Source organism: Rhopalosiphum padi, chromosome 2 (genome assembly GCF_020882245.1).
Source record: "Rhopalosiphum padi isolate XX-2018 chromosome 2, ASM2088224v1, whole genome shotgun sequence".
Classification (NCBI taxonomy): domain Eukaryota; kingdom Metazoa; phylum Arthropoda; class Insecta; order Hemiptera; family Aphididae; genus Rhopalosiphum; species Rhopalosiphum padi.
The window spans coordinates 58,819,203-58,963,381 of NC_083598.1; the positions used below are offsets into that span (position 1 = coordinate 58,819,203).

Consider the following 144,179-nt stretch of genomic DNA (forward strand, 5'->3'; position numbering starts at 1 on the left):
GTTTCGCATCGGTTTATTCTGTATACCTACTTGCAACTGTTTTTTTCCGTCATCGTCTTAGCTGTGTATTCGTTACAATATTATATGCGTCTATACAAATCACGAACCCAGACCGAACCACCGAGCAGCGACTCGTGTCGGGAACAATCACCAGCAGCCAAAGCATCGAAAAGTTACTTTTACGATTTTCCGTACACGTATTGCAATAATATTATATAGCCGGTGTAAATAGGCGTATAGACACATATTATAATATTTACTACAGCTTATGATAGGGCGCGTTTGTATATTATAATATTGTCGAGACTCAAAATATATAATAGTGTATTACTATATTATATCGCTCACGAACAATCAATAACCTTTAAACTATACTCGTGTAGGTAGTTATGGGTATATATTATTATATATATGTAATATATAGGTACACCGCGTAGGGACCTCGGAAGTAATACATTATAATATATATATATATAATTAAAAATTAACGACACGCGCTCGTGTGTATATATTATATAGGAAATACAATATATTATGTTAGATGTACCGTTATATAGCTAGAAGACGTATTGTACGCAACGCGATGCCAACGTAGGTACATGAGTAGTATAGGTATATAATATAATATACGGCTATATGGGATACCTTATGGGCTATTTTATTATATTATATCGTTACATAGCGTGCCGACACGTCGGATTCAATGTTACACAACATTAGAGCAACTGCAAAGCTCTGCGGTCTATAACACCGCAGTCGCTTATAAAACATATAATTGTAATTGTTATTATATCACCGCGTAATACTGTGTTTTAGTACACTATGAGTACAGTATATAAATACTACAAACCCGTCTTTGTTTCCGCTGTACAATAGTTATGTTTTTAAGAAAAAAAAACCAAACGTGATAAATTAATGATAAATATATTACGTACTTATAGCTCTTCTATAAGTGTTCAACCGCAGTCGTACACGTCTTATATGATAACAATGATTATACTAATGATACATATATATATATAAACTAATGATTATGCATTATACACGCATCATCGCGATGTTGTGCAAATGACAAAATATGATTCGTTTGATGGACGTACTGCGCACAATCTGTTGCTGTTACTTAGGACCAGTGGACCACGGCAAGAGCATCGAATCAGTTTTTTGTTCTATAAATCGACTAATCATTTTTCAAATTACTATCAATTGAAAGAAATAAAGGCTACAAGCCTGTTGAAACATGCGATATTACACCACAACAGCTGCAGGTTAAGATAATATTATTATTACATAATTTGATTTCATGATTGATAAATTGTAGATACCTACAAAAAAATATTTATTTTAAAATTAATATTCACATTATTATAATATGTAATATGCGAATACATATATGATTTATGTATATAACCAGTGGACAGTGGATGATTTATTAGTTTTTTTTTGGTAAATGCATTTATTAGGTATCTAACTAAATCTTCAAATCATAATACAATTGATTGAATATTTTTTACTACATTTAATTTTTACAATGGCAATATAAAATACACCGAAATAATGATGATTTAATATTTATAGAAAAATTATCCCTTTACGTCAAATATAGATACATTAGCTACTGCTGCATTGCGCACCACGCCAGTACGCCATTCAAAATCTGCAGCAATTATAAACCCGAATGTAATTTTAAATGGATTATCATCACTATCACGTGAATACTATAGCGCTACTTAAGGCGTGGGTAATACCTATACATTATTATTTAATATTAATAATTAATTAATTCGGTAATAAAATTTTACTTTCCTTAAAATTTCTAGTCAAATACCGAACATATACAGTGTGTTAATTAATTGTAAAATCAGTAACTACACTCGTATTTAAACAGTTCAAACAATGTTGATGTCATTGTAGTAAATCGTGGTAAATTGATCGAGGCAATTAATTATACACATTATTAGTCTTATATTGCATTTAAATACTCGCACTATACCGTGAACTATATGGTTACTGACTTTCCAACTAATTAACATACTGTATATTTACATTGCTCACACTGCCGCCGTTGCAATTCGGTCTCCGCTGCCGTTCGTATTATCATATTTATACAATTAATACGACTTAGAATGCTTAGATAATAGATATATGATTGTGTAATGTTCTGTCGGTCATCAATGATTATTATACAATTTTTATACATAATATTATAAGATTTGCGTATAAACATTTAGTGGAAATTATAGTGACGGGCGATGTAGTTTAGCCGTTTTAAATCACTGAATTATTGGCTGGCACAGGCATTGGTCCACCTGTTGGTAGGTATAAATAAAATCGCATATTTTTCCTCGCACGTACCTATCACATACTATTACATGCATTATACAAGATGTCCGCGGTGTTCGCCTCTTATCCACACCTGCTCGCCCATCCATCACCTGCTACAAAATATACATACGTTTCTCAACTAATCGTATACTATATTATCCTACACGTAGTACATAGGTGCACCTCGAGACTTGTTGTGATCAACTCCAATCACACGACTGAACTCGAAATATTCAGTATTTCGGTTCGTATCCATCATAAATTATAGTTTATAGCACTACCAGATTGTCATCACAATATATTATATAATAGACAATTGATGTGCGGGATACGACTTTTAAATCAATTAAAAAGACATTTAAATAAATACATTTTTTAAGCTCCCATTTTTCTTGTAATCTTTTTTACAATTTCCTAATTTCTAAATATATCTAACTATATAATTACCATGCGTAGGTTTTACTGTCACCATTCTGGCGTTTTATCATTATTATTAAATTAAGATTAATAAAGAATTCCGCTACTCATAAACTCATTCCAAATGAAAAGTATTGAAAATGTCCTAATTCTCAAAAAAGTCCTCTATTGGGAGGCGTCCTTTAAGGAAAATTTCACTATATATAGATTTATAAAATTATTAGTTATATTTCCCAGTGTTTTCTAGATAAAATATTATTTTTTCCCGTACCATCAAGTTTCTCACAAATTTTAAACCATTATTTTACCCATTTAGGAATTGAATTTTCGGAAATTCTTTCTTAGCAGATGCCTACGTCATAATAGCTATTTGTATGCCAAATTTCAAACCGATCCATTCAGTTATTTGAGCTGTGCGTTGATAGATCAGCCAGTCAGTCAGTCACGGGTTCTTTTTATATATATATAGATTATATATACCTATAAAGTGCCTATTAATAACCGCGAGCGTATAACTTCTCACTAACAAAAATTTAGTAGTTTTCTTACAACTTTTTCATTTTAAACTAATAGCTAGCATAGGAGTTTTTAATTTTTATCTACAGCGCCACGAAAACAATTTTACGATTGAAATGTATCAATCAAAAAATACACTGAAATAATAATTACAGATTCTCGGATAAACGGACCGGAAATCTTGCTGTACTTTCGGCAGCCTATCTTCGACGCCGCGTGATATCGACATTTTAACAAAAATATTATTATGAATTTGATAAATGTGATTATAGTTTATTTTTAATACCTTGTGTAATTTAATTTACCTATAGTGAATAATAACGATTGTCTGCTCTTACGTCGGTTATAGTATGCGCACAAATATAGCTGATCATTCTGATCCAATTGATAGTAAATACGAGCAGCGTATATCGATGAATGAATATTAAATAGAAAATAAATAATTTTTGTTAAACACTACAATACTGCACGTTCGTAATTCGTTGTATTGTTGTATATTATACAATATATAACATAGATATAAGACACGTAGGTACGTGTTAAAAAATTTACTGGGGAAAACGGGAGTGATCGCGGTTTGACGAAACCATAACATCAAATCAAAGAATAAAATAATAATCGTGCATATACATCGTAATATGCATAAATCAAAATGATAATACCATAGAAATATGTTATAAAATACTAAATTAATATAACATTTCGACTTATCGCAGTACAATGCAACACGTATTACCCACGTTTGCATAGATCAGATATAATGTGTTTTATTTATACGTTAAGGTTTACTATCTATTGCTATCTCCCCTCCACCCTCCAGAACGGTATTTCACACTAAACGGCGTAAAAATTGGTTTCGCGTGTATACATACGTATATATATGTGTATACCTATTTCCTACAAACGTTACTACCGTCAGAGGAATTAATTATTTCATCACTATATCGTATAATACTATAATAGATTATACAATTAATCTAAAATAATACAATATGTTGTATTGTGATACACGTATAATGTAGGTGTACTTATATTAATATAGATCCGGAGATAACGCGTCCGGCCATCGAATTCGCGACGGGGCACGGACGATCGACCGAATAATAATTATACAATATGGAAAATATACGTAATAGCGGCCACCGTTGCCTGTTATGACTATATACTATATAGTATATATGTATATAATAACATATATAATACATATGTAGGTATATAAGCATGAGGTATAAATGGTATTGTATTTCGTTAAATATTGGCAGTATTGCTTAAATTATAGATGCGGATATACTGCAGAGCTAACGCGTGTTCGAAAAGTTTAGAAAAGCGGAGAATATATTATGGAGTATTTAGCACGGAGACGACCTGAAGCCGCGCCCTTCGTGAGAGGTGAAAGCCTACATATATGTTTGGATCAATGCGTGATTCAATATAAGCTAAACATTATTTTTGTGTTTTTTTTTCTTATAATTTTCATCCTTTACCACCTTAACACTAAATTGATTTTAAATTTAAGTTACCATAATAATTAATAAATTCTTTGCTGGTAAATGATTGACACGAGTTTTTGAAAAAATTAACAACTAAACATTTATGAGTACCTATACTTCAAAAGTAAACATAGTATCTCTTTCGAAATAGTGAAGGTCCACTGTCAAAACAATCCCCCTGTAGTCTGTAAAAATCACCAAAACATATACTTATATAGTGCGTACGAATAGATCTATTTATATACGATCGAGCACGGATGTTACTGCATTAAAGCGATTCGTTTCGGATTTTCAGCAGGGTAGTTACAATATCACGTATTTTGAGCGAGCTAAATTTGACCTTTCGATTGTTTTCCATGTCGAGTATGAATTGTTCAAACCTAAGAATTAAGTGAAAGTGTGCAGATTTGAGAATTATGCCATCTATTCAACAATTACACATTGACACGTAGGTACTTGTTGTCCCGACGAGAGTACCACCACTACACACGATATAGGTAAAATATAAGAAAAGCAACACGTTTATACTACGCATATATTACAAGTTATAATTTATAACAATTATAAAGTGTACTTTTCAAATACATAAACATAATAATATATGTAAGCACTGTTGTATAGCACCGATATACATTATTTCAATTTCATATCGCCTTGTTATATATAAGTATATTAATCCATAGAATCAAATGATTTAATATTCATCAGCAATCGGCAACAGTCTGTTTCTATATATCGAATCGAAAGATCAAGAATAACACACCATGAAATCGCTGAATTGTTTGGTATATGTTAAATGAGAATGCAACGCTTAAGACCGAAATGTGATCAGAGGAGAAAACAGTCAAATTATCTCGTGCAGTGTTGATCTCTTATAGAACGCAACTTAATTTTGTATACAAGAGGGCTGGTTGCGCTCGATAGTCGATGTGCTTTCATGGAATTATACACAAAAAATAGTTACATATAAAACAGCCACTAAATAAAATGTCCGATCGTTGGGAAAGTGTATAAAACATATTATAATGTGCATGTATAATATAAATCTGTTACGACGACCACAGCATAATTCTACTTAAGTAGACGGCACTTATTACAAAAGTATGGTTAAAAATGACATTTTTTATTTTATAGGTATAATTCACTGCGTCGTCGTAATAATATAGTCGTGGTTTTACTGTACATATAATAAATAATATACTATATTATACTATTATATACGATATTATGGTTTTTGCAAACAAGTTTACAAGGATACACTCAACTAATATCGTTGAAGAAACAAAAACAGAAATATATTATTAAAATTTAATAAATCACCCGCTCTATTTGTTAACAAAAAAAAATATATATAATAATAATAATTCACACAGCTATTACAAATATCATGTTTCAAAAATCTGTGAAATTTTATAATAAAATATAAATGTTGTTAAAATATATTATATTATAGTCCGACCCGTACAGATGATTACTTATAAAACTAACACTCCAAATGTATGCATTGTGTGTTATTAGGCGTATTTTGAATACAAAATAATATTTATTACGTCGATTGAACAATACAGAGATGGATGGAGAACAAAAATAGTGACATTATTACTATACAGCGTGGTCGTTTTTCGGGTTCGCGAAAAAGTACATGACAATTAAGTGCGATTCACATATTATTATAATACACATTTAAAATGTACAAATAATTATTTACATTACGAAAAAAAAATCACTTAGGTACGTTATTTACAAAAAGTATTTTCCACGCAAACTACCGCGTTGTCGTATTCGTCTTTTACCGCGTTAATATATTATACATAATTAAAAATAAAAAATACACGTCTTTCCGATACATTACATTTTATGACCGTTTAAAGCTGATGTTATGTCTTTAAACCTAAAACGTTCATCGTGTGCGTATGTTTTTAATATCATTACCGGATGAATAGGTTTAAAAAACAAGTATAATTTATTTTTTTCATATTTATAAATAGATGCGTTATTATATAATATTGGTAAACATCGAAAATCGGAGAAAATCGAAAAAATTTATCGTTGGTAAAAAAAAAAAAGTTAAAAAATAATAATTATTATAAGAAAATAAGCGTACTAAAAAAAAAAAAAAAATAAAAAAAATAAAAGTTGGGACACTGAGCTTTCAATCGTCTAAATCAGTAAAAATCAAGCATTTTGCTCACACATATAATAAAAAGAAAGAAATAAAAATTCAGAACTATGTACAATTTTTTTTTATGTTTAATCTTCTTGTCTCGATTTCATTTGTGTTACATTCATTCAGTCTCGGTCTCGGGGGGCCCAATTTGAGATCCGGTTATCACGTTAATATAATATATATATATATATACAATGTAAATACATATAAATATAAGGAATTGAGGCAGTCTGCTCCGATCAAACATCACTGAAACACGAAAAAAATCAATTATTACAATATATTATTGCATTATTGCGGTATGTTAATTAATTGCACTCCATTAGACAGTAATAATAATACAATAAAACATGATTGAGGGACATAATTTTTTTTACATAAAACGCATATTGTTTAAATTGAAAACCCTATATCGGTTGCAGGATATCTCTTAGAGCTATAACATTATTTTTTATTTTTTAGATTTTACTGTAGACCACAATATTGTCATACAACATAATATTATATTATCTATCAAAATACATTGACGCTATCACCAGTATATCGTCCGGAAACCATACAAATAATGTAATGGGGGGGACGTTATCATTTAAAAAAACTCTGAGGGCGGGGACAATAAATGAAACAAATCGATACCGCACTATAACGACGTATTCGGTCTAACAACACAATATTGAACTGCAGATGTCATCACAAAATACATGCACAATATACATATACACACACACATTTATATAATTATTATTTATCACCTAAAATTACATGGAAATATATTTCACTATCAACATAATGTAAACGGAAATAACGAAAAATTCGTGTTATGAATTACATTGATATTGTTGACAATTTTAAGTATTCAATTTCACTATAAGAGTTAAAATTATATATGCCAAATTTTTCGTTGTTGAAAAATTATTAGTTAAGCATTTAGTCAATAAATAATATTTTTCTTAACTATTAATATTATAATTATATACTGGAAAATTGTATATAATATATATTTTTTATTTAATAATTGAAAAATTATTAGTTAAGCATTTAGTCAATAAATAATATTTTTCTTAACTATTAATATTATAATTATATACTGGAAAATTGTATATAATATATATTTTTTATTTTGGTCATACGAATTTTCTATGGAAATTCTTTTGTAATTTTTTTTAAATAGAGAAAGTATCTATAGACGTTTTATTTAAGTATTATGTGTATGAAGTTGTTAAAAAAAAAAAATGAAGCAAATATTATATAGGTAATAGGTCGATTCTTTGAAACCATACGACTTGAAATCTAATAAATTGATATATAAAACATTTTTTTGTGCTTTACAAGTACATCCAAATATTCCAAAATTATTTTCTTTACTATACTTAAATGTTATTAAAAGAGCAATAAGATCGATATATTGATATCTACGAAAAGTTATTTCATCGGAATAAACAATACAAATAATATTTATTTGGTGTTTAAAAACCTGCAATTTGTTCAAATTTTTGGTTTAATCCAACATACATTGATATGCTTTTAAAACAATGTACAATGTAAAATTCGTCATGTTTAAAAATAGCATTTTTTTTTCAAACAATTATAAATGCTAACGCCGAAGTTACTATTACTGCGCAACGGTACAATATTATCAAATATCTATTCGTAAACTAATAACAATGAAACGTATTTTCTCACATATACCAATAAAGTAGGACCTATTATATCCAACTACATTATTCAAAATTGAAACGGCAGTCACGTTTGTGCACATTCACAAACCGATTAAAAAATAAAAACTTTGTCAAAAATATTAAATAAAAATAGAAATAACACAAATGTACATTTGGATACGTTTCATGTTGAAATGACGATATACCTATACATGCATACATAAATGTATATACTTTGTAAGATAATAGTTAATTGTACGTGCTATGCCGAGATATTATTAAAATGTATGTATATATGCATTGTGTATATAATATATATATTAGGTACAATATATATATATATATGTACCGGTTAGTCGAGGTGTAGTTTATTTGGTGATTCAGAAGAGTTGGACGTTTCTCACAGCCTTACCTAGAGAAACTTTTAAATGCTGCTGACTGGGGATTTATGCACAATGGCACGCGATGACTGCTCAATTGGTCGCCAATAAACTTGTGAAGTTCCTCTGTAAAACATAAAAATTTAGTAAAACGCGATTATAGATACCGTCACAACAATATTTCCTTGACGAAAACTACATAAACAAAGTTACACTATATACATGCGTACCTTTGACTTGTTGTACGTTTGACATTTTCTTCTCCCATTTGTCGTCGAACGTCTGTGGCGCAACCGGTTCGTAGTCCATACAGAAATGCCGCAGACCCGTCAATGGTACCGTGAAACAGCATTTACACATGCAGCTGTGATACCTAAGACGACCCTCGTCTATGTAAGGATGGACCAGCGCATCCATAACAGACATCCGTTTATCCTATATGTAACGTTAAAACAAAATTATTAATAAAGAAAAAACTAAAATATATGGCAGCACACGGCAAAGAGGCTATACAAAGGCTTAACTCAAGCTGTATGTAAACACTTACCGGATTGAAAACTAGCATTTGGGAAATCAAGTGAACCGCCTCGTGCGTCATCAGCGAAGACAGTGAATACAATAGCGACATGGACGGTTTCTTCATGCGTCGTATGAGCATGTGGGAACGAGCGGCCGGACACGCGTGGGCCATGTCTTCCATGGTCGGCGTACCGAGCAAGTCCGTTATCAACTCCAACTGTAAAAATGATAAGTGTATACATAAGTTAGATAAGGTAGTAGGTACGCATACATTTAATATTATAATCATCCACACGACGTCGGGTGACGGGATATAGGCACACATTTTGCGATTATATTCTATAAATAATAGGTATACTAAATTAGCAAAATGGTTATCATATTTCCTATACCCACGTGCACTTAACTAGGAGTATTAAAGTGGCTTACTTGTTGAACTGTATCTTGGCCTTGGAACAGTATCCGCCGGGTGACGAGTTCGGCAAATATACAACCGACGCTCCACACGTCTATGGCCGATGTGTAATGTTTGGCTCCCATCAATATTTCCGGTGCCCTATAATATTGTGTCACCACTTCTTGAGTCATGTGTTTCGTCTCGTCCGGTTCTTCTACTCTGGCCAGACCAAAGTCACATATCTTAAAACACAGGAAATATAAAAATTATTATATGTTGTAATGGTGTATTTATATTATACATGTTATATATTATATTAATAAATATAAATGACAGTCTTTAAATAGGCTTTTTAAATTTTTTGCACAAACACGATGATGCAGCGGTTGAAAACAAAAATCATCTACAAAATAGATAAATTAATAAAAGATGTAAAAAGTACGCATTTTATCGTGAATTTAACAAAAACAACGGGGCGTTCTCGGTGGTCTCAAATTTGATGATACATAATTATATTGTAATGTAGTTAGCTGTTGCGGAGAATTTTGATCGCTTTTGACGATTTATGATCACGAGTACATCGAAATGCTTTTAAAATATTCTCCATTATAATAATATCTAGAAACAATACAAGCGTACACGACTAAACTATAGTTTCAAAAACAGGAAAAGAAAACTGAATCGATTAATACGAGACAGAAAGAGAAACTTAAAACTGTATAACGTAGTTACAGAATTATATATAATATTATAAGTGTGATAAAAACTGATTTTTATATCTAATGGTGAAAAATATTTAAATTTTTTCAGCAAATTAAGAGATTTTATTAAAAGTGCATTTTTGAATAGTTTTTGTATTATTATTACATACAGTATTTTAATATATATATTTTTTAATTAAGTTAGGAAAAAATGAACCATCCATTGATTTGCGTGATGCATGCGGCGGTAGAATTCGGGCGTGAAATTAATAAACCGTATTCTGAATAGAAATGTAAATCATTGTTATTATTATTATTAAATGTAGACCAAAATGTAATCTTTAATTATGAAAAAAATACACTTTTATTCTATCAGGAATCAATATAATATTATATTAAAGTAGACATATATTATATGATATAATACTTGTAGTATAACTATTACTATATAAATACGCACCTTTAGAATACAATTACTGTTGACGAGCAGATTTCCTGGTTTGATGTCTCTGTGCAATATTCGTGCAGAATGCAGATACTTGAGACCCCTGAGGATTTGATAGAGGAAAACTTTTATATGGTCCGGTGACAGCTGCTGCGGTGACACTATAATTTTGTGCAAGTCACTCTGCATTAGTTCCGTTATCACGTATCTACGATGATGCTACAAGTCAAGGAAATGAAGATGACGATGATATAATAGATATATATATGATGAAATATTGATGTGCGTCTCGTGTGTCGAGATGCTTTTACAAATTATAAAAATAATAAACATACGAGACAACACTCTTGTTATCCACGTCTAGTTTACTATTATAATGTAAACAAATTGCATACAGCGCGAAGGCTAGGTATAGGATGACTTTAACATACTGTATTTTTAGAATGATGGATAGATTTTTATAGAGCGACACCACCACCACGTGTTTTAAGGGATCTTTTTGTCGTTTTAAAAATAAAAAGAGGGGAAAAAGAGTATCGACGACAATATTAGTTATTACTCAACTGTGGGTATCCAATCTCGGGGACGACGACCGTAGTATATACGGTACACGTACAGTGATGTTAAACGGAATTTAGCTGTAATACCCATTTTATACCGTAGTGACGACCCCATTTTTCATCAAGACTTAAAGTAAACACGAAAATTGAACGCGTCGTAGCTATTTGGTTAATCGATTGCTGTGTCAAGTCTACGACGCAACGTCGGTATTTAATCAAGATCGTATTACCAACATACATTGTCCAGGGACAGTATTATATTATAACGACAACGCGAGTAGTCTATATTGTTATAAACTTGTTTAATATGAGTCGAACAATAATAATTATTGTGCAATATCCATGTACGAGTACTCGTTAATATAAGCAATGCAATAAAATTAATGACCGAATTATAAATTAATAACAATATATTATAATAATTTATATGATATACATATTACAAACATTACTCTATAATATATATCGTGCACCGAGACAAGCTTTAGTTTATGATGATCGCTAGTCGAAAAGCGAGGTGAAAGTAATAAAAGAAAAAAAATCACGTTCAAAATCAAAATTATTATTTTATATTAAAGATATATATATTATAATATATAAATGCAATAATCCCAGAGTTGCAGCTGCTAAAAATTCGAATTTAGATGAAGTAGGGGCAACACAATACAAACTGCCGCGCGTGCAACGTGTATATATCCTTGGCGACGACGGATAAGTATTGTCAACGTTCGCCAGTAATAAATTATTTGTATATACTATATGTCTATATACCTCGCTATGTACACAGTCGATTTATGCAGTCTTATGATCACGTGGTAATGTATAATTGGAAAACATGAGGGAAAAATACTAAAAAATAACAACAACAAAATTCCTTAATGCTTTTAAACAATAAGAACGATAATATAATTTAATATCAATCAATTAACACGCAAAGAAACCCGTATATTTCCATAAAATATGGACTTTCTTATTTTAAATAATCATGTATTTTGAGTGCGCACTTTGATGATGTCGACACTATAATATGAGAATCAATATAAATCCTCGAAGCACGAATATAATAATTTTCATCCAAACATATAACATTCAAGGATAAAGTAAAAGAGTTAAAAATAATAATAACAATGAAAAACGCGAGAAAAAATAGCAGATAATACTATAGATCGTAAAAGATCGTACGGCACCAATAGTAATATTATGTAGCGCAATACATTGTGATTTTATTCTTCAAAAACTAGTTAATGTGTGCTTGTTAATTTTAAATTCATACTTACAGTAACTATACAATTTAAAGAGTTTAAAATGAATACTTTCTCGGTGCAGTAAATAATATGTGAGCGCGACTTAATTTATGTGTAGGTTATGGATAAATATAATATATATATAATATTATACAATAGACTACATGCGTATACACAATGTTGGGTACAATAACATTATGTATAGATGTCAACATGATGGTTAATAGGCAACAATATATTATACCAAAATCAAGAACACAAAGTCCATTAAAATTAAAAAAAAAATTTAACAAAAAAATCTTACGAAGGGTGTATAACATTTTATAGTAAGAAACATTATGTCTAATTACCTAGTACCTAAGTAAAGAGTAATCTGTAGTTGGAGTAAACCTTAATCCTAACAGATAGATATTTTTGTAGAGCATGAAAAGGTAAGATTTAAAATGCTTATACGTACACTTATACTAATTAAAAAAACATCAATCTTTTAAGAAATGTTATGAGTTTTTGTTATTTTATGGTAACATTAAATCCATAAATTTATTGAATAAATACGATTATCTGAACCAGTTTCCTTCGAATAAACACCGTTACATTGGTTTTTTCTCCCTAAATATCCCAGTTCCTACAAAACATGCATATAGACCCGTGATAGTCTATATTTTACTTCTCCCACGTGCCATTTAACCCTCCTACTCTATGTACACAGAATTCAACCATTTAGGCTACAACAGTGTTGTTTTAACGAATGAAAACTTTATCAAAGGTCATTTCCGTATAGAGGGCCCATCTAGAGCTTATATTAAATAAATTACAGCGCGAAGAGTTTGTTGCAGATTTGGTTGCCATAATATATTGTAATATTAAATGGAAGGAGGACAAGACGAGTTAAAATATTTTAAACAAGGGGAACGCACGGTATTATACTAACGACTTACCAAAAAGAGAGAGGGATAAAGATATATATGAAAGCCATCAGCCGACGGCGGTGATCCAGTGTAATGAACGGGAGCGGGTTAAAATCCATGGAACGTTTTAAAACAATGAACCATTATTGCATATAAATATATATAAGCATTAAATGTTTAGTTTAAAACAACAATCATTTGAATCGATTTTAAAGTTACAGTGACGCAATATATGGACAAGACTATATTATGTATGTGTACAAAGAAAATACTAACGTCGTACTTAAACGTTCAAAATAGCAGTTATCGATTACGCGTGAATAAATAGATACATTTATATTTATACATATAATATATGGCATATGCCGCTATACAGTTTATCTAAATTGTATATGAGTGCGGTAAAAAATACGATCTGATTGTAGCCACGAAGCAGGAAAAAAATACGACGAGGTTCACAAGACGGTGTCTGTAGTCCAAAGAACCCAAGTATTCTATGCTACACTATCGCCACATGACGACTGTCTCCACCCTTTAGAGGGGTAAAAATGCGAGATTACTAACGCGCACGAGCTACAGCTACAGTTCACCCTCTCTGTTTAATGCATGTATACGTAACACAATATACAAGAGAGGGGTCTGTCGAAAAAAAACCGAAGGACGCGTCCGATCGTAAATAAACATAATCTATAAATAAGAATATACCTTCAAAGTTGCAAGTACTTTAGATTTTTACAAACAGACATTTTTCAAATACTCATATAAATGTAGACAAAATGTATTAAAAATCGACCAATTAAAAATTAAAACACATAGGTACTTATAATATTTTCACGTAATCACGTTTATGTACGCACACCGAAATGATCCGATCAAAATTATTATCATGGTATACAACGATGACATAAGCAACGCTTGTGAGTAGCGTACACATGACGCCGTGGGGACGAAATAATAATCGGCAGCAGAGAATTATTTTTTAAAGGGTAGTCGTTGCCTATAAGTGTCGCGTCCGGTTTACCCGGGACTGTATGCGGGACGAGTATTTTATATATAATATATTCGCAGAGTTAATACGAGTTGAAGTTCGTACCGTACACATACAAATACATATTATATATATATATATATATTATACATATGTATATAATATATTATATACATATAAATTATGCACAGACGCACATACTACATGTTATAATAATTCAATTTCCGCCAGAGTTCTCTGTACACAAGCCTCTGTGGTATGTGTGCAGTACACGACGCAAACACACATTTTAATTGCCCAAATCTATTTGTGTTTCAACGACACACGGAGAGAGAAGACCTGTGTAAATCACTCAAATAATTTTTGAGTTGATTCACCGATGATGACTATACAAGGGGGAGAGATAGAAAGAGAGCACTTGTAGGCAGAGTGCAGAGAGGTAGGCGAGGGCACGAAAGAGGAGGCGACAGCGACGTCATTTAAGCGCGCATGTGGCCGTTATCAACTTGCAGATTGTAAATATCGAATATTAATGCGCCATATGCATAAATGAAAAAATAAACCAAATATTTAAATTTTTATAGAACATAACCGGATAAAATTACAAAGCCAAGATTGATGACCTCGTTTTGTTAAAATATCTACATATGTGTATCATTGAGATTGTTAAAATACACCATGCATTTAAATGTGAGCTTAAGATACAATAATAATCGTATTTTATTTTATTTAGAATTTTCAAAACCCTCGGATCTGACAACAATATGTTCAAATTCTTCTTGAATTTGAACGTGGCGTTAAGTATATACATACTGAATATTTTTAATTTAACACGCAACTCGAAATACACCTTTTGAGAATGGCCGTTTAGTTATCTAGTGAATTACACAAAATTCATGACAATAACGGTTGAAAAAATAACTAGAAACAAGATCGTATTGAGTAGCCAGCCATTAAATTACTTTAAATAAATATTTATCAGTAAACATTTTAATTTGAATAATAATTTGCATTCATATATATACAATAAATTATAAAATTACTATTAAATAAATTCACTACCATGGTTGCATGAATGCAGTCAAAGCATCATACTGTATTATAATATAGTATATAAAGTTAAAATTAATCTAAAAAACCTCTTTAATTAAGAAAAAAATATAGGTTAATAATTTTTTTCTTTCACATACTAATTGCGTTGATTATATATTATGTACATAGAGTGATGTAAATATATGATTATAAAACTTTAACGCGAACGCGACGATTATATTGTATGCATACATAGCACACATACGATGATAAATATTGTACTATTAAGGCACGATAAATAAAAAATATCGTAATTTTACGTAGGTAGAGGTACGTATAACACGATAAACAACAGTCAATAACCTTCTGACGGTTAAAGTCACGTTAATTGCACAGCTCCTGAACTGATTTGTTTGAAATCGATTATTATAAAGGTACTCATAAATTCGTATAATAACGGATAAAAATGATATAACTATTAACAATGAAATTACAAAGAATATACATTGAATGTGTAATCGCTATAATTAATAACGCGCGATGACGGCGACACATCTCTGACTCAGTCATCGTCATTATTTCCGGGACTACTGCAAAGACAACGGCATATTCATCGCCACTTCCGTATGGTAGTTATTGGCCATATTATGGGCTTCGTAGATCGGATAGGTAATTTATAGAGGGCTTGTAAAACATTTGTCGAGTTACACGAGTCCAGTGATAAGGATTATATTATTAAACTGCTTGCTGAACAATTCAAAAGTATGATTATTTAATGAAACGATAATATAAGAAGCAGAAAGTAAAAATATGTTTGACCGTTTCGATAATCTTTGCTCACTCTATACTACACAGAGGAATGCATTTTTAACTTTTATATTTTTTAGTATACAAATACGAAATATATATTTTAGTGCCTGGCCACAAATTTATATACAGATACACAATATATAATAATATAAATACGAAGAGCACCACAGCTACACCGTCTCGCGTTTTTAACGATCTCCCGGGCTCGCAAAATTATTAATCCCCTTCAGGCAGTCCACACTCCATCACCCCCGCCAACAAACGACCCGTCACGGAGGAATGGTGCATCGCAGAACGGGAAGGGCGGGACACAGCCACCGAGAGGAAACAGGGGCGTCGACGGTCTCGGGTCGAGTCGCCGGGCCATCTGCCTCGGCCGTAACCATGGCGACCGTATCATTACGCCGCGGCCCACCACCACCACCATGGGATTTTAAATTACTGTCCTTTCCCCTCGGTCCGGGCGGGTGGCGCCCACCAAGGGCGGCAAAGGCGGTATACGTGGCTTACTGTATACTTCCACTGCCACCCTTTCTGCAGCAGCAGCAACCACGCAGCAAAGGCCATACCGCGTCATCGCACGTGTCACACACACAAACACACACCGGACGCGGACTTTAGGGAAAAGCAAAAAGGGCTCCGCTGCTGACGGATTCGATTTTTTTCTCCTACTTTTCACCCGCGTATTATATTATATAAGTTGCTGCTGATGCTGCTGCAGTTGTTATTACATATACCTATAAAACGCATTCGTCAGAGGCTGGGAATGATCAATACACACGGTTAACAAAGGGGAGAAACAGCTGTGGAAGCGAGCATATAAATATATATTATATGTACCTTATAATACACTACACACGATGGTTTTTGGGGGATTTGTTGGTTGCGGACAGCGAAAACACCACCGACCGGTTGACGGAGATTGAGAGAGGGAAAAGCCTCGGTAGGTGCCCTTGGAGCGGAGCGCTCCCGGGAATGCGCCGACGACGGTCCAGTTGGGTGCCGGTCGAAACCGATATTGTAGAAAAACCACCGCCACCATGTTCAAGGTTCTCTCAATTTGAAGTCAAAGAGAGTCACTGAACCGAATTGATTATAATATATTGTGAATGCAAATAAGAGGAAAAAAATAACATCCTAAAAATACACAAATAGTAGTCACGTATAGTACTACTCAAGTGATTCAAGTATCTCGTCTCACCACCTGAGACCGGAAGAAAAACGTTTCATAATGTTGTCGTACGGCATTAAAAATTATATACTATAATATTGTATCCGACAACTAGGACAAGACGTACAAACAATATGGAGTTTATTGGTGTGGAAATGATTCCTTTCGAGAAAAAAAAATACATCTCGCTTATTATGAGCGTGCTCTGATTTTCGGTCGTTTTAACGTTGGTCTGAAAGATATGATAAACATTTGATTATAACCTTAAAAATATGATATAGAAATACAATTACTGTAACACAAATTTAGTTTTACTTCCACTTCCTAATAGTTTTCTTAATAGAAGCTAATTACCCTATGTATACACGCACACCCACGCACAGGCAAAATCTATGTGTACGGGTATACCGTTTAAATTCTCCACATGCCAACAGGCCATAGTAATGTGTTTATACAGCATATTATATAGTCTAGTTTTACTATTAATCAGATAATCCGATACATCTTTTATATCATTTTCGGTGTCGGCGGCGCATTTCTCCGAGACGACGAATGTAGAACATTGCTCAATGAACAAGCTCATCATACACATAACGCATCGGAGCTCGCGCGTATACGTGGTGAACGTGCGAATACAGAATGCGTGTCCGTTCACAAAATTAGTTTCGTTTCGTAACCCAAATTAGAAAACACGATATTATTATTTCTTTTATAGTTTGACAAAACGCTATTAAAAAAGTCAAACTTCAGTTTCGGGAAAACAGAACAATCGCCGATCCCATCCTCAATATACGCAGTAAAAACATAACTGCACCATGTTATATTAAGTAAATGATGAAGATTACCCAGGAGGGAAGGAGTGAATGACGAAAAATATAAATGGTGCGCAAAATAAAATAAAATGATTCAACAAAATATGATCGAAAAACATAACGCTGCAAATTGCACTTAGGAAAATATGTACGCATGCATGCGTGCAATTACTGTAAAATGTCAACAAGTACGTATGTTATTAATTTGTGAACCAATATTACGAAGTGTAGTGCGCGCGACAATATAACACATCACAAAACGGTGGGCAAAAAGGGCGATGGACCTGCACAGTGAACACATTCGCATACGTTATTTACAATATAATATTGTATTAAATATAAAATATATTTTATTATTATAAAATATAATAAATACATTTTTTTTTATACTCTATACTGAGTCGGCACAGGTCAATTACACCCGGTCGGCAATGCAACACGCATACAACAACAATTTTCCCGTCAAGGTTACCAACATTTCGACACCTCCCCCGCACCACCGACCAAGCCGGTCACCGACGGGTGATAGCCGTCTCAACAGCAGCGATCGCGTACCGCGCGGTCGTCAGTCGGTTTTGTGTTACTACCGCGCGGCGGCGTTAGGCCGAACGGACAGGACACAGTGCGGGGTAGCGGCGGCGCGAACACACGCGCGCGCGGAACGTCTTCGCCCGGGTCTATGGGTCTTTGTACGATGAACCAGTTTTTCCCCCTGTATAGAACTCCGGCGTCAGCGCCTCCTATACACACTCACATGTACAAGTGAGTACATGTGTGTACAATAATAATAATATGCTCAGCAGGTAGGCACACACCAACGCGTGACCAACTATACCCGGATAAATAAGTACCATAAAATAAATGCACTTAAACATACATTCACACACGAACCCAAAGGAAAATAGAATAATATATCAACAGACCCTTTTTATACTGATTTTTTGGAATGCATCCCCAGACAAAGATGGATACGATAAATAGGGAAGTACAGGTACCCGCATACAGCACTGAGCAGTGAGCAGTGTCCTGTACAAGACACCAAAGAAATAATATTATACACGTCAAGCAGAATACTGTAGACTACAGATACTAGAGAGCTATAATACCTTATATTATATTTTAGTAATAACGCGTAATGGAGTATTAGACAGTCGTCAATAATAAAAAAAAAATACAATAGAAAAAGCAATTTTCCTGTTTCCTACTCACGAATAGAAAGAAGAGAAAGTGCGGTGGCTTCTTTTTATCCATTACTACAGTCGTTGTCGTTATCATCATCATTAAAGTTAGAATCATTGGAAAGCCCTGTAGTAAGAAAATTCCGGGAAAATCAGTTAGCATCGCCGGACTTTTCCTCGATCGATTTTTATTAATACGCCGTATCGACTACCACACATCAAAATTATATATGTATAAAATATCACTTACTATTCTAAATACATATATATATATTATATAAGTCTACGTCAATAGTAAATACGAAACGAGCACAAAAACAATTACCTACTTATGATACAATCAAGTTTTGCTTATTGACTAAAATGTTCATCCAATCAATATTATTATTTATTTATATTTAAATAATTTTCGCAAACACGAAAACCCATACTCTGAAGAAAGAACAAATAACTCGACATATCGCTACGAACTATTTTTATATATAAAAAAGTATGATACATTAAAATTTGGCAAAACAGTTTATATCCCATTCAAGTAGTACGATAGTAAAAATTGCAATGCAATAACAGCTAGTACTATACTATAATTATATTATTATATATAAAATAAAGAGATTAATTGTAAAGAATGAAAAACATCATAATGAATTTTAAAACAACAATAATAAAGGTATTAACAGGTTTTTATTGATGAATTATGGTTTATTTCATTTAAAACAAATAATAATAATGAATATATAATGAAATAATAACATGATAAAGAGATTATAAACACTAATACAATGAAAATAAAATAATATCCAAAATAAATTTGATTTGTTACAGATATTTTAGATGTTTGAATGATTTTTTTAAAGCAAAACGTAAATATACTTAAATGTATTTATTTAACAAAACGAAATAATAATTGAGTTTCCAATTATAGATTTTTTGAGATGGAATTAAAGTAAATATTTATGCATAATAATTCCCTCCTCATTAGTTTTTATTTAAATGAATCAAGTAAGACGAGAAAATATTTTTTTTAAAGCAGTAACAAAGATACCTACATACAAAATGTGTACTTTTTAAAAAACAATCTAACAAGATCTAAGTATCTATAACACGTTCAAACAAGATAACTAAAACCTGAGCACAATATATTGTAATATCTCCCCCATTCTCCCCTCTCTCTTTATATGCAACTTTAATATTATTGATTGGAGCAGATGATTATGGGAAAATGAGTTCACACAAACGAGGGCTGTTACTGTATTACTCAAATAAAGCCCGCATTCAATATGTAGTACTGAATATTATATTATACACGCGTATCCCGCAGCCAGCTCAACTGGTTTTAACTCAAAAAAGTAACCGTCAACAACAAAATAAAAAAAAAAAAAAAATTGTAAAGGGGAATAACGTATAACTTACATGAAGGGCGACCGACGGGAAAACACGGAGAGTTGAACGACCTTCACCCTCACATTTTCAAATGGTCTACTGATCACTATTGTTACCTTTTTTTCGCAGGATGTAACGTAAACGCAGAGATTTTTCCAAACATCACACCCAAATTCATATATCAAACGCCAAAAAGGGTATAGCACTATAGCCTAGTGTAAACGTTTACGAATTATTCTACAGTTTATAAACGACGTATTATTCTGGAAATTTAATGCAAGTATATCAATATACAACACTATTTATTCTCTTTAAACTTATTGTATTCATAGTTGTACGATTTAAATATAAATTTTTTCTAATTTAAATCTAAAAACTGTTACGACAATAGCAGATATAGAAAATGGTTACCACGGTTAATATAAAAATGTATAGTTTAACTATTTAGATAAACAGATGACTTTTTACTTGTTTATTTTTGCGATTATTACTATGCCTATGCACCTTTTTTGTATTCATAATTCAATACAATATACATGGACGCAGTCTTCTTTGCTGTCATAATATTAGCTTACAACAAAATTTGAAGGAAAATCAGAAAATCAGTCATCAGAGTTAATCAATTGTATGTTAAAAATATTGTGCTATCATCATACATATACATAATTCACTACCTAGGACCTATATAATCATTTGTCGTTCTTAGTATCATAGTACACACAACACTAATCTCAGAGGTATATGCACTAAAATGAAACCATAACCACTGTATACGTGATGTCTACAATTACAAGCACGCACAATAGTACCTAGAGACAAAACAAGATTCCTATGTATTTTGAAAATATAAAAAAAAAATACAATGTACCTTCATATTGTATATTATACGAATTATTACACACATGCGCGTGCGCCAATGTGCACCTACAACAATTTTCTCTAAGTACTCTTAAACTCTTTACAAGTTATAAACAATATATATTTTATCCAAATAGTGAATATGAATATGTACAACCGCGTTAAACAGCCGCCCAGTCTAGGGCGAATAAACCCGCTATTACTAAAGACCTATGAGAAACAAAGAAGAGACAGGAAATACTGGTTTATAATGGCGAGGTAGGTAACATTGTTATAAACCGGGTGACTAATGCGTATTAGCTCGATAGGAATGCACGGTCCTATGCCACTCTACAATTTAATGTCATCGAATTATCCATCACTTCATCGCGCGCGCAGGCACAAACACACTGTGTTGGTTATTACGGAAAATATAACACATTTTTCCGGATTGCCTATAAATGGCTTGGCCTACCTGTGGTCGATTATAACATAATAAAAAGGATACATTTCTTGAAAGAAATCCAAATGAGGCGGTTGCAGAATGTCAAGGGCGGACAATACCTATATAAGAGTAAAACAAATTCATACTATTTATTAGCATTAAGAATAAATATAATAGCTTTTAAAAAAACTTACATTTTCGTGTTTAAAATTGCATAACATTTTTAATTCTCTAAACACTCGTTTCGAGGAGACTAGAGATTGAAAAACATTTGGAAGCTTCTTCAACGCAACTCTTCGTCCGTCTCGTGGATCTGTAACAGCCCTGCAAATACAATTAAAACACGCTATTATTATAATATTAAACTTTTGTAAAGGTAAATTTTAAATTCCTAAATAATGCTAAGAACACCGTTTCTACATATACATACTCGTATAGCTATATAAGTATAATACAGATAACAATAATTATGCTGATTAAATACAATGTTCATTGAATCTATATGGCCTTGTTAAAAGTTGACTAATATTCTATTCTTACAATATGATAATGAATAAGAAATTATGTTTGGCAAAGACGCAAAAGTCTACGGAAACAGCGTAGAGCTGTATAGAAAAAACACTTTTGGCGCATATGAATCGGTTTCCCCTTAGGTCAGGGTCGCTTTTCGATCATATATTGTACCGATATATGACGTCTATAAAGTTTATCAACATGATGATGATAACCAACTTAACATATAATATAAAATAATTCTATTTTCCGATACCTAATATGTATATTCTACACTTCAAATATAACTTATTAAACACAAATATTGGTCAAATTTACAGATACAATGATATATTGTAAATATAGTATCTACATGTGAATACATGCTATAAAATACACCTGGATTTTGGAGACCGGTTTAAAAAAACATTTGGTTCCTATATCGTTTTTGTAATTATTTTGAAGTAACACACCATACGGAAAGATTACAAAATATTGCCTGAAAACCGAAAAAAAACAATATTATAAGCTATCTGCCTAAACTATAATATATATATAAGAGAGAATAAGGTACTATTGGTCATTTAAAAATTCGGACAATTGCAAAATAATGAATGCAAAAAAAAAATGATAGTGTTGCGAGTATATTTTTCCTTCCACTTATGCTTATTATGTATATATAAAGTATTATGAACCTGCATATATTTTTTTAACCACAGTAGGTACAACTTTTTTAATAACATTTTCACAGTTATTTGATTATTATTATATGTACAAGAGATATTTGACTGTTAATGCTACTGCTTCAGTTCACAGTTGATGGGAAAAAGAAAGCGTAGAGACCGTATAGAGGTTTCATTGTTATGCTTTCGTTTCATATCAAAACACCAAGTGGAACAAAGACCACGTTACATCCCGATTGAAGACGACAACGCGTTTTCCGACCGAATACCGTTCGTTGGCAATCGTCGTGTCGACCTATCCTATATTTTACACTGTATAGAACCGTGTTCCTAAAATATATTTTTTTGTACACTAGTCTAATTATTAAAGTACCTGCAATCTATATAGGTAACATTATATGCTATTTGAACTCCGTATTAACTATTATTACATAACTTACACCGCCGCTGTCATAATTATCGTTTATAATTTTATATCATTTGGTTTTCTTTCTATTTATTTCTTTTTGGTCAGTACCGCCGTATATGAGCGTGTATTATATGCTGTAAGTTTCAAGGACATATTCATTTAATAACTTCTATACGACTATACGAGTGCTACCAGGCACATACCACGGTTTACAGACCGCACATATTATTTGATCCGATAAAGATGTGTATCTCCTACTTCTCTCGCCGCGGTTCCTTCACTATTGTCTCACTCCTCATCCACGCAACCGTATATACGAGTCAATACATAATTGTTATTAATTATTTATGTACTGATATATCCGAATTAAACTCTTATATAAAAACACTTCGATAGCTGTTATTTTTTGTATTTTTGTTTTTATATACTTTTTACACTTAGTCGCAGCGCGCTTCAAGATTAGGTACATACTACTTTAGTATAAACGACACCTGTGCCAAGTTTGACTACTGCCGGCTATGATCCAGCAGGTGGCTGACACAACAGCAGCTTGCAATCTTATATACAGCAGTCGACCACCAGCAGCATCGGTTAGATATTCTCAACCACAACTAAGCACACACATATAATATATATATTTATATATGAATACTTAATAATACACGGCTTCCCCGTAGTACACACGAAATCAAACAATAAAAATAACACATGTGCATCACAAGAACATATAATAAAATATAACTATTAATAATAAAAAAATTGTAAAGTGCTGCGTCGTCGCGCGTCACAAGAGTTCTAGTTCATTCACGTATTAATAATCGTCTTTTATTGACTGAATAGGTTTTTCAACCCAAGTTTGTATAACGAGAGCGAGTAATAAATTCTTGTAGGTACCTAATATATAATATCATAAGATATGAGTATAAGACGTTCAGAGTACGAGTATAGAGGGAGGAGGTCGAAACTGTTTATTTGAAACGCGCGTCTGGTCACACGACGGTTTTCTTCGTGGGAAATTAGTGTTGTGCCGTGTATAACGGTATACGCATGCGCATATACTGCAGAAGAGTACCGCAGTCGAATTCTCTAGTGGGTTGTCTTTCTCTCCTCAGGTTTTTTGTTTATTATACATACACATAACTATATACTCGTATTATACGGTTAGGTTATTATTATTATTTTTTACATAATAGTAATAATCATTAAAAAATACCCCGTGAACAATGACCCTTCTACACACAAACGCACATTCTATAGTATATGCACGCCATTCTAACACAGAACATTGTTGGGTACAGTTGGCTTCTAAACGACGGTGTACATGCAGCACACCGAGGCCTATATGGAATGCGAGCGGCGTAAATATCGATTCATTTAAAGTAGCAGCAGCGACGACTGACTCAGTTGTTGTACCCGTCGTCCGCCCCACTATATATTATATGCGTATATAGCACACAAACTACTCGAATGGATCACTAAATTAAATATGGTTTGATCAACTTAACAGCACAGTTGTATAATATATAAATATAAATAGTATATGTTCACCACACGTTGTGCGTATCCTTGTGTACACGCAGTGGCATGATAATGTTAACATTGACCCACGACAATATTATATTGTGTGTAATCTATAAAATGATAAAAGGTATTCATGCACAAAGGATAGTTTGTTCGAAATTCGAATTTTTTTTAAAATACGTATAATATACTTTGTGGTCCACATGAAGTTATATTACACGACGTGGCCTGTGAATAAGCAAATATATTTACAAAAAATTTCGAATTTCCAATGTTTTCAGTCGTCTAACTATTCCGAGATACGATGGTGTTAGTCAAAGTTCAGCATTAACATTTATCACACTTAAGTTTATTGGATGCTAAGACTTTTGCATTAAATTATGTATAAATTTGTTATTGTGTTCTAAATAATAGCTGTACTATAGTCAAACATATTATTTTTGAATATTAATAATGTATATCACTATATTAGTTGTTTTACATTCATCAACGTTATTTAGAAGAGAGAGAAAGAGAAATATATTTAATCATAACTACTATTCTGTCATTAAGGAGTATTATATAATATGTCAACCAATAATAATAAATAGTCTAAAACTGAAAACATTAAATTAATTTAAAAATTATTATTTATTGATTTTAGAACGACACGGTGTTATTTGTTGATTTTTATTAGGTTTCATCACTTGCATTTAATACATTTTTAGAAAGTATCTATACTTGCTCCAATGCGAAAACAAAGCATTTTGTCAAAACTATGATAATCCACATCAATATAATTATATTACAACGTTTTATTATTAATCATATACTATTTTAATAAAATTAAAACTTTAAATGTACCTATATTAGAAGATGATACAAGTCGAGAATATAAGATAAAGAATATTATCAGACACTCAATAATACATATTAAGGTAAAATAACATGTTATCTTACAGAAAGTTTTCCTACTATTATAGTAATATTAATTTATTATATTTTCAATAAGTATTAAATAAATGTGGATAACAGGAATTACAACATTTACATTTAAATGTAGGTACAGTCGAAGCGTAACGTCTAAATGGGGCGCTCCAGTCCGAATAGGTTTTGGTTCGTTGATTATACATTTATAGTTTATACCGATACGAAAACCAGGGCAACCTTAAAAGTTACGACAGAGGCCTCACCGGTAGGTGACTTAGTCTAATATGTACAGATTAAATATAAGTGTATATTATATGTAAAAGCAAATATAGCAATACAAACCATTATGCAATAATAAACTATAAGGGCACTTGTTAGTAATAATTATTACAATAAAACAATATCGTATAAATAGTCTCTTTCTTATGTGCCTTAATTTTGTGAGAACAAAAGAAACATTGAACATAGAACCAACAGCAAATAACGTTTAAAGGAAGAATAAGTATCATTTTATAGAAGTCCGCAATAAAAACATTGTAAAGTGATTACAATGATTACATAATAATAAATTAATAAAATACCAAAAAAATAAGCTACTGGGAGAGATACAAAAACAAATAGCTTTATCGTACAAAGCCAATTAAAAAATACTTGACAATGATTATAATATATTTTACAGAATATAATACATACACGATACACGTAAATCATAAGAAAGATTTTTGAACATTTTAGCTTACAAACGTATTATTTATTTTCAGTTAACAAAGAAGGCACACACACAGTGCACATTAGGTAATGCCACATAATATGATGTATAGGTAGAATAGTAGTATTATCGGGGAACTTTATCCCGAAGCAGCTGAGAGTAGGTATACCTGCTGAAAAGGGTCCAGACGTATCCAATAACTGGTTGGTATTTTTCTGCCGTGCACAGATGTTAAGGTTGCATAGCTATAGGCTATGACACCTGCTACTCCACAAGCATACAACAGGCAGCCCTGTTAGTCCTGTATAGTCCTTCCAAATCAGTCTTCAAACAACTAAACACCACGACAAAAAAACAGGTTTGATCCCTCAAACAGACAATATGTGCCCACATCTGGCTTCCCAGTTCGCCTTGAATTTTTACAATTTTCATCTCGAATTCGAACAACGTACCAACATTTTTTCCGGTTGGTTCTATATATTGTAGAAAAATGTAACAATAAAGAATATTATAAGAAATATATTACTCGTATACTGAAATAGCCAAACTTTCTATAGTGAATACTATATTATCATAATCATAGAAATTATTTTGTATATTAACAATTAAATTAATAGGTCTATTAGAACAACATAATAAGAAACCTACTTATTATCAATATTTCTTAAAAGACTATTATGAATGCGTTTGTAGGATTGAACTTTTTCGGCACGTTCTCACACTAACAACAAAGATTTTTATTTGTTCTTTATAATACTTTATTAATACTTTTGTATTATTATTAACAGAAAACACACCAATATTAATAATAATAATCATGAAATAAGAATAAATTTAAATAAATAAAATTATGAAATATTAAAAGAAAACCAAATACGTTTTGTTTTCAATAAAATAATCAAATTGCCCACCTATCACGAGTCTAATAACATATTGCAATATTGTTGAATATAAATTAAGGATTTATGTGGATCTTAAATGGATTAAGTAATTACAATTTTTAAACAGCCAATAAATAATGATAAGAGAGTATTTATTTTTTTAAATATTAATTCAAAGGAAATTTAAATGATAAATGATAAAAAAAATTAAATTCCTTAGAATACATTACTGAAAAATGTGTACAGTTTTGAAGACCATATTGTTTTACAAATCAATTGTTTAGTTGATTTTTTTAAATATCCGATAGTGTTAAAATTATGTAACCTTCAACTATATCATGGTCAGTTATTTTATAAATCATACGTGACTTGGAAATGATATTCTTATAAAAATGTTCTCAAACTAAAAGAAAAGGTAGAAAAATAATTTAAATATTACCAACAGTAAAGAGTGTAGTTCATATTTTTAATTTTTAGGTCAAAAAACTATTAAAATTACATTAGGTACATTCATATTATGTTATCAAAAATTCTTGACCCTTTTACATTATTAATAGTATAGATAAGAAACATGAAATACTAGTAATAATACATCAATAGTTTGTGTCAATATTATAATTTTACTTTTCTATGTATACCTTATAATATATATAATATAATTATTTTAAACTCAAATTTGTCATTACAATAATATTGTAATTTAAATTAAACATACCTATTTAAAAATAGTTAAAAAATGCTTTAATTATTTCTTTCTTGTATGTATTTATTTAAAAGTAAATACAAATAAAATCTAAAATATGGTTGAGTATTTGCCCCTTGTAACATTCCCCACCATTGACCTAATTTTAAGAACATAGAACAGGAGCCTCCCAATTACAGACTTTCCCCGAATCAATTTTATTATTCTTTTGATGTTATATAACATATTTATTATTCATATTATAATATATTATCTATTAAAATAGATATGTGATATTTTATTATGTATTTGTAATATAATAAAATAAATTAAATATAGTTAAATGTTAAATAAATTATAATTACTTATACGGGTATTGTTCCAAAATTTTTGAGTTTGTGTATAATTTATTAGTAATATTTTTACACAGCCTTTTACATTAAAAACAGTACCAAAATTATACAAAATTTAAAAACACAGTCATTATATTTCAGGAGAAATACTGATTATTTATCAGACTTATAATATTATAACTATTTTTAATTAGCATAAAAATTATAAAAAAAAAATTGATTTATAATGTTAAATATTAATTAGTAATCATATTGAAAAAATATAACCTATATTAAAGCCGCAATCACTCATAAAATTTCATAGAAATATTAACAATAGTTACTATTATTTCAAAATTATTTATTTTGACTGTTTTCATCTACCACAATGTGTAAAATGTACATAATTAACACACAGTTAAAAGCCAAGAATTAAAAATATAAATAATTCATTATAGGAAAATTATTTTCCCTATACATTTAACCAATTTGATATAAGTATGCATAAGTGAAAAAAATGTATTTTTGTCTATTTAATAAATTGTTTTAAAATAATTTTGAGTTTAAGGCTTTTTAATTAAAAATCAGAAAATATTTTTCTATGAAATCTAAGTTATAGACTAATAAATGTAAATGTATATTTATTACAGTAATTGGAAATCGGGAAATATATTAAGTAATCTTTCATTTATTGGTCTAAAACCACAAAAAGTATGGGGGGGCACAACAGCCTTAAGATAAGTAGTATCTTGCTTTAAATGTAATAATTGTAATTTGTAAATTTAAAATCCTAAAAACACTGCATACTTTACTATATACATAAAAATATATGCAATACTATTGTGTGTCTATATTGTATTAATAAAATAAACAAACAAACAAATTCTTATTGATGACACCATCAACAAATCAAAATTCATAATTTTATAGTAAATAAAGTCTTCCATTTAAATTAATATGTTTAATGAGTACAGAGTAATACATAATAAGTTATTAGTTTATTACATTAATCATAAAACTGAGTTTTCCTTGTAATTTTTATCTTTGCACTTAGACAAAAGGTAGTTAGAAATAATGAGAAAGATTTTTATGTAACTATAAATTTACCAATTAATATTGAATAATAAATAGCAAATATACAGTATTTGTAGGTATTTTAAAAATAAACCTAATACATGATAAACAGTGTTTAAATGTTTTACAGTAAAAATGTTTTTATAATAGGTTTGTCCAAGGGTTTTTCTAAAGTGATAAAACTATAAAAGAAAAAAAATTAAAATATTACAAAATTAATTCTTAGACGAATAAATTAAAAAAAGGTATATATAAAACACAATTTAAGATAATATTAAGTTTAAATAATAAAAATTAACATAATATTATGATATTAGTAGGTAGCTACCTACATACAGTAAATTTTCAAAATAAATATTTCTAGGTATTAATATACCTATTAAATTATTGTTTTTACTAAAAGCATTATTGAATAGAAAAACTAAAATCACAATGATATAATAAAATAAAATATTTAGTTTTAGAACTTAAAATTAACTATTTAAGATAACTAAATAATATCATACAACCTATTCACATTTTAATTTTAATTCTATGTTTATTTATAAATATAATATGTATGTACATGTTATGTATTTTGTACATCTTTATTTATGAATATTTATATGTAATTATAATAATTCTCAGAAAAAAAATGTATTCCTTAAGTATCTAATGTTATGAAATACAAATTAGATATCTTTTTCCCAAGATTGTATTTTATTGTTTTCACTTGTTATAAAATATTTAATAATAGGTGTAGGTAAAAGGTAATAATAAATCTTATAGTTTTCTGAGTTTATTTTTCTATAATAATAAAAATAATTAATTATAAAAACAATAATTTTGATTGGTATAATTTATAAAGATATTAATGCAAGGATTGAGAATTATGTCAATACATATCACTACCTATGGGTTATATTAGATATTGTTTGTCAACTTAAATTATTAAAATATGAACTTTAATTTCAATTTATCCTCATTTTGAATAATATACTACTTTATAATAATATAATAATATATGAGTATATGACATATCGTAAAGTTTTTTATTGGTAACATATTATGGAACTAATAATGGTAACAATGTGATCACAATATCACTTATCAGTTATTATTAAAATAATAGTTAAGCCTACAGAACTCATGTTCAAGTACGATAATATCAGTATGTTTTACTTGAAGTACCTATAAGGATTATACTTATTGTGTATGTATCTATGAAGATGAATATAAATATTTTGCCTTGGTATTTTTGGTTTACCATAGTGAATTAGGTATCAAAATATAAGACATTCAGTAAGTACATCTATTAAATTATATGAAATCTCATCTTGAATAGTTCATAAGAAACAATAGTAAAGTAATAACAGTAACATAAATATATATTGGGGGATTGAGTAGCACAAATTATGTCACTTATTTTGGGAATGAAGGGATATTCTGTACAACACAATCTACTATGTCTGACAAGTGGGTAGCGTTTTAAAGCAGGGGTATACTTGTAGGTATCTATCAGCAGATAGTTTCAATGAGTGTGATAAGTATATTTAACACACTTACCTAATGATATTTTATAACACAATAAAGGGGTATGTCAAAAGCCTGAGTGTGGTTGATGAGCAAACTCATTGCACAAGGTAGAAGCAATACCATTGCGCTCCATAGGAAAGACATAATTGAAGGTAAACTTACCAGACGACTCCAAAGGCGCCATATCCAATCGGTCTGTCAGGCTTATAGTCCACCGGATGTGCAGTGGCCGATTGCGCGGCATGGTGGGACTGCTGTTGAGCGTGGAAAAACTGTTGCGAAGCGCTGGCCTGCTGGTGGTTGCCAACTGGACCGTTCGTCGAGCCCTGCATCAGTGACATTGACACCCTGGAGTGTCGGCTCGGGCCGACCACAGCCATAACAGTACGTCAGTGACGGTTAGTCCACGAATTCCGGCGCACTGCGGGTTTCGTTCTCATTTACGTTGTGAGATAATCGACGACGACGACCAGAAAGCCAGCGGATCTACCGACACGGTTAGCTACGTAATATCCCGTAAAATATTATGTATTGTACACTCGCCAACGTACACGTTTTAAATTATTTATTATAATATATTTTATAATCGAAGAATAATTATTGTTTTGTTTCGGCAGTGGGACACTTATGCGTATGATAAGGATCGACGGACAGTAAAACAAAAGGCAATAATAATAATAACAACAACGTTGACGAAGATAAAAAAAAATACGTGCGATTATACAAAAAACACAAGAGAATGGGACAATATTATTATTATAACCGTGTTCGAACGCGCGCTGCCCGGGACCAACCTCGCAAGTACGACGAACAACCGTTTGCCAAGTCGTTCGACCGACACTGAATCAGATTATCAGCATTCAGAATGACTACTACTGATTGAGAAAAGGGAGAATCGCGCGCGCGCACGCACTCACTATGACGACTATAATACAGCCGCTGCCTGGCGCTCACGCACGCACTACACCGAGCAGCTGCGGGTCAATGGAAGTGATAAATGGTTGCAGTGCTGCCGGATGCCCCGTCCGAGTGGAATAAGGTTTACGGTAAGAATGGGTTATTATTGTGCACATCTGGCATACCAGCGCCCGCTCACACAACACAATTACATTATTATTATTGTACGAATAGTGAATAGAGCCAATAGAGGGTACCCTGAATCTGAGTGGTTAGTGATTACTAGCTGCAGCAGTGGCGTCGCGAGACTACAAGAGGGTTGTTCTAAGACAATAAATTGTCTCACAGCTAAAGTGTGGTGATGGTTAAGTTCCCAAATAGACACTGAGAAAGTGTCAAGTACCTACTTTAGATACTTAAGTATTTTATATTTATTTACAATGTATACGATAATTATACTTTATATTAGAATTTAAATAAAATATCTATGATCATGACAAGAACTAAGAATAAATATATTATCTAGACTCTGGAGCAAAGAGAAGCTCCACTTCTAAAAACATCCAAAAATGTATCACGCAATAAAAGAATTGCGCTGCAGTGGCATTAGTTGCTATTTTGTAACTTAAACCGCTTGTAATATAATATACTAGGAAATAAGAATTATTTATATTTTTACGTTCTTTAAAAAACATATGCAATATCATTATTCTTTAACCAAGCATTAATACATTATAAATTGTATAGCTTGTAAAATTATTCATTCATGTAGGACACATATAGAAATATACTTCATAAACATTTTATTATTAAAATATTAAGTCTTATGTAAATAATTAAATTTAAAAATCATGAAATAGTAATCACGGTTTCACTCTGTATCAATATTCAATACCAACGTTTAGGGACAAAAATGTTAGGATAGTTAGCAAAAATATAAAGAACCTTTAATACTATATAAAAAAATAAAAATAAAAAGATAAGTAATTAGTTACCGCGGTTCACTGTTACTGTACATTTCTACATTATAGGTATCGAGCGGGTCACAGTTATGGATGATTTAAATTTTAATTCAATGATATAATATCATTGTATACGAAAACGGAAATGATCTATCACCAAGTAATAATGTTTTTTTGATATAGCAATAATTATTAAAATATTTTATTTTATTTTTAATATTACGTCATTATGGTAAGTTTCCGAAAATACTGCATTAGTAGTATTTAAAGGGGGGTCAATGATAGTTCCGGAGTCTGGGCTCTCTGGAGGCCTTGGAAAAAAAAACATAATATATTCATATTATTAATTTAAATTAGGAAAAAATGAGCCGTGTCACTCCAGTTAATAGTCACCAATCACCATATTATTTTTACACATTATTAGTATATAAATAATTTAATTTATGTGTACATTATTTTTATATCATAAGATTGAAATGAATAATTCCCATTATATTGCATTATTCATAATCGTGCCTAAACACTATTAAACTATTTAAAGAAATGTTGATTTTTATATTAAACTGCAATAAATTAGTGTACATATTATGTGTTTTAAACTTATTTTAGGGTAACTAAAATAACTAGCATTTTATAGAGATTTATAACAATAAAAAAAGCTGTGTAACGTAACCAATATTTTAGGTATCTTTTGTAAAAATTAAAAAATAAATGTTTATATTAAATAATACTGTTATACAATGAGGGCCCGAAATTATTTACAGTATACCGTAGTTGAAAAAATTATGTGAACATATAGCTTATGTATTTATAGTATACCAATACCATATTTTATCAACTTGTAAGTATAACCCAGAATTGAGTAACATATTTTTGTAAATATCGTAATATACTAAAATAGTATACATAGATAATACCTATCTTAAAATAAATCAAAAATGTCATTGTGTATAGTAAAATCTATAATAATTAATAGTATAATATATGTACGTAAAATTTTTAAGTCCCCACGAAAAAAGTTTTTAAATTATAACAACATAATTGCTTAATTATTATTATTATTCGTAATTTCGTCCAAATTTGAACTTAAAATGCCTATGTATTTTTTAGATTTTTTGGTTCCAGTATTAACTGTAAGTTATAACTTATAAGTTATAAGTAGTTATACTTATTAAGAACCTCTTATTCAATTTTCAAAATGTAGATATAAAAAGAAATTTTTTATGAATGTCTAATTAAAAAATAGTTTGAAATTTTTTTCAATCTTGGTGAATTTTATATATGACTCATGTATAACTGATATAAAAGAAGATTATTGTGTATCGAATTATTCGAATTTCTAATATTTTTACACACATATCAGAACAACTTATGTGAGAATTTTTATTCAATTTTCAAGAATTTTGACGGTGGATATTTTTTATACGCGTCAATGGAAAAAAACTAAAAAAAAAAAATTGAAAATTTCTCATACTGATAAAAAGCTCAAAAAGAGTTAAATATATTTGGATATTCGAACGTAAATATAAATTAATAAATTTACAAAATGAAAGAACTATAGGTAAGTTATTATCAATTAACTAAATTATTAAATTATTTATTTATTCAATATAGTATGTTTGTATTTTTAACAAAAATATATATATTATAGTTATATACCTACGCGCAGTGCCGGCGCTAGGTATTGCGGCCTGCGGGACCCTGGACAAGGTATATTAACCATTAGATACCCCAGAGTACCCCATTCTAATATTATATATATGTGATATGTAGTATAGAATAATACATTTATAGACTTATAATTTGTTAATTTAAATTGTAATTATGTTAAATTTCAATGTGTCTCACGGTATTAAGATGATAATTAAAAATCGCAGGGCCCTGGACATTTGTCCCATTTGTCCTCCCCTAGCGCCGGCACTAGTGCCTACGAGTAATTTAAATGAGCTATGATATTACTATATTATAATATAGGGACAAGGACGCTTAGGTCTATGTAGGTATAATATATTATTTTAGAATTTCCTAATATAATTTTTCACCTTTACATAAATTAAATTAAATTAATACTGCAGTATAATAGTTTATTATATAATTAATCAATATTTTTTTTTTATTTTTTACAAAAAATCCATGTTAAAGCTTGTCGGAATACTCGGAATACCCGAATACAGTTAAAATTGTAACATATTGAGTTTTAATTGTATCTCGAATTTCAATTAACTAAAATGTATTATAATATTATACTTAAAATTGGCGTATGTATTTTAAAATATATTTAAAGTATTGGCCATTAGGAAACTGGAAAACCATAACTGTCGATTGTTAGTTGTTACAATAACCTTTGATATAAACAAATATAAACAGTGTATCTATGCCACTATGCCAGTATATAATATTTTACTTATTCAGTATTCCCATCATTTTCTACCTTGTTAATTAGAATTATTATTTCACTCAATTTATCGGACGCGTGACATATTATCATTTATTTTATTTTTTAAGTATTATTCCGTGTTTGACATTAATTTTATAATTTATGTCCCGTGAGTATAAATTTGGTTATCGTGTACAATTAATTAATTGAACATGTTTAGTATTTTTAATATAAAAAATATAAATGATGACAAAGGTCAAGGAAGTAGTTTTCTCATCGAAGCAGAACAAATTATTATTGAAGTATACTCTCTGTATGTAGCCCAAGCTAGTCTAAGCAGACTATTAACATTGATGATTTAGTAGGCTTAAATTTAGGACCTATTATTAAGCACTAATATTGATATAAACAAAATTATTATATTTATTACGAAAAAATACATTTTATAAAAAATACAGTGATGTTAATGTAAACTTAACAGTTAACAGTTAACGAGCAACCGAGTTAACCGAGTTAAGTTATAATACGAAATACGAATACGTGATGTATTACTGTATTAAACATTAGTAAATTTTATTATAATCATATTATACCTACCTACTTATTAAATTACCTATTTAAATAAATATAATAATAATTATGAATTATAAGATTGTGAAATTGTGGATTATTCTCCGGTCACTCACATTAAACAGAAGACAATTAACAATGTTACACTGAACAGTGGCGTATATTATAGGGGGTGTTTATGGGTTCAAACCCTCCCTGACATGTATGGTTGGTACGGGCATTGATTTTGATTGTATAATTAATTGGAATTTAAGAATGCAAATTTTTTTTAACCCTCCTGAAATTAATTTCTATACCACTATATATGCCACTGACACTGAACGACTGAACTGTCTGAACTTAATGTTTAGTTCAGTTGTGATTGGTAATTAATAATTATTGTAGAAAAAAAAACACGCCAAGAAAATCTGCAAATTAAATAAAAAAACTAAATTTGTATTTGACAGCGCTATCTAGCGGCATATGTAAATGAAAAAATATAGACATGGATTCAGATAATAATATAATAGTTAATTATTAGTTATACATTTTTAATTAATGGCACGAATGCATGATGTAAGGAACTAAGGAAGAATTTTCTCTACACCGTAGTTTGTGGTATAAACTATAATTTAATAATTTATAGATATTAGGTACGTATTCAGGCGTCAGGCACTCAGGCCCTCCGCCAAAATAATTTCGAGTAACGAGGAAAAAATTGTTTTATTATGTTGTGGCACAATTTGTATTGCTATATATTTTAAAACCACCCCCCTACGATTTTTTTTTGTATACGTGTGATAGATATTAGATATCCATTTAATATATATACCTACCAATAATAACTTTTATTACTATGATCAAGTCGTTATTATTAACATCATATTGTTCCCACGTATATTTAGTTTAATGCATGATTATACTCAAATAAAGACTGACAACTCGTGGAACATCATTCACAGTATAAAGAAATTTTTAAATTTTAAAATCTTCTTACTAGTTACTAGATGTCTAGATAGCTAAAATTGAAATAGATATCATAATAAAACCTTCAAGGTACTTTAGATAGTTAAATAATATTCTAACCTAAATCTAACCCTTTGAAAGCTGGTCGAAACGCTGACAGTCAAAATAGGTATCAAAAGGTACGAAATATCGACAGACCAAAGTTAATTGTTATTGGTTTATTACCAAAGTAAATATTGACAAATTAAATGTATTGTGACCAAAATACTACTAATAATAGTGTACTATATACAGTCACGAACGTAGGAAAAAAATTCTGGGGGGGGATTCTTGAAAAAATGTACATAAATATTATTCATACTATTTATTTATAGGTCAGGTAATTTATTTTTTGTTCCTGATATTTCGGAAGGGGTTTAAAAACCCAACCTCCCCTGCGTTCGTGACTGAATATATATATATTATGAAAATTGAAAAGTATATTAATGATAAATTAATAATTACTTATGTAATAATATAAATAAAATTATTATAAATATATTAAATATATAAAAATTTAAAATATTTTACTGTAGTTACTAAATAATTATAACTTAGATTTTTTTCTTTGCTTTCTCTTTTGCAAATGATTGTACTTTCATTGAAATCGATTAATTACAAAATAATTTTTTTTTAACTACATTTAACATCATTAATGTGGTAAATTTTTATGAGTCTGGCTTGTTCTATACTTATTTTTATTCTTGTTAATTTAGAAAACACTAAATATTAAGCAATCAGGTCACTAGGAATAGTCTAGGATAGTTAAATATAATCTAAGATCTATATTAGATCTTATAATGATTTATAAATTATAATACCGTTATTATTTACTGGAATTAAGATTTTATTAAGATCAAGTCATTTTAATTTTGAAATACTTAATTTTCAAAGCAAGAAATATAAATGTTTTTATATCCGATAACTAGAGTAAACTTTAAGACTAAATACACAAAAAAATAATACAGAAGTTTAAAAAGCACTTTGAAAATTAATAAATGTGCTGAACTAATATACAAATCATGATTTATGATTACAAGACATTTTAAATTGAAATTTGCATTGTGTATTAAATATTTATGTCTACAAAATAATTATATGCGTATTGTGAAATGTTCAAAGGTTTAACATTTTCACAATATTTTTGAAACTACAACAAAACAACTAAAATTGTAATTTTTCGATTAAATATTCAATTTTGTCAACATTTTATACATACCTATTAAAATAAAATGTAAGCATTTAATTTTCGATGAATTTAAAAGTTTTTACGTTTATAGTAACAGATTGAGAGCAATATTGTTATACAATATATTACATTCTATTCAAATAGGTATTAACCCCAAGAAATTTTATTTTTATTAAATGTTTGATACGGTTAGGATGATAAGGCCACAGAATTATGCCAATGGTGATAACATGAAGTGAACATTTAAGGGAGTGATAACAGGCGTGTCAATAGTAAAAATGAAAATAATAATATTAACTTTCAATTTAGGTTTTTCCATATGTCTTATGTCTTTTTCTTAATTCTTATACTGTTTTAAAACAAATTGTGACTCAAGAAGACTTACTGTGTATTGAAGTAAGAATTGTTTATATATTAAATTATATTATAAAATCAATACCTATTTGAGCAGCAATTTGACAATTTTTTAATTACCTTTTTTTTTACTATTTGAAAAATTGTCAACAATTTATAACTAGTATTATACTTTATTTACTGGGGGTAAATAAGTTAGTAGGTATATATTATCATTGATTATAAATACTAATAGTATAAATAGTAAATACTAGTATTTATAATCAATGGTATTATCTAAAATAAAAATTAGTGCATAGAATATGTAGTAAATATTTTTTATTTTAACACTTCACAGTAAGTTAACATTTTTTTAATATTATTTTACTACATGGAAATGTTCACGTTTAATTTTAGCTTTATAATTTATAAATAAACTGTATACTATTATATTTTTATAAGCAACACAAGTACATAATTCATATTTTTAACAACTAAGTTTCTTATATACTTGATTACTTAATGTACAATTGCAAATTAATTATTTTGGTTATGTTATAGAGAAATCAATTTGAAAATAATATGGCCTCTAGAAGTCTTACTGACATATTTTTGTTAATGCGGACAAATTCCATCCAGAGTAGGGGAATATATTCATTTCAAGGATCTAAACATAATGATTATGATACAGACAGCGATGAAGGTATGAATGACAAAGCAGCATTAATGGAAGCTGGTCGTTCTATGGTTAAAACAAATTCTATTGAAATGCGTTCTCAGGAAAAATCTCCACCAACGTGGACTGGATTACTTGAAGATGCTCAATATTCTATTACCAGGTTTTAACATAATAACTTTTTTTTTTTTTAAATAATATGTTTAAAATTATTTAATCTTAGGTTACAGAACAAATTAAAAGAATTACAATCATTACAAGATGCACAGGTATTAAGGCCTACCCTTGACGATTCTAGTTTACAAGAGAAACACATCCAAGATCTCACATTAGATATTACAAGAGTATATACATTATTCATATATTATTTAGTTTATATATTAAAATACATTTTATTAGTTATCAATACTAAATAAAACTCATAACATTGCAGATATTTGGTTCAACAAAAAAAATAATTCAACAAATCCGATTACATTCAAGTGGATTATCTGGCAACAAAGAATCCCAACTTTCATACAATGTGTCATCTGCTTTAGTGTCATCATTACAAAATTTATTCAACGAATTTCGAAACTCGCAACAAATTTATCTTAACAGTAACTTTAAATAAGTTATATAATTTATATGTTGTTATTATAAATACTTATATTTTTAGAAATCAAACATAGAGAAGCTATGTCATCACAAATGTGTTTTGAAACAGAAGAAAACACTTCAAATTCTGATTTACTAGATATGTTTAGTAATGGTTCATCTAATTCTTTTGGACAACAGTTACAGATGCAACAGTCAAATCAAACACAAACGTTTGCTGCTATACTTATTGAAGAAGAAAATGCCAAAATGGCAGTTCAATGGGAACGTGAAGCAAATCAAATATCCAGTTCTGTTCTTGAACTTAATAATATATTTAAAGACCTTGCACATATGGTTGTTCAACAAGTTAGTTTAAATTTCATAGTTCTTTTTTATTTAGTTTCTTTTAATAGTATACAAATCTAATTGCATAATTGGTTTCTGTAGGGTAGTGTTTTAGATCGGATAGACTACAATATTGAACAGACTGAAATCAGAGTTAAAAAAGGTGCAGCAGAGTTAATTAAAGCAGAAAAATATCATCGAAGCAATAGAAAAATGAAGTGTATTTTGATTCTAGCTCCTATTTCTATTATGTTGTTAATTCTTTTGGATATAACAAAATTTTAAGGTATTTATCTTATTATTCTTTACTCCTTGTTTACCAAAAGTACTATTTATTATTTATCGTTATTTTAATATAAATTTATATGATGTTATTATATTTACCATTAATACAGTTGAAACAAACTGTTAAATATATTATTGTAGCTTAAATGTATTTTGCTTAGTTTTAAAATTATATTATTGACAGTTTGTGCCAAACTAAGTTAAAATTGTGTTCTAAATTTGTTTTTGTTTACTTATACTGGATTAAATGTAATTACTTCATATAATTGTTCTTAAATGAATTATTATATTAAAATTTATCTTATAGAGTATATTATAGATTTATTTTACCTCTATAAAATGTATTGAAATTGACTTTTGTAAGAACTGCGTTAAAAATATTGTAACTATGTTTTTTTGATATTTTTTAATTGAGGTATGAACTATTAAGGTACCTATTAGAAACTTTATATTACAATTTCAAAATTTTAAACTTATAAAACTGTGTCAAACATGATACATATCTAATATACAATTGAAATAAAAATAAAACATATATATAAATAGCATTAAAAGAGTCCAACTATTATTAAATTACATCATGTCTATAAAATTGTAACATAAATATTTGGTGAAAAATTCAAGTCTTTACTGTTTTTCATTTTTAATTACATTAAATAGTAAAAAAGATTTGATGTTTTATCAAAACCGGTTTCACATAAAAACTTTTGTTTTTCTTGATTATTTTGATACGTACTGAGCATTTTTTGCAATAAAAAAATTTGCTACTAGAAACCTCTTTCAAAATAAATCAATACTTTCTTACTCCAAAAAGTGTTAAGATAAAAAAAAGTCACTAAGAATCTTAAAAATACATTAACTATATTATTTAATTTAGATATTCTTATAATTTGTGGAGAGGCAGGGTTGATTATTAAGTCATGTTAACAGAAAAATAGGTACTTACAAATAACCTTCACTATATATGTGTAACATATTATATTTATTAGTAATTACTGATTACTCATCAAAAGACACCGATAGATAATTCAATTTTCCCACCTTTAATATTCAATATGAAAAAACAAACATCACTGCAAGACCAATACATATAAATATAAATATTTAGTGATTATTTCTTCCTACGGTTGTTCCTTTCTGAAAATTGTATTACTTATAAATTATAATTAATACCAATTTTGTTTAAAACTAATGTTAATGTGTAAATGTTTTTAGTTTGGTAGTTTTTTTATAATTATTAGGAAAACTCAAAATTACCTAAAATTCAAAACTTTTGAATTTTGTTTTAATTTTATATAATAAAATTTAAAAAAAACTGAACCTATCACTATGTATGATATTTGACAGATGTATCATACTCGTTGAATTCTAATAATATTTAATACAATCTGTATAGTAGAACACTTATATTTTAGTTGATTATAGATTATTTTTGCTACAGTTAGTATATATAAATATGTACAGGTAATGTGTCCATCAACCGTACAAGTTTATTAGTAAAATATTCTAAAATTATTCTAATTATTAATTAAAAAAAGTTAAAGTAATATTACTATGAGCGTATCCAGCACGAGCGTACCTATATAATATTCCAATTATTTATAAATATTAAAATACAACGGAATGACGACATAACCTATATTGTATGATATTTATTTATTATACTTGTTGCGTAGGTACATGAACCATGAACGGATAATCGATGATGTATTTTCTCGTGCTACAATCCTTGAGTCCTTGATATTATCCGTTGAATGACATTATCGTGACTACCGCGGGTAAACTTTAATTACGTAATTAATCCATACTTATATAAGCGAATGTAACTTGAAAACGGGGTCAAAGGAATCTCTTTTTTCTAACGACTAAAATTGTATATATTGTTATTTTGTTATATCTTCCCAAATATTCAACATCACGGATCTTCTGCAGATGCAGAGGCCGATTAAACGATAAATGCCGGGGTTCGGTGGAGGCCACAGAGCTAGGCTCAAAACTAACCGAAGAAACCTAATAAAAAGAGGAATAAGCGCACAACGAGTATGTAACTGAACTAGAGAGCTATTATGAATGGAGTTATACGCGCTGTTGACAGGGTGGTAGCGGTAGCATCCTTGACGTCTGTGGCGCTGCAGGAAGAATCTCCGAACGTGTATGCCTAGGATTTCCAGTGATGGCAGAAAGCCCAGTCTGAGACGACGCCAGTCTGTGTATATACATGCTGATACAGTATATAGGACCAGCAATGAGTAACCGACATGACGGCAGCAACGCTTCTGGAATCGGTTCCGCGGTGAGGTTACAATCCACGGAAGCTGAAGAGAAAACAGCTGAGTCCATTAAGGCTGGTTGGATTATACATCTGACCGTGGAGTAAACTACAGCAACCACGGCGGTATTGACAAAGACGGCGGAGACTCGGTTTTGGGTAAACTTCAAGTTCCAACAGTATGATAATGGTAATCTCATCCTATTAAAGTAAGACTGTATAAGAATTCCTTCCTAAGAACCGTATTCAATACTAATTTCGATCCGGTTTAAAAAAAAAGGTATGCAACAATTCCATCCACGAATCATAGACCATGATCAAAAAAAAAATACAAAATATTAGTATAGTTCTATAGTTTAAACTAAAGGTAGGTACTAGGTACTCAACCTTATTTTAATGTCCATGCCACCTTTTATATTATACCGAATAAGGAGTAAGGACACACTCCCACCCCTTTAAGGTTGAATTATATTTAGAATATATGATATTTATTATATACGTAATAAATTGAATTAATTCAATGAAGCTAATGCAAGGATATTGGATCGATTTAAATACAATTTTTAATTCTTAATAAATTTATTTTTTTAAAAATCTAAAAAAACTATTATTCAATTTTAAAGTTTTCATGTTAAATTATGTCTTTTGGGCTTAAAACATTTTCACGCCTTGCTTGAAATATTGTCGCATGTTCCTAAGGAAGAGCATGCTCAGGTTGAGAACTACCCTTGGTTCTGGTTTAATTGATCATAAATGTAATAATAATGGTGTGTAGTATCAACGGTCGGCCGCTCACTCTATACAGACGAGCTGCCTTGCCGAGCCGGAGCCAAGTATAAAATAACGTACCTATCCAACGAATCGAATATCGGTGCGGCGGTTCACCGGTTTTTTGCTCCGGAAACTCGCGCACCACTATTGTTCCTACCGCTACACATTCACAAGTCGTCGTCGCTATCATCGTGCACCAACGATCACCAATCACCATCTACCATTGCTCAGACAACCCGCCGTCTGTCGCAGTTGGGTGACACCAGCCGGTCTCGGTCGTCTTATGCCGAAAATTCACGTTTACCCAAGATCCGCTGTTTCATTACACACCACGCCTTGTAAACATAGGGATACTATCTGGTTTTTATTTCATTTCTTATTTTTTTTTTTATTAATTTTCGTTGTTGAAACTATGTTTTATTGATTCATATATAGTATATCTATATTACCTACTTATTAACCTATATTTGTGTTCACAAAAAAAAATTTTGTTTTTCTTTCACACATTTATTTTGTATTATGTATGTAGGTACATTTGTTTGAGTAGGGTAGTAATTAAGAGGGAATGACGAAAATATTCTGAAAACCAATGCCCCAAATAATTATGATTTTTATTATTAAACAAATAAAATAAAGTTCGTCTAAATATTGTCTCAAAATAACAGTCTATCCCTGATTCACTTTGTTGACCAATCCCTTAAAAATCAATATCTCTTATCAGCCTATTCTAGCCCTCCTTTATTTCCTTAAATTAAAAATATTTATTTTTAGGTACAATGTAAGGAAGATATATTATACAAAACGTTTTTGTATAGTAAAAATATTATTAAATTGAATCTGAAAAAATAAGTATTTTGGTTTTTATTTTATAATGAAAAACCCTTAAGTTAAATGAGATGGTTCTTCTGCTACATAATAAGTTGTAGGTATTATTTTTATATTTTTCAGTGTTTATTTTAAAGTTAAATACTTGGCCATATATATATATAAATAAATTGAGTACCTATTAATGATACATCAATAATATTATCTTATATTGATTTAATATATCCAACTCCGATTTTTATCGGTATGTATACATAAATATTAAATAGTGATAAATAGTAGAAAAAACTTCGATATTCAATTTAGAAGCGAGTTTATGATAACAAATTTGAATCAAATTAATACTTTTAAAAGATAAAAATTGAACCAAATCATTGAAAACGAATTTTTACCACATTTTTATAAACGTCTGATGCTTAGATTTTGACAAAATACAATATTTACGTCGAGTAAAATAACAATTTTCTTATTTTGGTTTAACTCAAAAATAAATAACCATCTTAGCATAGATACTTGAAATAGTTGAAATTTTTACTAGATGATAATAATATTATAATATGGTAAAATTTTTAAAATATCTTGACTCTTTTTAAGCAATCTATAAACATTTGACATATTTTTTTTTCTATAAATATCGATGAAAAAATATTCTATATACAATATACATAAGTATGAGTGTATGAATACGTAAAACATTATTACATAATATAAATGTTAAATACAAAATCATAACGTTTTGTAAAGCTCATAAAAAAAAACACTATCACATCATCGTCATAAAACCATCATATGACCAGATTTTCTTGTGGAGTCTGTTAGGGATAGTTCGATAGTCGTCATATATGTATACGATATACATAATACACAGATGTATTGCGATAGCTCTTGTTTCGTTATTAATGCTTATTATTGTTCATTAAACGGTACAATGTATTACTCAGTGTTTTAACGGACGTCACCATGACGGGCAATGCGCTTTGGACGATCCACGGACTAGGCGAATTGGTTACGACGTCTACAGCTAGTTGTGCGGGCACACGTTGATCGTCTAGCACAGCGTTTCCTAAACTTTTTCTTTGTCGGACCCCTTAATAAAAATTAAAAACAATAATAAATAATAATACTAAATTGATTACTTTATTTTCTGAATTAAACTTAATTTACATTCGCAGACCCCCTCTGGTATACGTGCAGACCACAGTTTGGGAAACGCTGGTCTAGCAGTCCAGCGAATGCCAAACGCATCTGGTTTCAACAAATTTAGCACGGGACATATTATTTAATTGGAGTAAACAAATTGTAGATAGAAGAACAATGTGTCAAAACCTCATATCAATTGGTAATGAACATAAAACAAATAGTTTTGTTTAAACACATTTTCATATCTATATTGTATATATACCTACATTTTAATGATAAAAATTATTGCTTAATTATCTAGAAAAGTATATTGAAATTTCCTAAAAAAATATCTTTAACTAATTTAAATATATTAATGTATATATATTTGCTTTAAATGTAGGTAAGCAATTATTTTTATTTATAGAACCTAATATTTCTGTCGATAATCGATACACATTTTATTATACTAGCACTAGGTGTATTATTATAGGTTCCTCCAATAATTGTTTAAATCTGTTTGGCTGTTTAACAAGTAAAATAGGTAAATAATTGAGAATAAAATAATTATTACTTTATCAGGTTAAACAATGTTCTTAGATTCTTTATATCGGAAAAATACGTTTGGCTTACAATATTTCTCATCAGACCATTTTATACTAAAGACTATCTCTTTCAATACTAAAAGTTATTTTTACAATATATATAACGCTGTAGGTTTCAGTAGTTATCAATTCATAATAACAATCTTTTAAAAAGAAATTGCGTGTAAAACAAAGCAAATATTAAAAATGTGGACGGCCGTTGGCCATTTTTTTACCCGAAATGGTAGACATCTAAACTTGAAAGACTTAATGGTCAATAAACCTATTATAGGTTAGTTCGACAAACTTTAAATTTCCTCTGGAAGTTAGGAAAACTGTTTCAATATAAGAAAACATATCATATACTACTGGGAATAAGATTCCACTCTGAATATTGGCATATAAAACTTTCAAAGGCACTTCACTTTATCAAATACTGAAAATGGTCACCATAATATATTAATATATGAAAATAAATAAAAGTTGGTGAATTTAATAAATGTATTTAATAAAATATTAATCATATTACCTAAATATAGAAGCATAATATATTACATACATTATTATTTATTAAGTTTATAACAGATATAAACTATCGTTACCTACAATCAAGTTCACGAGTTTGAAAAACATAAAAATAAAATAACAAAAATAACAAAAGTAAAAAATGGATAATTCGTCGAAATGTTTTCACAATTTAGGTATATTACTTTTTTACACTATTTATATATTTGTATTATTTCTTCAAACACACAAAGATCCGGTCCATTACTAATGGAACAGTAATGGTTCATTATTTAATATTTAATCATCATCCCGTCCGCCTTAGTCAGTCCGTACAGTTACCTACCAGTTACTAACAGCGAATTCGGAAAAAAAACATCATGAGAAATATAATACAAATATTGAAATACCTAGTCAATACTTGGTAGTATGCATTTTGAAGTACAAAATCATTACTTATGTCTTATACTCAGAGTTGGGCGAAATATTGTCTAGATGATAATTCAACTAATTTTCAAATATGATTATTCAAATAAAAATGTATTTGAATAATTTTCAAAAATAATGTTTAGGTTTATAAAATACAAATATATTATAAGATGATTTATATTTATTTTTGTACTATATAGTATACTAGGTCCAGGTGTGATTCTTCTATTACAAACTATACTCATTAGTCATTACTTCAAAAATTACTTTTGAATCACTAAAAAAATTAATATTCCTAGTCGACGAAATCTTGGGAGAAAAGTACACAATTTATTTGAACTTTGAAGACACCGAAGCAAAAATTATTAGCGATACAAAAGATATAAAATATGTATGTCCCACAACTGACAACTATGACTGATAAATGGTCATCGAAGAAAATAAGTTTTTTGGACGTGACAGTACATTGGATTGATGTCGATAATTTCCAATGGTGATCATCAAGTTTGGCTTGTCATAGATTTCAATAGGAACACATAGCTATGACAAAATTACTGATTTATTACAAGATATATATTTAGAATACAATTTGAATTAAGATAAGGTTAGTATATTGTATAAAATATATATTTTTAATAACGTTATGTATATACTACAAACACTACAGCAAAACTTGTTAATAACGTACAGTCACGAAACCATTGTATAATTTTTTCAATATATTGTTTCAATGTTACAAAAACAATTTAATGAATAAAAAAAAATTATTTAAAAGTATGCGATGGACAAAAATTTGAATGTTTAAATATTTTCAAAAAAAAAAAAAAATTTAACTAATAAAAAATGTTTTTCTTATGAAAGAGATTTCATAATTTTTTATCATTATATTTCCCCTTTGTTATCCTTTGATCCAAAGACCAAAATAATGATACTAGAAAAATGGAGTATTTATTTGAATTACACCACATAAATATTTATTTTGTACTTTTTCAAATCCACCACTTATAATTATTGTTAAATTATCATTTAGATAGGGTGTAATATATAGATACCTAGCTATAAGTTATAACCATACACTATACAGATATATAATATATATTTATATATAAAAAAACGAGTAAATTAAATGACTACTATAATTTAAAATTTCTCTTATTTTAAATATACTTCATTTACTTAAAATATTTAGGATTGAAGAAACAAGTTGTTATTCATAACAACAAATTTTCAAATTTCCAATCGCATCACATACTCAGTTGTTATTGTTATTAAATATACAGGTTACAGGTATATCATATGTACATTGGTAATAGGTACTATACCGTCTTAACTTTTCTTTGTATAAACTATAAATATAGATTTTATTATTTTTACTTATATTTTTTAAATATATTTAATTAGTAATTACGAGTACCTGTATAATTAAATTAGAAAATTTAGAAATATCTATTATGTGATTGTGATGTGAACTATGGAGGATAGCCCAGTATCCCCTTCCGCCTTTTGGTTGGTTCCTAATTATTGTAGTATTACACTATTGCCACTATTGCTCTTTAGCAATTTCTTACTATTTGAAATTCAGGAAATCCAGAATGAAATGTAACTTGTTTGGAATACTAAATACTATATAAACACAACACGCACTTGCTTGTGGTCGTGAATTATGATGATACACGTGTTTACTTTCTCCTAAATGATATTAAAAACGAATGTTATTTGTTTTCAATTTTTGTGAATTAAAAAAAAAATTTATGAAATATAAAATATGAACCTATATGAACGTCAAAAAATTAATAATTACGTATAGAATAAATACAGATAATGACTTACCTATATTCGATTTTAACGACGGGTGTCTACGATTTCTTCACTGTCAATATTAAAATATGGATAGTATAGTATACACAGTATGTTGCATTCTGCTCTGAGCTGTCCAAACATGATATTATTGTAATTTTATTGGTGGGTTTATTGTTATTTCGTTGGAAAATTTTTGAAGTATTATATTATCTACGAAATTAACTGAAATATAAGATAGACCTTTTTTTTATCTAACCTCATATAAATATTAAAAACTTGCAGTAAGGCTACACGTATTTTAAAACAAATACAATTGTTTTACAAATGTTTCTTATTAATTAAAATTAAATCAATGTGGTATTGTTGGTACCTAAATCGAATAAACCCGCAATGTTTGAAAATAATTAATAGTTTCAGTTTGTGTTCACGCGTATAAGAACTAAGAATTATTATCGCTGTTATTTTCGTTTGGCAGTAATTCAATAAGAAACCTATATTTATGGGCTGACGGGCTGTATAAAACACGAGCGTTTGACTTACAATTTATGGTTGACTACTAATTATTGAATTTCATTTGCTAGAGCCTAGAGATGACCATTGATTAAGAACTAATTTTAAAATTTGTATTTGTATAAATGAACATAGTGAACATAGTACAAATTTTCGTACGTTTTAATATGAATTCAAATGATGGATTTTTATAGTGTGCACATCATAATTATAGTCTCATATATTGGTATCAATATGTCGTATATATGTATAATAATTAATATTTATCTATAAATTATAGTACCTACCTATATTATAAAGCGAACAAAACGGTACCTATTTACACTTATGTTTAGGTACTAGTACGCGATAGAGATGTACGCTCGCGAGTGATATACAGAATTGATTCTCGGATCAAAAAAAAGTACAGGTTAGGTTTTACAAATTTTACAAATTGCAAAAAAAAAAGAATACTTAACACTTAACAACTATTATCATATAACTGTTCTTGTTGAGGGCGAGTGTAAACTCAATTTTAATGATCTGAAACTTTCCCAGGTTTCTTTCAGTATTACCTGAAAGGTATATTATATATTTATATACTTTTTTGGTATACTTCTACTCGTATATTGGCATATTGTTTATACTCGTGTATACTCGTGTATAGGAGTATTAAACTCACTCCCAAGTCTGTGTGAAATGAGAAGGATACTGATGTTGACTGAATATACAATAATTGTTCAATTATATATGTAATTGAAAAAATTAATTTTGATATAGTTTTATTTTTATGATGGAAGTTCATCGGAATTGATATGTAAGCAATTCGTATGTATACCTATAGATTACCTGGAACCAATTTATTAATTTGGAATTTAAATGATATGGTATTAAAATTATAAGTACATTATAATTTATATTATTGATTATGACGTTAGGTATGAATGAAAACAATATTTATACGTATGTATACTTTTATACGTATTTATACGTATGTATTTTGTATGTATAAATACGAATTAAATTAAGATGTGGAATAGATGAATTATATAGCCTATACAAGTGAAGTTATCAATTTATGTGTGTCTTCGGTACATAAGTAATCATCAGATATTTCGATAAAATATTTTTACCAGGACTAGATAAAGTCCTGTCCAAATTGGACGCCAGAGAAGAGCGTGACGTTTAAGTTTCATTATATTAAATTATTAACTGCATAAAAATAGTCATCCTTCAAATTGTATGATGTGAATCGATGGATATAAACTGGAACAAAATTTACGCTATCACTCTCTTTTGGCCTTTTTATAAGGACTTGCTCGATATATAGTATCTCAAATTGTAGTGGAACGACGATTATATAACACAATAATTAGCGTTTATTGTTGTATATTATATATTATATCTTCATACAATTTTTTATACAATTAAATGGTTAACAAATTAACCTGTTCAATGATTGATTACATGATAATTAATTAGTTAAACGTAACAGTCGTAATACGAAAAAAAAATAGAAATTGATTTATAGGTATTAAATTAAAACAAGCGTAAATAGAAATAATTACTCTCTTAAAAAATATAAAACTTCTAGATTTTATATATTTAAATTTATATTCCTGACTAATAACACTTATTCAGTATTTAAATAAATGTTTGATATTATAGGCAAATTGTATGTACCTACATATTTTATTTTTTTTCACTATTCTTAACATAACTTTATATTTAGAATTTGAATCTAAAGTGTTTAGAAAAACAAAATCAAATTATTACGAAAATCAGAAAATGTACATATAAAATTATGTTAATTATATTATACTTTTGTAGTTTTGTTAATCAAAACAAATCAAAGTAATATACAGTACCTATATGTACATAAATGGATTTTAATGACTTCAAAGGATTTATGTATACCGTATACGTCTAATAATATAATTTGATATTATATTTTGTATGTGTATTATATAGAAAAAAATTTGATTATCTTAAAATTTAAAATATTTATGAAGGGCTTCGGGGCTTCCTGTAATATATATAAGCAAGTCCATTTTTTCGGAAAATTACATTTTGATCGTTTTGAACGATATGTCGATATCTTTTTAACACCAACATATATTTCAATCCAAAAACGAGATACTTATATTGTATACCCAATTGATGTTTATAGAATTATTATATGTTTATGTTGATGGACTTGTCTTGGTCACGACTCGCCGCGATATTAAGTGCAAAAAGCAGATAAGTCCATACTTATCTGGTTATTCACTAACGGTAAAATGTGAAAATGTTTTCCAATAATAAACCATTAAGATTTGCTTATAGATTTCATTCCGTACAATAATTAGGTATATAATAGTAACTAGTAAAGTAGTAATAAGTTACTTTTAGTTACTTTTTTTAGTTACTTTTTTGTTATAAGTTTAGTAACCGATTATAACACGAAGAGGTCGAGAAATCATTGAAAAAAAAATTTGAATTTATCTAAATTGTATTAAAATAGGATTATAAAATCGGTGCATCGCTTATAAATACGTCGCGTTACCGTTTTGTTTAATACATAAAATATAATCAATATAGGTATAGATAAGATTTTCTTTATATATTTAGAAGGATACCGCGACATTTGCTGTATCTACTGATGTGGAAAAAAAGAAGAATAAAAATTCACCATGCACCAAAACCTTCACCCACCAGTTCTATACTACTAAAGGTTGTAAATACAGCATGTAGTTTTCGGTGTAGGTACCTGTATAGTGTTACCTACTGCATGAATAATGTGAGTGGGGAGATACGACCGGCACGGAACGAGCGGAACTCGGCTACGGACCTACCATCAGTTTATGTTGAACCCGTCGTAATTCGTCCTCGTTTATTCAATTCGCACCGCTGGTTCGTGTTAACAATGCATTTTCTTTATTGAAAATAGACTAGCCCGCGAATCTAATATATTCAAAATAGTTGTTTTGCTTATCAGTTGATTCCTGTTCGTGTGAAGTGACTTGCAACGGTAATCGGCAGGACAGATAGTTTGTCACTTCGTTATAATAATTATTCTTGCGGAATTCTTATCATGTGAGTATCATTTTAAATATATGAACATTAAACAATAATATTTCATTGTTTTGTCGTTACATTTGTGATAATCGTGTTGGTTCCTACATATAATATGTTATATATATTTATAATATTTTTACTTCTAGTAGATCTGTTGAAGTTATGTGTTTTTGTTTTACCTACATTAAAACTGCGAATACCAGTTACATTAGAATTTTTAATTTTCGCAACTCGTTTTTATATTTTATGTAAATTGATCGAGTCATGACAGTTAACAATTAAAAAAATAATAATATATATTTATATATTGTATATACATATGTATGTATTGTGTTTAGTAATAATATAGCGCAGTGGATTATGTATACAAGAATTAATAATTTGAGATGGAAGGTCCTAAAGGTATGGGTATATTAATATATATTTTGGTATTTATTGATAATTATTAAACTATAATAAATTGTAATATTAAATAATAATTATTAATAAAAAAAAATGTTAATGTACCTAACTTTAAAAAAAATCAATTTTTAATGCTTTTAAGTTAAATCTAATTAATAACTTAAATATTAATATAATACCTTTTTTAAATATAATTAAGTAAATAAATTGTTATTATGATCTATGAATGTTGTCATTCAATTATTGATGTTTTCAATTTTAATAACACTTATAACTAAATTTTAAATAACTGTTCCAAATAGTTACCCTTATTTTGTAAAGTTAAAATATGTAACATTAAAATTTAATGTTCAATAATAATTTATAACGGATTCAATAAAAAATTTAATTATATTTTTATTTGCATGTAAAAGTATTTACAATGTACCTATCATATAATTTGATGTTTTGAAGTTCGAATTACATTATTGTTCTTTTTTATAATTTTTATACAAGATAATGTATAATTTAGAAGTGGTCGAAGGTGAGATTAAATTTTGAATTTATTTTTATTGTTTCACGTTGCAATAGTAAATATTTAAACATAGGTACGTAGAAACGCGTATAATAGTGTTTTAGTTCAGGTACTCTCGCTACCACGCATCCATAAGTGTTCGCACGTTAATTTGTTTAACTCTTATCAATAATTATTCTGTACGGTTGTCTAGTATAGTTATAGAAGCAAGTCGATGAAGAGTACTACTATAAAACTATCCTGCACAAGCCGCAAAAAAATCCTGTACACATAAATTATTATACATTATAATTATATATACTTACCTACTTTAAACTATCGGCAGTATCAGTTAATTGATTACTAACGCATGGCGGATGGTCTATCACAATAATATTATACATTCAAACGGTTTTTATACCATATGAATCTCTGCTATCTAAAGTTTCGAAATATTTCAATACGAATAGCACGCGTGCATCACGTCCTATAAGTATATATATAATGTTTTTCCATGCAATTCACGCACATTTTTATGTATTTTTTTTTTGTTTACATACATAGACCTAATGATATTACGCGCGTATAGGTATAGAATATTATATCCACAGAATAATGAACCTTATCGATCGAATCCGTGTATAATATCGTTACAAGGTCCTGCATACTGTTGCAGTCGCGTACCACAAACCCAGTTTTATCCGTCATAATTATTGTTATATACCGGCTTGCATTATCAAACTCGTCGTGTACCTGCCTACCTGTTGTATAAAAAGTATAAAATGACTTTTTATCGCGGGTTTTGTATCGTTGTTTCGTTGTTTCGTTGCTGTATGCTATTTAGACCACGTGTGTACCTATATGCACGACGACGCTGACACAAAAACTGACGACAGCATTGACTTTTTCGTGTGTCGTGTGCGGATGACGCCATCGTATATAAACACAGTACCTATAGGTACCTATAAACATAATGTAATACAGAATTGGCGCGTACACATAATTATGTAATTGCGGGTAATCGCGTACAAGAGTCTGTTTATATGGAACACAATATGATATTGTTTATTTAAATATTATATCTAAATACATTGCCCATCTATATAGCTTCCAAGCGCATATTTTTAATTTGTATGTGTACCTATATATGTTATTTATAATATTATGTATTAAATTCGTTAGAAATCGAAGATTCCGCTTCACAACGATTATCCTAAGCATTTCCCACGATAGGTATATATATATATATATATATATATATATATATATATATATATTATATATATGTATATATGTGCACATCGTGATCCTGGCTGCGGGGGTATCATATACCGTAGTGTATAGTTATGCAATATTGTTCAATCGGAACGTTACGAGAAAGACGCTTCAGAAATGAGGGGGAAAACGACTGAATTGCGCGTGGTTAATATTATTATTTTATTGTATCTAAATACGTTTACCTACGATGGGTACAGAGCAAAACGTCACGGAGACAACCTCACGTTATTTGAAACGAAAAGCAAATTCCATTGTTTTAGACTGAAGGTCGGCGTTTATCCGCTGCAATTACAAGCGCCAACAATTCCGCAGCTAGAAGTCCGTACAACGATATTTTTATTAGTACACTTTTAATTTTTTATTCCTAAGCAGAATATTATTTGGAGTATTTTGATAGATAGAAATAAAATTTCTGAACATTTTAATAGTTTTTTTTTTTTTTAGTAGAATATTAAGTGTTCTTCGATAAAAGAATCGGTATACCTTACCCAAGTTACCCATACAGTAGGTATATATATATATAGTATCTAGTATTATAATTTGTTTTTCATGAATCTCAGTATATTTTTTTGAAATCGAAAAAAAATAACCAATAATATTTACCTATGCCGGGCTATGCTTCTTATTATGGTATTATACTATTATTATTATTATTATTATTATTATTATCGGGTGACGGGCCTGCTGCTGCGATTGCCTCGCGCGCGTTTCTATGTATACGAAATAATAACGGTTATTAACGCCAATATTGCTCGACGACATTTTACGGTTACAACACTGCACCGGCCACAATAATAATGTATAGGTAGCTGTTTAGGTATTTTGCCAGTACTACACGGTCTACACGGGCACACGGCTGCACTTTCGCCTTCGAATGTAATTATTCAAAGAGATGCGCTGCTGTAGTAATTGTTCGTGTCTATAATAATAATTTGCAGTTTTCAGGGGCTACTATACTTATAGGTATATTGTATAGGCATTAGTACGGAATTCTCATAGTACCGATTTAATAACAGTCATAAATCGTTGTGACTGTCGTTATTGTTGCGTTTAAAATTGAACAGCGTACACAAACAATCGAATTACTTCAATTACTGCATTTATATACCGGTAAACTGTTATTTATATTAGGTACTAGCGGTAGGTTACCTATATTTATCCACCCGGGATGCAAAAACATTATAGGTATTAAGTACCTACATTACATTTTTTAAATTGTACAATATAATATTGAGTACGACCTGCAATGACTATGCATGCATATTTAAACAAGAATTTATGTATAAATTGGAAAGTAAAGACTTAAAGTATTCAGTTATATTTTACGTTACATGTGATGCATATATACAATATACTATTAAGTTTTAACGTAGGTAGATGATTTAGTACTTAGTAGTTACTGGTTGCTTACGAGCCCGACTACGTGGACGACACTATGACAGGCGACAGTATTGTTGTGTACGCAAGGTTTATGATGGGAACAATAGCATATCAACCTTGACCGCCGTTGTGTGTATTGTATAACAACGCCAACAGCTGTCTCTTATAAAGGGCCGCGGACCCGCAGTCGAAGTTGTAGTCCACGTGAAAAGACTATAGACAGTTATATAATTACCAAACAATACACATTTCATTAGTCGATAAAATGGTTTGTCGAACAACTTATATGTTAGTTAGGTATACTTAAATTAAAGCTCAACAACACAAAAGGGATGATGACACGATGTACCTATTTATGTCTCGAGGAAAATCTTATCACCGCGAGGCGCGAGTATGAAAATATACTTATATGTGCAGGTTTTAGTGCATTTTACTTACCATACACAATATGATAATATTATTTGATATATATATACCTATATATACGCGTCATTAGCTTTTTAGAACAAAGGATAACACTATTTTTTAGCCAACGATACTATAGATTAAATTCTAATTAAATAAAATATATTTTATTTTGTAGTATATAAGTGACCAATATGACTAGGTACCTACTTACATATGCGTATGTATATATTGTAATAGTGGGATGTGAATATGGACAAATCTACATACACCCATACAATAAATAATACGTAAAAACCATCTTAGTAAGTACTAGGTATAATAATATTATGATGTATACCTACATGGTGTATGTATACTCCATGAATTTATTTATTAATATATTAATGTACATTTTCATGAAATATATACTATATTACTGAAATAGTACACTACTGCACTAATCTTCTTTTCCGTTTAATAACTCCCCGACTTCTTCACATCGTTCCAATTCGAAGCTGTTGAAGGTACTCAAACATTTATATTAAAACAATAATCATCATAATAAATTATTTTAAGGATAAACGTACAGGTGCGTAATTGAAAAATTATCTGAAGGTTACACGAAAAAACAAATCATTCCTAGTCGTCGTTATAACGACTACGCGTGATGATTTCATTATCCAAGTGATTAAAGTGCATCGAACAAACTCAGGCGTATTGGATTTGGCATAGCATTCTCTATAATCTCTAGGGCAAAGTTAATTAGTGCCTGTTCACATTTAAAAAAAAATCAGGTTACGGTATAAAGTGGAGAAAAATGTCGAGACGTATAGTTTGTAGTTCGTGATTTGTGCCAAAGCAAGGGCCTACATAGTATTTATGCGTGTAGCGTGTGTGGATTGTAATTTTATTTAATAAATATTTGTACGGATTCTCCTTGTTCAGACGACTTGACTGATCTATATAATATATACATAATATCTATATATAATATATATATCACGATATAGAATATTATGTCTGCACATGTACACTATACAGTTATATACGTATTATAATTTATAGGTACGCTTCAAGCATATTTGTTTTTGTTTCCGACAATGAGTTTTAAGTAAAATATTTTACTGGAAGTACTTAAGATTGGTACACTGGCCGCTACAAAAAATAGTGGTCTCTATAAGCATATAGTATAATATATCGTAGCTGTAAAACAGGTTATATTATATATTATACATTTATACACTGTTAGAGTCTGCAGTGGAAAATATTTCGACTCATTTTATAAGTATCTGTGTACATATAATATATAGGAACACCTAAATAAAATTAAAATACAACAGCTGCAGAATGTCTCGTTCAGCGTCAGGGTTGGATAACATTTTTGTAAAGTGCATGCGGCTGTTATGGTGTAAACTGTACCTAAATACACTGTGTCTGTGTGTATACACAATAATATACAATATATTAAAATATTGTTATATGCGTAACAGTTTGTTTTGTGTAGCACCATGCCCCTTTTTCGGCGTGCACCTGCCAATGACTGTGCGATCCCTATTTTTAATCGAAACGTATATAATTATAATGATATTATGTAAGTAACTACTAACTACTATAATAGTAATATATAAATATATATTACATACCCACATTGACGTTTTACAGACAATAATATGAAAACGGAACTCGATTTATTCTCAGACCATGCGTGTAAAAAATACATTTTCATGTGCACAGTTGCGTTTCCAACGGGGTTAATAATCATTGTAAATAGAACCTAACCTATTCTATAATTTTATGACGTAGTAATAGTTGCTTTTTCCCGAACGACAGCGTATATATTTTTTGTACAGACGCCCGATGGCTATATAGTCATATAGAGATCACTAAACCATATCGTAGCATACACGCCTAAAATACAGATCTCTTAAAATATAGATAGGTGTTTGGTATTCAATCAATACTGTTGTATTATAATGCTCAGATGATCGCAGCGATAGTCATACAGATGCTTATTCATATAATATTCGTATAAGGCTACAACTGTATAACAATGTAAATAATATGTAATATCATATATTATTATATACTATATACACATGAGTACCCATAATCGTCGCTTATGACGTTCCCATTTTATATCACATGTACATAAATATCGATAAATACGTTAGTAAGGTAGATATATAGTCGGATTATGTATAGTCTCCATCAAGTATACAGTATACTCGTAAGCTAATGCCTAATAGATACACAGCGTAGTTCGTTCAAATCGATGTTCACTGATGCGTTTGATTTTAATATATATATATTATATATATAATATATATACAGAGAGAGAGAGAGAGAGAGAGAGAGAGAGAGAGAGAGAGAGGGATTATAGGAATATTATTATAGTAAATTTAACTTGACCAGCTGCAGTATTTGTTGGTTTGCGTTTAAAACAATGAAATTATCCCAACAATACAACGCAATATATATGTATTGTTATACATATATATGTTGACTCAATGACACTGCAGTTTTAGGTACCATGCATCTTAAATTTTATAATATTGTCTCCGTCTATATGTAGGTAATTAATGTATGTATTTTCTATGACATAATACAGAAACATTTTGCGTATGTTAAAAAATTTAAATTACGAACTAATATAATATATTATAATATTATATTATATACCTAGTCAATATACATTCCAGATGATCATCCATCCGAGATTTAATATGTTATAGTCCACACGTTTCATTCCTATTATATTATTACGTGGTGCAGCATTTGGCTTCGATAGTTCAATGTTATATTAGGTACCTATATATACACTTATTAAATTATTAAGATAATAGTCCTTCAAAATTACTCACTTTATTAAAATAGTATAATATTTATTTGAATTGTAAAATATAAATTGTTACAAGTATGGGGAATACCTATAGGCATATATATATATAAGATTTTATGAAGTCATGTATATACAATATACATATTTATGTATTTTGTAATTAGTTATAATATGAAAACATGGTTAGCGTATATTTACTTTTGTTATTAAAATGTATATTAAAATATTTATTTTTAACTATAAAATAGCGAATTTAATAAGTAATCACATTTCACACCTATATACCCATCTATAATAATATAATATAGATAATAATATATAATATATAGTATATGCTGCCTATGCAATGAGCTGTAAAATAAAATTAATGTTGTAAATAAATCTTATTAACTATAATATTATATTAATGTATTATACTATATGGGTATATGTTAATACTTAATTGTAAGTATTAATGGTATTTATGATAGGTGTTCAGACAATAGATTTATTCAAGCATTCAAAGATAACAATTATAATAATGGTATATGCATATATCTATATATGTTAGAAAAAATAAAAAAAAATAACGGGTTTGACTATGGGAATTAAATTATAATTTTATACTTTTGTACTGTATTATTAAACCCTATAAATATGATACTAAAGTCGTTATATTGAATTATCATAAATATAATTTAAACATTTGAGTACTTTTAAATTTTAATTAAGAAATATTCCTATCTGTTTTACATAGATAAATTTTAGATTTTATCCTTGCTAGAACCGTTGATTATACAAATACTTATGATATAATGATACATATAATATATATATATACTATTGAATTTAACTAATTTATTATAATATAGGTATTATATTAATTTTATTACAATTTACAAAATAAAGTCCAGTATGGAAAATGTTTACTAAGTAAGTTTATATAATTATATAACACATTTGTTAATATTGTCTATGTACAACCAAATATCTACCTATATTATTTATTTATATATAAATATATGTATAGTTATGACCTAACTTAAATTAAAAAAAAAAAAATTTAATTTAATTTTGAATGTTAAAGGCTTAAAATAATGTTACGTATTATAAAATATAGTATTAATATAATTTAAAATAAATAAATCTCGTTTATTAGATGAAATTCTTAAACTTTAAGGATAGCTGGATATAGGTAGTAGATACATAAATTATACATATTGTATAAGATATCTTAATTTTTATATTATATTATTCTCTGCGGACTTTGACTATATAGTATATATATATAAATATGCTGAAGTGCAGTATTAGGTATTATTAGTATTATATAAATCATAATTTACAGTATATTCATATCTTACATACTTATTAGTACAAAATGCAGTTATATTATACCTACTTAAAAGTTAAAGTATATTCAATGGTATTATTGTAATCATTGAAACGGAATGTGAGGGTGTAGATTTGCATCCCACAATAATAATAAAACCGTTTTATTAGATGATTGTTTTTAAATCAACAATTTATTCTTATATTAATATAATCATATATAATATATGATTTATATATAAATATTAAACATATTCAATAATATTTTTTGTAAATTGTATAATGTATGTATTGTGATAGGCGATAGCCGATAGGTATACAAGCATGTATCTAATTTACATTTTATAACTGTAAATATTTTAATACATCAAAACAATAATTATGATATTCATATTATAGGAACTAAAGCATTGATTATAAATTTAAATTCAATGGTACTACGGGTACATACAAACTATCATAATACATTGTATTATACTTACCTAATATACCTATACAAAATAATTTACATAATATATTAGAGGTAGTCGGTAGATACACAACCGAGGTTTAGGACCTATAAGTTATAAGTTATAACTTATAACTAATAACTATTATAGTTATTAACTAATATGTAACTAATAGTAATAATTATTAATACCTAGGTCAAAGTAGAACAAAAGATCAATATATCGACATATCGCTACTTTGTATACATTTGTTTTTATATTATATTTATTATTTATATACATTACTATTTATTAGTAATAATAAATAAATAATTTAGTCATACTAATTTTATATGTTATACCAGCTAGAGCTATGACTCATATAAGTACCCAAACTGTGTAAGTTTGAAAAAAATATAGTTTACCAGAAAATCATTTTATTTAAAATTAATTCATATTGAAAGGTAATAAGCTTACTTCATATAATAAATGGAGAATACACTATACCTACCTACTGACCTAAGACATAAGTATAAGACCCATTATACATTAAAATTTATTATTATCCAACTGGTTTGCGCGCGGTAACGACGTTGAATGGAGACTTAAACGCCAGTGATTTTTTTTTATAATATATATATTATATTACCTATATATTTTTTTATATTTAGGTACCACTCGCTGCAATAAATACATCACGCGTTGGTCGTCGACTCTCGGTCGTATCCGACCTACTTAATGCATTTATTTGTATAAATCTACGGTTTTATGCAATGTGTACAAAATCGTTTTGTATGTCGTGTTTTTTGTCTTTCGTTTTTTTTCTTCATAAGGTCTTATCGAATCATCTCTACGATCACGCCGTCAGCCAGTTTAATCGGCCAAACCTATGGTCCGAAGAGCGGTCCAATGACCCGGCTCACGTGTGCATCAAATTTAATATGCAAGACGTGGACTCGTGCACCACTTAATATTATATATTTTGTACAAAATTGTTATACGATAAGTTGGCGGCGACCAATACGTACATCAGTGCATGTATCAACATAAAATTCAAAATGTTGTAATGATTAAATTACTTATTTATTAGTGTAAGTACATAATATATATAATAATATGTATTATAATAATATTTTATACAAATAGATTATTTACGTAGGTAGATATATTCTTAAATGTAATTGTGTCGCATATAATTTTAATATTAACATGCATATAAGTAACCTTGACCAAATTTCGTTCGAATAATTAGCATTTGTGTACATAGGGAAAGTGAAAATTCGGTGTACCTAGCTATACCAATATTATATTTTATATTAAAAGTAATTTGATATTTTGGTTGCAATCATTGTATCGTGGTATTATTGGTAAAATGGTTTTGATATTGCACACGTGAAAGCCAATAATAATAATAATATGTATAATGTATACACTATATACATAACCGTATACGTATATACTGTATACTTTCATATAATAATCATACACTACAGTAATCATTAGAGCATGTCAATAATTCCCCTCGATCTCCAGCACGCGCTTCTATTTATACTTATGAATTAGGAGTTAGGACTTTTAAGAGTTCTGTGACATAATTAAAAAATAAAATAAAAATATTTTAATAGATTAATAAACCTAGTTTTTATAAGAATATTTCTTTAATTATATATTTTAAATGAATATATATACAGACATGTACTTTGTTATTCATTACAATATTCTCAGGATAATGTAATTATTATAAGCCGGCAGCAGTGATATTAGAACTACGACAATATGATGACGAGGTACGTGTTGTATATTATGACATCCGGATCAAATCGATAAAAATAATAATCATATTAAATATATGTGTATTGTGTATATATGCATATCTATATATATATATTATTATTTAGTCAGATACTCAGATGCATACGGTAAAATATGATTTTTTTTAGAATCCAAATAGTGTAGTCCGTTCAAAATTTCAAATAACCGCGAATAATAAACATTATATACAATCCGTATAACATAACAGTATAATATATACCTACTATTATATTTTTTCTCGATACCACTTTTAAAAAATTTGAATATGTTTTTTCTTATTCAAAAATGGTTAGCAATAATAATACGAACGAATAATTTAAACATAGTTAACGAATTTCCTTCATATATACTGTCTTATTATTGTACTATATATTCTATATTATAGGTTCTTTGTAAATATGTTAAAATATAACATTGAGGACATTTCCGTCTTCGCTATGGTCAGGTCACTGTGTTAATTACTTCTCGGACCATGGCTAATTTTCTAGTACTTATCATCGTGTAGGTACATCCGGCGCAGCTCAATTCGATTAATAACAAAACACGAACATGAGTTAATTATTTTGTTACAAAATCATTGAAAATATTATAGGTATGATAAACCGTGTAGCAAGTATTAATATTCATACTAAGTTTGTGTTTTATATTTGGTATTTTGCATAGTGAAAAATAAAAAGAGAAGTAAAAATCGTTTATACTTATACCTATATTATGAAATATAAATACTATATCGATAAATTTATAATTAAAGTAAAAATAAACAGTAGAAGTATAGGTACCTACTATTTTCGTTTCTCTTACCAACTTAATTATAGTTAAGTGATAATAATTAATATTATTACTGAATACTGATAATAATAAGACTAATCATGTCATAGTTAATACATTTCTAAATTTGGTTTTGATGTAAACAAGTATAGTACAGTATAATATATATATATATGATATTTGTATAATTTGCATACAATATTATTTAAGTACAATCATGAAACTAAAATTTGAAAGATTCATTAAAAAGATATATTTAAATTAATAATACCTACTGTATTATACATGAATAATAAACAAACGAGCAATCTTAGCAGTGAATCTATAAAACAAACGAATATATAGGTATCTATTATAACAATAATGTAAATTATAACTATAGCAATACTAGGTATATTATTTTTACCAAAATGATACAAATTTATCTTATACTATGCTTCTGTCTATTATTGTCATTATTTTAACTGAAAACTGAAATGAAATGTTTTTAATCAATAAAAATAATGGTCATAATGCATTAAACCATATTGATAACTCAATTTAAGGTTTATTAAATAATTTTATTGAAAAATTTAAAATGAATAAATTTAAATAATCATCATAATATAATAATACAAAGTACGACGTATTTTTAGGTATAGGCTCTAACATGTTAACTTAAAATTGTAGGATACCCGTGATGTATATGAACTGAAAAATTGCTGATATAAAATATAAATAAGTAAAGTAACTTTTTATCAAACAAACGAGAGTGTTGACGTGCCACTTTTTATAGTCTAATTTTTTTTAACGTTACCTATTCCTATTAAACTCGTACCTTGGTTTTTATTATTAGTTATTATTTATGTGCATATATCAGCACTGATCCGAGTTTTTGTCGGTTAAAAATTACGATTTACCTACGCACACGGTTTTGTAATATTACATTATGTAGGTATATATGGGTATACCTCTTATATATAGGTATACGTTTGAGTATTTTCACAGAAAGGTTTCAGAAACCTCATAACTCATACATAAATAAAATTAAATATTGTACTTTTTAGTTATTACTTATTAGGTTACTTTGTCAAAGCGATCATTTCAAAACCTGTGCAGTGCTGCATATAGGTGCATTGATAGTTGATACCTCTTGTTATATACGTAATATATGAAATATGAGTAGCCTATATAGATATATTAAACGCTCAGGTGAAAATGTCTTGGAAATTTTTATAGGGGGATTTATTTATTTGTGTTGCTAATTAGAATATTACATAATATACATTTAAAAATTGAAATTTTGTTTTTAAACCTAACATTTTGGGGAAGGGTGTCTAAAGTATATAAATATCCGCTTTACTGTAAAATATATTATGCTATAAACAAATTCTACAGTTGAATGAAATTAAAATACACAAAATAAAACAAATAAGTAGGTACGTACAGAAAATAAGTAGGTAGGTGGTAGTACTGATAGTATATATTTCTACGGGCCGTACTGATCTATTGGTATAAGTATATGTATTTTATGCACATTGCGTACTTAACCTAAAGTTATATTAAAGTTATAACATGTCAAATATAATATACTGGTGGGAAATAAAACTGTAATATTTTTTTATGCTGTTAAACTTTCAACTATAGTCTATATAGCAATAATTAAATAACTAAATATATAATTATCTTAATACATTTTTACAATAAATAAATATTATTATATTTTATATTTTTTCGAAAATATTAAAACCAAAAATTAAAATATCAAAAAAGTACTTATTTTAATGTACGTTTATAAGAACATAACTTTTGACTATAAATATAATATGATTAATGTATTTAAAATAACTACCGCTCTGTTATAATTGTTTTTATTTTAAATGTCTAAACTATATAAGCGTTAGGTTAGTATGATGTATAGTCTGATTTAGATATAATTATATCATTCCTTTGTGAAAATAAAATGTTTAAATATAAATAATGTATATTTTGTAAGTACATATTATTAATATATTATACTGTGTGTAACAGGTTTGATCGAATAAAAACTGTATTAATAAATCATAATACACCCTTTTGTCGAGAAAAAATATGAACGTTTTCTCATCGTGTAAATGTATAATGGTAGGTATACCTATAATTCATAAATAAATAGAAATACAAACGGAGTGGACAAGGTCAATGGCTATATAATATACTACATTAGGTGTCAAGACCATGCCTGCATCCATTAGTCAAGTGCTACTTAATAACTGGACCGTCTAAACTTGGCTCAGCACGCGAATGTAAATTTTTTCTTCGGATCTTAATTTTGTGCAATTAACTGCAGATAGGAGCGATCCCGTGTAGAGAGTCCGAAAAGGGAGATTAATTTTAATAAGTATAGATTACTATCCAATACTGTGTTATCAAATAGTATGTAATATTTTGATAACGAGCTTTTATATACCTACTAACTTTCAACATCAACATATTTTATTTAAAGGTTAATCTTTGTAATTAATTAATTACGGCAAAATTACTGAGAAAATAATTACCAAGGTACTATTCTGAATACCAGAATATAATTCTACATTCTTGAAATTTTGCACGTTACATTTGATCAGTTCTCAGCTGGTTCTTACAAAAAGAACGATTTACTTCCAGAAATGTACTCTACCAATATAAGTTTATAAAATATTCCAAATGTTTTCACATTTTTTAAAAATAACACAGCTGAGAAAGTAGAAACATTTGATAATTTTACATTTTTATTTAGTAACCACAAAACTTGATTAGTCTAAAGTGTCATAACCATAATTGAAAACAATTTATCACGAGTAAAGAAATAGAAAATCAGTTAAAATCATCGATTTATAATATAGGTACGGTACACATTAGTAGATATGTACGTCGTACATTAGCTGTACACTTCTTCCACCCATAACTTATATACTGTATGGAATACTGCAGCAATCTTCTTCCGTACCTGCTACTAATCATCACTACGAATCTGTGCAGAGAATGAGGAAAATATTTGAATTAGATAGCAATACATATTCGCTTTCATACCTTTTAAAACATCAATTTACATAAGTAAAATTTATTAAATATATTGTACATTATTATATATTTATATAAGTAGTCAATTGACCCACAATAACTACATTTTTGTCAGGCAACATGAAAATAATTAGTATATATGTTAAATTCTTTAAACATATTTAAATGTACCTATAATATATACTCAATTTAGTTTTATTAATAACGCACGCATATAATTTGTATATATTTTAACTTTATGTTTTTAGAGTTTCAAATTAACTATTTATAATATATACAACCAATGAAATTATATGAATTAATTAGTTGATGAAAATAAGATAATGATAGTTTTATTTTAATTATATCTAGAAAATTGTTAATAAAAAATTTACATAAGCTATTTTAACTATATATTTATCACCGACAATAAATTAATGAACTCTTTGATTTTTAGATAGTAGGTAATATAAGTTGTGTATATCATAGGTACTTATATATTTATACTGGCACCTACTGCAATAATTTTATAATAAATTACTAATTAGGTTAAACAATATTATTGATTTACTATTTAGTATTTAAGTCTTAAAAAAAATTTGCTGTTTCAAATTTATCTTGGATCTATAGAAATATATTTGTTACACTTTTTATTAGAAAAAACATTGTACCAATAGCTGAATATAAAGTATAATAGTCTAATATACAATTAATATCTATTAATAATTACTGTGAATATCTCAGATCTTTAGACTTTGAGATAACTCGATCTACGAGTAATATATTTATATATGTAAATTGTAATGTCTATAACTTACAATATCGTTTCATTTGCATATAAATATGACTAAATTTATTTATTTTGATTGACGACTGAAAATATAAATATGTCCTTTTTTCGTTTAATTTGTCGTATCTACAGTGAAAGTCACCAAAGAGCGAAATCGTTTTCCACGCTGCACCGAACGTTTAATTGGTTTCTGCGACTTCCTTAGTCCTTACATAGTAATATGTATGGTCGATTTCCACTACGGGATGTCTGCTTTTTTGCCGAGTATTCGTAAATTGTATAGATTATACTTGACGTACCTATTTAAATATATGCGAACGTCATTGAAATATATTTTGATTTGTTGCTCTTTCTGAACCTCTTTATGCATCATTGAAAACGTTTTAAACGAATAAATACTGTAAACGGCATATAATGTATATTACACAGCATGGAATGAGATGCACTTAATGTTATAATTATATAGCACGTAGGTACGTATGTTGTATATTGATTATATTGTCATTTGGGCAGAGGAAATTAAAATGACAAAGCATCTTAACGTTAAACTTCAAAAAATACGATAATTATGTCTGTGACATACAACATAATTATAATACATGCTATAATAGTAGGTATAGTAGGTATACTATATGTACATGATCACGAAATCAATTGGTTATATTCATTATAACCATTTTTGTGTTACCACAGAATAAAACTGTAGGTAGGTAGCTATTATATTTATGCAACAACGTGTAATTCAATTTGTGAGTAAAGGTTATTATTATTTTTATCTTCTATTACAGTATAATAATATGTTATGTATCTATATTCTATAGATCATATTTTAATTGTACCTATCACATCGATTAATTGAAATTGAAAAAGCGTTATGAACGTAAAAAACGTACCTATTGGTAAGTTACGTACCGTACGTATACTATATATATATATATATATATTTTTTTTTTGTATAAAATGTGTATATCGGGTATACAAATTTTTGTATGTCTATAAATGTATTATAACTTTCGTATAAATACGTTATTTTCAGTGGCAGATTTTTGTTTTTTGTTTTTTTTGGGGGAGGGGAACTTTTTATATTATTATATATCATAATATCATACATAATTTTGTTAACACAATATTTAATATTTGATGTTAGGCCTTACAAATATAGTATAACTTTTAAGGGGAAGTCTAGCTGTTACTGATCGTTTTTAATCGTGGTGAAAATCGAACATGTATATTATAATTATTATATCAAATACGATTTACTAAAATATATCGTGTGTGTGTTCAATTGATTAATAGGTGAACGGTTTGGCATCGCTGGGAAGATGAACTTGAACAAGCGCCGGTTGATATTCTGCACGTTTATTTACTCATGCGCCGCCATCGGTCTCATTGGCGCTGGCCTGGGCTCTAAACGATGGGTCGTGGCATCGGCTCGGCGTACTTCCAACACCACCGAGTCTGTTGGCCAAGTCAACCTAGGGCTGTTCTACGGCGATAAGTACTTAAATATCGGTTATGGACTGCGGACGTATAGCGTCGATGGTAAGCAGTATACTCACGTACCTACCTACTATGATAACAATATTGTCAATAAATTATTTTTGAAAATGCAATATACAAATTAGAAAATATAATAGATACAGTCAACAATATAAAAATATCTTACGATGTAACTTACCTACCTATATATATATATATATATATATATATATATATTAAAAAGCTTAAATAGTTGTTGGCTGTATTTTAAATACATTAAATATTTATATATAAGTACATTGCAGCAACTAGATATTACACGTAAAGGATGATAAAATTATCATTACCTACTTAACGATTTTTTTCTTCTAAATAATAATTAAGTAATTATTAGATTATTAATTTTTAATAGCACCTAACTCAACTTTGGCCATATTTATTAATTTGTGTTTTGCCATTTATATTTTTAAGAGTATTTCCCTACAATCTTCTTCTTTAATCACTAATAAGATACATATATTTTGGCTGCAGCACATTATAATATATAGGATCGTGTTTATTCCTACGTAAAATTACTGAATTTAATTGACAAAATTGATTTTGTTTTTTAATATAACTCAAGTAAACTTTAAATTTTCACCAAATATTCATATTAGAATTTATTATACATGATATAAATTTGAAAATATTTTAACTTTCATTATGAGACAAAGTTTAATTTACTAGAAGTTAAAAAAATATAAACAAAATTTGTTTTTACATGATTTTTCCTTACTAATTTAAAAAGTATTAAAAACTTTGACCCTTTTGGTTTTAATTTGAAAATTAATTAATTTCTGGGGCTTCTGAAATTAAATTAGGGGTACTTTATTAACAGCCTCGAGCAGTCTTCTAGTTAAAATTATATATAAGTATTTGTATGAAAGGTATAAGAGTGTTCTCGCAAGTCGCATGGATCTATTGTATAATGTATAATAATATCCGCCGTTTATATTACCTATATAGTATATACCTACACTTATAAATTTATTGACCTATCTAACACGTTTAATATTAAACCTTGTCAACAATTTGGTTTATATTTTTAATTTTTAAATAATTTAAAAATGTGAGTTCTATAATACAATCTAGCATAGGTTCTTTAATTAGTAGGTTAGTACATATTTATTTTCTTATTTGCACTCCTGTGTCTACTTTAATGTATATACGTTTTCGCTATACTTATACGGGTATAGGTACATATATTAATATATAGTCATTGACTACTGTACCACTAATATAACACAGGAAAAGATAAAGATACATAGTAATCGATCGCAGTACACTACTATATTATAGGTAGGTCGTAGGTAAGTAATCTACTATACCTATTATATATAATATTGTAAGCATAAAATAAATGTCGAACTATATGTCGTCTAGAGTTTAGTTTTACACATGTACTATCACTATCTTGGATTATGTTCTCATAATATAGTGACTAATAACCTATAGTATAGGCGTTTATATAGGTTAGGTTAGACTTGTATGCATTATACTTGTGTGTATCCTATAGGTTCATACTTCAGCATTTGTTTTACATATGTGTAAAAAAGTAAATTTCATTGTGAGGGCTTCAAAATAACCGAACGAAAGTAGAACAGCTAAAACATAGTTCTCTCACATAGATATAGCATTTTGAGTAGCCCACACAACACACGAATTCGAGATCCATAATTAGGCATGCAGCCATGCAGGTGCTTCACGAATGAATGAAGTCTGAAAGATTTGTAGGTACGTTTCACTCTAAACGCTCACGCAGTCGTTCCACAATGAATTCCGTGCAAATGTCCTGACACCTAGTGGATACATGATTACATGGGTTGAGAGAGTTTATATGCTACCAAATCATTGTGTATATCTATGTATAATATATATGAGAGTAGGTATTATACACTTATCCATTAGACAACAAATAGTTAGTCGTCTCACGAAAGTCGGGAAGTCAATTAGGGAACTAGAGAATTCGTCTGAACGATTCTATGCATAAAAGGTAAAAATTGTACGGGTTTTTATGCTTTTAGTGTTATTTTTCATGTATATGATAATGCACGATTTATGAATGTGCATGATATGTAGGAATACAATATGTATGTCTATCACGATATTACACAGTATATTTAAATTCATGTACTAAATTGTATAGTAATGAATTAATAATTATACAGTTATTAAATTGCTTATGGGTGTTTGAATAGGTTTCAAATATGTGTTAGTGATGGTAGTATGGTAGGTACGGTACCTAAATACCTTAATAAGGTACCATTGGGATTATAGGTACCTATCTATAATACATTGGAACCTACTTTTGAGAGTAATTTAAACATACCGTCTATATATATATATATAATATGGTAGCTATAAATAATCTTGGTACCTGATACCTATACTTCAGTTTGTATAGTATTGAATGATTGCTCAAACACAAATAGGTATAAAAAAGTACAAATACTGAAATACCTACCACAAACACGAAAAAGACAGTAGTGCCTTAACTAACTCCAAGTATAATTTTATAATAATTAGTAAATATACTAATAACTATATAGGTACCTAATATAGTATATTATGCGATTTGTTATTGGTAAAAATTAGTTCGATCTAGTATCTGTTGACTAGTGACTACCGTATTATACTATTACTATATGGAAAAATAAATTATTAATAGCAATACAAACACCATCTCCTCTCAACATCAAATCGATTTTTTTATCATGCAATAAATAATGTTTAATCATTGCAGAATTCAAATTTAACACGCTAAAATCTACAATATATTTAACCTACTCAATGAAAAGTACCAAAACCCTCCCCCAGATACGGCTTTGGTTGAGAGTTTTCCTTGTTTTTTTTTCAAGATTATTATCATTGAATTCCGTACCTATATATATATATATATATAAAATAAAAGAAACTAACACCACCAGGCATCAGTTGTACCTTTTTAATAAAATATATTAATCATTTCGTATTTATCTAATTATAAATTATTTAATTTTCAAGTTATCGAAATGATGAAAATGGATCCGGATATTATGATGTACAGCCTTTGGGCATTGACCGTTATTGGGGTATTAGCCGGCCTCGTTATGGCCGTGGCTGCAGCAGTATTCGCAGTCATAAATTCTGCCATCACTCCTATATCTGCGCTAGCTGGCATACCGGGTCTTTACTTTTGGAACATCAGTGCAAGTAAATAACCTTCCTTCTACTGTTTGTGTTTTTTCTTTTTCTGACAGGTTTGCATCTTTTTTTTTTCAGTGTTTTTCCAACTGTTAGCTGGCAGTTTTTGGGTTGGTCAATATTTTCAGAGGTTGCAGTACAATGTGATGAATAAAGACGATCGACGCAATAAATGGACATCAGAAGGAAATGCTTCACTAGGATTCTCATTCTGGTTTGTTACACTGTTTTTCATTTTTCTTTTTATTCTGTGGTACAATTAGTCTCAACAGTTAGGTGAGACGGTAATGAACTAATGACATTATTTATAAAAAATATAAATTACAACTGTACGAGCACTTGAAACACTGTAATCGCAGCGTGTGCTATGGACGTTCTTTTCTTCAACCGTTACCTACGAGACATAAAAGGCACGAACTCTCGAAACTCTCTTACCCTTTTCCGGATCACGGGAAAGGCAAAACGAGGGGCTGAGTCAACTGGATGTACGGGTCGGCGACAAAGGCCATTATCCGTCTCTATTCTGTTTTCCGATTAATGCACACACGTATATTCATATAGTCTCACTACCACATGGTTCACCTTCTTATTTATTGTTATTTAAATATTATTATTTTTTTATTTGCAATTTAATTTAAACGCCACCATTTTGCAGTTGTTGTCCGTTTTATCTATTTTCGGATAATATTGTGTTCAACTTTCAACCTCCCTCACTGTAAAATAAACTAAGCTCCATGGGGTTTGCGCCCCGTCTGTATTTAATATTTTTAAGTAAAATATAGAACGTACAGTTCATTAATGAAATTTAAAATTCGGTGTTTATACTTGAACTCACCTAACTCCAAATATGAAGTATTAGAAATTGTATGTACTTATAGAGTGTTAACTTGAACATAGAAAAGATAACGGTTATTCAAACTGAATATTTGGGGATATACTTAGAAATTGTCTGTAGTTACATCCAACATAAACTAAGAGTCAGATTTTAGTTAAAAATACTAAAATAATGTTTCGATTGTTTAGGTTTATAATTCTTGCTTCCATTTTACACATGCTGAATATTTTCATTGTGTTCTGGGCAACCAGTAATCGTTCAAGAAAGTCACCATCGCCAATTATTGAAGAAAAAACTAACGGAGCAATCATGCTGTATTAACATTTAACACTGTATAATTGCCATCAATATCAATAATAATTTATAAATGTATTTAGGTGTAAATAAATTGTCTTTTTTATACTATGACATATTTTTGTAAGTTACGTTTATTAAAATTCTACTTAAGGTACGTTTACAGCGTTTACAGTCTATACTCTATACTGAATAAATTATAATTACAAATATTCTAGATGAGTTCAACAAAAATATTGTAATTATTGAAAGAAATGTTTGTTAATCAGATATTCTGATCAACTAAATTACATTTTGTCAATTTTACCTAAGCTACAAACAGTAGTTTGAAACAAATTAATTCTATATTTTGTCCATCCCATTATATATTTATTTATTTTTCAATTCAAGTTTGAACGGTATAATCAGAAATTTAAGGGTTCAATTTTAATGAAATAATATATTTGTATTATGTATTCAAATCAATAACTCTTGACTCATAATACTTGTTTTTGTATATTTATTTAATATTTTCTCAAGTTTTGTATGTATTGTGATTTGTGATTACTAATTACTGATTATTATATTGAATTATTACAAAAACTTGTAACATTATATAATATAATAATTATTGTAATTTCTCTAAAAATAATAATACAATAAATAGACAACATGAAATAAAAACATGGTTACATAAACATTTGACATTTTATTTTATTTCAACAAATTAAAAATATAATATTAACAAAAAAAAAACCCGACTATTAATTTCATGACAAGTGCCATCAACAAGTCTAACCCCAAAGTTAAATATACAACAAATTATTAATGAAACTAAAAAATAGTAAATACCTATTGACTATGTGTTAAAGCAAAGGCAATCTATACACAATACACAATACACAATATACTGTTTGTATGTGAAAACTAAAAATTATTATAACTATTAAGTAATAATATTATCTTAATAACTATAAACATTTTAAAGATACTTTAAAAAATATTTTTTGTCAAAATAAAACATAATTATTAGAAGGCTGAAGATTCCCAATAACAAATAAATAAATAATATTTTTTTTCTTGTTCATAATGTATCTAGTAGGAATCCAAAACTATAATCGAGAGGACACTACATCTATTGGTGATATTGTTTTATAAGTGTATAACTACTATTACTAAAGCAGTAAATTTGTGTTCAATAGAACCAACTTTGTTATTTTAGCTTTAATATTACAGTAAATTAACCTATTATTAAATATAAAGGTAAAAATATTATCTAAGAAAACTTAGGTTTCTAATGAAATTATTAATAAGCAAGTTATGAAAATTTAAAAATTGTAAATTTTGCATTGTTATAACTAACTTCAAAATTAAAACATCAAAAACTTATGAGATAATCTAGATAATATTCTTACTCTTGAATTTGATAGTAAGTTTATTTAATATAATATTAAAGCTAATAAAAAAATCTGGGTTAACTGAACGAAAGATATACTATATTATAAATTTGTTAGATGGAGATAGCATAAGTAGATGTAGTGTACACTTATTAAAAATTATATTGATTTGATGTTTTAAATAGAACCTCTACAAATTATAAATACAATTTTATATTGTCATTGCTTATATACAGCCTTCAATAATTATAAATTATAATACATCAACCTTATATTCTAATTTATTAGATTTAATTACAAATTAATGTTTGAATATGTATCACACATTCTGACATTATGCAATCACCATGTATACTAATTTGATCATAAATCCAAATTTATCAATTGACACATAAATCATCCAGAATATAATTTTATTAAAAGAAATATCACTTTTCTATAATATGTAATAGAATAGTGCCTTTACAACTTCATGTCTATTAAAAACTGACAAATCAGTATATTAATTTACAAACATAAACCTAACATGATAAATTCCTTATTTTGTTGTTAGCAATAGTAACACAACAATAATTCAATAGGTAAATACATTTTTGTCACCCAATTACTTAGTTAATAGTTACACATTAAATCATTTTTTTTTTTTTTTGAATTTGGTACAATCAATAAACAGTCTAAGTATTTTCAACGTTCATATTTAACATAAATACATGAAATTAAATGTAAAAATTTCGATTATTCTATATTTTAATTTAGTTTTCCCAAGTTATAATTGAGTATATTTTAACAAAACCATGATAAACAATTAACCACCTAAGTAATAATTAAAATATGTTATTTAGTCAAAATCTGTACACTAGAAATAATTAAACTATATAATTTTTGAGCTAAAATTATATATTTTAAGTACAATAAATCTAATTTCATCTTATATATTTAATTTAGAGTGAAAATACCATTTTATTATTAAATGTATTAATATAAACTGGTAAAAGTATTGAATAACTGGCAGTGCTTAATATAATTTGGGAAATAGTGTAACCATCAGCCAGTTTGTAATCATTTTTAGTAACAATCAGAATATTTTCTTAATGTTATGTAAATTTTTAGATTAAAATGTATTTAAAAAAGAAATATAAACATAAACTAAATTGTGGACGTATAGCAATTATTAAAATAGGTTCTTTGTTAATAAGACATCTAATATGTTTTAAAATAAAGATAATAAATAATTAATAATATTTTAACATAATGAACTAAGTCACTCGAGTCTTATGTCAATGTGTTGTCAATAAAAATAAAAAACGTCATATTAAACATAATAAGAAAAACTTGACTAGAATTAGAATAGTCTATTACAAACTCTAAACGTAGTTAAAGAATCAAATGAAATATAATTTTAATATTTTGATTTAAGTAATAATAGACTTGCAAATTGTGATTAGATACGCGAGCACAAATTTAATTAAGAAAAGTAAATTTCAAAATTATAACAAAACATTTTTTTCAAATTTATTAAATAGATACACACAAATTATACATTACATAATATATAAGTATGTATTAAATTATCACGAATATTTATTATTAATATAATAATAATTTTTTAAACCTACAATGCATTTAAATAAGTTACATATTTATTTTTAAACTATAAAAATATACCTATATTATATTTGATAATCTTTTCATTTTTTTTTTATATAAATAATAATAATACATAATCTATTAATATTTATGAAAAGATATTTTTCAATATTTTAGTATAGTTTTAAATATTTAATGCACAAATTAACTCAAATTCATACTTATTTCATTATATTCAACTTTTTGGGAAATTTATTTAAATGAAAATTCCTAATGAATAATTTTATATACTTTAGATAAAATAATGGAGCAGCTCAAATAAATATTAATAATTTCTTTGAACCCTGTTAAGGTACACATCAAACATAAACAAAGTTTTATAATATGACTTTTATAAAAAAAAATCTAATAGTGATAAGCATAATTAATAATAAAAATATTGAGATTTAAAGATTTATTTGTACATCATGAAATATTGTAAATATAGGAAACTCACTACACTGGCTAAGCATAAGCTATTCTTGTTCAGATTCACCTTCACTTGAATAGTCTTGTATTGAAATAGGCCGTGAAAATGGCGTGATTGTCATTTGACTAGAAAATAATAGATTGAAATAAATTATTTTATACTTAAAAACTGTGTTTAAATTGTTCTTACGCTTGCTTTCTATAATAGTTTAACCATTCTTCAAGCATTTGAGCAACCAACAATGGTCGTTTATGCAAACGCTGTCGAGCTAATAACAAACCATTTTCTGTTAAACAAACGTCTAACCATTGTTTTAAAATATTCTCTTCATGACCCATCTATAAATTAAAGATTACACAAATAAATAAAAATAGTGGCACTAAGTAGTTGAAAATTTATTAAAAATTTTACTTCAGATTTGGTAACAAAATGTATTGGTAATAATTTGTGATCATGATCAACAAGTGGCAAGTATGTAGTACTCTTTCCCCGAGGTAATGGTTCAACAGGCACCAGTGAAGAAAAATGTCCTCGTGTATAAGCTAAGGTTATTGGAGATTTTATACAAAAACTTGATTCCCATAAAAGTGGCAAGTAAACTCCTAAAACAAAAAATATATGTATACAATTGTTTCAATTTCATACCTAAAACATTTTTAATAATCAGAAGATATTTCTGAATAGATAAAAATAAAACAGTATTAATAAATAATTTATTCAAAATATTATTAATTTTGAAAGATATTAAATATTTCAATAGCATATTGTATAAATATAAAAATTACTTATAAGTTATAATTAACACATTGACTGCCCTGTAGCCGACCGGCTACCGCACTATATCATTTGTAGGAGGCCATACAGCCGTGGGCTGCCGTAAATTCATTTAAATTTATATTATTAACTTTTCCGCGATGCTACAATATAATGATCTAGATCTAGAAAATGTGCTGTAGCGTAGCGGGAATAATTGCAATTTTTTTGATGTAATAAACATAATTTTAACATTTTTTTTTTTCAAATTCAATAGTATATGTACAAATTGATAATGAGATTGAAAAATGTCCTTGGCGTACCCCTGATAAATATTCTTGTGGCCGCATGGCAGTCAACGTGTTAATTTTAAGTGTATAATATAATTATTAAATGTATTACCTTCAAAATTTGTATAACCTAGACGATCGCCACGATAATTTTTCACATATTTAACAGCATACACAATAATTGGTCGACGCAACACATGAGCTAATGCAAATACATGAAGTTGAGCTAAGCTTGACCCAGGTCTTTCAGCTTGAGATACTAATGCAGCCCAATCTTCAGCCCATTGATACTCGTCTAAACAAAATTCTAACTGTTTGGCTTGCCATGCTTCATACTCTTTCCATCTTGGATAAAACCTATATAAATTTCAAGCCATAAATTAAAAAACTCAAAAATGATTTAAATGCTACTTACAACATATTGCTTTCATGTAAACAATCAGCTAATGCTTTTCTTAATATATTGTCTTTATCAAAAATACCCCAAGTAGACTGCATTAAGGAATCCAGCAAACAATCACCAGCTGAACGATTCCATAATGCATATAATCTAGAAAATAATCCATCACAGACCTCAGATGACCAGTTAATCACCGGAGGGACTTCTTCAATTTCCAGTTCATGTTGAACATTGCGATCAAGAAGTTCATCAAGTAGTTGTCTTTGAACTGGTCTTGGAAGTTCTTCAATTTCTAAAAGTTGAAAAACATTTTTAAATTTTAATAAACTGTTACTGTTATATTATATTTAATTAATTTACCATAAGGTAGGGAAAAAGTTGCAAATTCTGTAACAAATGGACACGGCATTAAGGATTTTCTCACACGTATTGTTGAAAGGAAATGTTTTCCTATCTCATCTGCTAGTTGATGAGCGACATGAGAAGGTACTCGTTTTACAGTTGTTGAACTACTAGTAGCATTGATTCCATTCAAAAGATTTGATAAAATTTCTTCACGATGAAATCTAAAAATAAATATATACATATAAAAAAAAATATTAAACATTAATTCATATTTTCATAATTAAAAAAAATTAATAACATTCAAGTATTTGCATATAATAATTTTAAGCAAAATAATATAATAATACATGTAGAAAACATATCAATATAACAATATAATATATTTATTTACAGACTTTTAACTAATCATAATAATTAAAAATAATAAAACTTTACCTAACAGCAAGGTGAACTAATGTGTGACCGGTATCAAATGCTGATGGTCTATTAAGTAGTGTTACTTCAGTTGATGTCAATGACCTGGTTGGATCACCACCTGCGTGTAAATAAGCTGCAATAGGACTCCAGTCACCTTGAACTACACCTACACAAGCAGCGAGCCAAGCTCTATCATAGTTGCTATTAATATCATCCAAACGACGTCTTGATGAAGATCTAAAATAAAACAATATTTGTTTATAGGTACATTGTTTAAAATGTAAAAAATATATCAATGAAACAAAAATTTATAAATTTTACTTTAATAAACTAGGTACTTATTAACATTTAAATCAAAAATAATTTATAAATAAACATTAAACAATAGAACTAGAGTATTTGTAAAATCTGACTCATTTACAATTACATTTCTTTATATTACATGTAATATTAAATTAATTTCAAAAAATTGTTATTCTTGAGTATCTGGAAATATTTTTTTTTTTTAGTGCTGAAATAAGTTAAATAATAATTAATATATTTATTGTAAAGAAAACAATAAATAAATCACCCAAAGGGGGTAACAAGCACAGTAAAGTGAAAAGCAAAATCATTAAATTAAATTGTAATGAAATAAAATAGTACATATTATTAACAAAATAATAATATATATATATATCAATTATTTAAATTAAAAATACAATTTTTTAACTTAGAACAGGAATAAAAATAAATAAATAAAAATTACTTATTTTATTATATAATCTTGGTAAGCAACACATTAGACTATTACTAAAATAATTATTTTTTGGCTGAGGTATAACAAAAGAAGGATTAAAAGTGGAATTGAAGAAGGGAACATTAAGACCAAAAATCTAATAATTTCAGGTAGTCAATATCACCATTTAAGAATTTATAAACAAAATTAATATAAATTACTAACCGCCTGGTCTTTAAAAACTTAATTCTTACAACATTAGCGATGTTATCAGAATTATGATAAGGTACCAAGTACCTTAGTTATTAGTTTGTAGGCATAAAAATCTTAAAAACTTCCCTGGACCTCTTTTAATTGATTAATTGAATACAGCTGATTAAGGTTCCATAATACCATACCAAATTCAAGTGAAAGTTTTACTAGTAGATAATATAGTATTTTAAGACACACAGATAATTAAAATCATGGCAGATACGTTTGATAAACCCTAAGGTACACCTTTATATACACCTATAGTATACACTATACTGTATTAGTATACACCTTTTCCATACATTTAGATATACTACTTTGAGAAATGATCTAAATTATGTTGTAAAGAAACTATATTGTTGAATAGGCATAAATAATTTCATATTATCTGTAAATAGTAAAAATTTCCTAGAGATGAAACAACTATTTAGGTCATTAATAAATAAAAAGAAAAACAATGGGAATACATTATCACCTTAAGGAACACCTGACATAGTATTAATTATATTAAAGACAGAATTATTTATCTTGACTAATTGAGAACGATCACTTAAATATAAGGATAGCTATGATCAAAATGAATCCTTTATGACTAGTTTACACAATTTAGATAGAAAGCTGCTTAAAATAAAATTATGTTATAAAACTATTTTTATAGTAGTTCATTGTTATATTGTGTTATTAAATAAGTTATTAGTAAAATAGATAATTTTGCATGCAGAACAAAAAAAAATAAATGAATAGTTTAAATAAAAACAAAATGTCATTATGTAAAATTATAAAAATAAACTAACCTTTTTAATGTACAAATATTTGAATCTGTATTAATGGTTGCGGCTAGGTCCTTCTCTGGAGATTTGACTCGTTTTGTAATGATAGTAGGAGGTTCACATAAAGAATGATCAGGTGAAGGAGATGTTTTACGAGGTCCTCTTGTTCCTATTAAATAGATTTAGGCATATATTAAGTTTTATAATAACTTTACTAAAATAAAAATCTTACCACACATGATGCATTTAAAACTTTTAGGCCAATTTTGATATGTACATGCACTACAGGACCACTTGGCAAGTGCTCGTGTTTCTAAACTAGATGAAGCTGCTTCATTTTCTGGTGAATTAGCTCTATCACTGATCTTCAATTCATTGTTGAATTGTTCGTTAAGTGCATCAACCAGATTATTATCTAGTAGTTTATCACAGTTATCAATTTCTCCAGACGCTAAATGTACAGCAATAATTAATGAATACCTAGTTAATACTAATTATATTATAATTTAATTTTACCTTCAATTAATTGAGATTGAGGTTCAACGGGAAGTTCATCTCTAAGACTATATATGTCCTGAGCTTGGGACAACTGCAGTTTGGGTCTCCTACACATGACACATTTTAGTGACGAATGGTAATTATCGTAAGTGCAGACATCACAAGACCATTTGGAATTGATTTGGGTGGTCATTGTCGGTTTTGAATCTTTCAATTTATATTATTTAGATTTAAAAATAATATTTATTCATAACACTGTAATTTACAACAAACAAATTAATATGAAAATACAAAAAATTATGTACAAAAATAAATAAAGCAAATATTTTAATACAAATATGTGTTAAGTGGTGTCCTACATTTAATAAAAAAAAGTTTTTTTGGTCTATAATTACGACCTAGTTAAAATAGATTAATAATTCTATATTTCAAAATCAAGTTGAAGGTTTGGCTCACCGCCGTCAAAATGTGCCCGAATATTTTGCGACTTAATAATATCGTTCTTATGACATAGCGAAAAGGAAGAATGCGACACGATGAACCATAGCACTTACTTGTAATGCAACTGGATAATGATTTAATGCCAAGATCGTAAGCTATACGGACACAAATTATAATGATTATTGATTGTGCATTCAAAATTAATAATTCAAAATGTATCACCGAAATAATTTAATAATATAATTAATAATAATAATAACAACAACTAAAACTAAAAAACAAAAACAAATTTACTAACAACCATTACCCACGGGAAAGGGGAAAATTCTGAAATAAATTAAAAAGAGAAAGACGACTATGATTACGGTGATAAGATGTTTTTGTTCGTAAGTCCATATACTATAGCTAAAAGTATATATACCTATTATACGATTATAGTAAAACGGGAAAAAAGATACAAAGCAATCGGTCGTGTCGTCATTACACACCAGATGTTAGGAACGTACCAACAGCTGATATCGCCGTAACTCGTAATAGCTATATTGTCTATTGTACATTTGGTACATGTTATTAATAAATAATTTAAGTACTTTGTACTTTATTCACAATAGTGGTCGCCGGTCGGCAACCAACGGCCCGCTTTAAAGTTTAAATTCTAGAACATTCTATACATTTTATTATTTTAAGGTTTTAGTTTTAAAATTTGTTCATAGTAAATAATTTAAGAATATAAAATTTTTATTTTTTTCCGGCCTACGAACTTAATTTGTGAATGTGGCCCGAAAGTCCTAAAAGGTTGCCGACCACTGCATTATGTCAGTTGTAGTACACTACGACTATACATACTACATAGTAATTGACAATTGTACAACCAGCGGCTGATTTACGGGGGGGGGGGGTATCCAGGGGGTTTGGACCCCCCCCAGACACTGATATATACATATATAATTATACAAGAAGACTAAATTTTGTTTTGTAAATTTTGAATTTTAGATTCACATACAATATAGTATATACCTACATAAACACAATATAATATAAAACATTTGTTTTTATAAAAATAAAAATAATATATTTGAAATACACATTATTTTTTAGCAAACCCCCCAGAAAAATGTTGAACTTGAAACCCACTATTGTGTACAACTACAACAGTATTGTAGACACTTCACACTACAGTACCTACTACAGTAGTAACACTATAAAATACTGCCCATGGCTCGTGATGATCTTACCCACATTAACATTATTGACGATTTCGTATAACTTATAAAACTATTAAGTAGTAACTACTATACTATAGTTATTATAGTATTTCAGTCAGCAGTCACGCGACCAATCTGTATTCCATACATATTAAGTATATTAAGTACAACTATACAAGGTACATATGCGTCAAATTCGAGTCCTGAATTCCTAATTTACGGAAAATCCAAAGTTCCGTCCGTGATCCATTTGACCACTTACTGCTACAAAACTTGGCATAAATAAATTGTTTTTTGATAATTTTGATTCCTATTAATCGAGGATAAACCAACAATTTAGTTAAAGATTTACTTAATTTCATTTAAAGTAACTTACTTATTAACGTGTGTTTTATACGTTAATGTGATATTATAATTGAAGAAATTATAAAATTTCAAAACAATACGTCAATACCTAATATAATTTTTAGATTTTGATGAGCGATGATTAATGTAATAATGTTTATTATTTACTTTACAACGATATGTTTTTTTCCTGTCTATTATCATTTTCTGGGGAAGTAAAAAAGCTTCAATTTTCAATTTTGGGAGTTATTTCTAATAGCGAATTGGGTGTAGTTGGTCCTTGGTGGGAGGGAGTCAAAATCTAGTTATTGTTTGTTTATCCATGTATATAATAAATTAATAAGTACCTAAGTATATTATTTATTACCTATATAAAAACATTATAATTTGTTAAAATATATTTAATTGGACTTATAATGTATCTAATTTTAAGGTTTAGTCTTTTTGTTATAAAAATTTATAATTATACATGTATTTTTATCTAATTACAATTTGTACATTTTTGTAATTTTGATTTACTACAATAAAATAATAAAATAAATTTTGTCAAACAATTTTCCACTTCCCATAATTTTTTTTAGTTTTTTCACTATTAAGAAAATGTTACACCCTTTTCCAAAACACAGTATCAACTAAATCCAATTTGTTTCCAAAACGCACAAAAAAATAATAATAAAAAATGTATAGTTTTAAAACTAAAACATTTATTACTCTGCTCAGAATCTAAAAGGCTTTTTTAAGGGGGATGGATATTATAATTTGCATATTGCATATTTGCATAATATACCCTGATCGCCTCTGTAAATACACCACGAGATCACATCAATAGATCATTAGTCATTACTTATAATAGGTTCATGGTATATATTTAAATTTTACCGCCTTTAATATGCGTTTTTGATTACTATCAGTGCTATCAGTTTAATTTCACAATTGATAACTCGCGATCAAATTATTCTGTTTCTACTTTCTATAATATTTATATTTTATTATACCGTCAAGATTAAAATTTACTATTAGTATTTTCATCATTTTGGAATTTTTTAATGTTTATTTCGGTTAAATATTAATTAAAAATTTTTCATCATGAATTGAAATTATAACTAAAATTTCTATCGAAGTGTTTTATTTAAGCATTAGTAACATATAATACACATTTTATAGTGTATGGTAATTTTTTTTCATACTTAAAATAATTTTGTGTATAAAATAAAAGTTGTTTATTATTAATAATTCAGGTTAAAGTCAAAAATATTTTAAATCCAAAAAAATAGTTTACCAAAAACCAATTCAAAATGCCAAAATTGGAATTAGGATGTAGAGTTGAGTTAACAGGAAAAAATGTACAAGGCAAAATAGCTTTTATTGGACAGACACAATTTGAAACAGGAACTTGGATTGGTATAATTTTGGATGAGCCTAAAGGCAAAAACAATGGCTGTGTTAAAAATCGTCAAGGCGTATCAAAAACTTATTTTGAAGTAAAAGACATTTATAATATTTAACTTTTATTAGTGTTTAAGTTTTTTTAAGTTTTAGAGATTTGTTACTAATTATAACTTATAATCCCTTAAATATGATAAAGTATTAGGTATGAAATTATTATTAATTTAAGTTATTTTTTGTCAACCAGTGTGAAGAAAATCATGGTATATTTGTACGACAATCACATCTTACACTTATTGATGAAACAGGAGCACGTTATGATATGTCTGCTAGCACAGAATCTTTGGTTCCAAAATCATCTGTTAAATCTAGAATTAGCAGGTAAAATATATTCTTTTTTTTTTTTTAAATTATTTTATAAGTTAAATTATCTGTTTATTACCTACCTACTTATTTTAATTTATATGGTTTAAATACCATTTAGCTTGCGAAAAAAAATTGATACAAACACGTAAGTTTGTTTTAAATGTTTAAAAATGTTTGTAAGTTTTTATGATTTATTTTTTAGTTCTAGGCAGTCATTATCGGGTTCAAGTAGACTAAGCTTGATAGCCCCTAAGAATAAGGATGATACTTCACCAGTGTCTCGTACTTCTTCTCAGTCATCATTGGTTGGTACAAGCCGAACACCATCACAGTCATCAATTGTTCTTCCTTCTCGTACATCATCGCAGTCTTCAATGCCTGCACCATCTCGTACATTGTCACAAACATCTCTTGCTGGAGTAGATTCAACACCTAAACGTTCATCTTTTGTTGAGGTATTTTAATTTTTAAATGTTTATTTAATAATTCTTTACTACTATTAGTGTTTAATTAAACATTTTAATACATCTTAAAATGCACTTTCCTATAGGTATTGAACATTTTGATGTTTATTTTATTATATTTGTTCACCATGTTTTATTTTGATACATGTATGATTGTTTGACCAACAATAGATGCTAATCATGAGAATTACACTACATATTATTTAGTAACATAAACATGTATATAATATATATATATTACATAATTTCATTACTAGATAATATTACGTGTACTGTCTTATTTAATTGTAAGTTTTAAAAAGTAATGAAATTTAATATTAAATATTTTGAATAGTCGTCTGAAATATTTTTGTTCCATTGTATTCTTTAGGAACCTTAAGTATTTTGAAATAAATTATGTTTTCAGCGAACACCCAGCAATGAAAAGACAAGTCGAATGTCTAAACTTATATCACCAAAAGTGAAATCGGCTGTTAAAACGCCAATGACAAAATCATTGACGTCATTAAAAGATGTGTCTAACTCTGAAGTAATTTTTATTTTTGTAAAAACAAAAGGGGAATTGTAAATGTTCTATATGGCTTTTGATTAAATAATAATTTATTGTGCTTTATGAATACAATTTAATGTATGTTTAGGGCTTAATATAAATATTAAAAAATATTTTAAAATTATTTTATTGTGATTTAATTCAAGCATTTTAAATAACCCTTTTAATACAGAACAATCATTATCACAGTCAAACTTTTGTTTTTTAATTATAAGTGTTTATAGTGTATTATATTTATTATTTTTAATTCACATTTAGAATTTAATATATTTTTTTATAAATATTATTTTTAAAGTTTAGGTCAGAAGTTTGATGTAATAGAGCATAACTTGTAAAATTAAGTTCCAGTCATATAAACAATAATTAATTATAAATAAAAAAATGCATTTCAAAAATTATTATTCATACAATACATATTTCGTTAAATTGTTCTGCATCAGAATAAGCAGATGAACTATATAAATTTAACATGATTTATAATAATAAAACATAATTAAAAATTTAATTTGACTGTGATAATAAGTGTCCTGTATGAAAAGAATAATTCTGTATAGATGTTATACTTTCTTTTTTATAAATTAACTTTTTCCATTACTTAAAATAATCTTAATGAAAATAAAAATTAACAGTTATTTGTTTTTAACTACCTAAACTCAAAATAATTATATAATAATCATTTATAGTTTTTACATTTTTCATTTCATTCATTATAACTTAAAACTTAATTTTTATAAATTATTTAGTAATGGAAAAAGTTAGGTAAATGTAATTAAACAAAAATAAGTAATAATACATTATAGCATTGCACTAAAATAATTATTGCACATCTTTTCAGCTTAATAATAATATAAAATTAATTTTAAAACTTAATATAATATTTATAAAATATTATTAAAATAAACAACTAAAAAATATTGTTGTTGCATTAGTAAGGTAAGATAGGTGCTCATCTGGTTCATTCGTTTAAATGTTAGACAGTGTTATATTATAACTTTTGATTTAATTAAAAAGTTACTTAACTTAAACTTATGTTTGTTATGATTCTAAGTTTGTTTAAGTATTTCAATTTGGTCCAAATTTAATTAAAATTAATTGTTTTGATTAATTAGTTATCATATTTTAAAATAAACATTTATCACATTTAATCAATTTTAATAAGATTGAATACTTAATTTTTACTTAGTCCCTTAACTCAAAATATTTAAAATATTCAGTGTCATATGTGTTACTTATACTAAGTATTATTTAGATAATAACATGATTATAAATTAGTTTATATTTGGTTAATATTTACAACTTTACAAGTCAGTTTTTCACTTATCATCTTGTTGAGCTGTTAATTATCTCTTTATTAAATATTTAATGAAATTAAATGAATCAATTATCTCAAATATTTTAGAAAAAAGGTTGTTTTATATATCATGGTTTATAAAGTTATGGTGATGGTTTTATAATTGTCTTATTTTGAATATAGAATGATTATTTCAAAAATAAAGATGCTAATATTATTTAAAATTTATTAAGTTTCTAATTTAACAGAAAGTGATAGATTTTGTATGAATTTATTTACCATCCAAAAACAATCCATATCTCTTATAATGCTATTTGTACATTATTGTAGGTACTGTAAGTTTTTTTTCTATGTTTGCATGTATTATATGTGAATATATTAATGTACAGAATGGAATTTGAATATTCTTTAAAATATCAATATTATTTAATATTTGTTGTTATTATGAATTTGCACGTTTGCTTTTGTGTTATTCAATACTGATTATTATGGAAATAAACTAATAAAATTATTTTATTGAATATTTGATGACATAGTCTTTATACAATTTTATTTTATTATTTAATAGACTGAATTTGTTGAAGCCCTCAAACCACATTATACACCTGGATCAGTTGTTACACCAAGCAATATTTCAACTACTCCTACCCAAAGACCATCTTCTAATGTGGCTGATGCAGTTGAAATTCAAAATCTAAAGGATCAAGTGCAAGATTTAACGGAGAAATTGGATGTAGTCAAAAGTAAATTACATATATTTTTTTGGTAGTTAATTTATATTATTATATTTTATTTTTATTATATAGCAAGATTAAAAGAAAAATCTCATGATATTGATATGATGAAACTGCAGTTGGATCAAGCATCAGAATTCAAAATTAAAATTATGGAATCACATTCAGGATTGAAAAAAGAATTAGAAAAGGTCAAAATGGAAAAACAAGATGCTTTAGAAGGAAAAGACGAGTATAATGAAATGGCAGAAACTTTAGAAATGGCAACTCTCGATAAAGAAATGGCTGAGGTTAAAGCAGAAACTCTTCAATTAGAATTAGATCAAGCAAAAGAGCGCATTGAAGAATTAACAGTAGATTTAGAACTCTTAAAGGCTGAGCTGGAGAAAGGAAATGAAAGTGAAGAGGGAGGAGATGGTGCCAATTCTTTTAAAGTCAAGCAACTTGAACAACAAAATTTGCGTCTTAGAGATACCCTTGTCAAGTATAAATAATATAATTTTATGCTATTATTATTTCTTAAATTGTTTCTTTTTATGATGGCGCTCATTTAAATTTTAGATTAAGAGACTTATCCGCCCATGAGAAACATCAAACACAAAATTTACAAAGAGAGATCGAAGAAAAGACCAAACAATGTAATGATTTACAAAAATCTAATGATAAGTTAACAGCTAGAGTTGAAGAACTTGTATCTCAAGTTAATGATTTGCACGAACAGGTCCTATAATAATTTAAAATTTTAGTTTAATTATATTGATCTATTATTAAATATTTATAGGTGGATGCAGCTTTGGGAGCAGAAGAATTAGTTGAGCTTCTAGGTCAACAAAAATTGAATTTAGAAGATAAAGTGGTGGAGTTAGAAGAAGCAGTGACTGATCTAGAAGCTATACAAGATATTAATGATCAACTTCAAGAGGATAGTAGAGAGTTGGAAATGCAATTACGTGAAGAATTAGATATGGCAAATGCTAATATTAGAGAGGTTTTGAATAGTATTAATAATAAATAATTTTTATTTATTTATGATATATTTATTTTAAAGTGTGTCAAAGAAAAAGAACGAGCATTGGAAAGTTTAGCTGATCGAAGTTTAGTTATTGTAAAATTTAGAGATTTAGTTAATGAATTACGAGAACAAAATCAAGATTTACAAACTCAATTAATGAAAGAATCTGCATCAAAAGATGAAGTTCGGTCATCAATCCCAGAAATGCTTGACTTTAAGGTTAATTAAAAGCTAAAATATTTATTATAAGAAAAAATAAATAAAAATATATTATTTATTAGAAAATGTTTGCTGAAACTAAAGCTCATAGTAGAGCAATTGATTTGGAATTACGTAGAATGGAAACACAAGAAGCTCAGCAACATATACAGTATTTGTTAGCTTATATGCCAGATTCATTCTTGTCCATTGGAGGTAAGTGTTTTTACTACATAATTTGTTCGTATAGATATTTTCTGAAAACAAATATAGTATTTTATTTGAGCATCATTAAAATATACTTTTGTTTAAATTTATATAATATTTATGATACATTTTAGATACTAAATATTTAATTTTTTTGTTTTTTTTTTATACTTGAGTTAATGAAAATCTAGAAATTATTCATAAACCTAGTGAATTTATAGATCAGAAATAGTTAATATCAAAAAATAACATATTTTTTCTGTTGGTTTTATGATAAATTATATAAAGTGATAATTTATTCCATAATTCTACCATTTTAAATCAATAAATATTAAGCCTGGTCACACTTTAGAAGACATTTTTATTAAACACTATTGACCTAAGTCTGTATATTTGTATTCTTTAAGTGTTAAATAAAGGTTTCAGAAATTTAAAATAGTTAGTTTCATTTAAAATGTGTTGTTTCCATTTACTAATATATTATAATCTACCAAAATTTTCATTTAACAGTACTAATTTTGTGTTAGCATAAATATTAAGGAGAATTGATCTATAATCAAACCTAAAGGTAATAATATTACCCATGTATTTACCTTTAAGTTTGACAATGATAATAGATCAATTCATTCTAATATTATACATTTATAGCTAACAACCACGATTAAAGATAGTACTATCTTTAATTGTGCTAATAACACAAAATTGAGACTGCTAAATACAAATTTACTTTTGTAAGATATAGATAACTCATGCTGGCATGATGTTTTCTCATAATAGTGTATTATTTCATGTCTAATATAGTTTATTTAAACACACCAAATATTTAATATATTATACTTTACACAATATTTTTTTGTCTTTTATTAGGTGATTATGATGCAATACTATCTCTATTATTATTGCCACGTATGATTTGGAAAAGTGAAATACTTATGACACATGTCCGTGATAAGTACCCTGATGTTCAAGAAATTACTAAAGAAATTCTTTTGAAAGACCATTCTGTGGAACAATTTGCAACTCGTTCTCGTTTATCATTCTACTTATATAGTTTGCAGGTTTATATTTATACATTTTCAGTTAAATTTTTAGTACGATTCTACAAAAAATCATGTTTATTTTTAGACTGCATTAAGACAATTTGTTCATGGAATGAACACAACAACACCAGAAACATTAATAAAAATTGGTGAATCATACCCAGATATGACAATTCAAGAAAAAGTTTTAAATGGATATATTGAAATGTTAAAAATTGATCAGGTGATTTTATATTCCTTGTAATAAAATCATGCCATAGATATCTAAAATGTATTGATTGTGTTTAGTTGGATGAAAACGTCAATACAGAAAATTTGGAAAGATGTGTTGGTTATTTTAAACATGTGTATGCACCTCTTATACAAGATTTCAATCCACATTATGAGCATTTATTGTTAGACAACATATTGGTTTTATCAGCAGCTTGTAACACCATTCAAACAGATGCCAATATAATAAAATGTGTCATACAAGTAATTTTTATTGAAATAGTTAAAGCTATTATATTATTATATTTGTTAGTTATTTTGTATTAATAATTGCACATATTTATTTTAGTGTGAAAATTCCTCAAATGTTCTCAAGTTATGTGATGATGTATCAGTTGCTTGTGAAGTAATAAATCAACATTTAAAACAAATGAAAAAACGTGCGGATATTAACAGTGTTATAAAAGTAGATTTAAGTTCTTGCATACAATATGCAGAAAAATTAATAACTGTTTTAAGAGAGACAGCTAAAAGTGCAGTCAGTCAAATCTCATTAGGAACAGGTAATGTTAAAATAAAGATCAATTTAATATTCAACCTAATATCATAAATACTTTAGATGATAAAAAAATAAACAGTGAAAGCATTATGCAAGTTATGAATAATGCAGTTGAAAAAGTTTTTGAAAAAGAAGAATTAAGTAAAGGAGTGACAGTATGTTTGAAAATGTGTATTTCGACTCTTGCTGGAGAAATTGCTAATGCTGCTCAAGTTATTCTAGAAGCTGATTTGACATTACCCACTACTGATAAGTCTAAAGTATACTCACGATTTAATCTTATTATTAATTTCTAAATAACAGAATTAAAAAATGATTTTTTTTTTTTTTTTAGAATATTCCACCTATTACTGAACGGGCTAAACAAATTAAAAGTGAACTAGAGGAAACTAAAGCTTTGAGAAATACAATTAAATCTAAAGAAAATGATATACTTGAGTTAAAAATGGCTCTTCGATCTAAACAAGAAGAAATTGGCGAACTTAATGTTAGGAAAGAATTAGCCGAAAAAAAACTCTCTACTACTATACATGAATCAGAAATCTCTATAGAAAAACTACAGGTATTATTTCTAAATAATAAATTATTTATGAAAACTAAGAATAATTATTTTGATTACATTTAAATAATTTATTAACTATTTTAGAGAAAATTGGATGAAACACAACAACAATTAAAAAGAAAGTCAAAAGAATATGAAGAAACAATGGATCATTTGCAAGCAGATATTGATTCACTAGAAACAGAAAAGGGAGAACTTAAAAATAAACTTAAAAATTTCTCAAAGAAAATTCTCATTGAGGGTATAAACAAATCTGCATCAAGTAAGTTCTATATTTTTAAACTATAATTAAAGTATAGTTCATAAATATGTTGCATACTAATTCAAACTTTTTTTTTATTAGTGACTGCTACTGCAAATGATAGTAATAAACCATACCAAGAATCTCCATTCTTACTCAATGAATTAAAGTTAACTAAAATGGCATTAAAACATGAAATAGATCAAAGGGCCAAGCTTCAAAATAATTATTGTGAACAATTATTTTCTCAATTAAAACCATTGCCTGTAAGTCAATAAACTCATTTTTATTTATTAAATAACAATAGCAATGAATAATTATTAGGGCTTAGAAATTGTAAGGGTTTCATATCTGTATATATAAAACAGTAAGCTAACTAATCTATCAACACACAGTTCAAACCATTGGGCAGTATGGACTGAAATTTGGTATACAAATAGATATTATGAATTAGGCATCCACTAAGAAAAGATTTTTGAAAATTTAACTCCTTAGGGGGTAAAAATTGAAAACTTTTTTGTTCCGATTTTTTTGAAATTAAATATACATAAAAATAATTATTTTTCCAGCATTTTAAATTTAAATTTTCACAAAATTATTTATATAAATGATAAATAACAATGATAATTATTTTATTATGATATAAAACACTTCGTAAAAACTTAATATTTTTACTCGTATTTTATTATTATGAAATTTATTAGGTACACACAATGACATTTTTATTTATTTTAAGATATATATTTATATTATAAACCTATTTTTACTGTTTTATGGTATTTATAAAAAAAAATTATTAAATTTTAAGTTATATAGATTGATAAAAATATAAAATGTGGTTTAAATAAATATATTATTATAATAATTTAATAATAATAATATAATAAATGCAATATTTTCAGAAAAAATTATATCAATCTACTGTTATACTAAAAATAAAATAAATAACTTTAATAGTTATATGTAATAGATATAAAAAGACATATATAATGAAATATCTTAAGTCAACAGTTCTCAAACTGTGGTACGCGTACCACTAGACTAAAGACTACATGGTGGTACACAGAGGGCCGTTTTTGGATAATAAACCCATTTAATTTTTTTTTTTAATTCATGTCTAATATTAAAAACTAATAAATAAAAAAATAATTATACTGTAGTTGTAGTATTTTACTGCCTTATTATTTATAAAAAAAAATGTATTTAACTGTACAATTTCGATCTTGGATCATTCTATTTTTAGTCATTAGTGGTACGTGACTGATTGATAATATTCCTAAATGATACGTAAAAAAAAAAGTTTGAGAACCGCTGTCTTAATTGTTATAGATTGATAGACCATCTAACTCAGAATCGTTTTATCATGTACAATTCAAATTTAATACACCCATTATAGTAACTCACTCGATACATAATGTACAACAGAACAGTACCCACTTGCATACTTCTTTTTGAAGTATTTTTCCAGTTAATTAGATGCTAAATTGTTAGCCAGTTTTTTGTTATATATTTAAATATTATACCTATAAATTATTTTTGTATATTTAATATTTTTATGCATATTTGGCCTTTTTTTTAGCTCCTTTAATTTCTAAGCTCTAGTAATGATATATTTGTTGCAGTAATAATAATCAATATATTTTACAATTAAAAAAATGTCATTATTGTAATACACCCTAAAAGCTATATTTGTGCTAGAGAATAAATAATAATACTTATCAACTAACTTAATATATAAAATAAAAAAGTGTTTATTTTAAGTTTCATCATTGTACATAATAACTTACACTTATTAAGAAAAAGTAATGTACATTTAATAACAATAGAATATATTTTTGTGTAGGGAAATTAAAATTAAACTTAATTATTTACTAAATATAGTATATTATTCGTGTTTTCACGTGAACACTTAGAACAATTCAGGAGTAAATAGAAATAAAAATGATTCATCTTAAAATATTTTTAAACTTATCAAAGCATTATACAATGCCAAATGCCTATATTATGCAATTTTGGTATTTTTAACTTGTGTGTAAAAATCTAGTCCCACTGAAAAAACCCATATTATTACAGTGTATCAAATTTAATAGCTACACTACATTTAAGTAGATCAGCAAAAAACAAATTCTACTTGGCTAATAATATTTATAATTTATGATTATTCTCATAACTTTAAGATTTATTTACTGAAAAGTAATAGAAATTATGGTTATTTTTAGGTGCCTAGTGAACCGTCTGATGAAGAAAAACATAGAGTAGTTAAACTAAAGAAATTAGGAAATGAATTATTAAATGTAAGTTTACATTTTTTAATAATTGTTGTATTACACCTTATATAACTATGTTTTTTATGATTAGGATTTCCATAAAACATTAACTAACATAAATGTTTTGGATGTAACCAAACGTGTACCAGGCAGAAAAATTGTAACTGATGATAATATATCAGCTAAACAAGTTCTGGACCACAATTTACAATGGAAACAATTACAAAAGAGATTGGATGTTTTACAAGTAAGTATTTATTGATTCAGAAGTCATTACTAATGTTAATTTTATTTTTTATTTTTTATAGGATAACTATAACAAAGAGATAATTAAAAGACAACATTTTGGTTGTGTTGAAACAGAAATGACTACTTTCCCTACACCAGCTTTGAAAAAGGTATAAAAAAAATATTGATGCATTATAATAGATGTTTTCAATTTAATTTATTAATTATAGGCATTAGAAGAAGAAGAACCTGTATTAGCTGCGGAGTTTGTTATACCAAAACCTCCAAACTGGACTGGCCCAACAAATATAAAAGTTGAAATGGACACTAAAGTATTAGCTTCATTACAAAATCAAGTTACTAATGCTGCTCAAATAAATCCTCATGTTCGGTAAGTAGTTATAATTTTAATTAATCTAATAAACTCAGTAATTTTTGTTTTTATTTGTATAAATAAATAAATAAAATAATAATTAAGAATTAATTTAAATATAATATATTTTACAATATTTATATTACATATACTTGTTTAAGACTTTAAGAGGTTAAATAATTGAAACCAAAAATTATTTAGATATCAGTTTTTTTTGTTACTTTAGTTGTATGTAAATATTAAAATGCAATCAAGATAATTATTATTAGTATCAATTGTATTCTGTAAGATATTTAATTAATGGTATGAGTTTTATTTAATCTAATATTGTATTATTATTAAAAGTCCTAATTTTATTATTTTATTTTATTATTATTACAAAAAAACGACCATTTTTAGTGCCCAAGTAATATCTTAGCAGTTATAGATAACTAAATATTGATGCAAAATATAATTTTAATATTAATAAAAGTATTAATCATTATTCATTAATTACTAAACTTTAATAATCATTGAATAGTTATTTTGTCACAATATAAAAATAATATCAATTATTAACTTATAAGTTATTAAAATAATTTTTTTAAATCAGTTATCATTATTAAGTATATGAACAAATTATATCAAATAGTTGTATTTAAATATATTATATTAATTTATTTAAGTATATAACAATAATACATTAAACATGTTAACAAGACCGTAGTCAGAAAAAAATGTAGTGGGGTCTGAACCCTGAAACCCCTCCCCTGGCTACGCCCATGAATGTTAATGTACATGCAGTTGCAAGAAGTCTAAAATTAATTAACTAAATATTTTGTATTAAAATATTAAAACTTTAAACTTAATTCTTCCCTCTACGTTCTAAAAATTTCACTTTTCTTCCACTCTTCTGATTACATAAGGTCATAATCTAATGTTGATCTCTTAAATTCTTAATATTTTCTTGAAATTTTCTTTTTAATATCCTTTATAACCAAGGCTAGTTTCTTAATCTAAATTTTTCAACATTTTTATTATTTATTATAATATTAATATTATATTATTAAACAATTTATTATTGTGATAAATTTTTAAATTCAAAACCCCAATTAAAAATGTTTAAAATTAAAAAAAAAATTTTCTTTTACTATAATTTAAATATTTGAATTTTCAAAATTATGAAAATGCTTACAATCATACAAATACTGGTTTCAATGTCTCATTAGGCCATTTACAAATTTTGAAACTATTTTAACTATTGATATTAAGTTTATAAAATGGAACGTAATTAAAATATCTATAAACTAACCTAACCCTTTAAAGAACTTAATATCCTAATTTTGATATTAAAATAAAATGATTCAAAACTAAATTTTTTATAAGGTACATTACATCAAATTATCTAAGTAAATTACTTCAAGTTTAACAAATAGATTAATGTTTTAAAAAATCCAACACAAAAACTTTTTAGTTACAATTTTATAATAATTGTAATTAACATTAAATTTAAAAATATTTTTTATTGTCTTTCAGTTACAATTTTGCTTATACGACTGAAGAACTACTTGGAGCTAATTGAATAACTCTATACTAGAAATCAAGTATATTATTTTTATAATAAATATAATAATATTATTATGATATTTAAATTTTGTTTTAATGTGATACTGTACACTAATGATTAACTTATTTTGTATCTTATATTATATTATTGAATTAAATATTAATATTTGTAAACTATACATTTAATAATTGTTAAACAATTTAATTTAATTGCTATAAAATTATAAATTAAAATAAAAATCTTTTTAGTTTATTCTTTTAATGACTTTTTTCAATAATTATGTATTTATCTAAAGAAATTTTTATATTTTGTACACAGTATACAGTATATGTTATAATATAGGGTAATTTTTTTTTTATCATACATCATTCATTATTTCAAAAACTGTTTACATTTTTCAAAATATTTCTTTTGTATAATTTAAAATCAAAATAAAATAATATATTTTACTATTTTTTTAAATTTTACTTTTTTGAATCATAATATACATTTTTAATTTCATAATCTGCAGCAGAATATGTTTTGGAATATTTTTTGATGCATAATAATCGAAATTCTGATGAGTAATTTATCAATTATAACTTTAGAAGTATTAAAGTAAGGGTAGCAGAGTGGAGTGGTACAGGGACACTCCACAGAATATAGATCTACTACTCTACTCACCTAAACTTTAATCACTTATTAGCTAGTTATAACTCATAATTTCAATTGTAATGTATCGAAATGTTATGAAAAATATTTTGCTTCAGAATATGAAATTAAAAAAGGTATATTGTCATTCAAAAAAGTAAAAAATTAAAAAAAGTATAACCATAGAAAATATAATTTTTTTTAAATTGTTGTTTTATTCTGATTCTGAAGTTTAGAATCTAAACTATGTAAAAGAAGTACTTTCAAAAATGTTTATAGTTTTTGAAAACAAAGAATGATTCGTGATAAGAAAACCACCTTGGATACCGTGTCTTTGAAAGAATTGGAAAATGTGTGAAACTTGTAAACTATGCTCAACTGCATACCTAGTCGCTTAGATATTCATAATTTAGGCCAAACGTATTACACTAATTGGTATTAACTTGGTACAAACAGGTTGTATATTTTTAACCGGTCGAATCGGTCGATATTTATTGATTTGCCCAAACATGATTTCCTCGATCTTCTCCGGACTGTTGAACATGTCAGTATGTCACTCTAAAAGCATAATAGAATTGCCATAACTGCTACTGCAGTAGCGGTGAACTCATTGGTCATGTGAAGCGACCACTACATTTCTTAAATAGGCTTATCATATAAATTGGTGGGCGAGTGATAGAGACTATAATTTTAGAATTCGCTTCGCAAAAAATATCTCAGTTCGGCGCCACTGCTATACAGTATCGTATAACATTCAATGATTGGCTGTCCCTTAATTGAACCAAGTTCCAATGAACACGATACAATTAGTAAAACAATTGTATATTTTAATTTAATTTAAAATACATATATTTTCAGTTTTCACACTGCTGTGTAAAATGTCGCAGCTAATATAACATGAGACTTTTTAATACTATCGACTACGTAAATAATAGGCTTCTCGCTCCTAAAACCTCCTCGTCATCCGAATCAAGTTTTTCAAATCGACTCATAGATAAGTATGATATAGTATAACTGTTTACTGTTCTGGTTTTTTTATATAAGTTTAGGTCATATAACCTTTCGGGTATAATGGTAGGTAGTACGTAATTCTTACGTGAATAACTTATCGTGGTCACACGTGTTCAACCCCGTGAGTTTTGACATTAGAAATAAGGTAACAAACCTAATGCTAGCTCCACATTCTCGCGAGGTCCCCACGTCGTGACTTGAATGAAGTTCATAAAAATGTAGTTGCCGGCGTTGGTGCACCGTGTCCTTTATCTCACGACCAAAATACCGACTAAGAATGGGGTGCGCACGAAGAGAGGCAAGATGAGATGAGATGATACTAGTTACGAGTGAACTGAGTAACCGACTACACTTTTGTGCTCGAGTCATCTCGGTGAGAGTGTATAGAGAAAGCATACGATTAAATTGATATTCATAATAATTAATAACCTATAAAAAGTGTATATTTTGAATTTGTCAAATATACGAAACTGAATTTTTAAATGTTTTGTATTTGTGAAAAAACGCTATAAAGGAACGTCGCGCAAAATTTTGATTAATTTTTTTTACAATAATTTTCCATTTACCTATAGTCAACATCATAATCCCCTAAAAAGATTTCCCATAAATCACGTGCTTTGGTTTGGAACAAAAAGCGGGACCAGTCAATAATTTTAAGATATTTTATAATAATAATTTTTGTCTAAAGTGGATTAGAACTTATAAAATATTCGAGTTTGCGAGGACTTTCAAAATATGATAGGTAGGTAACTAAAGTTACCTACCTATTATCAAGGGGTAATAGGTAGTTAGTATTATACTACTAAAACCAAGATGAGTGAGTAGAAAATCTCAATTTTAGTTAATATTAATTGGGTACCTGTCTAAGATCAAAATCATGAAAAGTAAATATACCTACCCTAGTGAGTACCTAATTTACCAGGGATGTCCAGAAAGAAGGCCAGTTGATGCAAATACACCTAAGAAAATCTTTTTAATGATTTGACTATTCAAATAAATAATTAAGTATAAAAATGCCTTCATTGTTAATTTATTATTTATATCCATGATTATTGCCAAAATGGTAAATACCTACCTATTTAATATTTATTATAAAAAACTGTCGTACTGGCGTAGGTACAGTAATGAAAAAACGAAAATACCACTCGTCTATTAATGTATTTATTTGGTTACTATAATGATAATGTTATTATTAATTTTGTTATTTGAGTATTTTATTGACCGTTGCCATACGTACATACTTGTTATGAGTAGTGAGCACAAATGTACAATATGCAGAGACGGATTTACACAATTGCCACCCCATATTAAACTTTTCAACAAGAAAACGTATTTTTAAGTACTTATTTAACATAACTACTAAAAAAATAAATCATAAAGACTAATATTAAACAATAATTAATGGTTATGATCATAAACTGTTCTAATCAAGGAAATATAGTATACCAATATAATATTTATTAAAATATAATCTATCACCATTTTTTTGAATAAATTTGCTGCCCTTAAAAATTTTCCGCTCTAGGCAACTGCCTACTTTACCTGACGCTAAATATCCACCAGTCACCACTGACAATATGTTCGAGCAACTCATTATAATATAATATATTGGTGTAGGTATATAAATAAAATATTATAATAGTATAATTTAGTGTACTTATTAATTAATATTCATCGATAAGTTTATGTAAATTACATTTTCGAACAACAAATAAAAGAAATTATTGATAAGTTTGGGTTAAGTTCTAGATGGTGGGCTTTATACTTTTCATTTTTTAAATTATTGACAATGACGCATAATGTACATTTTCTTAAATCCAATAAATAAAATTGTTCCTGTAACTTACCTATTTTGAAAATTATTTTATTCTAAATTTTTGTTATTTATATTATATTCATTATATATTATGGTAAATGAGAATTGTGTATTGAACGTTCGTATACTTATTAGTTATTATCAATAAAAAAAATACAAATGGCTATTTTAATAATTATATAATATTTACCTCATATTTTGTACAACATGTTAAAGTTCATTTGTTTGTTTTGATTTGAAGTATGCATAACGATGAAGCTATTTGTTTTATAACGATAAGTTTATTGTTTATTTTATTTTTAAAAACACAATTATATTTTGAGTATTAAATGTTTAATAAGTTTTGCGTATGATTTCTCATTTAATAGATATTTATTAAATTTTCCAGCATTAAAAGTTGTTCAAAAGGTTATTTTTCAATGTTTCCAATTCTTAGCAGTTTTTATATAGGTACACACTAAAAAACTAAAAATGTCTAAATGCCTATAATTCTAATAAATAGAAAAAAAATCTCATTTCCCTAATTTATTTTTATACACCTATTTAATATTCCGAAATTTTTCAACGTAGATAGTATAGGTCTAATGGTCTATCCTAACTGATTTCTTTAATTTGATACATCTTTACAGATTAGGTTTTTTAAATTTAATTACAGTTAGGTTATGTTTGGCATTCGTATAATTTTTTGGATCCTATTTTAAGAGCTCATACTAAAAATATGTGAAACAAATACAGGATATACTTCAGATTAATAAATGTGGTAGCAAAAGGCGACACGAAATTAAAATTTTTGAACCGAACATATCAGAATAGTAATTTTACTATTTATAAATTTATAATTACTCAAAAATCGTAAAAAGTTTACGTGAATACGTTTTCTATTATGTTACATATGACGGAATTAGGTTTAATAGAAAACCAAATATTGTGTTGATATTCTCTTAAGAGGATGCGTAGTATTAGTTATCTCTCTCTAACCCACGCGCAACATGGCAAATTTTACGTTCACAAAAATGGCTATAACCATATTAATTTCTCAAATTAGAGTGAAATAACCTATTATAAAATTTAAAGTTAAGAATATTATCTAGAGCATCTCATAAGCGTTTTATTATATTTTTATTTTAAAGTAATGAGTATTTTAAAATTGTAAATTGTTTATACATTTAAAAAAAATCATAACTCGCTTTAAAATAAAAATATAATAAAACGCTTATGAGATGCCCTCGATAATGTTCTTAGCTTTAAATTCTATAATAGGTCATTTCCCTCTAATTTGATAAATTAATATGGTTATAGCCATTTTTGTGAACGTAAAATTTGCCATGTTACGCGTGGGTTAGAGAGAGATAATTAATACTACGCTGGCATCTTCTTAAGTAATTTATAATGTATTTATTATATTTGTAATAGTATTAGGTGGCTACTAAAAAATTACAATACTAAATATTATTATTTAACTAAATAATTATTATATTTTTTATTACTATATTCGTTTAGTTATTAGCATCACTAGTGTAGTAGTGTCATTATAGAACTCAAAATTTGCTTATTAGATATAATATTATAATTATTAGTGAGTCCTGGCCTGAACAGTAAGTAGTTACAACGACTTAACATTTGCATGATGAATCGTATCTTATGTTTTAATATTATGCTCTTATATAGGTAATATTAATATTATTATAAATTGCTTGCAGATTATTAAAAAAATATATTTTTATAAACTTTTCTAATATATGTAGTTGTAAACTGTTAATAGTAAAAATTAAATTATTTAGTACATTCATATTATAGTAAAACACATTAAATATTCGGATAATGTGTATGCTCTAGGATAGGAACTTATAGTTGTTTTTATACCTACATATTATCATTGAAATATCGGTGCTAAAATAATCTACATTTAATTTAAACTACGTCGCTAGTATACAAGTAAAAAATGTTAAATGTAAAAATATGCTTTACGTAAATCCATTATATTATTTAACATAAATCACACAAATTTAGAAGACGTACAGTAGAAAATATTTGGCACAACGTCGTATTTAGATTTTAAGAAAATAATGTGTTTATCAACAGTGCAATCGTATCCTATACATGTAACCTACATTAGTTTGTTATAAAAGTGTGAACATGTACATACCTATGTCTTATTGTTTATAAAGGTCAAAGACTAAAATATTTTAATAAGACACAATTGATTCAGTTTTAATTCGAGGTAATTTGTTGCTTCATACCATGGAGCTAATAAACAATATGTCCGTAACACCATGGTTTATAAACATAAGTAAAATATAGTTAGATACTAGAACATAATTTGCCTGCAATTGTTAATACCTATCTTATATTAGTTATATTATAAACTGAGAATTTCTTGGAAATAATTGGTGGGCCTTTTCAAATGATAAGTAAAAGAACCTATTTAGATATCACAAAAAATTATAGTTTAATGGTATAAATAAATATTTAAATGCCCATAAGTAATCAAAATTTAGTAAAATTACAAAATTATATTTGAAATTCTGAGCGAAACAATGAATGTAGGTATAGATTTTATAGTGAATTTTTTTTTACTTATTTATTTTTTTTTCTGTCATTAACTTTTTTGAAAGTAAAAATGTTTCGATTTTTAAAATAAGGATGGGTTTTGGTAGCAATTAATTAGATTTAGTTAGTACTTGGGAAAGGCCAAGGGGGGTCAAAAGTAAAACATTAAAAAGTAAATTTTACAATAGAGAAAAACAAAAAAAAATGAATGGGTATTTACTATTTAGTATTTTTATATATATTTTTGACAAAATTGATTTTGTTTTTTTTTGTGTAACTCCAAAAACCAATAACAATAGATTCTTAACATTTTCATCGAATATTTCTATTTAGAATACATTTTTGTCTTTTTAAGCTATTTATTCGCATACAAAATTTTCAATTTTTAGTTTTTTTTAAGAAGTATCGATTAAAAATTATTTACTGGGTAGAAATGCTTGTAAAATTATTATAAGAGCTCCTCATAAAACGTTAATTCTTCAATTAAGAAATATCAAAAATTATAGTCATATTATTTTTTATAAGTGTTTTACGAGTAAGTTGGAATTTTGACGATATTTATCAAAATCAAAAATATACAAATTATTTTGTACCTAGTAAAAAATTCATAAAATTGTTTGTTATTTTACTTAAGATTTGAAAATTTAATACAAGGTTTTTTATACGTTTTTCAACCTTAAACCTATATAAAAAAAAATCTTTCAGAGAGCTAAATTATTTTTTTTATAGTAAGTACTAATTTTTACGACATTTTAAACATTAAATTTTACATTTTTTATACCTATATAAGATAATTATTTTTCCACAAATAGTTTTTGATATTTTTTTGTATTTAAAAAAATAATAATAGTAGAATTGACATTTTTGATCAAATATAAAATTAAATAATAATTTTTTTTTAATTTTTAAACTTTCTTTTGAACTATTTAAAGGCATAACAATTTTTCAATTGTTTTGGTTTTTTTTTCTATAAATATCGATAAAAAAATATTTGGTTAAACTTAAAATCCTTGAGAATTTAATACTAGATTTTCAGATCTCTCATAAGTAGATATAGTTAATATACTGAAACCATAAAATCTAAAAAAAATATATAAATACAATATTATATTTAATAAACATTTTAAGTTTAAATTTAAACTAAATTACTAAATTAAACGATAAACAACGATGTTAATTATTTTGTTATAATTTAAAATATTATTCGTGGGGACTTAAAACTTTTACGTACCTATATTACATTAGGTATAAGTGTATAACCGGTATAGGTATTATACATTTTAGTATTATACTATATGCAATGAAATTTTTTATTTATTTTAAGATAATATCCATTTATACTATAAACAGTATAAACCTATTTTTACGCTGTTTTACGGTATTTACAGAAATGTGTTATTAAATGTTGAGTTATTTTTAGTTTTAAGTTGATATTATATGGTATAAATATTAAATGTATATTCTTATGATAATTAAATATTATTAATACTAATGTAGTAATGTCTAATAGACAATGGTACATAAAAATCAATATACCGTATTACCGTAATACTAAAAGTAAAAGTTAGGTACCTATATCCAAAACATATACTGGTATTTTAGTAATATAAACTGATTGACTGTTTCCGCTCAAATCGTTTTTGGCGTTCAATGATTGAATGATATATTGCTAAATTAAACTTCAACATTAACACACCCAAACAATGATCTACTCGATACCTAATAACAGCACAGTGTTACTTTGGCCTGACAAGAGTGGGGGGGGGGGGCAGCCGAAGTTATAGCCCCGAGCGCGAGGCCCGGACTTCAAAGAGGACTCAGTACCGGGCTAAAGTAACCAGATCTTATATTGGGTATGGATAAATTGCGACTAAAACAAATTTTTTATTTAGGGTAAATATAGGGTAAATTTAGGGTAAATAATAATTATTATTGCGCTTGTCGCTTGTATTCAAATTTGCCTACTTTCAGTTATGAAAATACCTATTGTTTTTCGATCTAATTCTATCAATATAAATAATCTACACATTACAATGCTGGAAAATTAAAACTTCTTTATTGGTCAATTGATTACTGGTTAAACTTAAAATGACTGGTTATAATATATTTTATAACAGTATCGGACATTTTATGAAACTTTATTAATATTACGCACAATTTATTGATCACGATTAACGAAAGTAAAGTATAACTTGTTGAATGACGAATGTAAAGAAAAAAAAGATTATTTATACTATATTATGTATTTATGTATTAATATTTGCAAAAAAATCAGTTAGTGTATTTATTTATTATATAATTATAAATTTATAACTAATAATTTTTCCTCAGGTATTGTAAAATGTTTTGAACGAAATTGGTCTATCAACCTAAAAATGTTTAGAGCGCAATTGGTAAACTGCCCTTATATTTTACCTAATTTTTATACTTAAATATAAAAATTGATCCAGGGGCCCTTAATTACTCTCTCGGCCCTGTTAGTAGTTAATACTCACTTACCTACTTTTTTTTTTTAAATAAAGCTTACATTTAAATAGGCAATCAAAATGAAAAATGTTTACAACTGCGCGGGCATAGATGCATAGTATATTATAAGGTCTATAATTATTCTATAGATAGGTAGCTAGGTAGGTGTAGGTATATTAAAATTAATTATCAACGTTTTGAATACTTATTATTCATTTATAGAAAAATATCAATTGTGCAATAAACAATATTAAAAATCAGATATTATATCTCTAGATAATAGAAAAATAATTACAAATAATTAGGTACCTAAGGTACCGAATAGGGACAAATGGACGTAGCCGTTTGGACGTGAGGACAATAGGACGTAAAAAATAAATACAAAGAAAATAAATAATATTATAATAGATCATCATCAAAATATATTAACATAACATAAAAATTGTTCAAAGGTATGTTAGGTATGACACTAGAACTAAAATATCAGTTTTACGCAGAATCGCTCAAAATATTTCTCTGCATTAAAATAAAATGTTGATCATTTTTTTTATATTATTATAAAAAAAAATAATTAATATAAATAACTATGTTTCACATTCATACATTTTTTAGATATTTTTAACAATAAATAATTTTTTTTATATATTTTATATACATTTTTACGTACCTAAGTACCTACTAAAATAAATATAAATAACTTTTTTTGATATTGTATTTTAATTGTTGGCGTACCTATTATAATAAAACATTTGTTTTAGATATATTTTTAATTTTAATATTTTATATAATGAAAAATTTATATATTTAAATATAAATGGCTTATTAATTTTATTTACTGATTTATATATATATATATTTTGATGTTCAATTGTCCCTACGTCCAAACGGCTACGTCCATTTGTCCCAGATCCGATCTAGCAGATCGCTAGGCACAAGTTGTTTCAATGTACTATTAAATAATATACTTCAAATTTTAAACATTTTTTGAGAGGCTTGAGAATGGAATTGGGAAATTACTGATCATGTGTATTTATTTACTTAATATTATAATTTATATTACACAACAAGTAGATGTAATGCAGTTGCAGTTGCAGCGTGTACAGAATATAATTAAATATTAATTTGATATGACGACATGACGTAGTTAGGCAGGCGTAATGTTATGTATTAACAACTGACAACGTTGATCTTTGTTTATAAAAAAAATATATGATTGTTATTAGTTATTGCATATTTGCATATCAATTATATTATAATATTAGCTTCAGCTTTTAGCCGTTTAGGCGCCTATGCATTATGGGTATATATTATGTCGTATACCGTATAAGAATAAAATACGATATATATTATACCTACAAAATAATAATTAGTTATAATAGCATGCCTAACTTTGTAACTTTGTAAATAAAATACTTTTGTGAATAATATAGCGTGTAAATCATACTTTTCCACAATACCCATTATATCTACCTACATAATCTATTAGATATTGTATATTTGTATACTATTCATAGCAATGTTACATCGATTTGGGGATTAAAATAATCTGAAATAAGAATTTCATTTAGTTTAATTAATGTTTTAATCAATTAAACACGAATATAATTGTTAAACGGTTCAGTAATCGGTAAATCATATTGAATTTCCAATTTGTTTTAAACGTGATACACGTAATGTGGTACCTTCATTGGCATATTAATGTATCTATTCGCTACGCAGATAGGACAAAAAATATTTTTTGTCGTCCAAACATAAAAAAATGTGGACGGGCCTTAGCGAATCCACTAATCCAGTCCCGAGTGTTCACCTTCACTTCACACCTCACTCATCAGGGTTCAGGCCATAGCTGCCGTGTTCCCAATTCCGTTTCGTGCATCGGTAAAAACAAGGTCAGATCCGCTTCGGGGTAACCGGGTAATAATAATACATAATATTATGTGCTTACGTATATATAGACATATAGTGTAATAATCCGTTTAAAATTACGTGTACAGCGCGCACACAAATCACGTCACATTATATTATAATAAAATATCACGACAAGAGGTACCTACTTACATGGGAAGTATTAGTTTCTGCATATAAGTAACGATGTATATTTATACCGTCCGAAGGTCATAGCCGCGACGGCACCACCACCGTGGCGTCGATAGACAGTCGTAGCGCGGGTGTATTCGATTTCGCTCTCCCCCCCGGAGGCGTTTTGCGATATGCCGCTGTCACGTTTGCTGCACTGCGTATTTACAACCCCTTGCCCACCGCTGACTACCAGACGTCCCGTCCGCCGGGACTCGGAAGGGTTTCCCCATTATCATCTCGCCAGTATGCCACTCGCTACTCGTCACCGTTTCATCCCAATATCGTTCCTTGCAGTTTCAATTAATCAGGAGATTGGTGCGAGAACTTTTGACACCTAAAAACGTCATCGTTTTATGTTTTTTTATTTTTTTTCTTCTCAATCTTGTACCGCGTATCGCACTGCAAAAGTGATAAACTTTCAGCATTCACACGTCGACGTGCCATGGAAACGAAGGATAAAGGTAAGAACTTTTACTTTTGTCAATATTAGTATAATATTAAGTATTTATAAATGTAGGGTGGTGTTTACAACTATTATATGTGTCGGTAAACTTGGAACTTTTAAGTTGCCAAAGGTCGTGTCACCAAAAAACCATTTCACAACTTCCCTGACTCAGCCACCACCTACACCAATCAGTCTCAATAATGCCAAAGTAAATGACTTTTGATACTTACTTCCTTATTGGCTGAATATTTGTGTCCTCTTATTCTTAGGTGGGAAATAACTGCTTTGTCTACTGTTTGAGGGTAGGAGGATAGTATTTTTAATCAACCGTACACTATTTTCTTGTTGTGTTAGTGTGTTTGTATAAAGATCAATCAAATCTATACTATGTTCAGATTTTAGATTCACAATATCTCATATAAGTTATGCTAGACACTCACTACTCAGAATATGAAATAATACTTTTTTCATTTCAATACTAAAATTCAAATTCGGTATCTATTAGGTAAACATATTCTAAATAATTAATTTGTAATATTAAAAATAGACTTATTACCTACCTACTAAATTTTTCAATATATATAATATATTTGTTTTCAATTTACTAAAGTTTCCATTGAGTTGGTCGTGTATTCTGTTTCTTCCCGGTGATTTATTAAGTTAGGTAGGTACTACAATCATTGATTAAGTATACATATTTAATCAATGCTACAATGTAATACTCTGCAAGTATTTATAATTTTTTTGTATTCTACATACTAACCTTTAAGATTTGAGTACCTATAATTATAAACATAAATCTAAATTAAGTATTATAACTATAAGCATTATTGTACTCATGTACAATCAGTGTTTGACATAGGAGGGGGGCTGGCTGGACTAGGGGGACTGAGTACTTAAACTAACTTTTTGGATACACTAGTGTACCACTTCTTCTTAGGGTGAACCCCCATAATTATGTGAGTTATATTTAAATGCTAGGGATGCTACTTTTTTATAAGTAGCTAGAGTATCTATTTTACTTTTTTTCCAAGTTATTAGCACTGTGTCAGTGTATTTTTCATCTGTTTACAATATATTTTATTTTAGCACATTACTTATATAGCTATATGCTAATTGTAACATAAAAATAGGTATATCAGTAGAAAATAGATTATTAAATAAAATAAAAATATTTTTCTTTAATTTTATAATAGTAAAACACTTAAATAAATAAGAAGACTAATAATACAACCCGTGTTTTTTCAGTTAATTTAAAATCATATTCTTTAGTATAGCTTATTAGTTTTGACATTTTATGGACTAGGTATATAAGTGGATTGATAGAAAATCTGGTTTAGTAGTAGTTACCTACTTAGGCATATATTATTATTATTATTTGACAATGGACACAGTTTTAAATTGATTAATATTTTATTGTCATTTTATATTTTAATATGTAGTGATTTAGAAAGAATCTATAGAAGATAGATTATATGTATACTTTATAATGATCAAATAATAAATTACCTAATCATTTAATAATTATGAAAATGATAGATATTAGTATTTATACATTTTTAATTTATTACTGAAGATTAATTTTTATTAATTTCATAAAATCAATTATTTTATCTGGTAGGATATGCAGATAATGCATTAAGACCTTTGGTAATACAATAAAATCAAATAATAAGGATCACATAAAAAAGACCTAAAAGACAGCTTCTCAGTCTTTAGCTATACGGATCTAAAAATATTGCTAGTCAGGTTACTATACAAACAATTTTCCATATTAAATATATCTAAAACAATTAGTTTTAAACAGGCAAATATGCTTGAAAATAGAGCATGACGTTGGATAACAACTTTGGTAAACATTTTCTGGTTTATTTAGGTTTATGTATCTAATTTAAATTCAATGTTTCTATATTTAAAACAAAGTATAGGTATTCTATAATGCAAAAACAGTAACTATCTAATAAATAAAAACTATTGTAGATTGCTTGTTAGATGAACAGTTTTTTTTAAATGTTAATATAATATGTTGTATAAAAAGTTATGTATGTAAATAGTTTAAGAACTTTAAATTAAGAAACTTAAAAATTTTAATTTTAATTTTGGATACGTATAATAAATTATTTATTTCACCACAATCTTAGTTCTAAGTTCTAAATTAATTTTAAATATTTGAATATTATGTATAAATAATGTTTTTAAAATAAATGAGAAAATTCAAAGGAATTATTAAATATAGTACGATGCCTTAAATATATTTTATTTTTAAATGTATATTAATAACCTCAGATTCCAATACATTTGTTAGATGAATAAAAAAAATGTTATACCTTTTATAATGTATGTATTAGTATTTCTCGGTGACCAGTTATGAGTATTTGGTAATCTTCCCAAAACATTCAAATTTTTTTTTTTTAAGTAAGTAGTATGTAGTTCTATCAGTATAGGTGGATATAGAATATGTAGATTTAAAATATATATATAAATAATATGATAAATATTTAACTATTAATCTATTGCATATGCATATCTATACTTATGAGTTATGTCTTACATCAACTTATTACCTTTAATATTATATCAAAATTTAAATACATTTATAGTTTTATATATATTAATTCTGTAACTAATACCTATATACCATTATAATATTATTAGCTATAAACCATAGAATAGAAATTCTAAATGTATAAACTATTCAGTTGTTATTGTCTTATTGAGTACTTACATTACATATATATCAACGACATGCTTTCACAAAATCCTAAAATGTATGATTTATTTTTATCAAACTAGTTTTATTTTAAAGATCATAGAGATGTATTGATATAAAAACAAGTTTAATAAAAATAGTGTTTGTAGATACAAATTATTTGTGATCTTATGTATAAAATAAATATTTTAAAACAATCAAAGAGAGTTATTACTAAAGTAAATTTCTCAAATATATTATGTAAGGTACAATTACTTACTATTAACCTACCTATTTAAGATAAAATCACAATCTTTAGGTTATTTTATTTTGTGTATATAATATAATATTTATAATTGTAACCTTAATTTGTCTTATAGGATCACTTGTTTCTTGACAAAAATTAGAATTTTTCTTTAAGGTAAAAACTTAATAATTTTGACATATTATGCCATATTCATAACAAACATTTTTGTATCAAAATAATGTTCAGTTTTAGATCTGAATTATAAATCACATGATTTAATTTACTAGATAAATGTTATATGCATTTTAGATTCTATCCTAAGATATAAATGTATTCTTTATTTTGACTTTATATTTTTGTAAACCAATTCTTCAAAAAGATATTGATACTAAGATTAGTTTTACAATGATGCTTTTTTATGTTTTTCATCACATTTTGGAATAATAAAAATGTTCAATCATTCACTTTGTTGATATGGCTTGGGAAGGTTTCCTGTTGTAAATTGTATTTAGTTAGTATTTTGAGGATTAAAAAAGTATAAATAAAAAATACTTGGAAGTTACTTCGTTTTATAGTAGGTGTCATTGTGTCAACTTTATTTACTACTTACTGGTTTGGAGTAGGTCTTTTTGAATGTGTTAAATTTGAATTAAGTGTTAAATCATATTACCTATGCAATTGATTGAATTGAATTGTATAGTATAAATCTCTAGGGATATTTTATTATATATATTTATATCCGGTTTATATTACTATTAGCATACTATAAATATTATCATTGCTATTAGTAATTTTTAATAAGGTAGATTAAATGTATTTTTGTCAAAAACAAATCATATATAGGTTCATGGTTCACATAATATACTAGGCCGGACTGGGTTAAAAATTTCTTTTGGGAAAATAAAAAAAATCGGCCCATTTAGGTATATACCAATAAAAACAACCTTAAAAAAAACGTCCCAACAAGTACAAGCGGCCCACCGGGAAACTCCTGGTAACTCCTGGTATCCCGCCTGCCCAGTCTGGCCCTGATAATATATATACAAATACAGAATCTATTATTATAATTAATAGATCAGAATTCAAAACAATGAAGGCATTTAGGTACCAATTCAACAATGGTTCGAAAATTCACTAACTTTATCGTGCTATATTATTAATTATACTATCTGTTATTAACTTACAAGTCAATATTAATACACAGGTAAGAGATATTATTAGTGTCTTGTTATAATCACAGAATAGATTAAATAAAATATAATGTATAATTAGCTTAAAAATAATTTTAATAGTTAATGTGTAGTGACGTAGTGTACCAATAGTAAATCAGTTAATAATAATATGCAATATTGAAAAGTTTCAATACCTACTCTACAAATAATATTTTAGATTCTGAGCGCAGAGATGAATGTATTGGTTTTACAGTGATGTGTTTTTTTTTCATGTGCGCGCGATAAGTAATCGCTTTTCAATTTTGAAGGTGGTTTCGGATAGTAAATTGGATCTAGTATTTAAAGGGTTCAAAATAAAAAATTACCAGTATTTTTCAAATTAATTTGGAAAAACGGGAAAATTTATGCAAATATAGTTATAAATATAATCAATTTTGTTGTTTTGGTGTAACTCCAAAAAGAATAGTCGTAGACACTTGAAATTTTCACCAAATGGTTATATGACCATTTTTTGTATATCATAAATTGTTTGACCATCTTGCTTAGTTCAAAATTACTACTTACAATTCTTTGATAAATTTATCACTCTGTATACGTTACTAACTTTTTTTTTATCCAACGTGGTATATTATCTGCTAAATTTTGCAATTCATTTTTCACTTCACCACACATTTTTATCATTTATAAATAATAATTACTAATGTGCTAAAAAGATTAAGTGACAAATAACATTTAAATACAACCACATGAATAATTAGTAGACAGCCAAATATACTTATCACGTACGTTCACGTGATAGTATTTTAATTGTAATTATTTTACATGGTAAAATTTTGTCGTCTAACTTATTAAAATAAATAACCTTAAAGACATTCAATTACTCTATAATAGGCTGCTGTATTTTTGACGAAAGACCTCTATTGAGTCACCTGATCGATAATATATAGATTATAGGTGGTTTTCATCCATTACTTTATTATCTCTATCAGAATCTTTAATAACTAGTGGATCAATGCTGACTGACTTGGTAGTGTCTGGCAAAGGTTTAAGTGGTTAGGTAACCACTTAAGTATACTCTACTCAAAATAAAATGTATTATTTCAACTATCGAATTATTTTGTTATTGTTTATATACATCTAACATGTTACTTATCGATGACCTACCCCGAAATATTATGTTGTATATAGGTAAAATAAAGAACGACGTCTGATTGTATTCATACCTTTAAAAGTAAAATGTTTAACTTAGACTGCGATTTTATGAGAAATGGGAACGTGATTGAAAATTTTATATACTATAATACCTATAAGATATATAATTTATTGCCCATAATGTATTATATTGTACGTATAATATCAATAAGCAATAGATGACACAAACCTGTGAACAAGTTCAATACCAGATTGTCCTTTTTAGATGTTAGACTATCGCATTTGCTCGTGCATTAGTATGCGATTGAACTGAATTATCGGAGAAAGTTCTACAATATGACATTATACAATTATTCTTATAGCAAATCTGTGTTACGAATTTACGATATGTATACTTTTTAGTTTTTTTTATCTCTTTGTTATATCAATTATCAAGTATAAGGCTATTGTTCTTAATATTTTATTGGTGTGTAACTATTATTCATAATTTAATAAATACCAGATTTAATATGTATGGATCATACACGTGATAAACTGATACCTGAACCATTAGGCTATAATATGTATATATATACACGTAGATTGTAAATATACTTGCTATTGTTAATACTTTACTAATTAACAATTTTTTATACTTAATAACCTATATATTAATATGATTTGAGTGGTTTATTTTACAGTTTTTGTAAAGACTTCCAATTTATTAAATAAAAAAATGCATGTTTGTGATACTGTGTTTAGATTACATGATAATAATTGATTAATAATTAATTTTGCCTAGTTCATGGTTAGATTTATTAATTTAATAAATTTAACAATTATACGATTAGGTATATTAAGTCACGCGAATTATATCTGAATCTATTTGAAGATTTTCTATATAATTATTTATGTAATTTTTATGTATATATTACTTTAGTATATATTTTTAAAACAAAATAATAGACATCTATTCAATAAATAAGTTAAAAAAATAATGTTTGTGTATAAATATAATTTACAGTCGAACTTGGTTAACTCGAAATTGAAGGGACCGGGAAAAAAGTTCGAGTTATTCAAGAATTCAAGTTATTCAAATTAAATTTATATTCTACTGCTATGTATTTATTATAACTAAAGTAATGTAATAAAAAATATTTATTATGTATTTATTTATGAATTATGTATATGTTGTTATGTATGTATAAACAAAAATGAAGTTAGAAAATTATTTAAAAAAGGTTTTAAAAACCTTATTTTATAGATAAATGAGGGAAATATCACAATTTTATAATATTAATAAAACTCAAAACTTCAAGTTATCCACGAAAATATTCGAGTTAAACAAGATTTTTTACATTGTTTAAATAGGAAATTCTAGGGACCGGAGTATAAGTTTGAGGTATCGACGATTTCGAGTTAAAGAAGTTCGAGATAACCAAGTTCGACTGTATAATTAAATAAAGAACTGTATATTTTAATAGTTAATGCTGACTATATATTTTTAGTGTTATTATTGGTTATCGTACATCAGTAGTCAAAGTAAAGTGTTTATTTGTATTATATTTTACTTTTTCAGTTTATACGTTTAATATTTTAATGTTTCTTTAATTATTTAAAATTTACCTTAACGATCTATTAATTTTTATTAAAAAACTTTCTTAAGTAGGTATAGGTAATAAAATGAACTTTATTATTATTACGATCTACGAATATTATAGTCATGGAGAAGCAGAGTGGACTATGTTGTGCTAGGCATCCTTGGTTTAAATGGGTAAACCATCGTGGATTATAGAACCTCCGGTAATATCTTTCTCTAAATAGCCAATTGTCTAGGAAAAAGGCTCCCATCCCTCAAATCAGGCATGGTAGAAACCACATCTGCCCAAGTAAAAATTCTTCCATATGAAAATAAAATTTCAAATTATAATATGATTGTTTGCGATACTTATATATTATTAATTATTATTGCTGCTTTTAAAAGTGCGTGTCTTAGTAGTTTGGAACTTCAATTCAAGATATTTCCTTAATGTTTCAGTTTCTGTAATGCGTTGTGAAAAAAATTAAACTTAAATTTCTTGCCTAGTTATTTAATTCATTTAAGAAATAAATTTCTATTTATTTTGTAAATGAAATACGATTTGCAGATACGAGATCGAGTATATTATAAAAAAAACTTTAGAAACATGCTAAAAAATTACCTGTATAGTTATAGTAGCTATACCAGCGTTTCCCAACCTGGGGGTAATTACCTCCAAGGGGGTAAAAACACGATTTTTTGAGGGGTAAAGGTTAAACTATTTATTTTAATTTTAAGTACTTATTATCTATTTAGTCATGTGTACTATGACTGTAAATGTAATTGTAATAATTCTTGTTTTCTTTGTTTGAAAAATTAAAATCAATTATAACTAAAATCATTATCATATTTTGTTTTTGTTATTTTTTTACTCAACTTTTTTCGGGAGGGAGGGGTATTAGTTAATATCTAACCTGACTTATGGGTAATAATCTCAAAAAGGTTGGGAATCGCTGAGCTATACGGTATGTATAGTTTATATCTACTCAATATAAAACATTATAATGTAATGTATTATAAATATATAATATATTATGTTTATTCATTAATTAAGTATACTTAATCAATTGTATAATATACTTAATTATTTAGCTATCTATCATAGTAATTCATAATTCATAATAGATATTTTAGTAAGTTAAACAAATTAAATTAATTTGATTATATGACATATGATTCAAGTTTTGGTGTAAAAATTAGTCTATCACGTATATATATATCGTTTTATAAATATAGATATAAATGTATACAATTTGTATAATATATACATAGTTAGTAATTAATAATAACAATTTACTGTGTGAATGTATTAATTTTAAGATTTTTAATTGTTAATAAATGTCTCAATTCGTTATTTATTGATCACTATAAGCATAAAATACAATTTAGTTATGTGATATTTATTGTTTACGAGTGGATATTAACTTTTTTCCATGATTAATACCAAGGTGACTTAATGATGTTAATTATTGATCAATTTTGTCGTAATCGCATTGGTTGTGTTAACTGATAGCCATTAGGTATCGACTATTAATATTTTTCAAGTGGTTAATGCTCATATTTACTACATAATACTCTTCAGTGTTCTTATAGTATTTAATACCACTGTTAAATACAAACATATAATACTTATCTAGTATACAGGATGATTCACCAAACATGCTCACCCTCATTTTTTATTCTAATGAATTTATTAAAAATCTGATTTTGAAACTTTAAAAATGTATACGATGTACACACATAGGTCATATTTAAAAATACTAGTAGCTCGACTAGTAGGTACTTATATAGATCTTTTACCATTTTTAAGAAGTGTTTTGAGGCGATTACTATTTGCATTTTTTTTGTATGAGAATCATCCCTTCCTTAAATTGTTAATCAGGTGACTTTTTTGAAAATGTTTATGTATCTCAATCGAAAACCGAACGAGTAGTTTTTGAGTTATTTAACTTTGTGTGTTTTTAGGATACTATATGTTCTGAATTCTCACATAATATTGTCTCCATTCTCCAAGACAATGAAATTGTTACAGATATACAATATACCACATTTGCGTTCAATAAAACTAATTTAGTATTGTTAGAACTAATGTTAGAGTGAATTTACCTATTATTAAAATTAAAGGTTAGAATATTATCTGTGTTTAAGCATTGACTTTTTTCGATATTTTAATTTTTAAGTAAGATTTGAGTATTGTAAATATTACAAGTTAAAAATGTTCATTTCTAACTTAAAAATTAAAATATCGAAAAAAGCCAACGCTTTAGCACAGATAATGTTCTTACCCTTAATTTTGTCTTGATAATAATAGGTGAATTTACTCTAAGATTAAAGCTAATAACACAAAATTAGCTCTGTTGAATGACAATTTGTTATTTTATATGCTAGTAAAATGGAAGTAACATGTAGGTGAGGAAAGAATCTTCCAAAGGCTAATCGGTCTAAGATAATGGGCTTATAGAATAAATGGAGGCTACGATTATTTGAAAACTGAAGAGGACTTTGCATATATATCGTCTCCGTTGCCTTACTGATGCACAAGTGTGGTCTGGTATATAAAAGTATCCGATCGAAATATGGAATATTTATCATAGTACTCGTATTCATTTTTAACTTTATGGACAATTTTCAATAGTTTTCACTAGCTAAAAGATTGTGATAATTAGGCAATATCACTACCTACTAACTTTGAGTCGTAGGTATAATAAAAGAGCAAATATTTAAGTATAAAAAGAGCATTAAATAAATGAAGCACTGTAATACCTCTGCACCCTAATTAGTCTGCGTCTGTTAACGCATAAAATACCATAGTATATTTTTAGCAGATCCAATTTTCTGTTGTTAGCTATAATATTAGAGTGAATTTGGCCTATTATACAACTTGAAGTTAAGAACATTATTTGTATTATCTCGTTGCATTTGTACGATATTTTTGTTTTCAAAAAAGTTATGAGTAAATATAAAATATTGATATTTAAAATTGCTTAAATGACTTGTATTAAACTTACATAAAAATGAATATATCGTGTTGTAATAAACCAATGAAAGAACAAATATGCGAGTGGTCATGTCATCTATTGGTGAATTACTCTGTTTAATATATAGTAATTTTATATACAATTTTTTTTATCGAATTTTGGCATTGTATGCTTATACAGTATAATATATCAATTTTTTTTCTGAAATAGTCAATAATACATTATAATAATATTAAATATTAAAAAGCATTTTTTGCATATTTTAAACAATTTAAAAAATAATTGATACATACTACATAGAAGTAAGTAATTATACTTATTATAATAAATATTTATTTCAAAATTTAAATTGACTTATTTGAACACTAAAAACTTATATCATGTTTAATGGTTTTTATTCAATGAAAAGTGTTCAATATTAGGTAACTAAATCTTTTTTTTTAAATCGTACACAATATAAAATAGCAAAATATTTTTATTAGTAATTTACTTTTCGCTATTTCGTGTTTAGGCCTCTGTTTAATGAACTCAGTGCATTTATAATACTTATTTTTCTTTATAATTTTTGTCATTAATCATGATAATACAAACATAAATTACTCGAAAATAATCATCACATTGACATTAGTACGTTATTATAATATTATATTTGTATAACATAATATCTTTCTTTTCGTTTTTTATGTAGGTATAAATAGTAAATAATTTGGTATTTATTTAAAGTATAATGTGTGTTACATTTGCAGTTGTGCCCAGATTATAACTATGCAATGTAACTAAGTTTAAAATGTACTTTTAACCATTGGTATGTATACTTATTAAATATTATAAATTATTTTCTTGTTACTGTTTATTTATCATACTCTATCTTTGAATGTGCGGTCACTAGATCAATTTATTAAGAGTTGGACCAAACAATGTGATATGTGTATTATATATATATATATATATATATATATATATATATTTCTTGTGGAACAAAAGGTTAAGTTAGGAGCGCAGTTGTATTTGTGGTTTTTTCAATAGCAATTTTCTAAACATGTTCGTCAGTGAAGTCTGGCGAAGTGTAATTTTGTTATTTCAATTTTTTTTCATTAATATTTTTATTTTTTAAATATAACTACCAACCTATTAAATAATTTAATATTAATAAGCTGTATTTCTTATAATGGATCATATTGATCGCAAAATGAGATAGGTACTTAAAATATTTGATAAAAACGTATAATTTTTAAAATATTGAATTTAAAAAAAATGTGTGCTTAAATGGAGGTATCAACTTTAATATGTGTATATAAATAAACAAACGGCATTAAAACATTTACTTGATCAAACTGTGGAGCTTAGTTGGTATAATTGATTTAAGTAATTATTATTAATAACTATTTTAATTATATTATTACTTATGACTAGTACGACTCATACTCGTATATATGTATCATGTATTATATATATTTTATTAAATATTTTGTTGAAGTTATTTTCCTTACGAATTATTTGGTTACTTATAAATATTTAACGATAGGCAGCTTATTAATTTATATTGTAATGTGGCAAATTATAATTATGCAATTATTGTTTTTATACTGCACAACAAAAAATTATTTTTTAAATCATGGTTTTGGTAATGAAATTATCATTTGAATTTCTTAAATGTTATTATTTGTCTGTTGTTTTATATGAAATATATATTATTCAAAACATTCAATATTTTACACAGCAGTTCTAACTTATAAGTTATAAATTTATAATACTACTATATGAGTTGTAGTGAGTGCATAGTGCACAGTGCACACAGTGTACAATTTAATTATACAACTTATTGGTATTTAGTGATACAACTTTTTTTTTAATGTATTTTGGTTGTAAGATAAACCAGTTGTCATTTGTTCAAATACAAATGATTGTTTATTCTTAATAATTTAAAATATTATAAAAAAATGCAGTATTTTTTGTTGCTTAACTATTCCTTAATTTATATGTCATTAAATATTAAAGTATAAAAATTAATTACATAATATTTTAGCTTAAAAGAAAATTTATTTGTTCCCTGCAGTATGGTAAGAAAAATAAACCGCTTAAAATTATTTCCGATCTGCTGCACATATAACGGTAATATAAGCCACAATTATGTTATTAATACCATTGTATACTTGAGAGTTGAGTTGTATAAAGTATTACAGATACATTCACTATTAATTCTGACCACGTATTCTACAAGTTAAGATTGATTTCTCCTATTTTTATTATTGTTTATTACATATAAATATTAAATTGGTATTAATTTTTTTTTTTTAAGAATTTCATTCGCTGTCCGGGGTTTTTTTTTTTATAAAATTGTTTAGCTCAGCTTATTTAGGGTCGTTTAGTTAATGATTTTACTATTTTAGTATAACTTAATAATCGATGTGGGTTTTTTATTTGGTATTATACTCGATGAAAAATTTTCATACTAATTTTTTAGTTATGTATATTATGCAGCTTAATAATTTTGTAATATGGTCCCTTTTTATTATTTAAAGATCAAACTAATTTTTTAATTACTAGAATATTTTATTAAGTAATTAATTTATTGTTTGATTTATTTAAATTAAATAATAAATGTATCTAGTAAAATAAAAATAAACTATAAGGTATGAGTAAATACCACAATCAATTTAATATTAGGTATAATAATATTGATGTAATTTTTACTACAAAAATACTAATACTAAGTTAGTCAGTTAGTGCATGGAACCATTTTTGTAATAGCGCTATACATATATCGTTATAGAAACCAAAAAGTGAATACTTTTAGCGCACACTCATTCTAATGTTATTCCCCCGTCAGCTGCAGTAGAGCCGGCATATTACTCCCTGCCTACTTCCCACCTTCTATCTACTATGTATATTCAAAGCTATTAAACTACGCGGTCCCACTCCCGTCTAAATATTGCCGCCGCTACTATTGTAATACTGCAATAGGCACTTCTTTCAATCGTTGAGTAACCGCGGTCGGGCGCTGTTTAGTTTATGTGAGTGCATACGTCGTATGATTCGGTTCAAAATCGGTATGTGTTATAATTTATACGTATGTGAAATAATAAAAAATAACAAATTTGGACCTGTTCAAAAACATTTATTATTGTAGATATATAATTATGTTAAATAATTTGTTTTTTAAACAATCGCCTTGACGTAAAAATGCATTGTATTAAACCAATATATGGATTAACTAATATAATTGAATGATTAATAATTTAATTTTGTATGATTATAAATTTTGATTTTCTTGTGAATTTAATTAGAAATTTAATACACAAATTAAAGATACAGTGATTATAATTTATAAAATCTACACTATATTTTACCATGCTGTTCTATTTTTATAATTTTCTCTTTCTTAACGGGACAGGTTTTTTCTGTTAATGTTTACACAGTTTTATGTTGCTACATAAAATGTTATAAACGGCGGTACGTATTAATACTTGATGTGGTGTGGTCATCATTAAAATCTTAAAGCGTTAAAATATGTCATTAAATAAAATTGATAAAAAAAGAATTATCATTGAATAGGTACATTTATTAATAACATAAAATAGGCAAAAATTACCTTTGTTTAAATCACGTTTTAGTGGTATAAATAAATTTCATTATATTCATCAAATAACATTCAGTTGTGTAGATATTTACTATAGATCTTTTATTTTCTTATGTCTGTATTCTGTATAAAAGTCGTGGGAAAAGGCGCACATATCCATACAATTTAGCTTTTGGACAGGTCTTATTTAATAATGTTATTCATGTTTTTAAATTATTGTTAACGCGATAGTCGTGATGTGTTTCAATTTGTTAGGTATGGCGATTTATTGATATTCTAAATTATTCAAACTGTGGGCATATAATTATTACAAAAGTGGCAGTGGATTGAATTAACGTACCGCCTCCGTTTGCATTAACGCTGAGGAAACTATCAATAAAGTCATTGCCCTCAATTTTTCGTTTTACTTGGACAAAATGACGAAAGGCGGTTTGTCGCCGGTGCTCGTCGAACACAGCGGCAACAAAATGGACGGGAACGTTGCCGCGACTCCGACGTCTAAAAAGCGTGGTTTCTTCAGCGGTTCGTTTCGGCGTCGCCGGGCATCCGACATAAAAATCAATGACACGATAATCATTAACGAAAACGTGGTGTTTAACGGTAACAACAAAAACGGCGTCAGCTCCACGGATGGTGGAAAGGCCGTTGAGAACGGTAAAAGCGTCGACGTCACCGAACAGCAACTCGCTGTGAACGATAAAAAGCCACCGTTGCAAAAAAAAGAGCCCGCGGTGGACGTAAAAAAAACAGCTCCAGTGGCAGTCCACCAACAGAAAGATATAGAAAGCAAACAGCTTCAAGCCGATAAGAAAAAAATTGGGGCGGAGGATAAGAAAAAAGCTGTGACAAAAAGAGGTAACCAAAAAATTTTCTAATGATTTATATTGATTTTGGCATCTCCTCAGTGTGTCGGTCTTGCATTATTGAATGGGGTAGGTATGAACTCGTAGGTCGTAATAGTAAAGTATTTTTCATTCGATAATAATTTTATTCGTATTAAAATAATAAATTCGAATACAAAAATTGAAAGTAATCCGTCTATTATCTAGTATTCTAGTCAGCAGTATAACTTTAATTGGTTGTACTTTTAGGAATATAACTAATATATTTATAATTAATTAAATATCATTAACCCATATTTATATGTATAAGTATCAATAGTATCATAAATATTTATATTATTATATTTTTCTTAGTTAAAAAGTTAAATATATTAGGTATTTAGGTATTTGCCTAATGTTGCAATGTGTTATCAGTATATCACACTACAAAAGTACGGTTAATTAGTATAATTTTATATACTGGTATGAATTCGTGTAAAAGATATAGTTTTATCAAATGTAATACTCAAATTATAGGGTGTTGTAACTTAGATGTTTGGCCATCGTTAAATCCAATCGCCCCGAGTCTGTAAGTTGAACGAACCTCGTAGTAGTCGTGATAGTTCTATTGTGTCTTGTCAATTCAATCGGCGAATAATGTTAGAATCGAGTAGAATACACATAAAATGTTTAAGAGTTGCACATGGTTCTATACCGCGAACAATAACCTTTTAATATCATAATATACCTATATCTATTGTATGTCAATATACAATATACTAATATATTTATGTCTAACGTGTCTGATGTCAGTTGTTACTTACTGAGCAGATTATTTAAAAACAATGAATCCATTAATATTTATTTAATTGCTTATAACTTAAAACGGTTTTTTTTTATGCAATCATTTTAGAAAAAGTTAACATCTTTCCCAAAAGATATAAAAATCTTAATTTATAGATAGATGTGCCTAAATATTTATTATTTGTAGATAGTAATATTATATTGGAATTTCTTTATTTTGTATATAAATTAAAAAGTTAACAATTTTGTATATTGTATTAATATGTATATACTTTTATTTTTAAATGTATTTATATCATTTTCTATTTAGTATGACGTTTTATTGAATAAATGTATAATACTATAACAGTCAAATAAAGACGTATTTTAAATGAGACAAAAACACATGGCTTCTCGATCATTCACAATAGTTATTAATTATTACGTTAAAATGTCGAACTACATAACCGTTTTGCTTTTGAATGTTTATAATTATTTTACTAGAACAGAGTAAATAAAGTTATAAATAAACAATTAACTCAAGTTTGGTTAATAGCTTTTGAGTTTCAATTTCATATGCACTAACTACTAATTTAATATATTATATATTATGTTAAGTATATATTTTGTATAATGATCTTTTTTAAATGTAAACTATTGTTGATTTCACTTTTGTATTGCATTAACATCTTCCAGTAAAATAAACTATTACTATTTTAAATAATAATTATTGTGGATGAGTGTACTGCTAGTGCATTCCATAATTATTATATTTTCATTATTCTTGAATATTATTAAATCTAGTGTCGTATGTATTGTTCAGTATTTATTTACAGTATGCACGTGTTTGTTTTCAAAAATGATCCCTTGGCGTTTTTCCCACCTTGTGTATTTTATTGAATATTAACCAATTACCATACCTAATATTCGGATTTCCGGTTTGAAAGTTGTTTGTTTAGGTAGCGTTTCTTCGTTCCTTTTAGGGATGTGCTGAGTATAATATTATCCTAGTCAATGTATTCCCTTATTAATTATTATATCCGAGAAAATAGTTTACTAAAATTCTATAAATAATAGTTTTACAATATGGTAGGATTAATTTTTAACTGTTTTCTATAATTACACATCGATATTATGATTATATAGGTACAATTTATTTATATATATATCATATATTATCAATGAAATATAATTAAAGTAGGTATAATCAATGTTTTATATTTAATAGTGAAAAAAAAGTAAATAATAACAATTTGAAATATCTATACCTAATCTATAAGTAATTGGTATCATTGTTTTAAATGAAGTATTTTAATCTTTCAATATTATAGTTATGATTGGAAAATATTTATGTTGTGATTTTTACTTACGTATTCCAACGAGTATTCCAAGATTTTCTTTGTGCTTGAAGGACATTTTTTAAAATTTAACTCGTACTTAATTTCTCCTCTACATTATTTTTTGTAAATAATTTGCTTGTATGTTTGATGTGTGTTTAGTTTGTGTCAAGGACAATATAATGTCGAATAAAAATAATTTGTTACGGAGCAATGGTTTTTTTATACTTATAATATTATAGAGAAAGTTTTTACATATACTTAAACAATATAATATACTATTAACTTTAAATTTATAATAATATTATCAAATTAAAAAATAATGTTATTTTATTGAAATCTTCCAATTAAGGTATTATGCATATTAATGTATTTATTAATAACTTACTATCAAATATCGATTACTCGATTACCTACTGTTTAGTATTAATGTATTGTTAATACAGATAAATGTGTATATAGGTAATACAATGAAAGAATGATGTAACTTTTTAGTTTTTAACCACTTCGTAATGTACTATGGTTAAAATGTTTTTACTGAATAGTTATTATTTTTATTGTGAGAGTTAAATTAGTTAACATTTAGTAATAGTTGAAAGAAACTAATTATTTTATGAAGAATATTGTAGACAAATAATGTATATTGATCAATGATCAATGATTATAAATTTATAAATAATTATAATATATTATCAGTGATAACAGTTACTTACCTATGTAACAATAATTTTGTAATTAAAATATAATTTTATAATTTAAATAAACAGTAAATATTAATATTTTACTTTCGTAATATAATAAATTAATAATTATATTTAATTCTCAAAGAAAAAGTAAACTTGTTTATTCTGCTATTAGTCTATTACTTTAAAATCTTTCCAAAAATCTTTTCTAATATTTTTTTACTATTGTGCATTTGTACTCTCTGAATGAAAAACGTGAATAACGTACCAAATGGATTTTTTTTCTTTTTGAGGTCAAATTATTTGTTATCATTGCATGTATCGCATAACGTTAATAACGAGCGGCATTTTTGTGTTTGCGTTTCACCTGTAGTGCACCTCTCATTCTCGTAATGTACAAGGTCGTCGTTAGACGTCTATCTTATCAAATATTTAAATTTTAAATGACAATTCAATAATTTTTTTTTTACTTAATATAACACATTTTTGAATTTTTGTTTTAATAAACCATTGAAATATTGGATATATTTAAATTCTTTTGTACATTCATTAAAATTGCATTTAATTTTGTGTTACAGTAATAAAATAAAATATTTAATAACAATCACCTGTTTATTATTTAAAACGTATTACGTTATCATATTATAATATCTTGATAAAAAATAAGTACACTATCTCTATGTATAATATATTAATATGTATTATATATTATTATTATTATAGATTTATATCTATTAACCGTGTTATATGTATACCATCATAGCTCATAATTCATTAGTATCAGTTATCTAGATAAATAGAAAAATATTGTAATGATAACATGGTTTTGACTAAAATAACGTATAAATAGAATATTTTTTCATACAACTTTTAGTTTGGTTTTTATAGTGTTTATGAATTATTTTAATGCTACAAAAAAAATAAATAATAATAAAATATATTGTAAAATCGAGTATTTTCATTACTTTGATAGTTTTGATACTCTATTTAGTCTTTTCATAATATAATAATAAAATTGTCAATGCTTAATTAACCGAAAATGATAAATAATCATGGGATACCTTACCTTAGGTACTAGGTATATTTAAAAAAAAAAGTTTTGGTCGACCACGTAACAATCGTACCCATATATTATAAATTGTAATAATATACATTTAATGTTTATTTAACTCCCTGTTTGTTTTGTCATTAATAACTGATAAGTAATAATTTTTAAGTTTAATTGACTTATAAAGTTGATCTAATTATTGCTAATTTATTGTTTAGTTTTATTGAATACACGTAGTTAAAAATAGGTTTAAAATATGTTCAGTATATCATTCACTTAAATTTCGATTTGTATAGGTTTAAGGTTATCTTTTGTTGCTTGAGATTAAAATGTTTGTAAACGGGTCAAATGTAGTGTTTATATAGTATACATTTCTTTACCAACTCGCTCATTCATAATATTTTACTCTGATATAAAAACGGATATAAAATACATAATAGGATATTATTACTTTTCATAATTTAAAAATTAGAAATATTTTAGTGATTGCACAGTAATTATTAATGATACCTATATTATATTTATATTTATCAATGGTATTAAACAATATTAATGTAAAGAATAGTGTAATAATTAGCAAAAATTAAACATTATAAATTATAATATTGTTTAACATTCTTTATTTTTCATTTTTAGGATTTCTTTTTCCAAGGTCACATTATTTGCTTCTACAGTTTATAATTAATATTTATTATTTTCCATAGAAATTTATTAAATATGATTAGTTGGTGTTAATATATTTTATGTTGGATGCATTGCTATTTTACTTTTGTGTGTACAACGTACATTTACATAGTGATCAACCATTGGTAATTACGTCATGTTAGTGTGGATGTACCAGGCAACTTACACATATGCAACATCAACGAGTTCGCACATATTATATTATTCTGATGTAACACTGTTGCAGACAAATATGTTATTGCTAAAATATAACACCACATCTATTTTCTATTTTATTTTATTAAAGATATACAATATACAATGTATAGTATACATGCCAATAATTTAAGTAAAAAATACTTAAATTTTAAAATAGGTTTATCAAGTAATTTTATTACTATATTTTTATACCATTACTAGATTACCTATTTACTTCATGCAAAATATATGGATACCTATATATTTGTGTGACTCGTAAATTATTTTTTACGTACATTTTGACCCATATTGAATTACTATCATCGGTAATTTTATTTCTGTAAAGCACGAAATAATATAGACGAAAACGTCTAGAGTTTTTGTGTACATTGTGTTGAAGTGTGGCTAAATAACTTTGTCAGGTAAAACTATTCGTGACCTAGATTATGTTGATTTAATCTTGATATGATCTTAATAATAAACTATTTATTTAACGATTTTTTGAAGTGAGAATTGTATACATTATTATTTGAATTATCAATTGCACTATACCTATAATTGATATTAAGTATAATATGTATATATATATTTTGTATATTGCATTCTTCTTAATATGTAATAAATAGGTTGGTATGCATACCAATGGTAGTGATAAATTACAATAATTTAAACGCTGTAATCAAATTTTAAAATCAATTTTCTACGTGTACATATAATTTGTTTGTAGTGATTGAATACATGTAGCCAATGATACATAGGCAATAACAAATAATTTTCAATTTATGAATTTTGTTAGTATGAGTTATAATAATAATAATAATTTCCTTAGCAAAAACAATATAAATGTACTTTATATACTCGTAATTTTAGTAGGGCCGATAAATACCTGGGAAAGAATCATTGCAGCATGTGTTTTATTGAGGCGTACAAATTGTTTCGTACTTGGCTCCGAAATAAAATTTGGCTCAAGTATACGATGTTGCGTCGTCACTGTAGGCTGTGGCTGACGCCTTCTCTAAAAATAATACACCCCACAACTTTCCTGCGGTCGTCTATGTTGTTGTCTCTGCTATAAATATATAATATAGCGACAGTGTAAACCAAACGGTCCGGACAGGACATCGTACGGATTTTATTATGCAAGTTAACGGATATCCTGCCACTATTATGTGGTGTGTCTTCGGTTAGATTGCTCAATAGTCACGTATCCATAGACGGTTTTAACACATTGTCGCAACGAGTGACGACACCCATTGGATATTGGTCATGGGCCATGGCTCACTGGTGCCAAACCAAATATTATCAATTTCCGATCAGTATCGAATTTTGTGACTTACTGTTACCCGTATTTACGACAAGAAATGTGATTTGTTCAACACTTACAATTAGACGTGAATATTTTTTGTTCTACGCAACTCATGATTTATTTTCAATACGAAATATTAATAACTATTAGTTCAGATATATGTTAATTACGGCGGCACGCCCTAAACTTTTTTATGAATTATTATTATTTTATAGTTTTATCGACAATCATACTTAAATGTAACTGAACGTTACTTTAATGACTGTTAATTAACTATATATAATATATATATATATTTAAAAATAATTAAACAGTTAAAATACGTATATTATGAAAACTGTTTACTTTAAAAATATATATAATAAACTCATATAATTGATTAACACTATTGATTATATACCACATATTATATTTCATTGTTTAGCTTAATTTGTTTAACTTGTAAATCTATTTAAGTCAGTGGCGCAACCAGGGGGGTTAAGGGGTTGTAACCCTTCCCAAAATTTCTCAGAAGCCTAGTATAATAACCTATGTACTTATCTTATGTTTATATATTGAAATAATGTAACCCCCCCACCAGAAATTTTTTTCTAGTTGCGCCACTGATTTAAGTGGTTATTTTTTACAAATTGACAAGCATAGTTAGACAAGCATCATTGAGTAAATATTAAAAGTGTGTATAATTTTAATTTGACTGATATTAATTTTATATAAATTAATGAAATTTTACAAGCCAAATAATTCATTCAAATGTCTTAAAAATACTGATATTTCAATTAAAATAATATTATAATTTATAACTCATAGTTTAATACTATATTCAATGTATAAAGCTTAACTATAATAAAAGCTACAACATAGATATGTTCTTTTATTTTACTTTGTTTTGAATATTAATTGAAAACGTTTTTTGTAGTACAATGATTTGTAAGTAAATCTTTAAAGTATTAGGAAACAATAGCTTACATAACTACAAACATATACAGTTAAATAAAATAATATGAGTTAATAAAAAAAAAATAATTTTGTTCACAGTACTAAGTACTAGGACAATGTGTATTTTATCAAATAAGTATACTTATTATTTGTGATAATGTTTGTACCAAGGACAGCTCGGTGTTCATAAAATAGATTGTAAATCTATATTTTAATTTAACGAAAATATAATAACTGTAGTATCAACTATAGGTACCTATCTTATAAACAATAAGTTATCACGTAAAAAAAGTTTAATACACGAAAATATTCCTAAACAATAATGAGTAAATCTAACTATATATTTCTTAATGTGGCGTGGGTAAGACTTAATCATTTTATTAAATTATATGTAGCTTCAGTTATATAAAAACGTTAAAAATGTATTCTCGTTAACAATTGTTATACAACTCTAACGATTACGATACCAGTAGTTAGTACTGATTATGAACGAGGTCACTTGGAGACCCCTAAGTCCGTGGCAATTATCCTCATCGGCGTGTTTCATTAAACGCATTTAAGCTGTGTCCGGTGCCGTCGATGTTTCCACACGTAATAATAACTAACTAATGCGGCGCATGAAAGCCAGATGTGACGATAATGGCAGAACAAAAAACATCGCTTCTGCCGTGTACCACTCGTATTTAAAATATGCACGTTTTTCTCAAAAATAAACGACATTAATCACCTCGGGAACCATTGAACAAAATAAAAAAAACCTGAAACAGTCGGCGAGGCAATTTGCCAAATGAATTTGAAAACGATGATGACCTCTTATGGCCCATATCGCGCCCATGGAAGTTTACTACCAACCCGTCAGTCTAATTTTCTTCGAATTGATTTTGATTTATTGCCCACCGTGCTATAATATTATATACCTTCTTGTATTATAATCGGTCTATAATTTCACGACTATGTATGCATTATAGATTTTGTGATTTCTGTCCCTGAATGACTGCATTATTTTTTAATATTTTACCGACGGTGAGCAAGAAAAAATATCATATCATTTTTCAATTAAAATAAATAATAACAGTCGTAAGATGCACGTTTCACACTAGTCTTGTCCCGACAATATAGTGCACGAATCCATAATAATATTGTATCGTCGTTCGTGAAACGTTTACCTACCTATGTATTATGAACGATTTTTTACGGTGACGTACAATTTTCCCCAATCTCTGCAGTCGCGGCCGATGCTAGGCATCTACTGATTTTTGGAGTGTGGCTGTGAAGGTCAGTGGCGGTGTACGTATTATACATATTATACAGTATGTATATAGTATATAGGTACTCGGAGTCGTTATGCACGACTTGTGCAGACTGAACGAATGGCTGCCGCACCTCACCCCAACCTCCCGTTACAGAGCCCCTCGTTCCTCTCATATCGTAACGTAATAAACAATGCTGCAGCAGTGTGTTAAGGCCAAAACGGCATATTATACATATATTTTATGTATATGAATAATCCTCTACCGCGAGACGTCTAAAAACCTGATCAATCGCCGGAATATAATACATAAAACATCGCCGGCAATATTATGTATAAGCAACTTTTTTATATCATACTTTAGTTTATTCAAAATAAAAAAAAAAAATATTCATTTTCGTGTTTCTTAAAAATCCTAAGTGTAACAGAAATAATACTGTCAATGTAATTAATTAACTATTTATTAACTTTTATTATTATCAATATTAAAAAACTGTTATATGCATAATTCAAAATTATTATTACAAATAAACTTAAAAATATAAATGTTTAAAATAAATGTTAATACCTATACAGTATATTATATAATATACATAGTTAATTACATTTATTCTATCGCTTATTAGTTATTTCTGTTACACTCTGTATACCTAGTTTATATGTTATCGCTCGAAACAGGAGTGTACAATAGTAATAACAGTATTTTTTTAAAAAAAACTTTTTCTACTAAACTGTGTGTTCCGGTCACGGCCGACCGATCGGCCGGCTCGCCGGGGACGAACGATAATTGCCTGCTGAGGAGATGGCGTGCCGTCGTCCGGCGCGATTATCGTCTATAGACATTAGACAGTATGAATGGCTGTTCAACGGCAACAGCGATACTTAGATAGTAGGATGTACATTATTAAGTTTGGATGCATTTAAAATGCATTCGCGTACCTAGTGTAAAAAATGCTGTGCAGTGTGCATGTTGTACCTATTATAATAAATATTTCCCTGACCATAAGTCGGCTATGTCTTGATTATTATGTGTATCCGTACTTACACGCAAACAAGTTATTATTTCTACTCGTCTTTCTACTTTCTTGACTGCGGCAGCGGTAATTCAATACTACAATCGATGTGTATACGAAATGTCCCATAATATAATATTGATTATCATACGCGTACTAATCACCAAGAGCGGAACAATTATAAACATGTTTGAATAATTTCTCATTGCATTGCATTATTTTTTATTTCGACCGTGGATCGATTCCATATTTTCTGCAATTTAGAGAATAGTAAGGTAAAATATTTTTTTTTTCACTTCGAATTTAAAAATAATGGAAATACTAAGGCATTAATAATAAGCACATGAAATATGTTTGCATATTTCCTATTGATTTTATGTTAATGATTATTAGTTTTAAATGTTTTAATATGATTTATAATATTTAAATACAGTTAAATAATTATGGTAGTTTTGTTTGTCTAATATTGTAGTTTAACTTATTACCATTAGACATTAGTAATATGACCACTTTTAAACATAAATGTGTTAGAAAGATTCGGTGAACAAATGTTAATAATGTTTTAAAATATTTAAATTTTGAATGAATAATTGTCATTATTACAATTTACATTATTTTCAAACAGTTGTTTAGAAGCTCAAAAAATATTTGATATTTAATTAATTGTGTTGTTTTAAGTTTTTAAAATAATTTTATTTTCTCTAGGTGCTATCTAATTTTATTCATAAAGTACGCAATATTATAAAGTTATATTACGTATTCCTCGACTACTATGAGTCATAGTTAAAATAAGGCAGATGTTGATCTAATGTGAAAGTTTTTGTTAAGTTCTATCAGTGTTATTATTTTTATGATTTAAATCATGAATATTTATTATTATGCAATTTTATTTTGCTATATCATTTTTATTTATTTTAGTAAATATTTAAATTATTGTAGAATACGTATATGGTTTTGTTTAAGTTCCCAATTTATATACGCATTTAAAATTTTAAAACTACTTTGATGTGGTAAAGGAGCTACTATTAAAATATTTGAAAATATAAGATAACTATATAAAAAAAAAATACTTACGAATACCTTAAATAGACATTATTAATATTTACTTTATAAATGTATATTATTGCTTATATAACTTGGGGTTATTGGACTTGTAAATACAATAAAATAAGTTATTGCAAATATTCAATATATTTATCAATAATTGTAGATATTTTTATCTTATATGCATTCATATCAATTAAATTAATGATACATTTTTTTAATAACCTATTGTTTTTTTTATAATAAACTTCCACACCTGAAAGTTATTAAAAAGTGCCATTTCCGGTGTTAAAATTGGAGTGATATATTCTTTTTTAGCAATTACATTTCAAGGTTATTATTTGGATTTTTGTATAAAATACTAATTATATGTAACTTTGTATTTATTTATTCTTTATTGAAATGTTGAATTACTGTTAAATGGCACTTCTCCCGTACGGTACATCTCCCTTGTTTTACATCTAAAATATATAAATATATAATTCTTATTTACTCGTGCAGTCGTGCAATTATTTTATTAATGTCAATCACGTATTACTCTTGACTCCTAACAATAACTAATAATTCATTACTTAATAGTTTATAATATGTTAGGTATTCTATTTATGATATTTACAACAACAAAATATTTTTAGTTGATTATTTTATTAAGCATATAGAAAACAATTCTACTTTGAAAGCATACAATTTATTAACCGACGAATCAGAAGTGTCACCAAGCGCCTCCTGTGAGGGGGGAATTATCTGCTCTTCGGAACCCAACCCAAGCACAGGCTAAAGATATCCTAATTCATCGCGTTTGCCTAAATATGAGAGCGAGCAGAGAACACTACCGACTACTACTAGTAGCAACGTTTTTTCTTCTTTAAAAATAAAACAGTACCGTACAATTTAAATATTAGTCTCATATTCTCTTCCATAGTTCATTGCTCCTCGGCAATATTTACGTGTGTATACTTCTAATCCCGGCGAATGTTTCCAAATTAATTATGGAATAATATATTATATTATAAGATAATTCCTATATATTTATATCATTATTATTGTATATCATACAGTCTTACCTACATTTTTTAGTCTTGTTTTAATCGACATGTTTTACAAATAAAAACTAGAATGTTAATCATTTTACACTTGCCAAATGTTGGAAGTTATTTTATTATGACCAAATAAACTGACAGGAATGTTGGCAGTGCTTCAAAAGATAACGTATACCTATTTGGTTGGACGATTATAGTAAAACTTTTCTATTAATTTAGATATTATAAAACTTAATAAAAGCATAATTATTTAATAGTTTATTACCTATTATTAATTAACTGAATTGATTTGTTGTTGGTTTATAGGTAAAACGTACTGTAGTGGTTGTAAGAAAAAATGTTCTGGTGAAGTACTCAAAATTAAAGGTGATAAATACTTCCACATTGACTGTTTCAAATGCAAAAGTAAGTTTGATAAAATACGATTTAATCTATAATTAATATTAAATAGATATTATAATCTTATATACAATTTAACTTGTCTACTGAATAAAATCATAAATTAAATATACATAGATAGACAACGGTCATAGGAAATATGGAAACTGACAATTTTGTATATTTAATCTATTATAAAATTGAATATAAAGTTTGAGTATCAAATATATGTAAAGTAAATCTTATTATATGTTAAATTATTAAATTAATTAATAGTTAATACCCATATTTATATTACTTTATTATTATTATATATTTATTTTTATTTGTTGTCAATTAATTTCAAAAGTTTATTAATTTTATTTATTACTCGAATTGCAAATAATCTTTTAAGTTAGTGGTTCCCAATCCATGGGCCGTGGACCATATAATATTATGCATTATATATATGTATAGGTATTAGGTGTGCTATTAGTCATTAGTAGGCCTCATAGATTTATTTTTACAAAATTGGTGGTCTGCATAACTAAAACGTTTGACAACCGCTCTTTTAAATTGTAAAATTACATCTCTTCATTTATATTTATGGTCTATGAGCAAAATATTTTTACTTTTTATGATAAAGAACTGTGTAATATATTATATTGGATGATAGGATAATAGATATGTAATAATACATCATAAAGTCAGTTTTAAGGCAATTGGCTACGGTTGACACATCACAATATATTCATACTGCTACTATTCCACTATTTCTATCAATGAAGGGTACAATGACATTAGTAGGCTTATTGTTGTCAGGCATACATAATTGTTATGAAATTCCATTTGAATTATAATTGAAAGTAGAATATTTAATTGTAGAATTTTAAACAGGTTAAATATATCTTATTTAACTTTTGTTTTTTTTTTTAGTTTGTAGCTGTTCATTAGTGCAAGGGTTGTTTTTTTCTGAAGAAGGTAGCTGGTATTGTCCTGATGATTATCAAAAATTATTTGGTAAAAAATGCACTGTTTGCAATGATTATATTAAAGATGAATTGGTTATTGTTTTGGAACGAACATATCATCAACAGTGTTTCACATGTACTCATTGCAGGTAATAATTTAGTTAACATTATATGATATACATATATTTAAAATGAATAAAATTGTTGCAGACAACCATGTCCAAAAGGAGATCTAGTAACATATGTAGGAAATTCTATTCTTTGTTCCAAGTGCAAAGAGATTCCTGTTAAACGACCGGTATCTGCACAATCTAAACAAAATAGCACTCATGAAACAGGTATGTTTAAATACAATTAATTTCAATTTAAAAAAAAAATTTAAATAGTATTAAAATACAATTTGGTGTTTATTATTGAATATTTAGATTGTGCTGAATGTGGTGATGATCTTAGGAATGGACAAGCACTTTATGCTTTGGACAGACAATGGCATATTTATTGCTTTAAGTGTCATGAATGTTCTGCTATACTTCATGGCGAGTATATGGGACGGTATGTATGTATTTATTATTAGTATATATATTCTTCAAGCTTATTGAAAACAAAGCATCATCGAAAGCATTAGTGCTTTAGTGCTGATTATAACAATATTATATGGTATACATGTAATATTAATATATTAGTGTATAGTATTAGTGTATAAATGTGAAATAATTAATAATTACAGTAATGAGACAATATTTATTTGTTTAATCATTTAAAAATTTAGAAAAATATGTACAATAATTTATAACTTTTTTTAAAATTTTACTTTTTAGGGATGGTGTTCCTTACTGTGAAAAAGACTATCAGAAGCTTTTTGGAGTCAAATGTACATATTGCAGTAGATTTATATCTGGAAAAGTTTTACAAGTATTATTTAGATAATTAAATTATTTATTTTGTATTATATTAATATCAATATTGTTTAAGGCTGGTGATAATCATCATTTTCATCCAACATGTGCAAGATGTGCTAAGTGTGGTGATCCATTTGGGGATGGTGAAGAAATGTACTTACAAGGTAATTGAATTATGTTAATTATGTAACATTTAATAACATAAATTATTACCATAAAATTAATTCATACCTATACATTTTTATTATTTTTTATGTTACTTTAAATAGATAGATTGAATATGAAAAAAAATCTATTAGCTGTATAGCAAAAATATATTATATTACAGGGGTGGCTAAACAATGGCTCGCGTCATAGACTTTTGCGGCTCATATTTTGTTGTAAAATTTTTACAAAAACATTTTTTAATATGAATTTATGTATATTTATATTTATGTATGACCTTCTTTTTTTCTTTTTTTACATTTTGGCTCTTCCATATTTATTAATATATTTGGTGGCCCACAAGTCTTCTCGCTGGCCACCCCTGTTATATGTTATACTATATATATTGACTATTTAATTTTAAATATTTTATAGGTGGAGCAATTTGGCATCCACGTTGTGGGCCTAGTCCGACTGAAAATGGCACTATAATAAATGGAGGTAATTGTTCAGTACAAACAATTATTATATCTTATTTCTATTAAAACTCAGGATTTCTATTGTATAATATTAAATGCATATGGATTATGTTCCTTACTGTGTATTGTTTATGTTGTCATAGGATCGAGTGCCATGCTTAACGGACATTGCAATGACCCTGAAGAGTATGATCGAATCAGTTGCTCAGCTGCTAGTGAAACACAGGTAATATTTTTAAACCAGTATAATTTATTATTTGCAAATAAATTTTTTATAATTTTTATAATTGTTATCGTAGTGTTCATACAAGTTTAATGTTTATAAATGTATAGAATTGCACTCTTTTTAAGTTTTTTATTCTAATTTGTATGCATTTGCTAAAATTATGTATTCTCAATTTAGGTAGTGCTATATTATCTGATCAGTTGATATATTTACACAGATATTTATGATTATAATATTTATATTATTTGGTATATTAATTTTAGTTTAGTTATAGGTTTTATTTAATTTCACTTTAAATATTTTTTCTTATTTAAATATTGTTTAGTAGATCTTTTTTTTTAGATGCTTCTTTTACTTAGTTTGTGTATTTCCAGTTTTCATTACGATCTCGATCTCGTGCTTCAAGCTTTAATGGTTCATGTTATAATGGTTCATGTAATAGCATGAGTAGAAAGGTTAGTACTGCATAAATTGATTTGCAACATGTATTATGTAGAAATATATTATGTTACGTTTTATGAATTTAATTTCTATCATTTAACTATTTACACTTTTTTTTATTTTAACAGCACTATTATCGTGATATACCTGGAAGTCCAGGTCTATTGCTTCGAGAATATAAAACATCCAATGTGCCTATAAGTCGTATCTACACTTATAGTTACTTGACTGAAGAGCCAACTCAAGGATATTTGAAACGCCCAATCGACCCATATGATAAGCAGCCTACATCACCTCATTTCCACAGACCAACATGTAAGATAAATTGATAATTGAAAAATATCGTGTTTATTTTTTTAAATAAATAATTTTTCCAGCTTGTGGTAGTGTACGTGGAAGTAGTAAGTGTTCAACTTTACGTTCAGCTGGCAGTCGTTCTGGTATGAAAGCTTTGGTTGACAGTATTAGATCAGAGACTCCTAGACCAAAATCACCTCATAGTATGAACAATGAAGAACCTATAGAATTGGCTCACTATCCCGCTGCCAAACCACCAGCACCTGGTGAAAAGCCAAAAATTGAAAGAGATGATTTTCCTGCTCCTCCATGTCCATATACTGATCCAGGTAACATAATTATAATACAAAACAAATAAGTTTTATTTTAAAAATGTTTTATTTTGCTTAGAAAAACGTAAAACATGGTTTGAAAACTATAAAGGTATATCAGATGATGAAGATGAAGTTGATCAAAAAATGAATGCTGATAAATCAATAGATCCTAAGCTAAAGGTATGTTGTTAATCTGATCATGAAATATCAAGTAGAGTTAATTTTTGGTGTAAATTGTATGTGATAGAAAGAAGAGGAAGAACTAAGTAAATTAGGGTCAGGAATTGGAAAAGTATTTTTGCAAGAAGTTCGTGAACGCGAAAAACATCAAAAATGGAAAGTTTCACACATGGATCCTCGCAATGCTTCAAGATGTCCTTCTGCTGCACGAGAGCCGACTTATCGTCTTAGATACCAGTCACCGATAAATGCTTGTAAGTACAATTTATAAAGTTTGTTTTTGGAAATAGGTTCATTATTTTCTTAACATAATTTTTATTTATATAATATTGTTTTTAAGGTTTTGTAAAAATACTATTTATGTTTTACTTGACTAATACTTAATTATATGGTGTAATATGTGTGTTTACTGTTAATTATGTATAGCACCATCTCGTAATTTGGATCATCAAAGACCTTGGGAAGAAGAAGGTGGTTATTTAGACACAAGTTACAGATCATCAGTTGGACAATCTACTGGTGCTATTCCCAGTTACAACAGTAAGTTTTTACTGTGAAAAAATCACATTTTTGTATCTACTTAGTCCATTTATGGAAGTTAAATAAAATCTATTGACTTAATATAATTATTTATATTCAATTAAAGCCGACCTTCTGACTATAATAAACAGCAATATTATTAATTTATAATTTATTTATTACTACTTTTGTTATTATAATTTTTTTTTTATTTATTTATTAAAAAATGAAGTACAAATGTCTAATTCATATTTCAAATATAAATGTAAACTATTTCTTATTAAAATTTTGCATTTGGTACCTAACATTTATAAAATAATTTTATTGACATTAATTATACTTAGCTTTTTTTCTTTAATAAATTTTATAATAAAATATTAAATATTTTATCATCTCTAATTTCTTTTTTTTATTTTGCTCCTTCTTAACTTTTCCTAGAGTTTTATGCCACTCACATTTATTATAATTTTATAAAAACTATTATTTATAAAAGTTCTTGATAATATTTTTGTTTTGCTTTTTTTGTATATTGGAATTGTTATTTTGTTATTTAGTTAGTGAATAATTGTGTGTATATTTTGTTTCATGTGCTAGAAGTTTTTTATTTTAACTAGGTATATATTATCATTTATCCCTAAAAATTAAAAATTTAATAAAATTATTTAAGTATTAATTAAATCATTAATATAATATAAAACCAATTTAAAGGAGTTAAATCTTTTTTTTAAATTTTATATTTGAGTTAATTTGTGTTATATTTGATAACTATCATAATTAAATAGTTATTTTATTTATTTTATTTTATATTAGGCCTTTTAAAAATCATAATCATTAATTGGTTAACAGTGAATACTACAGTAATATTGTATTACCAATTGTTAAATTTATAGTTTACCACAGAAATTCTAATATATTTATTATCTTCTGAGTAGAGGAACAAATTATGTACATTTTATTTACTTCATCAGAAAATAATTAAAAGATAGTTACATATTTATAACAATAAATAAACTATATAAAATAAACCTGTAACAATTTTAATTTATATGTGGATAGTAATTACAGTTAAAATAGTATCTAATAGATAACTTATAGAGTACAGCTTTATTTAATTTTGTTTCTTATTTAATCTATTTCTATATAATATTAAAATATTGCATTTAATTTCTGTAGCTGTCTTTAACTTTTATTGCATTTTTAATTTGTAATCATTTATACATAAGTGTTTTACTTGCGTTTTATTCACTTATTTTAATTAGTTAATTATGTGTTGCTTGGACTTTGCGTTTGTTTTGTTGCATGGTGTGTTATTTGTTTGTAGCATACTATCAAGGTCAGCATGGGTCGGCTATAATGATGAGGGGCGCCCGCAAGTCGTGCACTCTTCCAGCCGGCTTCCACGGTGGCCCTGGAAATTATATCAGGGTAAGTAATACGTAGCCATTGTTTTTCTGTTCTTATGTTCACAGTCGTAAGTGCACTACGCCATGTACCCAAACCTGGCTATGGCTTGGCGCCTAGTCGACGGTCAAACACTTTCAGCTCTGCGTACTGCGTCAAAAACCCTTCGGTATGATGAGCAATTTTTTTTAGTTTGTATTATGATTCAGACGTAGTCCTCAATAATTTCCAATTATGTAACGTGACATGATCAAAATTGATACTATCAAGTTTATAATTATCAATTCAATATTACGTTTTCAAAATTACAAACATTTTTGCTTATTTACATTACCCGTTTGGGAATCAATCAATCAAATATTTGTCATGTGAATTTGAAGTTTTATTTTCTGATTTTTTAAATAAACAATATCTAATTTTATTTTATATTTTTAGGATGGGTTTTCCATAAACGGCTTAGACAATAAAACACTTAGCACAGATTTTAACTGCGCTAGGTCTGACGGTAAGTGCTTTATTAGTTTATTAATCTTAATTTCCACTCTAAATTTTTATTATTTTGGTGTATATAGTTTTATTTGAGGGTGGTTACTTGATATTGTATTAGATAATTGTTTGTTATTTTCTTTTTATTTTAGATAAAATTAATTTATGTATTATTTTATTCTCCCAAATCTACTGGCCTATTATAAGCTTATGCAAAACTCAGTGCATGTAAGCAAAAGCTTTTTCCTTCAATATTTATAATTTCACTTTTAGCTAAAATTATATTTTTGTTCATTATAAAATATGCATTTTATTATATTTAGGTATAAAATTAGCTAGTCAAGGTTCAGGCTTTAATATTATCTTTGCTCCATTTATTTATATATAAAAAAAAAAAATAAGAAGGTTTAGGAATATTAAATAAGATAGTAAATATAATTATTAGAAGCACTGATATGGCGAACAAAAATTGTCAATTAAGCACTTTAAATCCAATGACCATCTTATTGACTGATTTAAATACTTAAAAATGTTTAAACATATCTATTTAAACAAATATTTATAAAGGAGATTTAAGTTATACAACAAATGTTTAACTCATTTACTTATTCGCCATGTCATTGTTAATATGAAATACAAAGCTTATAATTACCTTATAATTTAACATGATTCCAAAAGTATGTATAAAAATATTACAACTTACTGTTTGCATTTAAAATTTTAATTATATATTTAAAATACTATTATGGTTACATTGATAATTCTTTTTCTGCATTACAATTTTCAACATTTTGTATTTTAAGAAATGTATGATGTCTTATTTATTTTTAGAACTTTTTCATGTACTTTAACAATTAAATTTTGATTGTATTTAAATTATTTATATTTTTGAGACAAAAATTGAATATTTGTACAACTTACTAAAAAAATAATTTTTTTAAATAGAATTATATTCACATTTTACATATAAAGCAATGTTTTGTTTTATTTAATTTTTATAAATATTTGTCCACTAAAAGAATTATAACTTTTAATTGATTAAATGAACACTATTATTAAAAAGAAAATTGATATACTGTAAAAAAATACAATTAAATTTATTTAGAAGAACAATATTTCCAAAGTGTATACAATTGTTTTTTTTAAATTAAAACATTATCTACATAGTATGATTATATACGCAAACAGTAAAGAATATATTATTATACCGCTTGTTGACCTATAGGAAAAAATAAATGCGCGCTTATACTAATCATGCTTGTCTGTTTTGGTGTAGTTTCTGCCGGATCTATATCTGAAGTGGATCAAGGCAATACGGTACGTAGACTTAAAATGTGGATTTAAATTTTAAAGGTTTTTTTAAAAAAAATTAAATTAATATTTTATACTGTTAAAACTAGAATTTTTAAGCCACTCAAATAATGCTTGCTATTTTACCTTGATTATTGTTTCATGAACTTGAAACTTATATAATATTTGGTTCAAATGTAACTAATTATTTATAATTATGTGTAGTGTTCTGAAATACCAGCATCATCTACATTTACTGGATCACTGCGCTATGTTACTAATATTCATCGTTCACTACCCAACATGTCTTCATCGCATCACAGTTCTGAACCTCCAAAAATTTATCCATATCACTTATTACTCATCACAAATTACAGGCTGCCCTCAGATGTTGATAGATGTAACCTTGATGTGAGTTTATTTAAATTATTATTATTATTATTATTTATTTATTAATAATATATTAATATACATTTATTTATTTTTTAACTTAAATTATATTATATAAAATCTATAAGTTATTTTATAATAAGCAGGGCTTAGATTTTATAGCACTAAAAATAAATGAAATATGCACTATAATATGGCCTAAAAAATCTTAAAAAAAGCGCTATAATATGCCCTAAAAACATGAAAAATAGCAAAAGTAAAAATATATTCTGTTCATAATTAAAAAAACTTATATTTATTAACTAAGGATTATTTATGAATGAATAAATATAATTAATTAAAAACTACTGTTTGTTTACACTTTTAGTTACTGTTCGACAGACCTATATGCCAGACTATTTAAAAATAGACTTTAATAAGAACGAAAATATGGGTATTTTTTATATGTATTATAAAAAAAAAAAAAAAAAAAAAAAAAAATAATTGACAATATTTTTATAATTTTCATACCACATAATATAAAATATAGATTTATGAAAATATAAAATAAAATGTTATATTATAAAAGTTAGTAAAAAATAGCATTATCAAATTTCATATTTGGAGTCCCTGGTGTATAAAACAAATTTATAGCTCATTCTGCTATTTTTATCTGTATCCTATAATAATTAGCAAATGCTATAAAATCCGAGCCCTGATAATAAGCATATTTAAGGATTAAGTGCTGTCATATAGTATGCAGTCTATCGGATAATGCATTCTACTGGTCACTATATTATGTGGTTGACTGGCCAGTTTTTACAATTATCTTTAAAAGATACCATTTAATTTCTTCTTTTTAACACTTTAACTTTATGAGGTTTGGTAACAATGTTTCAACATTTTTTTAAAGTATGGACTCAGACGCTCAGTACATAACTTATTGCACGATACTACAATTTATATTCTCTATATGTTGGCAAAAGATTTTTATTTAATTATATGTAGTAATGAATCAACCACAAATATTTTAATTAATAATAATGTTTTGGCAATCAATCTCATAAGTATGGAAGTGATATGAATTTGCATGTATGTAAAGAGAGAAGTAAAGAAAGGAGAGTTTTATGTATGCATTTTTGTCTTTTGAAAGATATGGTCAAAGTTTTTATGGAATAATGTGCAAGTACTTTGAACAGTTTCTACACAAATCAACATCAAACAACACAATAGTCCATATTCTTAACAACAATTGAGACACAATTGATAAATATTACCTTTAATTTTAACCTATAGGTGCTATATTTTTTTTTATATTTTTTATTATTTATTCATTGGCGGTATACTAGACTATATACTATATTACAGCTGGATTTACAATATTTATGTTGGCTTGATTGACATGATGGAACAATAATATAAATAAAAATGTAATGCGATATTTCGATTAAATTTATCATGTAGTCGGTACTCAATGTAAAGTAGTTTCAGGTGTGCAAATTAAATGTAAATATTCACTAAATATGAATTTAGTGTCAATGTAATAGTATTGTCAGTATTGATTAATATCATAAGTGAACATTTTTATTGTATTATAAATATTTAATATCCTAGAGACTAGAACACTTTTAACATTAATAAATTGTATTTGTTCACAGCGTCACTTATCGCCTACAGAATTTGAAGCAGTTTTCCAAATGTCTCAAGCTGAGTTTTATCAGTTGCCCAAATGGCGCCGCAATGAATTAAAGCGTAGGGCACGCCTGTTTTAATTCTACATTCACTTGCTGCTGTGTATTTGATAAAAGGCAAAATCTTATTAAGCTTCTTGATTATAAACTTTATCTTTATATTTAGCATCTAAATTCTTATGACAATTATATTCTTATATATATATCAATTACGTTCTTGTACCAAATATTTCTATATTTTTATTTAAAAAAAAAAAAATACTTTATTCCTAATTTTATTTTAACATTTATTGATGACAATATTAAATTTTTTGTTTATAAACACTTTAAAGTTTTAATAAAGTTCTTTAATAATAAGAAAAAAGTGTATACTTAGTAACTGTAAATATTTATAATATCTCTAATGGCTTATATATTGTTTTTGTGATTTACTTGTAATAATTGTAGTATTATTAGATAAAATTTATAATATTTATTTATATTATTTAAACTAGGCCAACTGGTCTCATTGTTTGATTGTCATAAATGTTGTTGTCTTGATACAATATAATCTGTCAACTACATTTATCATTTTCATTATAAATATAAATATAACAATTTAATTCACGCTAAACTAATGTTTTATGTAAAAATGTATGTCACTTAAAATATTCAGCAAATTAAGCATGCCTTACTCTCAAAGCTGGGCTTTAGTTAATTAGTGAGTTATAGTTATGTTAAAATGTTACTTTTAAAGTAAGTTTCTTACTACTTAAGTTGGTTTTAATTCATAATAAAATTCTAACTTGAAGAATTTAATTGAATGAAATTATCTAATCTATACATTAAAACAAAAAATAACTGTGTTTTTGTATTACTACGAAAATCCTAATATCTTGTAACTTTGGTGACTACAAAATTTGTATAAGTTATACATTTTATGTTAATGCAAATGTCCGTAATTGGTGAATGTTGATCTATTGATTAAACTTATACTGTTTGTAAACATTTACTTGTTGATATTAGTGAATTTTAGTAATGTTTATTTTGTTTAATTTAAATGTTATAACTGAAAAGTCACTATAATAATATGTTATAAAAGCATATTTACTACTTATACAATATTAGGTATTATATATGTTGATAATTTTGATAAAATAATTTATTATTTTACCCAACAACTTTTTTAA

General features: G+C 27.1%; 6 protein-coding genes across 16 annotated transcripts in view; 4 read left to right on the forward strand and 2 right to left on the reverse strand.

Annotated features, from left to right (window-relative positions):
• Positions 1-6,042: 6,042 nt before the first annotated feature.
• Positions 6,043-32,513, reverse strand: LOC132919583 (serine/threonine-protein kinase NLK). 2 transcript variants are annotated; one of them, XR_009660656.1, is made up of 9 exons: positions 31,753-32,513; positions 22,578-22,707; positions 22,447-22,502; positions 11,031-11,223; positions 9,902-10,111; positions 9,501-9,689; positions 9,184-9,388; positions 8,923-9,079; positions 6,043-7,164 (listed from the first exon to the last, which is right to left on the reverse strand). XR_009660656.1 is itself a non-coding variant. In XM_060981293.1 (9 exons), exons 1-9 carry the CDS (start codon positions 31,968-31,970, stop codon positions 7,155-7,157), a joined length of 1,305 nt encoding a protein of 434 aa, XP_060837276.1. In that variant the 5' UTR covers positions 31,971-32,513; the 3' UTR covers positions 6,043-7,154. The 2 variants fall into 2 exon arrangements, 1 of the variants encoding a protein (XP_060837276.1); XM_060981293.1 differs by having other exon boundaries at positions 8,986-9,079.
• Positions 32,514-38,816: 6,303 nt separating this feature from the next.
• On the forward strand, positions 38,817-44,551 carry LOC132922601 (syntaxin-16-like). Of its 4 annotated transcripts, XR_009661034.1 has the most exons (8): positions 39,450-39,741; positions 39,802-39,922; positions 40,012-40,177; positions 40,237-40,523; positions 40,605-40,788; positions 42,464-42,565; positions 42,720-42,827; positions 42,883-44,549. XR_009661034.1 is itself a non-coding variant. In XM_060986192.1 (6 exons), exons 2-6 carry the CDS (start codon positions 39,485-39,487, stop codon positions 40,785-40,787), a joined length of 1,014 nt encoding a protein of 337 aa, XP_060842175.1. In that variant the 5' UTR covers positions 38,817-38,965; positions 39,464-39,484; the 3' UTR covers positions 40,788-41,173. The 4 variants fall into 4 exon arrangements, 2 of the variants coding, with proteins under 2 accessions (XP_060842175.1, XP_060842174.1); XR_009661033.1 differs by having other exon boundaries at positions 42,464-42,827; positions 42,883-44,551; XM_060986192.1 differs by lacking the exons at positions 42,464-42,565; positions 42,720-42,827; positions 42,883-44,549 and adding an exon at positions 38,817-38,965 and having other exon boundaries at positions 39,464-39,741; positions 40,605-41,173.
• Positions 44,552-52,402: 7,851 nt separating this feature from the next.
• Positions 52,403-73,509, forward strand: LOC132920239 (clarin-3). The gene is made up of 5 exons (XM_060982479.1): positions 52,403-52,652; positions 68,819-69,064; positions 72,044-72,232; positions 72,302-72,437; positions 73,247-73,509. Exons 2-5 carry the CDS (start codon positions 68,845-68,847, stop codon positions 73,377-73,379), a joined length of 678 nt encoding a protein of 225 aa, XP_060838462.1. The 5' UTR covers positions 52,403-52,652; positions 68,819-68,844; the 3' UTR covers positions 73,380-73,509.
• Positions 73,510-74,025: 516 nt separating this feature from the next.
• On the reverse strand, positions 74,026-81,993 carry LOC132920238 (ubiquitin thioesterase trabid-like). 2 transcript variants are annotated; one of them, XM_060982476.1, is made up of 11 exons: positions 81,782-81,993; positions 81,246-81,482; positions 80,962-81,180; positions 80,754-80,898; positions 79,008-79,226; positions 78,588-78,793; positions 78,243-78,519; positions 77,940-78,184; positions 77,196-77,386; positions 76,974-77,122; positions 74,026-76,909 (listed from the first exon to the last, which is right to left on the reverse strand). In XM_060982476.1, the coding sequence occupies exons 2-11, from the start codon at positions 81,418-81,420 to the stop codon at positions 76,831-76,833; spliced, it is 1,905 nt and encodes a 634-aa protein (XP_060838459.1). In that variant the 5' UTR covers positions 81,421-81,482; positions 81,782-81,993; the 3' UTR covers positions 74,026-76,830. The 2 variants fall into 2 exon arrangements, with proteins under 2 accessions (XP_060838459.1, XP_060838460.1); XM_060982477.1 differs by having other exon boundaries at positions 81,684-81,993.
• A 2,198-nt stretch (positions 81,994-84,191) lies between these two features.
• On the forward strand, positions 84,192-96,713 carry LOC132920765 (dynactin subunit 1). Of its 5 annotated transcripts, none has more exons than XM_060983416.1 (25): positions 84,192-84,388; positions 84,457-84,699; positions 84,852-84,985; positions 85,089-85,115; positions 85,173-85,425; positions 85,841-85,963; positions 87,844-88,018; positions 88,082-88,493; positions 88,571-88,730; positions 88,791-88,997; positions 89,058-89,240; positions 89,303-89,435; positions 90,294-90,484; positions 90,552-90,689; positions 90,755-90,940; positions 91,026-91,239; positions 91,296-91,495; positions 91,570-91,797; positions 91,882-92,059; positions 92,141-92,304; positions 94,258-94,332; positions 94,397-94,552; positions 94,614-94,703; positions 94,764-94,924; positions 96,422-96,713. In XM_060983416.1, the coding sequence occupies exons 2-25, from the start codon at positions 84,514-84,516 to the stop codon at positions 96,465-96,467; spliced, it is 4,020 nt and encodes a 1,339-aa protein (XP_060839399.1). In that variant the 5' UTR covers positions 84,192-84,388; positions 84,457-84,513; the 3' UTR covers positions 96,468-96,713. The 5 variants fall into 5 exon arrangements, with proteins under 5 accessions (XP_060839399.1, XP_060839398.1, XP_060839402.1 ...); XM_060983415.1 differs by having other exon boundaries at positions 84,192-84,383; XM_060983419.1 differs by lacking the exon at positions 85,841-85,963 and having other exon boundaries at positions 84,192-84,383.
• Positions 96,714-120,166: 23,453 nt separating this feature from the next.
• Positions 120,167-144,179, forward strand: part of LOC132919556 (actin-binding LIM protein 1) — a 25,721-nt gene continuing 1,708 nt past the window's right edge. The window contains exons 1-21 of one of the 2 annotated variants that reach the window (XM_060981243.1): positions 120,167-120,295; positions 121,081-121,680; positions 133,253-133,351; positions 134,240-134,423; positions 134,485-134,612; positions 134,700-134,826; positions 135,093-135,186; positions 135,247-135,337; positions 135,753-135,818; positions 135,940-136,022; positions 136,397-136,477; positions 136,592-136,778; positions 136,841-137,089; positions 137,151-137,254; positions 137,322-137,508; positions 137,681-137,794; positions 139,095-139,198; positions 139,610-139,679; positions 140,937-140,977; positions 141,176-141,361; positions 142,978-144,179. The exon at positions 142,978-144,179 is cut by the window's right edge and continues 1,708 nt beyond it. In XM_060981243.1, the coding sequence (XP_060837226.1) occupies positions 121,242-121,680; positions 133,253-133,351; positions 134,240-134,423; positions 134,485-134,612; positions 134,700-134,826; positions 135,093-135,186; positions 135,247-135,337; positions 135,753-135,818; positions 135,940-136,022; positions 136,397-136,477; positions 136,592-136,778; positions 136,841-137,089; positions 137,151-137,254; positions 137,322-137,508; positions 137,681-137,794; positions 139,095-139,198; positions 139,610-139,679; positions 140,937-140,977; positions 141,176-141,361; positions 142,978-143,091 (2,748 nt within the window). In that variant the 5' untranslated portion in view covers positions 120,167-120,295; positions 121,081-121,241 and the 3' untranslated portion in view covers positions 143,092-144,179. Of the gene's footprint in view, positions 120,296-121,080; positions 121,681-133,252; positions 133,352-134,239; positions 134,424-134,484; positions 134,613-134,699; positions 134,827-135,092; positions 135,187-135,246; positions 135,338-135,752; positions 135,819-135,939; positions 136,023-136,396; positions 136,478-136,591; positions 136,779-136,840; positions 137,090-137,150; positions 137,255-137,321; positions 137,509-137,680; positions 137,795-139,094; positions 139,199-139,242; positions 139,344-139,609; positions 139,680-140,936; positions 140,978-141,175; positions 141,362-142,977 lie in introns of both variants that reach the window. The other variant, XM_060981244.1, reaches the window with a different exon arrangement.

Coding starts and splice junctions, on each gene's coding strand:
- LOC132919583 (XM_060981293.1), bottom strand. CDS start 31,970: ATGGCTGTGGTCGGCCCGAGCCGACACTCCAGGGTGTCAATGTCACTG. Junction 11,224..22,446: donor TTGGATTTCTTTCAAGAAAT/GTATCCTTTTTA, acceptor GCATCATCGTAG/ATACGTGATAACGGAACTAA. Junction 9,690..9,901: donor GCCAAGATACAGTTCAACAA/GTAAGCCACTTT, acceptor TCATTTTTACAG/TTGGAGTTGATAACGGACTT.
- LOC132922601 (XM_060986192.1), top strand. CDS start 39,485: ATGGCCTCTAGAAGTCTTACTGACATATTTTTGTTAATGCGGACAAAT. Junction 39,923..40,011: donor TCACATTAGATATTACAAGA/GTATATACATTA, acceptor ATAACATTGCAG/ATATTTGGTTCAACAAAAAA. Junction 40,524..40,604: donor CACATATGGTTGTTCAACAA/GTTAGTTTAAAT, acceptor TGGTTTCTGTAG/GGTAGTGTTTTAGATCGGAT.
- LOC132920239 (XM_060982479.1), top strand. CDS start 68,845: ATGAACTTGAACAAGCGCCGGTTGATATTCTGCACGTTTATTTACTCA. Junction 72,233..72,301: donor CTTTTGGAACATCAGTGCAA/GTAAATAACCTT, acceptor TTTTTTTTTCAG/TGTTTTTCCAACTGTTAGCT. Junction 72,438..73,246: donor TCACTAGGATTCTCATTCTG/GTTTGTTACACT, acceptor TCGATTGTTTAG/GTTTATAATTCTTGCTTCCA.
- LOC132920238 (XM_060982476.1), bottom strand. CDS start 81,420: ATGACCACCCAAATCAATTCCAAATGGTCTTGTGATGTCTGCACTTAC. Junction 80,899..80,961: donor TTTTAAATGCATCATGTGTG/GTAAGATTTTTA, acceptor TCTATTTAATAG/GAACAAGAGGACCTCGTAAA. Junction 78,520..78,587: donor AACTTTTTCCCTACCTTATG/GTAAATTAATTA, acceptor TTCAACTTTTAG/AAATTGAAGAACTTCCAAGA.
- LOC132920765 (XM_060983416.1), top strand. CDS start 84,514: ATGCCAAAATTGGAATTAGGATGTAGAGTTGAGTTAACAGGAAAAAAT. Junction 85,116..85,172: donor AAAAAAATTGATACAAACAC/GTAAGTTTGTTT, acceptor TTTATTTTTTAG/TTCTAGGCAGTCATTATCGG. Junction 89,436..90,293: donor TTCATTCTTGTCCATTGGAG/GTAAGTGTTTTT, acceptor GTCTTTTATTAG/GTGATTATGATGCAATACTA.